Source organism: Pseudopodoces humilis, chromosome 4, assembly GCF_049639895.1.
Source record: "Pseudopodoces humilis isolate 2021_Gansu_Grassland_sample_001 chromosome 4, ASM4963989v1, whole genome shotgun sequence".
NCBI classification, from domain to species: Eukaryota; Metazoa; Chordata; class Aves; order Passeriformes; family Paridae; genus Pseudopodoces; species Pseudopodoces humilis.
Window position 1 is genome coordinate 18,053,077 of NC_142203.1, and position 144,179 is coordinate 18,197,255.

Sequence of the window (144,179 nt, forward strand, 5' to 3'; positions counted from 1 at the left end):
GCATTTTGTCTTTCAGATCTTCTTAAATTGATTGTCCTTCCATCCAAAAACTTCTATGATTAAATAGTTGTGATTGTATTAAGTAAACTGAAAATGCAATTCCTCAAGTACTGAACTTTTCTGAACTGTGAGTACTAAAAGTATTGATCCATCCTGTGACAATTTAACAGTGCTCTTTGACTTTATATGAACTTACATGACTTTTCTGGCTAGATAAACATGCTCTCATTTAAAAATTTTTCTTCCTCTTCATTGCAAATTACAGCACTTGAATCACATGCAATTTGTCCTTAGTGAACAGCTATTCTGTAGGTTTTCTCAGAACACTCCTGAGTAGTGTTTTGAGAAAAACTAATGAGTAAAAATTTTCTTCTCTTTTCACAGGGGTATGACAGTATTATTTTCCATCATTAAGTGTCCTTGGCAATGGAGGACACTTTTAAAAGAAATGTATAGAGATATTTGAGCTTCTAAGAACTTACAATGTTGGAAAATATTAGACAGATACTGCATAATTATTGCATGTACATTTTTGTGTTTTTTTTTTAAATTTGATTTCTCACAAGAAATCAGCTAAGAGGATTTTGCTGAAAGAGTTGTTATTGATGAAAGAATAAAAAAAGAAAGTTAATCTTGTGAAAAACATACAAGAAAGTGTAAGGGCAATATTCTCCAAACTGATGTTGCAGTTTCATCAGTGCAACAGTGACCTGTGAGAGAAGAATGAAATAGAACATTTTCTAGTGTACCTAGTATGTAGCTGTCAGCTTTACCACTTAAACTTCTAGTGTACTGCAGTGGTTTAAAAGAAGACACAGGGAAAGCAGATTTATCAAGGAATGGTGAATAAAAAAGTGAGAAGTTTCATTGTTAGAGAAGAGATTGAGTGCCGTTGCATGCCCCCAACTACTGTGATTAACTGACTAGGGTACAGTGGAAGAAAAGTTGTTCTGCTCCCAAAAAAAAAAAAAAGTTTCTGCACGGAAAAGTGGAACTGCAGTTCGAGCTCCAGCTTCCAGCAGCTGAAAAATTGGACAATTGCTTTGGGAACATTTCTCTTCAAAAGATGCATCACAGAGGTATGGATGTTTGTCCACTGCAAGGAAACATAAATTGTGTGCTTCTGCTCTCACTGAGGTGGCAAAAGGAGTATTTAGCCGTCGTTAAGCTAGAATGGGAAAATATTCAGAGTGCAAACTACAAAACCAAAGTTTTCTAATGAAGTTTTGCCTAATAAGTTTGCTTACATTCACTCAGGTTGTTTAAGTAGATCGATACATACAATTCTCTCTTCTAATTCATCTCTTAGCCCACGGTAGCTAAATCTTCATCTCATCAGAACTTTATTTTGATTAGTGTTCAAGCTACGCTTTAGCTCGTATGCAGTTTGGCAGTCTCTCCTTCCTCTGCTAATTCTGCCTTCAGTCTCTCCGTTTTATTACCTTCTGTAATATAAGTAAAAGTTTTCCTACTTACCCATGCTAAATTAATACAAATTTTCAGGGGACATTTTGAGAAAACACCAGAATTTTGCTTAGATTTGAGATGAAATTTTGAATCTTTCTTGACAATGATGAAAGGAGTAATAAAGGAGTAGTTTTATGTAAACCTTATGAAAACCAATAGCAAAACAACTATGAATTCATGTTGGTTATGAAAGATTAAATACTCTCTTCCACTGCCTGCAAAACTTCTTTGTCAGTGGAGTCTGGCAAGATAAGGAAACAAGAAAGAGAAGTAATAGTGTTGCTTTTCAAGCCAGATTTATAACTTTAACTATATGCTGCTGGTTTTTCATTGAAAATTGATAAGAAACTAACAGTAACTCTGCTTTTGACCACTGTCTCCTGCCTTTCATTTATTTTTGCCTCAGCTTTCTCCATCATGATGTGCTGATCATCAAAGTAAATTTCAGGTTTTTTGCTATCATTATTGCCCCAGAATACAAATATCATCCAGCAAATGTATAATTCAGAGATTTTTTTTCAGTACTTAGTATAATTACTGTGCATAAAACTTGCATTCTCACTACCAAACCAATATGCCAGAAAATATGTATTTGGCAGGCTTCAGCAAGATGTTGAAAAATGCACTGAAATCTTATCAAAATACTTGTTTATATCAGGAATAAAAAATCTTTATGTTCTCAGTCTTCATGCTTTTTCTTACACAAATTGAAAGAAACAAGGAAGTTCTTAATTATTCTACTGCCTTGTAATATGTGCAGTTAAATTAAAATACCTATAATTTTAACTTAATTTTTTTTAAATATATAAACCTCCTCTGGCATTTGCTTTAAAGGTCTGAACTTTTCTTGGGACACTTTGGCAGAAGATGATGTTGCACAAAAATCATCTAAAAAAGAAGTTTACTTACATTCTTAATTACATAGATTATTAGGGCTTTGTCCACAGATGATGAGAGCATCAGCCTAATGTAACAAAATATCAAATAACAGGAAAAACACATCGAGGCTGTAGATTTTCATGTGTTTATGGAAAGAGAAGCAGAACACATGCCACATTTCTTGGACAAGGAAAAAAAACAACAACCAAATGTTACTCTTATTTTCTTATCAATTCTGTAACAATGAGAAAATATTGGCAGGTATTTTTTTCCTCAGAATTACAATAAGTTAGTTAAGTACTGTAAAATTTTCTTGGACTACAATGTTCCCATTTCAAACATTCTTACTCATCTGAGAAAGAATTTTCCTTCTTTTTCTTATTTTCTTCTAAGAAGAGAAGTGAAATACATTTATTGAATCAGTCCCAAAACGTGAGTCTAGTTCTGTCTATCTGCAATACAAAACAAATGCACACACAGGTATCATATTCACAAACATACTTTTAATTTTAAATGAAAAGGGAATAATGTCACACACCACATACAGGAGTATGGTTTTCACTGTAAGTTTTGTTCCTTCCAAGATTTACTGTTGCTGGGTTTGCATTTGTAATTCTGCTGGCTAACACATTTTTGTAACAAAGCTAAAACATTAGTTCCCAAAGTGTATGTTATTAACCTGATTTCCTGTACTATGTTGTTATCATCTATTTTCCATCCTGAAATGCATTCCAGGAATCTTACAGGAACTACCAATATGCTTCAAATTTCTCACAACTCATATTTCTTTCTAAAAGCAATTACTTAATTAGATGATTACCAGGACTTAAAACTGCTCCTTCTGAAAATTCACAAAACAATGGGAAAGCTCTTGACAGGATTCAGTGGATGCTAGAATGACCACATCTTCTTTTTAAAAATCCTAGTCTACTGCTTTAGCTGTTAATTCTCATTCAACAGTGGCGCTAGTGAGTAGCATATGCACAGTAGTAAAATATTTCTACCAACAAAAGCATAAGAATTGGATTATAACCATTTGGATATTCGGAAGAATTTCTTTACAGAAAGGGCAACTGGGCATTGGAATGGGCTTCCCAGGGAAGTAGTGGAGTCACCATCCCTGTACATGTGCTACTCCGTGCCATGGTCTTGTAGACAAACTGGTGCAGGGTCACAGGTTGGGCTTGATGACCTCAAAGGTCTTTTCCAAATTAGCTGATTCTGTGATTCTGTAATCACAACAAAGTAGAGAAAAATGGGAATAACAAGTAACAAGATAATGTAGCCAACTCACTACATCTAAACTTGAAATTAAGACTTTAAGTACAGAACAGGGGATATTGTAAATCTTACCAATTACCTTAAAAAGATAGTAGACTCTATTAGCTGGAAAACAGAGACTCTTTATATGTGCTGCAAAAGTTTTATTCTATATTGGAATTTGAATTCTGAGTCCTAGTTCCCCAGACCAGAGATAAACGGATTTACACCCTGGTTAAAGTTCACTTTTCATTAGAAGCAGCAATCTCTGACAGCATCCACAGAAACCTCACTGACATTTGCAAACAAAGGCAATTGCTTCATGTTATTTGTTTGTTTGTTTAAGTTAAACTAAAAAGTTGGGAAACAGAGGAGTTGGAAATCCGTCAAAATCCTCCACTGACATTACAATACAAGGAAAGTACTTGAGTGTCGCAGTCAGTTTGGGAATGCTGTGTGATTAGTCACTGTGCCAAGTTTTTTATTCCTAATAAGTCACTTTCCTGCTGCAGATATGGTTCCTCCTTAGCAGTTCTAATTACATTTCAAGTATTATAAAGGGAAATTTTGACCTCAAGATTATTTATCTGTGCCATGTTTTCTATACAGCTCTGTAGGAACTTCCTGGAAATAACAGTATAAATAATAAATAGCAAGTTAGAGTGAGGAGTGGGGTGACAGGATAACAAAAATGGATAATCCTGGACTTTGTATTAGTTTTACATCAGTTCAGTTGCACCTTCAGTGGGCGTTTGCTTAATGCCTTCTATTAATTGCAGTTTTCAAATTCTGTTCTAGCAGTTAACTACCATGATATATGAAAAAAATGCTCATCTTGAGTAAAAAGATTTGAATTTTTTCACTGCAGAGAACTCAGGACATAATACATCCTATATCAAAGCACACAAAAGTAAGCCTTTCAAAAATACTGTATTTATGGTGATGTTGATAATTTATATAAGACAGTAACATGAAAATAATAAAAACTGATGTCAAGAAATTAAAGGATATTCATTCAGAGAATTGTTTCTAAATATCAAAGAAAGAGGTAGATGTTAAATATACCTCTGACTATTTTTAATTTTAGCTGTACAGCGACTTCTTTTAGATTCTCTTCAAAACTTTAAAATTAGAAAGAAAGAAGGTTGTTTTCACTTGTGAGTCTTTCATAGCTGAAGAACACAATTACTACACAGAGGCTTAAAAAGCACACATAGCAATTATGTAAAATCAGTTGAGGCTGTCTAAAACTTGGCTTTGAAACAAAGGCTCATGGAGGAAATGTTGAAAATTACTTGGCATAAATTGTTGCTAACAATGTAGGTTAATAACTAGTGTTGGGTCTGATTCTGATCTAACACTGAACAGCTTTTTTTCGATTGATTTGCTTCAAATTATTCATTAAATTCACTGATAAGAGCTTTTATTGTGACCTGTGTCATAAATTCTTTCTCTTTATTTGTAATAAATCATTTGAGAGACCTTCAAACTATTGCATTACTTATTACTTGCTCCCTCATTTGAACCGTGTACCAAAAAAGTTTAAAAAAATAATTTTATTTTTAACAGGAAGAAAAGGAATACATTTGTTCTAGTTCACAAAAAGATACTCTAAATATAAGTCAGTCTATGCTGCCAAGACTGGACTTACAGTCTCTAATAAAACTGTACTCATTTATTAACTAATGCATTGTTCTGATAATGCTGTTCTATTCAGAGTTCTCCTTCTCTTGGACCGGAGAGTACTGCAAAAAAGTATGCAAAAAAGATATGAATGTTGACTTCTATCATAAAGTTAGAAAAACTATTGACATTTATTAATTAAAATTGTCCTGTTGACATGAAAACTCATTTACCCTAATTGAAAAACCCATACTTTTGTCATGTGATAACTTATTCATTGACACTTTCTATGACCTTAAATGGCAAATATTTGATGTCAGGATTGAATAATAAGTAGGAATTAAGAAAGTATGGAAAATTCTATTGGTATGAGTAAAATAGAGTTGCTTATATTCCATTTCCATTTTCCATTATTTCAGGGCAATGTAGAGAAGGACTTTTACAAGCCAGTTATGGTTTTGAACAAGTCTTATTCCATTTTTGTGAGAATTTTCTTCTTTCTCTAGAAATAGATACAATTTTGTTGCAGCACACTATACTGAGTTCTTTGTATTTGTTTCTGTTTGACTTTAGTGCGGTTCTTTTTAAGATAAACTAAAAAAACCAAAAATCAATTATAAGTAATTTCAATTTAAGGATGCAGAATATACTACATTCTACCAAATATTCCTGCAGCTTTTAAGAAATGTTGTAACAATGAAATAAATAGTCTTCTAATTTATATTATGAAGAATATTAGTACCTGTAACTCAAATGGGTTCTATAGATAAAAGTCTTTTAAAATGATGTAATAATTCCTGCATCAATCTTTCATTGCCCCATAATATATCCAGTTCCTTTTATTTTAGTTTGAAGTTTTTATGACCATATTTTAGTCATTATTTCATGTGTAAACTGCCCTATATACAAAAATAAAATATCTGTCTCCAAAAATCAATATACTTTATTATTCATGCTACAAAAAACACATAAACTACAATGACCAGATGTCCAACTAACAGAAAGAGAAATTAATAATTCTAAAAATTTATTTAGCATCACAGAATGATAAAATGATTTGTATTGGAAGAGACCTTAAGTATCATCTAATTCAACCCCCCCTGCCATGGGCACGGAACTTTCCATTAAACCAGGTTTCTCAGAGCCCCATCCAACCTGGCCTTGAGCACTTCCAGGGATGGGGCATCCGCAGTTTCTCTGAGCGACCTGTGCCAGGGCCTCATCACCCTCACAGGGAAGAATTTTTTTCCTGATACCTAATCTAAACCTGCCCTTTTTCAATTAGAGCCATTACCTCTTGTCACTACGTGTCCTCATGAAACTTCACCTTTCCAGCTTTCTCTTGCCAGGCCCCCTTTACTGATGGCTGCCATGAAATCTCCCCAGAGCCTTCTTTTCTCCAAGCTGAACAGACCCAACTCTCTCAGTGTGTTTCCCTGCAGGAGATGCTCCAGCCCTCTGGGCATCTCCATGGACTTCTTCCAATAGGTCCACATCCATCTGCTGGAACATCACAGCTGGATGCAGCATTGCAGGGAAACACACTGAGAGAGTTGGGTCTGTTCAGCTTGGAGAAAAGAAGGCTCTGGGGAGATTTCATGGCAGCCATCAGTAAAGGGGGCCTGGCAAGAGAAAGCTGGAAAGGTGAAGTTTCATGAGGACATGTAGTGACAAGAGGTAATGGCTCTAATTGAAAAAGGGCAGGTTTAGATTAGGTATCAGGAAAAAAATTCTTCCCTGTGAGGGTGATGAGGCCCTGGCACAGGTCACTCAGAGAAACTGCGGATGCCCCATCCCTGGAAGTGCTCAAGGCCAGGTTGGATGGGGCTCTGAGAAACCTGGTTTAATGGAAAGTTCCCTGCCACTCTAGTGGGGTGTCACTAGTGCAGAGGCCTGCCTCAACCTGATGGCCTCACTTCTATTTGTGCAGCCCAGGATGCCGCTAACCTTCTGGGCTGCTAGTGCAAATTGTCAAAACTGTTGATATTCTTATCCACCAACACCCTCAAGTCCTTCTCCTTAGGGTTGCTCTCAATCTGTTCTTTGCCAACAGAGTTTTTGTGCTTTGGATTGCCCTGGTCCAGATGCAGGACTGTTGAAGTTTATGAGGCTCTCACAGATCCACCTCTCAAGCCTGTTCAAGTCCCTCTGGATGGCATCTCTTCCCTCCAACTCACATGATGAAATGCAGCAGTCTAAACCTACCCACTGTTACAAATTATTCTTGTACTTTGGAAATGTCATTGTGAGATGAAAGCCACAGAAACACAGAAGGGATCTCACTGAGTTGGAAGGGACCTACAAGGATCATCCTAGCCCTGCACAGGACACTCTAAGAGCAACACCTTGTGCCTGAGAGCATTGTCCAAATGATTCTTGAGCTCTGTCAAGCTTGGTGCTGTGAGCACTTCCCCGGGGAGCCTGCTCCCAGTCACCATCTGGGTGAAAAGCCTTTTCCTGATATCCAGCCTAAACCTTCCCTGACTCAGCTTCATCTCATTTCCTTGAATCCTGTCACTTGTCATGAGAGTGAAGAGAATGGAGAAATGTATTCCAAGACATTTCTTTGTACACTCTTATTGTCTGTGTTGCAAAAGGGAACAATTTTTCATTAGCATAGTTCAAATTTCACCCTCAAATAGATAGATATGCATCTGTCTACTGCCTCACTCCTTGAGTATATATATCACAGAAATTTCATAATAAGTGAAAAACTGCTAGTTGTGCTCAGAGAAACTGATAATAAAATTAAAGGAATGCTTGGATTGTCAGAAACGCAGGATAGTCAGTGTCCTGCAAAAGGCAAGGGAATTTGCTCTGTAGCCTTGAAAAGCTTGTCATTTTACTTCAGTGCTTTGCAATAAGAGTTATGAGAACTTGAATTTTCTACCCAGATTTGTGCTCTCAATTTGGATGGTCCAAAAAATGAATTTCACATTAGTTTTGCCTCTTTTATGATATGTCTGCCTTTCCACATCACACTAAACAGCAGCCACTGTTTCTGTTCTACTGCCATTAATGCAATGTCATAAGGAAGATTACCAAAGAGCATAGAGAATTTCAGAACGATAATCCAGTGATTTTGCAAATCTCAAAGATTTTGACTTTCAAAACATATATTACTGCTTTTGATCCTTAGATCTTCCACTTATAACTTAATGCTTGATCCTGTCAGAATCAACAGATCTACTCAAATCCCTGAATAATCCCCTTTCTGAACTCCCTGTATATTCTAAATTTGAAAGATATGTTTCAGATAATCAAGATTTTTAACAATTATATTGTCTCAACAGAGATTTTTCTTTTTCTTTTTTAATTTGTGAGGTTTTATAAAGCCTAGGGATGTACTTCAACATTCAAGACTCAGTCTGAATTCAGCACAGATGATGCAATAGAACTACAGAGTGCAGCAGTGTGTCTTGTGCAACTCCTATTCCAGGGAACTTTGGACAGTACTGTATAAGTCACCATGGAAGATTGTTTATCGCCAGTGTTTTAAATTATAGCAACTTTGTAGAGGTTTCATAGGTTTCTATGTTCCCTTTTAGAAGGCACTGTGGAATTCAGGCTGTAATTCTGATTGATCAGTGGATCAGAGATACTCAGTTTGAAAAGTTTCCAGAGCTGTAAGTGGCAAAACCCAAAGGTAGAGAACATCTACTCTCTGTTTACCTGCAATAAAGTCCTTGCACTCTAATGTCCTCTGACACTAGAGGTGGTTAAAGCTAATTACATGCAATCTTATCTGATTACGCCCCTTTTAGCATGTCTAGAACAAAATAAGAATTAGATTTCTTTAATGATCAAATAGATGAAGGACAAGGTTTTTTTCTACAGAAATCTATGGGCCAGATTTTCTTACTGCTGTGATTAAAATTTCAGCTTTATACAAAGATTAAGTCCATTGTCTGCTATTGCTGGAGGATGGAGGCACGTGGACTGTGGGAATTTGGAAGACAATATGACAGTCATTGAAAAAAATGACAAAAACAAATAAAAAAATAAAGGAAAATAAAAGAGAAAAAAAAGACTGTTTAGAGAAAAAAAAAGCTTTTGCCTACTTGTAGGGTGTAAAATCCCAAAAGTTTATGGCCTTTAGAAAAATGAAAGTAGCTTCTGGATAAACAAAATTCTTCTACAATATAAAGTAAATATTTCTCTATGAAATAGTAGAAGGTCATAGAACAAAATCATGGCTTTCAGACAGTATTAGCTCAGCATACACTGATATAAAAATGCCAAGTAAAATCAAAAATTGCTCCTGGACTGATATCTCAGGGCAGCTAGGAAAGGACAAGGCATTACAGACAGAACTAGCACTGTGTTTAGGGATAAGAGTCCAGTCACAGGTCACATCCCTGACACATTGGTTTCATTAGTTGGATTTCCAGCTAGCCCAACTAGAAGCTCTGCCTTCATCTGTGCACTTTTGGCTATTAAATTAAATCTTATATGATGAATATAGGGCTGCAACAAATCTTAATATATGCCAAATAGTTTGCCCACCAAGACTACAATGAACACAATGAAAGTGCTACAACATTGTTGATGTCCCACTGTATGGTCAGATATGAGGAGAACTTGTAATTAATTTGGTGTGCTGTGTTTGGTTCTTAATTATTTTTTTTTAGTCTTTGAGAGGAGACACATAGAAAAACTATTTACAACTTTTTTCTAGCATAAAACTTTTACTTAACTTCCTGACACAGAGTGACAGAAGTCAGACCTAAAGTTCATGCAGCCATTGGTCTTGCACAGTGGACCTATACTCTTGCTCCCCTCTGAACTTGTATTAAATAGGGGAATTCAGTAGCTTTGAACAGGAATAAATGTTATGCTTTGGAATATAGGAAGCACTATCACAAAGTCAGAAAACACATCATATACTTTGCCTGGGTGTGGAGTCTCTAGTGTTCCTTCCTTCGGCAGTGAAAAGCTAACTAATGACCAAATTATTGATCAAAGGAAAGGAAAGAATTAGATAGAATACAACATTTCCAAGAAAACATTAACAGCAAAACTATGTAAGCTTCAATTCAAGTGTTGTATAATTCACTACTTGAAATAATAGTGCAGTCCTAGAACTACTTATAGTTCTTGAACTGCATATCGTTATTTAGGTGAAATGTGAAAGAGTTTGTGACTCAGGATGGGGGAAAAAGTCCTAGAATGAAAATAGCAGAAAGCTGCAATAAACAGGAAGATGTTATATGAGGAAAATAAAATACTTTCTGCACTAGGCTAAAAGCATTCCTAAGATGAAAATAAATAGGAAAATGAAGATGATTCATGAAATCCAAAGGTGAAACAGAAAGAAAAAAGGAGGCTAAAGTATGTCTTAAATTACAGTGTAGAAAACCAAGCAGTGATTACCAGCATGTTTGGAAAAGTTGAAAGTTTTCATCTGGCTTCTTTAAAGCCTGCCAGCTGAGATTTCAGGTTGTCCTTTATAGATATGGAAAGAAGATATATGTTACCATTTTCATAAGAAGCTATAATAATTAACTGCTAGATTAAATGGTTGCTTTAAAAATTAGGAATACAATGGTACCTAAATGAGAACACATTTAAGGCATTCTCATCTGTGTGAAAGACCTTTGTTTTACCTGAAACCAGAGAAATCCACTGACCTCTGTTTTGTATCTCCAGTTAGGCAAATTTGAGCAATTTGCAGGGGAAATAGAGAAACTCTTTGTGGTTAATGGAGAAGTTAGTGTCAGGAAGATTTCTAGAGTAGACTTTAGTGTCTAAATCTAGAAAAAAAGAATTCTACACAAGAATAGGCCTGAAAAGTAATATTCCAAATAAAAATGAACAAACCCTATTTGGATATTCTGTTTTCTACATGAGACATGATTCTCTGAGGCAGGCAAACACTGTAACCCAAAATATTAAAGTCTGAAAATGCTGCTCAAATTCTTTCAAACATACTGTTCTATGTTCAGATGCCTTCAGCCAGACAGCTAAGGCAGAAAAGCTGACAGATGCATCCAAAAGTAGATAAGTGAGCAGGTAACCTTCATTATCACAGTGTTTTTAGCAATGGGAATGAGTGCTCTTCATTCACAGGACAAGGTGAATGGCTGAAACTTGTTTCAGTCCACACATCTCTTTACATCTCACTGAGAGATGACTATTGTGATTATCTGGAAATAACTTGAACTTAGCTAAATTTCAGAAACTGTTGCTAAAACCATATGTCCAAACACAAAAATCATCAATAGAAATTATGGCATGCACTTTAATTCCGAAACCATGTGAAACAGAATTAATGCATGGTAAAACTAAGCTCATGATATGTCCTACCTCATCCATTAGTTAAAGGTCCTTCATTGACAGATGGTTTAGATGATGCCTGACACATGAAATAACTGTGAGCAGTGAATTCTCCAAGCATTTATGTAGCCTCAGTGAAAGCAATAAGATAATTTTATTCAGTTTCTATGGCATGGATCCACTGTGTATTAATCAGAAGCCCAGCATATAAATACAGGTTCTGTGAGATCACTAAACAGAAAAGGCAGAATTTGAAAAAATAGGAGTTTCTTGTATCTTATAAAATTATTTGCCTGTGCAAGATATATGTTTTTCTTTGAATAATCAAAACAGAAAAATTACTTCCATCCAGGGTAGAAAAGTCTAATCTATTGAACAATTTGTTTTGGACTTAGATATTCCAAAGGGCACTGTGTTAAAAACATTGTCCTTAAATTTGTGGTGCTGTCTAGAAGAAAAAAAAAACAACAGTTTTACTTAGTTCTAGACAGAGAGAATTCTTTTCTGGATTATCATTGTTTTCCACCTTCACATTTCATGAAAAACACATGAAGGATTTTCTATCCTTATTTTTTTTATCATCTTTCCTTATCTCTGTGATCTACAAAACAAGCATTAATTACAGTACTTCTAATGTACTCTGAACATATTAAAATGTAACCCAAGGTGGCTTTTTTCTTAATTAATGTTTTCTTACTCTGGTAATTATTCTCATTAACCTTCTGGTAAGAAGGAGTTGGTTTGTTTTCAGAGCTAACAAGTGTGTCTTTACCTTCAGAACTGCCTTCAAGTACGTGAGGAAGTTCCCCTAGGCTCTGGGTACCTGGAGGCTGAGAGAAAGAAATTTTACAGGTAAGATGAAATGGCCTTAAACTCTGTTCCCCAGTAAGGAATTTGTGGCGTCTGCCTAGGCAGATTGTTTCAGCAGCATGTGCTTCCTCGAGGTCTCAGCTCACTGGAAAGGCTGTAGCTTTTGGTCATAAAAATAAGTAGTGTCATTTTCTCTTTGCGATGAATTCTTTCATCCAATCATATTCCCGTATGCAAATATACCATGGCTGGTTCAGATAAAAAAGCACAAATAAAGCCAAGAGCTCAGGCAGGGCAAAAATCACTGTATTCCCTTTATACCTTTTCTCACCTGTGTTTCAGGAACGTCTTCAAACTTCTCAGCTGAAAACATGAAGAAGCAAGGCTCAGATGGCAATCCTGCTCCAGTTATGCCAGCCCTGCCAGAACCATTAAAAGATCTGAAAATTAAGTATACCAAGGTTAGTAACACTTGCTTTTCCTAATCTTCCTTATGCATTCACTTCAGATAGGAGGATGTGCTGATTTTAGCTTTATATGAACTATGGAAGCCACTGTAAATCAGTGCTTAAATTGTTTATTCTGGCTGAATTCTGATTTTACACATGTTAGCAAGTGATGTTCAGTGATCCTTTTAACCTAATTTAAAGCACCTATATGTGCATGCATGATAGAATAGTTCCATATTTCACTTGGTGTGGGTGTTGTTTCTCTCCTGAAACAAATTTTCATCAATTATAAGTTTGCCAAAAAGTATAAATGGAGCAAAGAAGGAAATGTTTCTTTTTTTTTTTTAATTAAAATGAATTAAAATAGCAAATTAAAATATTAGCATATTGCATTTTGTTATAATCAGATTCAAATAATTATACCAGATAAACTTACACGGAAAGGGATGTGTGAAAATGAAACTAAAATAAAATTAATTCTGGTCACGTATTTACATTAGAGAAAATTAATCTGGTTTTGAATTTGTTTTTCAGGTAAACAAGCAGCTTATAACTAGATATAGTCTATCAATCTAACTATGCAATATTACCATAAACTTCTTGAAACAGAAAATTCTTTCCATATAGAGTAAGAAATATACAGATAAAGAAGGTCTGAATCCAGACTTATGTTTTCAGCTTTAAAAGACTCTTTTGCTGGTTGTATATCATAATATTGTATGGTAACACACAGATATCTGCTAGAACTTTGAAAAAGTGTTGCCAGAACCTTTGTCCTCTGAAGCATGAAGGTTCGAATTGATCAGAAGGGACCTCTTAATTCTGGAGGTTTTTGGTTACTGTTCTTTTATTTTTCTTGACCATTGCAAGGGAAATAATTTTATTTTCTAGAACCACTGTTTAGTTTCATTTCCTAAAGCAGGTATTCATCTAAATTTGGTCTTTTAAATTTCATGCTATACTTTTTTACTAATGGAAAAAACTTAACCATGTTCCACTACATGTCTTTCTTGAATAAATCACACAGGATCTTACTTTGTAAATATTTAACAGAAAGATATGTAGTTCTGCCATGCGATAGTCTGCTACTGCTCTTCCTGTCTCAAAAAAAAGATTATTTTACTCTGATTTTTTTTTTTAGTTTTCCAGTAGAAAACAACTAATATGAGAAAAACACCAACTGATGTAACTGAATATGCAAGACACAAATTCCTGTAAATATTTCCATTCTTCTAAAATATTTCATTATTAAAAATCAATTCTATTAGTACAAAAAATGCAACCACAAGACATTACTGAAAAGTCTAGTTTGTAATGTGCAATCAAGGAGAGTATCACATAATAAATGTTTCTTTTGCCTTGACAATAGGTAGCATTTCCTTAAAAGCTGCATACAAATTCTAACTCTGTAGAAGTGCGATGCATTTATTTACAAGATCTAGCACATGTCTGTGGAGGCTTGATATTTGCAAAGCTTTCCTCCTCTTTCAAATATCACATAGGATTTTCTGAAAGCCCCAGCAGTGTGCTGAGGGACAAGGGAGCTGGGAAAATAGAAATGTCACCCCATATGCAACACTCATCCCCCAATTTAATAAGGCCTTTGCACTCTTGTGTTCTTATGCATCCCATTCCTCTTCTGTCCCATACAAGTACGAACATGGGATGTAGGTGACCAGCAACACTGGAAGAACCAAGATGAGGGAAGCACTACTTACTACTGATGTATTAACCTTTCTGTCTAAATCACCTAGAACCAGTCATACCCTCCAATTTCTCTTTTTTCTGACATTGCATCATACCAATAGTCAACACAAAAGGATCTGAAGAGAGCTCTGCAGGAAATGTTCCAAGGACTCTCTTTATTTAACAGTCTCTATATTTTATTTTCTATGATTGGGATCATTTGTGGCTTTTCACAGGGGTCACTTAACTAAATGAGATTGATATAGCTATATTTCAGAATAAAATACCTATGCATAATATGCATATGGTATAACTTAACACTCTTCATGAAATTTGACATTCAGGCATCAAATCAAATGTATTTTAAACACTGAAATTGGCCTGGATTTTGAACCATAAAGTAATCTTGTATTCGTTTCATGTATGAACCTCCTTTAAAGATATTTCAATGAATTCAGTGAGTATTGGTAGCTAGCTAAAAATGTGTTGGTAAATATTTTACCAAGACAACACTGAGGAATTAGACAATGATTGCTTGACAAATGCTTTCTGTCATGATGCTTTCACATTCACTAAACCCTGTAGTACTCCTTTAATCAGAGAAACTCAGCTAAGTTAATTATTAGGTTGTCAAATTACATCAGGGGGAAAAAAGGGCTGAACATTCTCTTGCTAAGTTACATGTGGAATATCAGGAAGTGTGGAAGGATAAGACATCCTGAGTAAAGAAAAATTATGGTTGAACATTAAAATGCTGCAGCCACTAGCTTCAAGAACAAAGGCTAGGCATAAAAGCTCAAAAAATGTAATTGGAATATCTGGGGAAAGGTAATAAGCTAGAAAGGTATTATAGGAACTTACTCTTTCTAAGATCAACTCACTTTGTGGACACAGAGTGACTTAGTGGAAAATTAAGAAAATTACATAATATTTAATAGAAAGAATATGTTCTCTAATTATTAGTCCATTGCAGCATTAAAATGTAATTCCTAAATCAATAATAGCATATTGCAAGAGAGGGAAAAAAAAGTTGCATGAAATATTAGCCAAATATAAAATTCTTGTAAGGAAAAACCTGAGGGGAATTAAAGAAAGAGATTTCACAGCAGCATCTGTATTGACATATTTGTTTAAAACTTAAATATTAATTCTTTGGTAGTACCTTAAGAAATGCCACATATTTTAATTTTGCTGCTCAAAGAATATAGTGAGATTCCATTACATATTTTGAGACTGGTAAATTTGAACTTATAGCACTTGAAATGGGCCTCCTCTTGGGCTACAAAACTTAAAGGCTTGGAAGTATCTGTAAAATTTACTGCCAAGTAAATTTTTGGTGAGTTATTGTACTCAAGAATACCTGAATGGCTGTCACAATCAATATAATCAGGACTGAACAGGTACAACAGTTATTCAGCACTATGTACCACATCACACAAGTGATGCTGAGCTGCCTCCAGCAGCTGTCCAGCCTCAGCCCTGGTGTCTCCTCATTGCTCCTGGCCTGTAAAAATGTACTGTTTGTGTAATTCCCTGCTTCATAGTCCACACAAGAATGCTTGAGAGCAGCCAGATGAGCAAGGGTTCAAATCTGGTGATCACTTTCATCTATGCAAAACAGGAAACTTTGTTCATTTGAACTGGGCTCATTTGAAGAGCATTGTCAAGAAAAATTTTGCTATAGCCAGGGGCAGATTTAAGGTGAGAGGAAGTTTTGGTTTTTTTCATACTTTAAGTTTGGGAGAGTTTTTAATATCTAAACAGAAGATAGCTTAGACCTATAGTTCCATGTTTAAAAAGCTGTCCTTAACAGCTAAGTTAGGGAACATCCACCTTTTAGTTAGTTCCATTATCTTTCTTGACTACATCTCTTTATGAATTACAATGTAAATCAATGTTAGTGAATTATATAAAAATTCCTCCCTAAAAAACAGTGAGTTTATAGAAAGATGCTGAATATGGGATCAATGCAACAGCAGAAATTTTCTTTTTAAGCTGTACTTTTAAGTTATTTTACAGAGGCACTGAAGCCTGAAACCCTGTACAGACTGCATGATATTGAGCCCACAAAAAAAGGCAATCCTTATTCTAAGGAAGATTAAGCAAAAAGTTATGTTTTATAAGATGATGACACCTAATGTAAAGACCAAGAAATTTCTTTCAGCAGAACTATGGTGTTGTTTGTCTGTACAGAGGTAAATTCTTTCTTCCCTCATGCAGCACAGACAGAAATATGGCACTTCCCATCTAGCAGAAACTTCAAAATTAATTCACAATTCATTCAAAGTACTCCAGAACTGAAGGAGAAAAAGCCACTGGGAAGGCAGAGAAAAGATCAGGTCTTGTGTGTTCATTCTCTGCTCAGGTCATCTAAGTGAAGAAATCAACTATGTTAACAAGGACAGAAATACTGTAGTCTTGAAAGTTACTTCAACACCAAATGGATTGTATTACATCATTTGAGCTCAAATCAATCATTTCAGAAATGTAAGATTTTATTCCCCTATGACATTGAGGAATAAAAACATCTGAGGGTTTTTGACTGATGTTGCCTGTGCTTTATTTAAAATACTAAGCTCTAACAGTGTACAATCTCATCCACTGGAAATCTGTATTTCCAGTTCTACTGCAAAGAAGTCTGAACAGTCATTCACTCTTGGGGTTGTTGAAATAAAAAAATCTTCTCTCCTAAAATTCCAGCGAAGTAACAGTCACAAAACATCTGTAATATTTCCAAATCTTTGCAAAATATATTTGTGGCCCTAAACCTCGTGGGCTGGAGTCAGTCACCACAGACAGCCTCCTGCACAGCACTTGCCACAGAGGGGTAGGTCCTTTTCATTTGTGCCTGAAGGGCTGTCAGCAGAATTCTGACTCACTGACAAAACACTGTAACCTACTGCAAGATGATCCCAAGCATTGTTTTCCTCAGCAGGTCAGGGCTGTTGCTAGAGGCTGCTGTTAGCTGGTGCTTCAGAGTTGCCTGGATTTAGAGATCCATGTCCTGTTTATAGCAAACACTCCACAGCATTTTACAAGCATGGCTGCATGCACGTTAATAAGTAGAGCTGCCTGAAATGTATTCACTCAGCTTATGTGAGAGTTTAGACTTTTTCTTTCCCGTCTTTCTTAACCTCATTCTGCAAGGCTGCTTATGAAAGACATCTGTGTAGTTTGATTTATGCAACTCTGATGCAATATTGTATACATATTTAATATAATGAAGTTATGTTTTAAACAAGAATGGTATTAGAAACATTAATAAGAAATATATTCTAAACTAATGTTATGGGTGATATTGATTGGTGCAATAAATGTAGTATTTAAACAAGCACTTTAAATATTTCCAAAAATGGTATGTTTTTCTATTATTCCTTTCACAGACAGATATGAATTTGGCATACTGTAACATCATAGCAGTGTTATGTTAATATTTACCTTTTACTTTGTCTCTTCTCTTGGCAATAGCTTTTTTCATATTAACCATTTAACTGCTGTCTTTGTCCTTTCACCACAATTGCAATTTTGTAGGGATATTCTTAAAACTTGCTTCTTCACCACCTGTCAGAAATTTCCATGAACTTAGATATTTATTTTACTGACAGCTTTTGTTAATTCAGGAGTTTGCTGGTCAGTCCTGATGGTCAGAGATGACAATGGCACTGTATGAGTTGCCTGCATAAAGACAAGCAGAAACATACAGAACTATATTAATATCATACAGGAATATATTAATATATTAAGATATTGTTGCCATATCCATTTAGAGATATTAATTTAATCAATTTGATGGTTATTAATAAACTATTCACCAACTATTAGCAACTACTCGACAAGTTTTAATACTATGCAGAAAATTCTTCTGGCTTGCTGTTTCAAAGTTCCTGCTACCCTAAGCAGCAGTACCAGGTTCTTTGTCCTAAAGGAGAGTGCTAGCTGGTATCACTGCTAGACTCCAGTGACTGACTGTGGGGCAAGATGCCTTGACTCTAGAGTAAAAAAACATGTCCTTACAGGTGAGTACCACCTCATCTGTAGATCTCAGGTAGACCTACCTGAGATCTGGCAGGCCTAGAATGCAATGGCACAGGAAGAGAGTGAGAAGGGAGGGCACCAGCCCACCAGCCCACCAGCATCAGGAGGGTGGGCTCAAGGTACTGGGAGGATGGCTTAGCATGGCACACCCATTTCAGCACTGACCTGAACTCAGACATGACAGAGGTTCAGGCAGAAAAGGACAGGTGCTGTTAGCTTTGGACTGTATACCTTATGATGTCCACTTCAAGAAGCAACATACAAAACATTTATTAGCAACTTATCCTCCCCTTTTCAACAGCTGTGCATTTATCAGGTCTTTTCAATGAGTATTCCTTTTCTGCTTCAAGGTTAACCTACAGTTAAAAAAAAAAATTAAACCACTTTGACCATTTTGCCAACAGTGTCCCAGAGATGGCAAGCTCTAACATAGTACAGATCTTGTGCACCCACAGGTAAAACCCAGGCTCTGTCTTGCATTTGTGAACAGAGACAAGTACACCTCAAATTTCAGAGGTTCTTATGCATGTCCTAAGCACACAGAACCATCTGGGTGCAATTCTTGCAATGTGATCTACTATCTCCCTACTTGAGCACAGAGATTGGACCATACGACCCTACTGTGGTCCCTTTCAGCCTTCTCCATTCCATGATTCTTTAACTCATTCAATTGACTATGACAGGGCTTTTTTTTCAGTCTCAGATTCAATTTCAAAAACCCTGCTATTGGTTTTGTTTGTTTGGGGGTTTTGGTTTGGTTTTGGCTGGGATTTTCTTAATTTGGCAAGAGAGCATGAAAATAAATCACAGCAAAGCTAAATACAACAGTTGTCTCTGAGATATTCTTAATTCAATGTACTATATTACTAATTACTAAATTATAATTACTAAATCCAAGGACTGGGTTTACTTCTGTCAGGCTGTGTAACAGAAGAGCCCTTCCCTCTTACCAACCCTGTGAGCAGGAGAAACTCATGTAATTTCTCATAGGTCATATAGGGCTGTACCTCCCTTGTACTTCACAGAGAGGAAGGACCCCTTTACAATAGCATATTTTTATGACATGAAACAGAATAAAAATGCAATGTAGTGAAAGTTTGCCTCTCCAAAGGTAGTCAGTTTTAAAAATCTGATCCTGGTTAAGTGTATATGTGATTCCTTGTCTCTTCAGAATAATGCAGCATCATCTATCCAGTTTTAGTTCAGACATCTATCAATCTGGCAGCTCTCAGCTATGAGAGATAAGTTTATTCACTAAAGCATATAACAGACAACAGCCATATATGTTACTAATATTGTTGCATGATTTCTTCCCCTGCAGATATTTATAAACAATGAATGGCATGATTCAGTCCATGGTAAAAAATTTGCAGTCTTTAACCCTGCAACTGAAGAGAAAATCTGTGAGGTTGAAGAAGGCGACAAGGTAGGGTTTTCTTTCTTGCCCTTAACTGTAACTTTAATTTCAGTGTAACTTAAAAGAAGGAAGGCAGGCAAAACATCACCTGAGATGTACCTTCTTCATCCTGTGTACCTACTTTCACAAACCCTTTTTAATAAGCCATAACATTTTTTCATAAAGACACAGAAAAGCTGCTTTACCTTAGCCTCATATGAGAACTGTTCTGAAGAAATACTTTTTGCTGATTTGTTCTACTAATATGATTTATTCTTTTTCTTATCTGTATTCATTGACATCTAAAAATTTAGTCAGGATTTTATTTTATTTTTTCTGTTTTCTTCATTACAAAGTAATACAATCTTGTTCATTGCATATTTATATAAGGCTTTTCCTTATAGAAAATATAAAAAGGACAAATAATTGTCATTTCCTAAAAATTTTGTGAAGATGATCTACTGTGAGTATTTTTAGCTAAATATGTCTCAGAACTGTCTCCTTTAAATATTTTATTTTGTGAAAAACATATTGGAATGTAGTCCTAAAAATTATTTTGAAGCTGAAGGTAGCTTATCAAATAGTCACCAATTCCTCCAAAATTGACCTCCTTAAAGCATGTTGAATCAATGAAGAAGATGACTAAAAAAATTGTGCAAGACTGTAAAGAAACATGTTTTTAAATATATTTATGATATTCTGTAGTGCAAAGTTTCAGATAGATGCCATGTAACCAAAGAGATAATGAAAACCAAAACCTAATCTCTGTATTTTTGTTATATTGCGTGTTTTTCTTGCAAACAGGATTTGCTAGTGCTACTATATAGTTTAAATATAAGGAATGTGGTTGTTTTTTTAAATAGGACAGGCAATGTGCTCAACAGCATTAAAAGTGCTGTCCAAAGACAGTTCTTTTATATATTTATATATATATGTATATTTAAGTAAATATATTTACTTCATAATATTCTTATAAAGTAAATACAATATGTGAAGGTTTTATTTCCAGTTCACAAGATGATTGTAGCTGGAAATAAAGCTGGTTTTATAATTACAGGTTTGGTTCTTGCACATATTTCATTTTCTACATTTCCACTTCAAAATCAATCTTGTATCCAAAAGTGAAAAATTATCCCCATTTCTCAAAAAAATTCATTTTAATCAAGAAATATGCATCTCTAGAATGTTTTGTATGATAAGCATTTTTTAAGCTTAACATCAAAATGCTAAACACCTTTTTATCCAGTAAAACTAATGTAAAACTTTTGTCTGTATTATAAATTAACCAAAAAATTATTGCCAATATAATAAGCATGTGCTTTTTCAGATTTTTTTTAATTTACTGTGCAGAAATTCACACTGAAACAAAATTCTCTTTTGAAAAAGACACTAAAAATATTCTTCTCATTAAAATTTTCTTACTCTGGTTTGTAATCTCATGATGACTTTCCTAATAATCTTTGTCTCTGCTGTTGTCTAGTACTTGAGTGATAGTAACCACAAACTACTAAGGTCATAATGAAGACACATTTTAAACATTTTCTTAGAGAAACATTGCTGAGAAAATCTGACTTTTAATTATTTCACCTGGAGTGAAATAACCTTAAAAAATTTTAAAACCTGAAATTTTTCAAAGTTTTTTAATATCAGCTATCTATAGTGTGGAGACACTGATAATTTATCATCCCCAAATTAAATTACTCATAACCTGCAACTGTTCAGTTACCATTCCAAATTTTTGTAGCTTTCTTTCCTTACAGGCTCTCTAAAAACTCATTGAACAAAGAGATAATACTGTTCAATGCACAGGTTTGCTTTCTCTTCAATAATTTTGCAAACTAATGTGTAATGACAACTGCTATTAACTAATTTGCCTAGTGAATTGTGCAGATCTAGTAAATTACACAGCTATTATGAACCTAATATGGAAGAGGCTAGACTTCAGATAATGAGCCAAGAGATTTTAGGAATTTAATTTGTGCATACAATAGGGTTGACAAAGGACTGTCCACTGCCTTGCAGTGGTATTTTAAAAAACAAGAGAAGATTACAAAGAACAGACATATAGGTGGGTGGGAACTGTTTTCTTCCAGTTTGATGGCTCTTTCAAGCTACATTCCTAATCCTAAAGGCCCCTAGTAATAATAAAACAGCTCACCAAATGGTCAGCATATGCAAACTAAAAGTACTTCTGTAAAATATCTAAACTGGACCAGAAAGGAGTCTTTATACTCATAGTGTAGATGTAAGTAATGAAATTAAATTTCATACAGTTAAAGAACAATCTTTTTTATTACTTTTTATTCACAGCCTATATTACTCTTATACTATTTTTTTCTCAGTTATAATTATTTCTGCAGTCCTAGTAGAAAGAACACCAGACAACGTAGCTTTAATTTACGTCGTTTATATTCATATGACATTTTATTCCTTCTCTTTTTCCAGTTTAGACCAAGCCACAGTGCTAGAATCCTATTGCAAAGATGTAGAAAATTTATGATAGGGATCACAGATAGTGATGAGGCGTTTGACAACATGCTGACAGATTCTGAAGAAAAATAATTCTTAATTTGGTAGATTTCAGCTACCTGGTGTAGGTGATGTAGAAGACTGGTCAGTATTACTCTCTACTAATGGCTATGCTATTCATATAGTTCCTTCCTATCTTTTCCCAATTGCCTGGAAAAAAGTTTTGGAAGGTCTGTGGCCTTCTGCCTCACAGATCTGTGCTGGGCTTTCCTAGCCACTAACACACCCCACTCATAGCTTCTTAAAATTAGTTGATGGATACCAACATCAGTTACAGATTCAAGGTCTGGTTCATGTTTAAAGCAATTGACTATAGAGTTGACTTAGTTGAATTCACTGACTTTGTCAACCTTGATAATGATTTTCCTGAAAGAGATATTAGCAAAGAGAAAATGTTTGAAAGACATCCTTCAAACATTGCATACAAATTTCTCTCAGAAATTTGGCATATATAATTTTCTTTTTTTTTTTTTAATTTTCTGTTTCTGACAAAAAAAGTAGAATAAACCTTTATTTATGTCACTCTTTTCATTATGTTTTTGTTTTCAACCAAACAAAAAAAAAACCAAAAAATTCTGTATTTTTAAATACAGAAGGATGGCAAGCACAAAAAGACTTTTTTCAAGAAATTGTAATTGTTTTTCCTGAAATCCTGAAACACCCTTTGAACAGAATAATTTCATTGTATATTTTTCTTCTATAGTGAAAACCAAATGATAAATAACAAAATATGCAATAAAAAACCCTAATGGACCAACAAATTAGCTGGTATATGCAAAGACAGTCCTTAGACTTCAAAACATAAAGGCTTAGCTTTTTAAATCTGGTTTATTTTTAATTTTTAAAGTAATTTTATACATAAATATTTCTTAATACTTTCAAAAATAAATGTATTGGTTTGTCTTCCTTAATAATAAGTTTGTGTTCATTTTGTGAAACATCCTAAGGAGCAGGCTTTTCTAACCTGGTCTTCATTGCACCATAAAATACTTTCAGATGATGAGTAATTAAGCATTTACCTTGCAGACTCAGGCATCTCTTTGTAAATAAAAGAGATTAAATTGTATTATCAATGTAACTGCTTGGTGTATAAAAAGGGCTTAAAAGTCTGATTTTTAAAAATAGAGTTCTTTTATGTATTTTTAGTTTGGAAACTTTGAGAACCCATCTGTTTCTCATAGAATTTTACAGTGCTGAAATAGCAACAGCAGCGTTTGAAAGAAAATAACCCATGTAGTTAACATTACTGATACTAATTTTCATTAGATTGGTGTTGATTAAACTTTTTCTGAAACTTTTTGTTAAACTTATGCTAAACTTTTTCACATTTAACAGCGAAAAAGGCGTATGACAGAACCAGTTATTGATGATGTTAGTGTTTTTGTTTTCCCCACAGGCAGATGTAGACAAGGCAGTTAAAGCAGCGAGAAAGGCTTTCGAGCTCGGATCGACCTGGCGAACGATGGATGCTTCAGAGAGAGGAAGGCTCTTGAATAAACTAGCTGACTTGGTTGAAAGAGATCGTCTGATTTTAGCTGTGAGTATGGCACGTGCACTGAAGGACAAGGGGAAAAGTCCTGATTTTTAAAGAAAGATACAAGCAAGTTTAACATTTGCTGCTCTTTGGAAAGCTAGGCTGTCTCAGTCATTGGTTTTCCTCTCTGTAGCCAATGGACTTCACTAAGCTGGCTTGCACTCTGATGTACTCAAAGTATTGAGTATTTGGTTAGCTTTGAAGTGATGCTTAAGCTACCTACAACTACAGTAATTTCAATAACTAATTTTTAAGGGCACACTAGCATTGATCACTTGGTTAATGCTTGTCTAAACCAAAGTCTGAATCAAAGCCTAAACTCAAATCAAAGCTTGAATCAAGGCCTAAACTCAAAGCCTGACTCCATGTTTATACAACAGAACTGTGAGAAATTTTGAATTTCATGACTCTGTATTTTCTTATCACTGGTCCTTCGTTAACTCCAGCTTGCAACTAGTAATCAATGATAAAGCTTAAGCAGAACCAAAGGCAGCAATGGATTATTTTGAAAAGAACAATAACATGAGTGGTGAGGAATTATATCCTTTCTTTACAAACTCCACTGTATATTGGCTATTTTACCACATTTAACAGAAGACACATAAGTTGTAACACTTTCACCTACAGATTGTACACTAAGGCAAGTAATGAATGTAAAATAGACACACACCACCAGTTTGATAAAGGATTGTTTCCTCCGTGTTTTAGGCTCCATGTATGGCACTACTATTAAGGTGATTGCTCTCCTATTTCAAGCACATTCTGTAACTAAAATTTATGTGGGATAATTGCTTGTGGTGAAGATGAATCCTGGTTTTCTGCAAACAGTATAAAAATTTAGAGAAGGAGGAGTATCCAACATACAGGATCGTCACTCACACTGATCTAGTTATAGTTTGAAGTATTAAGCCATTAGCCATAAAACACACTGTAGATAAGCTCATAAAATTTAAACCTTCAGATATGTAAAATCTGCAAAACATCTGTTGCCCATTATATGTCCTTATGACTGTAGTAGAGTTTCTCAGGAGAAACTTTCTGTGAGTGGAACTTATGTCCTTTAAAATGCTACATTTGAATGGGAGAGACAAAATTTTAAGAGCTATATTGTAAATAGAGCACTATGCCCTCTTGTACATTAAATATTTGAATGAGCTGGACTTTGTTTTTTTATTGTACAGTCTAAGACATTACAAACACAAAGAGGATGAAGATACAATCTTTTTTCCGCAGGAAAGATGAAACATTGAATTAGTTTTTGTTTACATTTGCCATTTTGCATAATATGAAAGAATTGCTTTTCTCTGAGGTCCCTCCCAAGTCTCTATTTTACTGCCTTATTTACATTTCCTACAACTTAGTCACCTTATAAATATTTCCCTTTTCAGAAAAGGTGTGCATGAGTAAAGTGCTTTCCAGACTTTGATGAAGAGAAATTTTCTCCACTCACAATTTATCCTACCTGTAAAACTTGTACTATAGAGTAACACACACTCCTGCATGCTAGAGATCAAAATAGATGTCCAAAGCTCATTGCAGGGTCATTTTCCCATGTTCAAACATTTGACCTGGATGAAAAATTGTTCCATTTCAGTGCTTTATTTATTGATAAGATGCAGCAGACCAATTAATAGGCTTGCTTTCAATGACTGAAAGAGTCAAAGCAAGGTAGTGAAAGAGCCACTGAAAATGGTGTTGCTTAGGATTCAATCTGTTGTGATGTTGAAAGCTAAGAGCCATCTTGTTGAACATCTTAGCTTATTCTTGTTGCTAAGAGCCATCAAGCATTTCTGTCTTCTCTGTTTGTTGTCTTCCCAAGCATTATATCTGAATTGTGTCCAGCCAACTAAAAATGTGGACTTCACAGGGGAGTTTTTGATGAAAAATTTCTTGGAGGATCAGTCTGTTGAACCAACCTGAAATGCTAAAGAATGCCAATCTGATTACATCTTGGAATTATAGTTTAGATCTTAAAGCTATATTTTCTGCTCTTACTGCTGAATGTCATAACAGGATTGTTCATAAAGTTGAAGGCCCTCAATCTCTCTGTTTTGGAAAGCTTGAGAAAAATATTCTTGAAGTGTCAAAAATATGTTGACACTGTTTAAGAACTGCTCATGGTCTTTATGTCCCAATAGTTTTCTCAATGGAAATTAATCCCAACCACATTCCTTAGATTTGGCTGGAAAGTAACCTTATTTAGAGACTCTCTTCTGTATAAGCATGTATTTTTCATAATGAATTTTTCTCACTTAAGAATTCTAGATATCTCATATCCTTCCTTTGCACATCAAATACTCAAGGTGTATTTAGGCTATTGTTTACAAGACTTGAGCCTTGCTGATACTTGAGGAAATGCACTCATTTTATGTGCCTCAGTTATTTGCATTGTCTCCTGCCTGATCCCTTGATCTGTGATTGCAGAATATTTAACATAAAGTAGAACTGTCTTACTGATTCGTATGGGAGATGTTTTTTTAGCAAACCTTACCATTACAAATGCATCATGATCCCACTATCTGCATAGCTCAATACAAATAAACCATCATTAAATTTTCTCACTTGTAAATTGCTACATTCAGGTTTTCAAAATGTGTTCTTCAGGGGGGAGTTAATCTAAATGTTTTTGCTGAAGCTGAAATCCTCAAAGTGAACTACCAAAAGCTAAATTACAAAGGACAAGCAAAAGCACCATTATCAGTATTTGGTATTAACTTTTCAATTGCTGTTGTCTGCAGACAATGGAAACGATTGATGGTGGGAAGCTCTTTTCCACAGCCTATCTGATGGATCTGGGAGCCTGTATCAAAACTTTACGCTACTGTGCAGGCTGGGCTGATAAAATCCATGGGCGTACTGTTCCAATGGGTGAGTAGTTCCAAGATAACAAAACTACAGAACTGAGGCCAACACAAGCTGTAAATAACTGACTTCTACCTAAAAGTTGTGCAACACAGAAAGTATCTCAAATGGAAAATATTCTAGAAAGTTTCTAAGACAGATTATTAAAGATTTATCATAGTTCTCAGTTTAAACATTTAGTGTAGGTCTTCACATTTATTTCTTGTTCTATACACTACTAACAACTATTGTTTATGGACCAAAAACATTTAACCTGTATGTACAACTAAGAAATGTGGTAGGCTACTTTTCCACAGCAATGTATAGTTTATACAAGACTACAGCAGTGAGACCTGGGTGCCTACATATTTAAGCAAAGATTAGCACAAAGCAGAAATATTTACTTCAGTGATTGGATAATGTATTAAGAAAAGTACTAAGAGATAGGAATGAGGAAATAGCTTTTGCTGAATTTCATTCTATTCCTTTTCCTATTAAGCAGCTCTATGAAAATATTGTCTCTCTAGCTACCTTTTCTCAGAAAGACAAAGAAAAGAATGGTAATAAAGAAGGAATTAAGGAAAAGGTAATAAAGAAGGAATTAAGGAAAAGGTAATAAAGAAGGAATTAAGGAAAACTAGAGTGATAAATACTTCCAACTTTTTTGCCTCATGTAGATCTCTATACTAGGTTTAATGGAACACATATTTGTTTGAATCAAAGAGAATTTTATATTTAATGGATTTGATTTAAGCTAAGATCTAATATTAAAAAATGTCTGATATGTACCTAGGATTTAAAAGAGAATTTTTTTAAAGAAAAAAAAAAGGTGATAAAAGAAAAAAGAAATGAGAAATGCTTATTTCTTATTGGCTGTGCATACCATATTGAGAAGCAGGGTTGTCACTGTAAAAAGACAGTCAGACTGGAAAAATCAAACCTTGGAGCTATGAAGAAAGTAGACATTGAATCCAGATGTACTTTATGGCTTTTCGCATAGTTAAGATTTTGAAAATATCATTTATAAGTAAAATTGTATGCAGCTAAGTTTGGTACCCTACTTTATCATCTTTCTGATTTAACTGTTTCTCACGAATGCTTTGTCTGAATGCCTAATTTATTTTTTTTCTGTTAGATGGAAACTTTTTTACATTTACAAGACATGAGCCTATTGGGGTGTGTGGCCAAATTATTCCAGTAAGTTGGAACCATTTATGTAAACACAAATGTTCCTTGTTACAAAGATAAATGCTTTAGAAATTTTGCCTGTGCAAGTGCATTTGTGAAACATTACCAACCACAAATTTTCAGGTCCTATCCCTCAGGTTACCATCCTGAGTACTGTAATTCTGATTCATCAGTTTGTGATGAGTCACTTTGGTCCAGCCTTGTCCCTCTCCCCCTGTATATGGAGAGAAAATAAATCTGAAAAATTTGGTTTATGAAATAATTTGAAAGATGGAATTGTGTTTTGTTGAAACTGAAAGAATTAGCAGTAAACATGTAGGACAGTGTAATATTTACAGTCTATAATGTTTATGCCTATGAGGCTATAAACAATAAGTTCTCTTAGACCTAGAATATCTGTTCTGCTCCATACAGCATTTAGACATTTAGATTTGCTGGATCTTTGTTTATGACTAAGAATCATTCACCATGATGGTGGCACAAGTTACAACACAAACATGTCCAATAAAACTCCTGTCTGGCACACTTAAATTCCCAGTTTTGAACTTACTCATTTTAACTGAAGTTTCAAAAGGCTTACCTGAGTCTGATCCTTCAAAAGATTTGAGGATCTCAAGTGCTAAATTTATTTTTGAAGTCCATATAGTCTTGGTGGGTGTCTGTGAAAATAGTTGTATGCACTAGGCTCTCCTAATCCACCCACCCCTCACACATGGTAATCATAATTACCATTACCATTACCAATGAGCAGCCTCAGCTGATCTGCTTGACAACTCAACAGATTCTTAAAAAGTCGTCTTGTCCATAAGGTCTGCTCAGATGGGTGGGTCCTGCTCATGTTCCCGATGTCTTTAAGCTGATCTTGAAAATTTGCTTTATCTTTAGAACACCATATTGATTTGGAGAATGTTGCTTGAGTATGTTTGTATCCAGTCTCTAGGAGAGCTTGGGAAACTGCTGGTTTAGATCCTCTTGTATGTCAGATACAAGACATTTCAAGTAAAACCCTCAGTCAAGCTGTGCCAAAGAGCAAGAAATACTAGATGCGGCCATTTAAAATATATTTATCTCCTGGAAGTATAAGCAGCAGTTAGAACAAACACTTACTTCCCTTAAAAAATGCTAAGTATTTCTGAATATATCTTCATTTTCTCTCCATTGAAATATGAACCAACAAATTGAATGTTTCTGTATAAACCAAAACTGTGAGGACTCTGTGTATGTTGCAAACCACTTTTGATAGCTCATCCTTTCCACTTCCTTTCATTTATGCAGCTCCACTTTTAACAATGAATATGCAGAAAACCTTATAATCCCTCACTTTATATTATTTATGCTCCCATTCTTTTTGAGGCTGGGGTGAGTCTAGCAAGAGACAAGGAAAGACAAAAAGAAGTGTTGCATGTATATTCCTCCTAGCCCTTCTGATTGTAATACAAGTTAAGATTAAAATTTAACTGCCTTTTTCCCCCTTTCAGAAAGGTGTTTATTGAGCTGAGGCTCATGGCCTCAATGCTACTCAAACTATTGTAAATATTCTCAAAGCTGTTTTCCCCTGGTCATGTTGTCCCTTACACTGCAGAACATGGGAACCAAAGCATTTAGCTGCTCCTCAGTCTGTCTGAACAGCCCACAACAAACAGCTGCCAGCAAAACCTCCAGGGGAGAGGGCAGGTGCAGCACTATGTGCCATTACATTTTCTCCCTTAGAAAACTGAATTGATGATGGATGTGACCATTTAAGATAGCAAAAATCCCAATTGCACCACTAATCCAACAACTGCCTGTAATACTTTGTTAAAGGAGTACACTCATTGTCTCTTGAGCTTGTAACTAAAACCTTGGATCCCCTGGACTTACACACACACAAAAATCCCCAGTCTTTGTATTACACGGCTTGCCAATTTTTTTCAAAACATCTTCATTCTGAAAGGACTTCAACAAAAAGTTCAGCCACCCAGTTGAAAATTTGCACTATAATAATAGAAAAAGCTGAGGTATTTTGGTGATGTATTAGAAATAGGATACACTTTCTCGTCTGTCTTTCAGTGGAACTTCCCATTGGTTATGTTCATCTGGAAGATTGCCCCTGCCCTTTGTTGTGGAAACACGGTGGTTGTCAAACCAGCAGAACAAACTCCACTCAGTGCCCTTTACATGGGATCCTTAATTAAAGAGGTAAGTCACCTACAACAGAGTTATTTGCCCCCCTCAGACATGTAAGAGTATACTGCAGCTGAAATGACACAAAGGTAATATAAGACAGGTTCACTGCATGCCCAGCCTTGCACTGTGGAACTTACCTTGCTGTAAACCAGTGAAGCCAAACCAGAGCAAAAGCATGTATATCTTTCAGCCTAGTACACACACAAAAAAAATCCCACAACAGCAATTCAGTGGACTCCATTTTTAGCAAGTATATTTGTATTACTAAAGCACAGTACCTTTCAAAGTCAAAAGCAAACAAGGAGTCAAGTGCAGAGTACTTGGAGGTGGATGGCAATGACTTTATTAGCGTAGTTATCACAGAAAAGGACCTGTTTGTACAGCTTTTTTTTTTTTTTTTAACTGAACAAAGTTTTTATCTACCTAGGTTTATTATTAACAGGAAGCTGTAAAATCAAACTGGTGACTGCTTCCAAACCTGTGAATTCTCTTCACACAGAAACTCAGAAGACACTTTGTGCTCCTGAACAAGAGGTGTGCCAGTTCCTTCAAAAAGTTAGCGTCTCCAAAGTTAACTATTGTGCCCAGTCCAGCAAACACCCAAAGAGAACAGTAAAACAGATTCATTTTCTTCCCAATAAAATCAACAAATACAATCTAAGATGTTTCAAAGGTTGGCACAGATGTTAATAACCACCAGTGCAGTAACCTTGCAGAGTTTTAATGGAAATGACTTAGCACATTTTATAATTCTGCTTTAAAACCGTGATTCAGCAAAGCATACTGACTGGTTGTGTGTTAATATTACACAGAAATGAAATTATTATCAGAATGGAGCCAAGTCCTGCTGTTATTGCATCACACAGTAAATGCTATTAGATAATACTAGGAAGGAGGAATAGCTTTAAAAAATATCCTCTATTAATTTTTAGCCATGAGTGTCTGAAAGCTTATTTTTCTGAAAAAAGTAACTTTACAGGAAAAGTAACTCAATTTTGTTATGATCTAATGAAATATCTGTTCTGATATTCTGATTATTTGAAAGGAGAGCTCAGAAGTGGGATTGTGATAAGTATCCAGAATATCTAAAAAACATAGGAGCCCAAATCCCTGCCAGTAATCACTTCAATAGCTGCTTTAGATTTGTGAAAATATCTGAAAGTCTCATTTAACTTTCTAGTTCCCAAATGTCCACTTTAAAAAATATTTATATATACTCACTTCTGGTAACCTTCACTATCTTGCATCATAACACTTACAAGGCTCCCTTACTAATATAAAGAGAAGAGATCCTAAAACAAATATGGAAATTAAATTCTCAAAATGAGACTACTGTACACAAATTAAGAAACACAATGCTAAGCAAGTGGAAAGAACCTCATTGTCTCATCAACTTCAGGGTAAACTTTTATCTGGAAAACTAAATGAGCATAGGAAGCATTGACAGGCTGTATCTGAGCATGAAATTGTAAGGAAGAAAAGTTTCTTGAACAAAAGTAACAACCTGATATCCAAAATTCTAAAATGAATTTTAGAAGCTCCAACTCACCACCTGAAATTCACAGTTTTCCAAAAAATATGGAGCTTCTTCATGCAATTCCAAAGTCCTGTTTAGTGTTATAAAGAGACTTATTTAAGTGATAATTCAGGATATGAACCTATTTGATATTTTAATTCCATGTTTCTTCCGCAAGTGTCACTGAGATTATGCAGCTGCTTCACAATAATAATAATTATTTATTATTATTATAAATATATAATAATAATAATGTCATCTACTCTTTGCATGTCCTTGGAGTTTGCCTGACAAGCTGCTGGAAGAAAATAGCTTATTTTGTGAAAAAGTAGCTTATTTTGTATTATGTGAATGGAACATATTTAATACAGGATTTATAGGAGTCAATGCATTTGTTTTAAATCATAGAAAAAGCTTATTTACATAAAGAATGTGCAAGATGTTGAAACTGTGCATATCTCAGCCTGCTTCTTTGCTCTTGGTAGCTGATCTGCCTTTTTTTTGCTCTAAACTCATATATTGCCCACTGTAATTTCAACCTACATCCAGAGTTCCATCATTTTTCTTAAAAGAATTTCAGTAGAAGATAATTAATTAAATTCCATCTAGCATGGATATTAATGTGCAGAAGCCAGCAAATATATTTGTTGATTCAAACAGCTTTAACAAAAAATACATGAAAGTAAGCAATATTTCATTATACATCTGAGTGAGAGAATTTTAAAAAAAATGCACTTATTCAGAAAAGGCACTAACACAGAACTAAAATAACATGTTCTTTGGGAAAAAATAAAAAAAAGAAGTAGTTCAATAACTTAAAAGAAAGGTAAAAGAAAGAGGGTGTAAACCATGTGAGAATGAAATCTTCTGGGGGCTCTAGGGCTGAGCCCTATATATGGCAAAGAAAAGGTGGCTGGAGAACTGAAAAGGGAAGTAAGACCGTGTGATACATGTTCTTCTAGTTATGATCCTCCCCCAAATTTACAGGACTCTTTCTTTCAATTCAGGCAGGATTTCCACCTGGAGTGGTGAATATTGTGCCAGGCTTTGGACCCACCGCTGGAGCAGCAATTTCTCACCACATGGATATAGATAAAGTAGCTTTCACAGGCTCTACAGAGGTAATATAATGAATGCAAGAAAATATAAGCAGGAAATGTGCCCCTCTGATTCCCAGCAATGATTTAATGCCTTACTTATTCTGTGTAATTATTTTAACTCTTTTTTTCTTATGGCTGGTGGTTTGTTAAACAAAGTCTGTTTAATGATTTGTTGGTTATTATTAACTTTAAACATATTTAAACAATGTTTGTTGCTGGAAATTGCTGGGAAGCCCTTCAAACAAAGGCAGTCCATGAGATACAGTAGGTTCTAATATAATAAGGGTATTTTTAGTCTTACTCATTTAAACCAAAACTTTTTCATAACATTGTTTACACTTTTTTTAAGAAGTTCTGTTATATTTAATAACAGCAGGACAGGAAGGTACCTAGGAAATCTCATTCTTCAGTCTGCATACGTTTGGATGTAGTGACAGATTTTTGGTATTTCAGTGATACTTAGTACCATCTGGGTGGTCTTAGAAGACTGTTTGAATATGTATCTGTTTAAAAGGAAGGTCACTGTTAATTTTCCCTAACCTTCGCTCAGAAGAACTGTCAGTGCTATAATTGGAGATTTCTCATTGCAGGCTATGTATAGGATTAAGAATTAGCTATATCCTTGATACAGTCCATTGTATTGTCTGTCTACATGCATGCAAAATGGAAAAGCTGCCATCTGGTCCCTTAACTTCTTGGATGTAAACTCCAAAGATAAATATCATTGCCCTATGTCAGGGATCAGTACACACTGAGTGCAAGAGCTATGTTCACTCTCAGAAATCTTCAGCTCTGATGGGAAATCAAAACAACCCAAAACCCCTAGAAATCTGAGAAATATCCCACAGCTGTTCCCAACAGACAGTGACAACTAGAGTTCCTAGTTCCCAGTGACCCTCCACAGGCAGATGGACCAGAAGGGTGTATTCTAGAACTTGGTGACTGTTCTCTTCTAGCAGTGCAATTTAGCAATGAGAAATGATGGCAGGAAGGCTAACAGAGGGAGGAAGTTTGCCTGATGGTTGATACACACAGGCTGTTAGAGACCAAAGCCACAAGAGCTACAAGCAGACTTTTCCTTCACGGCTTTTCCAGGGCACTTCATATTAAGTAATTCCTTTAATCATGTCATCAGTAGAGAAAAGCAGGGTAGGGGTTCTAGCTTGCAGTGTCCACCTCCTCCTCTTCATTCATCTAAGAGAGAAATTGAAACAAGGAAGAGTGTCCATGCATCCAGTGTAGATTGTCTCATAAACTTTGTGCAGTAAAAAGCCTTCTCATGCATAAAACAGAGGGATTTTAATCTAATGGGAGTAACTGGTGCAGCAGCAACCTGTGCCTCCTTTAGATTAGAGATACATGAAAGTAGAGTGGTAGTAACCAAAAAAGCACCATGTATCTTTGGCAATTACTATTACAAGGGGAAATTTTACTAGAAAACATTTCCAGTTTGTAAGGCACAAGTACCCTGCACCTGACTCTTTTCAGTTGTTTTATTTTAACTTATTTTGCATGTTATTACTGGGACAGTAGAAATCTCTTAACTAATCTTCGCTTTTGTTGAAATCAGAAAAATATTATAGAGGTCATTATGAACATTTTGGCATTCAGCTGTCCTCTCCCTGTCTTTTAGGTTGGCAAACTGATTAAAGAAGCAGCAGGGAAGAGCAATCTGAAGAGAGTTACCTTGGAACTTGGGGGAAAAAGTCCTAACATTATATTTGCAGATGCAGACTGTTAGTAGCAATTTTATTTTATTAACTACTACACTTGCAAATCCAACTTGCTTTTCCTTTTCTTTTTCAGTAAATTATTTGAACCTTCTCAAAAAATAAGTAATTTTTAATGTTTACTGATCATGCCATAATTTTAAGTTAGATTGCCACCAAAATTGATGGTTCCTGAATAGATATGAACCTCTGAAAACCTGTTCACTCTTAATGTAATTAATATTCATCCTAATGAAACATGAATGTAGTTTTAAAAGCAGATAGAAAGATCTTAAACAGGTTTATTAGCTTTTTTGTCTGAATACTCTTCTTGGCACTCCTGACAGGGCAAATAATTTCAAATTTCCCATAGAATGTCTGAAGGTGTGTTCAGCTAGGTGTACCATGATGCTATTGAGAAGGGTGGTTTGGACATAAGCTAATGGTTGTATATCTGTGTTTCAGAGAGCCATAAAAATAAGAAATGCTAGAAAGGGAAATTAGATGGGTGACAAAGGATAGTAAAGAATTTATGAAGTGACAAATCAGGTTTATGATCTGACAAACTCTGCATTTCTTTGCAGTGGATGCTGCAGTGGAATTTGCCCATATTGGTCTGTTCTACCACCAGGGACAATGTTGCATAGCAGGATCTAGGATTTTTGTGGAAGAGCCTATTTATGATGAGTTTGTTCGACGAAGCATTGAAAGAGCAAAGAAGTATACTCTTGGGGATCCTTTGAAGCCTGGTGTACAGCAAGGTCCTCAAGTGAGTAATATTACATGTTTCCAGCATAATTCTGTCATGACATCACAATTTAATGTCTTTCTTGCTGTTGCAATAGCTTCAAGTCTAAGTACAGTTTTGTAGAGGTTAGTCTGCAGTACAAGGAAGAAATCAGAGTGATTGTTGCTTGTGGCAATATCATCGGCCTAAGGTCTCTTTCTCTTTTCTAGTTCTTTTTATTATTGAGGGGGAACAATTATAAAAAAATGAAATGCTTTGAGAAAGCTCCAATGCAAGATCTATAAAAGTGCAAGTACAACCACTCATGTCATGCTAGAGCTTGCTAGCTTTTCATTCATAGTGCCACTCTTACATGACTGGCTTGAAGAAATAGGAGTTACGATATCTTTTCCTCTTTTTCAAGGTACTAGACTTCCATTATGCTGCTGTCAGTTTTAGAATAGTACACAATTAAAATGCAAGGGATTTTTTTCCTCAAAGATTATACCAACAGCTTTCCCATCAAATGAACATCAAAATGCACCACTAAAACGCATTGCTTTCACAGTGCTGTGAACTCAGTAGATCAGAGCACAGTTACAATAGTTCTCATATAGTCTTATTCTCACATCAGTTTATATTGTAGAATATGGAATAAAAGCATGGAATAAAAAGCTGAGTAGAGCCAAAGAAAAAGTAGGAGACAAAACCACTCACATGCATTTTATAGAGTAAAATATTCTTTATTGGTTTTGACAATCATTTTGAGTAATAAAAGACACCTAGTAAACTGGAAAAAATGCACTCCAAGCTGCACAAAATTTGGGAAATCAAAAAATATTATTTCAAATCCTGGAATATTCTCTGATGCAAGATAATAAATTCAGCTGAAGAAATTTAAAAGTCAAAGGGTAGGAAGACTCAAAGAAGTAATCTCCATTTGCCTGGTGTACAGCTAATATAAAATTAACAGAAATCCTCTCTCATATTATTGTGGCTTTACTGAGTTTGAATTTCATGCTAACAATTTAAATGAGACATGTAAACACACTCCTACTAAAAAATCAAGGAATTTAAACATGTGAAAAAAACAATAATGAAAATATTTGAATGAGCATTTTTCTCTTCCAGTCTCATAATTTGCTTTTCTTAACTTATTTTTTTCTTTAGCAGCATTTAGCTGAAGGTTAACTATTTTATGGATTAGAAAAGTTACTCCTTTCAGAACTGGTATGACCCCATTTAATGGAAAATTGTAATCATGGGGTGTAGCTGTATGTTTTAACCATAATTATGTTAAATATCTCTCTTTGTCTTCAGATATCTTGTTACATTTTGAGTAATTTTTCCTAGAAACAGAAAATGGTAGCCTGTATCAGGTCTATTCACTGAGGTCTATTGCCACAGAGAAAAAGCCATATTTTTCTCCAGCTCACAGGGACACAGGTTTAGGAGTATAAACTAGAAGACAAACTGTTATCAGTGTGTGTAGTTTTCATTCCTGAAATATCTTTTCATTTAGATTGATAAGGAGCAGTATGAAAAAATCCTGGAGCTAATTGAGAGTGGGAAAAAAGAAGGAGCCAAACTGGAATGTGGAGGAGGTCCATGGGGAGACAAGGGCTACTTCATCCAGCCAACAGTTTTTTCTAATGTTACGGATGATATGCGCATCGCCAAAGAAGAGGTAAATAAATTTTCAGTAGTCTCTTCTCTCAGTGGAAGTCATCTGTTTAAATGTCTGTACAAAATATCCATTTAGAAGGTCAAGTGACTATATGAAAATTTTCTCATTAAAGATGTTGTTCCATCCTGGTGGTGTTTAAAGTGCCTGTGTTGTTTTCCTGGTGCCTGTTTCATCAGATTGCCCAAGGAGGGAGAGGAGTATGAGGCTGCCCTGTCAATAAAGGCTCCTGCAGTAGATAAATGCTGAGGTTTGGATTGTTGCATTGCTCCATACTGTCCATATCTCACATATCAAAGTCACAGTGACCTGCAACATAGATGCAAGCCTTGGAGGCACAACTTGTGAACATTTTACGCTGCCTAAGGACCCCCTTGATGCTTGTATGCACCAGGCAGCTACTTTGCAATATGAGAAACTAGTTGGATTGTGCTTCCAGAGGCATTTTGTTGGTGACTTATTGTTTCACTCCTGTGGGGTTATTTAGCTTAGATCAGTTTGCAGATGTGTCTACACATTATTAAAGAGTCTGCTACTGTCTCAACTAAGATAACAATGCTAGGCCATCAGTGATTGTCTGGAAGGAACCAGAGATGTTTGGGAGTGTTGAGCTGCCATCTCAGCTAGCTCTCTACATAAAGGCTCAAAGTCAAGTCATGACCTCTTCACTGTGTCTTTTTTTACATTTATCTTAATTAATAACCACTGCAAATGGGCTGCAATTAATGCCCATTATATTACATACTAGAAAACTGCTGCAGTATGCTAAACGTACTTACTACATCCACCAAGAGTCAACAACCTGAGTAAAAATGGCCACAGCACATTTAGAATTAATTGTGACAGGGAGGGGGTTGTAAAACATGACAGAGCTGTATGAGACAGAATCTGGATTGTTTCCACCATACTGAGTCAAGTAGGAGACAGCACACAGTTCTGATTTTTTTGCAGTCAGTTCTATTAGTTACCCCTTTGTCAGCAGTACAAGGACTGCTCCTCACATTATTTTAAGTTCAATGAACAAAGAAGCTCCAGATAGCCAAGACAGTCTAAAGAATTTCTGTTTTGAAGCTCACAACTTGAACACTGGGGGAATGTTCAATGTTTTTCTGATCTTTGAGAATCAATCCTTACAACTCTATCTAGAAACCAGCACAAAAACCTCAGTCAAATAGAAAGCTTGCAGTCCATGGAAATAGAACAAGTTAGATGTTGTAATGCCCCTCCAGCCTTGTGTTCTGTGATAGGCATGGGCACCTCTGGGTGCCAACTTTGGACAGTGGTAGCAGGAAAGCCAAACCTGAGGGACTATTCTCTTACCTGACACCCCTATGGAAAGCAGAATTAGTTGTTTCATTAGAAGTACATTCTCAGTTGTGCAGCTAACTGCAGGGATAAAAGTCTAATAGCAAATTTAGGTGAAGGAAAAATTGAATTTTTTCTCAACTTTAAAAATGGATCTTGTCCATAAAAAATGAGTTTCTTGGTAACCAGTATAGATAGCTAGCGCACTGTGACACCGTGTTAACTACCTTTATGATGGGTGCCATTTAATCATTGTTTATTTGTTTTCATTGCTCATTTATTGTTTTTTGAACTATTTACTGTAGGTACTCTTGACTTCATAATGAAAACATCTTTATGCAAGTTTAGACTATTTTTTAGAACTTTATTCCCTCTTAACTGAATGAATCTGGGAATAAGGCTGTTTAACAATTCATAAATTACTTCAAATAGTAAGTTATTCCAGTTCACTTCATATGTTTACATGTGTTTGATACAGATATTTGGACCTGTTCAACAAATCATGAAGTTTAAAACCATAGATGAAGTTATCAAGAGGGCAAATAATACCACCTATGGCTTAGCAGCAGCAGTTTTTACCAAAGACATTGATAAAGCACTGACATTTGCAGCTGCCCTTCAGGCTGGAACAGTATGGTAAGTAATGTTTTTATAAATTATTACTTCAAATGTGCAGGTGTCCACGGCACTAATTGTAAGACATATTCACAGTATTTTGCATGGTCTTTTGTTTTTGTATTTATTCCTTGTCATCTTTATAGAGGTAGATCATTGTCATTTCCGTTTATCCTTCCCGCAAGTTTCCCTATTTAATGTGTTATTAAATATAAATTACTTCTTGTTGGTCTTCATACAATTTTCCCACAAACTTAGTCAAAAAAGGAAATTTACTTACTAGAAGAAAAGGAAACAAAATAAAATGTTGTGAGAGTGCCCTTTACTTCAAGATCTGGGGATAACCCAATAGATAATTTATGAGATCAGTTTTGGTATTGTGCAAAGAAATTAGTTATTTGAATTTCAGTGGCCATTTGCCTTGGCAGAACATCCATCCAACAAGATTGATAAAATGTGATTGAACAAATAAAGGATATACAAGCTATGAGAACTACTAAAAGGGCAACTATTTCCAGCAGTGGAAAAGAAGAGGCAACCTATATGGAGTTAGAAAAGAAAAAGCTAAGAAATTAAAGAGTGAAAACTTGGAGGCATAGTAGGGTCCAATGATAATCACTGAGGAAGTTCTGCATTTCCCTACAGTTATTTCAATGCACCAGAAGGAGAACAACCAATTTTATTTGAGTGCAAAACCTGTGTCCAATTTACATTTTATCCGAAAGCACTAGAAACCAGGACAAATTCCTGCCCAGGTCCTGTGATCTAAGAACATATTCTTTCAAAAAAATATGTTAACAGTGTTGACTTCAGAGTTGGTATTCTTTATATGGAAGAAAATTTGGAATAGAAGTGGAATACTTGGGATTTGCTCTTACATGATTGGTGGTCTCAGAATCCTTAACTATGAACAGAATCTCTTTTGTTGAAACCAGTAGACTAGCAGGAGCATAGAATATAAGATATGAAAATAGAAAATATTTGGTTTGACAAGGTTGTAAGACAAAAAGAGCTTCTCAGCTAGGAAGTAGGATCTGCATTCTGCCAAAATTCTTCATGCCTAAAAATATGCCTGTGAAATTCCTTTCTTATTCATTATTGTGTCTTTGTTCTCAACCACAATACAGGATAAGGTTTAACTGAGTAGAACCAAACAAAACTTCCTAAATATATAGTGAAACTACCCTGAGTTTATCTACTAGAATGATAAACTCTTCTGCAGAACATTTATCTGTGGATAATCTTTTGTGAGAGAGCTTATGTTCAAATTAGGAATTTTATTGCAATGATCAGAGAAAGATATGACTGTCTCTCTGCTTGAAGACCCCTGCTGAGTTTTAGTACTCTGATAATATCTGTAGCTGGTTTTGATGCTTCATCTATCTGATCTCCAAACTACATATATTTTTTTGCAAATATATGCTTAGATACTGTTTGTGATTACCACTATAGGCTTTTTAGAGGTGATAGAAAAACACTGATTTTTCAGAAGTGAAAAAAATTGTTTCACACTGTCAAAAGTAATATTCCTATTTTTCCAGGGTTAATTGCTATAGTGCATTGTCTGCTCAGTGTCCCTTTGGAGGTTTTAAGATGTCAGGAAATGGACGAGAAATGTAAGTAAATATTTTTAAAACTGTAGATTCACAGGAAATTCAAAAGGAAATTCCAAACCCCAACTTAAAATATGCATAACTAGGATGTCCAATTTGAGATTTTGTCAAATTAGTCTCTAGGGAGCTTAGAGGCATCGTGTTGTCAGAGGCAACATCAACCAGCAATTCCTCTACAAAGTAAATAAGAAAATTTCTTAGATGCACACTTTTTCAATATGACCAGTTGGCAGCCTACGGTGGCTGAAGTATGCTGGTAAACAAAACTGACCATTGTGTTTATGTTTATGTAGAGAAACTGTCATTTTCATGAAGATAAATCTGTGGGTAATTTATGAAACCCCCTTTAAATGTTAGGTTTTGAAAACATCCAACATCCTTGATCTAAGATTTTTCAATGAAAAATTTGTGAAACTAATGTTTTACAGTGTATGCCAGCCAGGTCAAAAGTTATGGTGAAAATAATCCTCTGTAGATTTGGACCTTTGGTTTTTTCCCCAGAATAGAAGCCGAGTAACATACAAATATTATAAACAAAACAAATTTTTTTCAAACTTCTAAGTTTTTATTCAGTTTCAACTTGAATTATATCCTGTCTTTCTTGTATTCAGTCTTTGCTAAAAATGTCATATGTATAAGAACAAAATATTTTTAAAGCAATGACTAAAAATCAGTACATGTAAGCCTTCTTTTTCTTATTCAGACAAATCCATAACATTTCTAATGAACCATGGAAGTGATTAAAAAATATAAGTGAGGCACTTCAGAGCTTCTTTTTATGTAGTTTCTTCAGAGATAAAGCCTAGTGTTTTCATACTTGCTCATCACTGGATACAATCTGCTTCTGATGGCAAAGGTCCCACCGACTTCAAAGGAACAGTCAAGCCAATGTTGAGAGCTTTAGAAAACTGGAAATTGAAAACTTTCAATAATTTAGGCCATTTTTACCAAAGACAGCTTCGCCTTTGTTGGGTGCCAATAATTGGGAGATAATCAATTCTGAATGACAGCCTTTTTCAGAAATATTAATTGGATTTATTTGCTGGAAATAATAGACTATTAAAAATGCTCTCTATAACAGTACATTTTGAAGGAATAAATCTTTCATGCTAACAAAGTTTTCAGATTCAAAGTCACAATTATCAGACGAATAAAAATATTCCCTCTAAAGGTCAAGGAAAGAATCATCAGCAGATAGATGTCTGTCATGAGTAAATTTATAAATATGTGACAACCATTTTTATTAGAAGTGGAAATATCTGTGAAAAGCCTACACTGAAAAAATTAGGATGTGGTTGTGTTAAGCCACTGACTTCCTAGATCCACGGAATAAAATTCTCTGAATGATTCTTGGAGTGATAACACCATTACGAATTAATCTACTGAATGTCATATATTAACAAAATTCGTCTCCAAAATTGAAGGGAAACAGTAAACATTTTCAGCCAGTACAAGTGTCCTGAGCACAGATTTCTGCCTTGCTTGTATGTCTATCTAGTGAAACAGCAGTGAGAACTGCGTAACATTACGCTGTAGCAAATCCTTGCTCCGTAGAGCAATCAGTTATGTCTAAATAGTTTGACTATATCAGATGTCAAATATTTAGGAACACAAACAAACTTCATCTCATCACCAAAAACATAAAGGTGAAACATGCTCATAACACATCAAAGATTTTAACTCTTTCTCACTGAGGTTTCATCATGGAATAATTTTGTCCCCATTTACTTGAGATGAAGTTCCTATTCTTTGACTCTGGAGAAAGTTTTGATATCAGAAGAAGAGCTTTACAAATAACTTGCTGTACATACTTGTGATGATGTAACTAGTTCTTGAGCTGCTGTACAGAAATACAATTTAGAAATGCTTTAATTTAAACACCACTCCCAGAAATAAAACTGCTGTCTCTCCCATTTTTCCTTTCAAAAGGTTTCCAGCAGCAGTCTAGCCACACAGCTGCCTTCCAAATATGTCCAGTGTACATGTTAGATATATGGCCAATTGCACACTACCACTGAAAATCCCATCCAGAACAAAACTCATATAAAAAGCACTAGCATAAATGTTGCTCTTTGTTTTCTTTTATCTAGGGGAGAATACGGACTTCATGAATACACAGAAGTTAAGACTGTCACAATCAAAATCCCTCAAAAGAACTCGTAATGCTGTTTGAGGTGCAGAAATTAACATCTTCAAATGAATCTGAAAAGGCTATCTGAATTCTTAAGTGTTTTGTTGTCCAAGTGATTCATTACATTTTCTGCTTTCTGACTGTATAAGAGATACCTTCATACATTAACAATATAAGGAATAGCATAGAAAAAATTAACGTGATTTATTATGAAAAGAAATCTTTAATGTCTGGTTCATGTTTCGTTTTAAAATTCATATCCAGAAAGATCTACTCTTGTTTGCAGTTGTAGTTCTCTGTAGTGTTATGAAAATTCTTCTTTTTCAGTATATTCTACAAGTACAGTTTGAATTTATGTGCTCTTTTAAGTGTTAGATGGCAAATTCTCCTTGCATTTTCTTTGTGGCCTTAACAAAAGCACTTAAGAGTAATTAGCAGATGTCTCTATGTTTCTCTAGATATATTTCTTAGACTATTAAAATTGTTCATCATGCTACATGAATGTAATCTCTATAATGCTAAAAGATATTAAAAGTCACCTACAAAACCTAGTGCTTCTCCCTTCATTAGCCTTTTCTATTACACCAGTTTACCACTGGGCAATATGTACCACAGAGGTACCGGTGGCGTGTTCAGGTAGTCAGAAATAAACTACATCTTCTATATGGGGGCTAAATATATTTTGCCAGTATTATAACTGGAAAAACATGAACACATACAACAGTAGACAATTTGCAAAGAGCCAGCACTTGGCTTTGCAGTGGTAAGTGCATAACAAATCTTAGCAGACATATGAGCAAGAAACAGTGAAGAGAAAGAGGAGGAGAAGAAGGCAACCTCCTTTGTGATTTATACCTGCTACATTTTTCCTGTACTCACCTTCTTTCATGTAACTTTCCTGTTTTCTTCCCTCTTCTTTCCTCCTCTAATCCATTGTCTCTTTTCATCCTTTTTCCTCATCTTTTCATTATAGCTGCATATTCTCATAAAGGCCCTCTTTAAACACCTGTGTCCCAAGCAGATCACAAGCTCAGCTCTGGCATTTCACAGTTGTCTGGCAGCTCAGCCTCTGATGGCCTCTCAGCACCAGCAGCCACCAGATAAATCAGATAAGCAGATGTGTACTGCCCACAGACATCCAGTACACAGCCTGCTACTGACAGGCTCCTATCTTCTCAGGACTGGATCCAGAGCCACAAGTCAACCCTTGTTAGACAGGCTCAGCTTCAGAAGCAACCTTTTACGTAGTATGAGCTCTGCCATTAGTAAGAACATGGCACAACACAAATTTTTAAGCAGCATGCATGGAGAATTTTCTCAGTAAAGAAGAAGGTTTTGTTCATTTGGATACAGTGGTCATTTTTAATTTTTTTTTTCTTTTTAATAAGATAAAATACAGATGAGACTTTTCACCCTATGACTCTTCTTAGAATGTCTTTTTCCATGAAGAACTTGGACATAAAATTGGAGGCATGGGTATTTCTCTCCACAGCCTCTACATTATCTATTTTTGAAAGGTATCCATTCCAAATCCAATATTCATGCCTCTAAAGCAACTTCATTAGACATAGTTTTCAAACAAATTGAATTCTGGTCCCATTTAAGAATCAAGCACAACACTAATAAAGGAAAAGAAGGAAGTGTACTGTGAAATAATTAGCAGAGATTTTTCTGCAGACAATAGTAGACAGAAGAAAGCAGAGAAATAAAAATATATGCCATATAAAGTCAAAACAACAAAAAAACCTAAAAATAAGCTGCAGATAAGAAAAGAATGACAAAATTAGCTGAAAGACTTTAAAACTGGGACATAGTATTAGTGAAAACACAGATACAGTGAAGGTTTTCATGTTTTAAAATAAATTGAAAGCTATTTTTAGAGTTGGTGTGGGTCTCTACAACCTACAAAATCTCTACCATCTAAATTCTGCTTTTGCATTCAAGAGTAGAAATCTCAAAGGAGGATATATAAGTCAAATTGCATTAAGCCTACATTTGCATTTTATCTTGGATCAGGAGGGCAATTCTAAAATTATATTCCTGATCTTCCCAACTTCCATTCTTTACCTGGAAGAAGGATACAAGGGAGCAAAACAGGGTTCCTTTTTGGTGGCATTAAGCCAGCAGGCTCACACGTGGTTTCTGGTATGGTCCAACAGCTGGCACCATCCAGGTCTTAGAAGCAGACTAAGGCTAGTCTGAAGCAGCTCTCCTCTGAATGGGTGCTATGTAGGCAGCTGCTTCCCTTCTCCTCAGAGTGTGCTTTGGCAGCACAGCACTGCAAATCCAATCCTACCCATCGTGCCTGTGACTGCAAGCCCAAGCAAAGAATGACTTTGGAATATAATGCAAGGAAAGGGAAAACACAGCATAGTACAGGTACCGGAGAAGAACCAACTGGACCCTTGTATACATGTATATTTTTCTCCTTAGAATGTCTAAAATATTTTAATGATGTTCCCAAAAATATTGTAAATATGTATTTTAGTTCCCATTTGACAGTCTTGATGGGTAAAAGAAAGCTGGCAATGGTCTTGTTCTGTCAATTTTATTTTTTCAATGTGATCAAAATGTGACATCTAGTAGTGACTTGAAAACATATTTCAAATGCCTTGAGTCAGAGAAGTGTTTTCATGTGTATATTATGCATGGTGGGGGCAAGGGAGGAGAAAGAGAGAGGGAGAAAGGGAGAGAGGCAAAGACTCATTCAGCCAAGGTTTAACACCCAAAATTTTCATCAGAATCAAGTACAGATTTGGATTGATCTGACGATGCACTGAGGCTGTTCCCAAGGAACGCCAAAGTAAACAGACACACTCTTTGGCCTCTAGTAAGCTTAAGGGATTCAATATGTGTGTCAGTCCTTTAAACAGTTGAAATGTGTTTAAAGGAGGCAAACAAGGGCTCAATTCTCAATTCCATAGTCCAGTTTGACTTACATGAGCACAGTATTATAGTCCATTAACATTAGTTCACAGTGTATGAAGATGCCCAGGCCAGAAAAAAGAAAGAATATGGCCCCATTTGTTCCTCAGCTGCTGGTTTACTGACTCAGAGGTCGGGGTGGATTTCTCTCAAAAATGCACACACCGTTTGTAGTGTTAATAAAAGACATGTCTGTCTGTTAATAAAAGAAATGTCCTTTCAAAATTAGGTGTGTTTGTAACTATGTTCATAGCATTAGAGTCTCCATCTGATGGTGAAATATCTTTGCTATGTCTTTGAATTATATCTATTCATGGATATGATGACTGTGATCTGAATAGGAATAAATGAGGACTTAAACCCTGCAAATATTACACAGGCGATTAAGGAGGCCCTTTCTTTTTGGGGCTGAATCATTATCATGTTACTCCCATGATGTTCCATGGCAGCACCATTGAAATTTACTGAAATGAAACACAAGAAGAGGACTAGCTGATCTCTATGTAAATATTGCTTATAATGTCAGTGAAGTTGTAGTCAGTATTTCACAGAGGATGAAATTTAATGAGAGAAATGAGCTTGTTGCATGTCTTTTCAAGGCCCTGAAAACTGACTGCTAGTTGACAGCAGCAGTAATTAAATTTTAATTTTATTTTTGAAACCATGATACTTTTTCCTACCGTTCTTGAAGGCAATGGCTATCTAGGTAAATAATGTAGAGCAACATTCCAGCAGATTTAAGTGGGACTATTTATTTTCCTAGTGAACTCTGTTTCTATCCCCTTAACACTATTAAAAGCGCACCTTTAATATTCATGGAAGTATGATCAAGAGCCTGATTTTGCAGTCTTATTGGAAAGTTCTCTATTTCAAGCAATTTTGTACCACACAGAAAAGCAAGCTCTAGAAACATGGACTCCTTAGGCAAATTTTCTTGCCATCAGTGAGGTGATGCCTGCCCCCTTCTCTGCCTCTGAGACACTCTTTTCCTTTAAGAGAGGGGAAGCTTTTGAATGGCAACAGAGGGATAGAAGGACCTATAGGCTATTTCAGTCAAAACAGTGAATTTGTAAGGAATTCTCATTCTGTTTCAAGTAAGAAAATTACTGATAATCCTTGACTACCAGATATGTAGGCCTTAAGACAGACAAGGGAAGATATGGAAAAATATTCAGAGCAAGAAAGGCATCTGGCTTGGATAAAAAGTGAAAATTCCCTGATGAAATAGGTTTTAGGGAGGAATTTGAAAGATGTGAACTTGGCAGCCAAAAGGTTTTTTGGGGAGAAGAGTAGGCCATCTGGGACATGAAAGATAAATGCAGAAAAGACATGTACAAGAAAAAAAAGGAAAAAGGAAGGGAGCAGTGACAGAAGTAAAAGGAGTCTGATGAGGAATGAAAGCAAAGGATCACCCTGAGATTCTGAAAGATCTCACTGTAAGATCTCATTATAATTTTGAAAGATCTAACATGAACTTTAGTAGATGAAGTGTTCTTCTCCAGCCCCTCTATCACCATGTTTGCTGTCAGACTGTTTTTGAACTGCCTGATCCATCTGCTCTCCCTCTTTTCATTCAAGTCATGGTACAAGTCTCTCAATATTAGTGTTTTCTACATATTCCCTCTTAAAACTGAGACTTAGATAAGTCCTTATTATTAAAAGTCCACTATCAAATAAAAGTAAAAAAAGTAAAAAAATGTCTCTGGAAATTTGGAAATAATACTTCCCTGTGAAATCAGTAAGAGGTCTGAAGGACTGAAGAATTACAACTTCTGTTATGTTGAAAGAAAAACAGTGACTTGGTGAATATAACTCTGGAAACTAAAGTAAAAATTCTGGAAAACCAAGTCAGTCAGTTTAATGTTGCATGAAAAATAGGGCAGACATAATGATCCCATAAACAGGTCTTTTGACTGTTGAAATCCAGCTTGTGAAACAGTCCTCAAAGAACACCAACAGAGATGATACCTACACAGTCTTTTAAACTGGCCATGGAAGAGCAAGAGACCATAGCTGCTTTTGAACATTACTAGCAGGCAAAGCAGAGAGATTTGGCAGAAACATTAACCAGAACACCATAAGCTTGTCCTTGATGGAAGCCGAATAGAAGTGGCCAATTCTCCCAAGTAAAATGGTTAGTACTGTGTCTTGATAGGACATTCATGGTTGTGTTGAGTTCTTCCTCCCCTTGGACTGAGATTAATGAGAGAAAGGCAGTTTTCTCTTGTTCGGACTTGGTTGTTTATTCTTCTCCTATCTATATTACATATATATACAAGGTACAAGGAGCTACATGCACTAAGATAGAAAGATGCAAAATGGCTAACAAAGATCTTCAAGGTCTTTTATATGCTCATTTACTCAATTAACAAATGCCAAGTAAATTATTTTTCTTAATGACCCAAAGTCCCAGCACCTGTGTGCTGCACTGTGGTATTTTCTATCCAATCACTTACTATTGCCCAAAAACCTCTAGAAGAAGAAGATGAAGAAAGAAGAAGGACAAGAGACAACACTCTAAATCTTCCATCTTGTCTTCTGTTTTCTAAAGTAATTTAAACTCCAAACTTTACCTTTTTCACCCACTGACAAGAAAACTTTCTAATTTACACACTTACACTTCTAGTTTTTCTATTTAACAGTTGTTTTCAGGATGTTATATGAAATTCAGTACTTTCTTGGATGTCAGAGCCAGGTATCAGAGATAAGGGCACACTCTGTGTCTCTGATTCCAACAGTACTGAGGATTTTTTAGAAGGAAGAAAGCTAGAACAGATAACAGCAATGAGAGGATTTGTTTTAATATTTTAGTTCATATTGTCATATTGCTAATATTTCTATGTGGAGCAAAAGATTATGACTAAATAATAGCTTGACAGTTATCAATCCAAGATGCTAAGGACATAAAGAGCAATTTGACAAATTCTGACAAGCTTTCAAGTTATTAAACAAAGTATTGCACCTGGCCACCTTCCTTTCACTATCAGTGCAGAAAAATCCCTTACTTTTTCACATTCTCTGTAAGTACAGTTTCATATACAGCTAAAAGGCTTTGATAATACAGCATGGCCCATAGAGCACAAACTCTGCTGCAGCAAACAAAACAATGCCTTTGATCATCAAACCTTGCCAAATGGTACAAGCTGTCAAGGCCTTGCCTGTGGCCTTCTTGCACGTTGGTGACCTCAGTATTTTGGTTTCTACATTCATTCTGAGTATAGCCCCCTATAATATGTAGTGCCCTATGCTTATGACTAAGGAGTACACTGTGGTGACAGCAAGAATGAGACTGACAACGTTTGAGCAATATTAGAGATGTATTGGCCTCTGAAGAGAAAAATGTCTGACACAAAGATAAGTGACTCAAGTGAGAAGCAACACTGTCCACAATTCAAGAACAAGAAAGACTTTTTGGGAGTGTGATGAAACAAAAGTGTCATGTGAACCTTCTATTTGGAGCATAAATACACACAGACATGTTAGCACTACTTTAAAACCCATACTATGGACAAGCGTGTGGTATTGTTAAACAATATGTGTGTGTTAGAGATCTGACTCATGCATAAAGGATCTTCAGCCCTTATTATCCACTGTGTTAATGGCAATCTTTTAATGGCAAAAGTTCCTGTGGACAAACAATCATGGTCAAAGTAAGAGTAAGGAGGTAGAAGAGGGAAGTACTCACAGCTCACAAAAACAAATTCCATGGAAGAAAAAAAACCCTAAACATGTAGCTTTTTTCTTAGTCTTCCCTTAATATGATTGAGAAATTAAATTTTTGAGTTATTTACATGCAAATTAGCCATTATGGAAGAGTCCTCTCTATTGAGCTAAAGATACCTTGAGGTATGATAAACAGCTTGTTTCATGTCCTATATTTTTTCTGATATTCTGATTGTTTCCCGATGTTTCTCTCTAGACATCAGCAAACAAACAGAAGAAGACAACTGAACACAATGATCTTAGAGGTCTTTTCCAATATTAATGATTTTATTCTACTTTAAAAAAAAAAAAGGGTGCCATTAACTCTAAAGAGAGGTCCAGCACTATAAGAAATTATCTTAGGAGTCTAAACCTTACACTCAGCAAAGCAGGACATGTGTTTTTCTCACAATAGGTTTCTTCAGTCTGCGCTGTGTAAGTGCACTTATTACATTATCTCAACAAAATTATGTATAAAAGAAAAATGTCCATGCATTCACTGATACAAAATAGATCATGTCTTACAAGATGTGATTATCTTAAGAACCACTTAGACTGTGTTCTTTTCTGAATATGATGTACCAGCCACCATTATCTAAGACAGCCTTTCTAAAACCTTCAACATTTTATCTTTCACTTTTCCCTGCCTCTGAGAATATATAGACTTTATAGGTAACTTCCACTGGGTTTTTTAATGCTAGAAATTGGGCTGTTTAAGTATGTGGCTTTATGGACACCAGGAGGCCACCTTTAAATTTTTTTATCCAAATGAATAAATTTTATTGAGATTTGTCTGTTGCACATGTTATTTATTTATCCTTTTTTTTTTATTTTTCCTGTTTATACTTTACTGTCAGAAAAACCTATATTTAAGTAGGCTTCGTTCGCAGTGGCTTCATTGCCTCTTTCTTTGCCCACTTCCCTAGCAAAAAAGCAACTGCCTGTGAGAAGAGTGGGGTGAGTCAGTTCGATGCAGATTTTTGTGGGGGTTTATGGCACTAATGCACTAGGAAAGCATCTGGAAAGAAGAGATTCGCAGCTCATTAGGAGTTCCTTCATGTCATATGAAGACCTGTATGGGACAAGCCAGTTGTGTATTAAAGTGATTGACTCCTAGGGTCCAAAACTTTCCATCATCACCAAATCTAGCAGAGTCTGATATTTTTCACTGTTAAATCTATTATTCAGAACTGTCCAAACTAACACTGCTTTGTCAATAACAGAGAGCACTTTTGAACACTCTATAGTCTATACAAAGTTTTCACTCCCATTTACTAAGAATTTTTAAATAGAGTATTTTTGAGGAATGCCAGCTTTCACTAGCATTAATTTTGGTGGCTCCAGGTAACCATGCAATTCAGACAAATATCTCCTATGAACATTGATATGCTCTGTACAGAAGTTATTCATTGGAATCTGGCATTTTACTCCCTCAGGACTGCTTGCATGGTGTTACTGCTTAAACTTCCAGAAAACACAGTTTCATCTGAAAGATGCACTTTAACTCTTTTATACTTAAAGAAAATGCACATCTTTAAAACTAATCTTTGTGTTGAATGGTTCCTGGAATAAATAATTTTGAAGATGAGACTAGTAACAGTGGTATTCAGCCAGGAAAATGTAAAAGGAATGTGGGGACAGAAAAGAGAACACATCAGTTTAGAGAATCCAGAAGTAAGTTAAATATTTAAGACTAAAATTCTTACTGTATAAATAAGACATCACATAATTAAACAAAAAAATCTGTCTACTTTTTTGTGCTCTCTGTGAGAAATCTTCCTTCTTTAGCGCTCATGCACAAACTTTTGAATGTGTGTCACACGTGTGTGACAGTAAACTACAACCACCTGGTAAAATCCACACAAAGAGTACAGACAGATAATCCTGCATAAGTAGTAAAATATTTCTAGCAAAGATGCTGTGAAAAAAAATTATCTTGATGGTGAAAATGGTGAAAATTATGGAGAACTGGCTGAATGGTAGATGTCAAAGGCTGATAATCTGTGGGACAGGGGAGAGTTGGAGACCTGTGGTTGTAGGTGTCAGTCACACTCCACTTTTGGGCCCAGTATCAATGTCTTCAATGAAGGGGCAGATGCCTCCTCAGCAAGTTCACTGATGACTCCAAGCTGGGAGAAGTGGCTGACACCCAAGTGCTTCAGAGGATCCTCAACAGGCAGGAGAGATGGGCAGAGAGGAACCTTCTGATATTCAGTGAGGGCAAATGCAGGATCCTGCATCTGGGGAGGAACTACTTCATGCACCAGCACAGGCTGGAGTGACCTGCTGGAGAGCAGCTCTGTGGAGAAGGACCTGGGGATCCTGGTGGACAATGAGCTGTCCATGAGCCAGCAGTGTGCCCTTGTGGCCAAGAGGGCCAGTGGTGTCCTGGGATTCATCAGGAAGAGCACTGCCAGCAGCTCGAGGGAGGTGATCCTGCCCCTCTGTTCAGCCCTGGTGAGGCTCATCTGCAGTGCTGTGTCCAACTCTGGGCTCCTCAGCACAACAGGGACATGGAGCTCCTGGAATGGGTCCAGGGGAGCTGTACAAAGAGGATGAAGGGACCGGAGCATCTCTCTTATGAGGAAAAGCTGAGGGAGATGGGGCTGCTCAGCCTCAAGAGGAGGCACTGAGAGGGGCCTTATCAATGTCTGTAAGTAGCTGAAGGGAGGGTGCCAAGAGGATGGAGCCAGGCTCTTGTCGGGGGTGCTGAGCAATGGGACAAGGGTTAACAGGCAGAAACTGATGCACAGGAAGTTCCACCTGAATAGGAAAAACTACTTCATTGCATGGGTGACCATACTCTGGAATAGATTTCCCAGGGAGGCTGTGGAGTCTTCCTCACTGGAGGAAGGCTGTTTAAGAACCATCTGGACACAATCCTGTGCCATGTGCTCTGGGATGACCCTGCTTGAGCAGGGAGATTCGATCAGGTGACCCACAGCCATCCCTTCCAGCCAGAACAATTCATGTGATTCTGTAATGCTGTGATTCTATGATGATGCTGAGTTTCATGTTCACACTTTCCCAAAATTTGTTTTCCTGATTTGTTGCAAGATTCCCATACTATTTTAGTTTTCTAGTGACTTACAAAAGACAAAACAAACTAACTCCACTTTGCATAGTGGCAGCTAGAGCCAAGGTTACTTGGGTTTGTTCTGGTTTAGAAGTTGCCTGGAGGAGTATTGTCTCCTGGTATATATTTATTTGTTGTAGTCAATTGAAAAACAAAGTGGGAATTGGATATACCATTGTTGTGAATGGCACCTGACTGTTCTGCCTTAGATTGGGTAGACAACAGAATCCTTTCTTCATTTTCATAATTGTTTTGTGTTAAGAGAATGGAAATGTAAAGTCTGAAGTATTCTTGAACTTGTTCTCTCACAATGTGGAAAATGAAGAGATATGTGCCTTCATATACCTCCTGAAGGAGATGTCACAGATACTTAAAACAATATTGTATCTACCTCCATGGACAGTTCATGTGAGGCAGGACAATCCCTCTTCCCTATTCTATCACTGTTTATAAAGGCTGTGGATTTTTCTTTAATCATATCTTTGCTTGTAACCTCTCATTCCTGTGGTGTTTCACCAATTACAGCTTCATCAAGACATGAATTATTCACAGAGCTGTTTGCTACCTCTGTACAAGGAGCTACAGTTCACAGTTTATCTGAACATCTTTGCTGTGCAAAAATGTTTCCCAAATTATCCTCCATAAGACTTATATATCTGAAAGTTACTAGATATATATATACATTTATCCAGGAAAACAAAAATACTTAATCAATAAAACAAAAAAACCAAAACAAAACAAAAAAAACAAAGTACTTAATCAATACATAGCTATTTTAAACAAGACATTTAAAACTGAGGGCATTATTTTTTTGACCAAATAAAATATTCTGAAATGAAAATTTCTTTTGATGAGTTTGGTATTTGCCGTTTCTGTATATTTATAAATAATGTTTAAATCAGGCTTTTTGAACAAACATCACAAGTTGTCAAATTTGTAGTGAGAGAATGATGGTCTGTTTTGGTCTGAAAAGTATCTATAGGTCAGATTATATGATTCAGCAATGTTGATTTAAAAGCAAAAATCAAAAAACAGATTCCCAAGCAGTTACAGTACCAGTTATTATCTCTAAAAAACACATTAATGCTGGAAAGGGGTTTTTGCCCTGAATTTTCCCATGCACTATTTCAGATGGCCTATCAATTTTTTTATTTCTTTTAGATAGCCACAGAACAGCAAACATGTACCACTGGCATCAGCTGAAACATCATATCAGCAGACTTCTGGCACACTTCCACAAATTCCCAGTAGATCTGAAGCTATTAGCAGCCTTAATTCTGTTTTCTGTTGACTTTTATGGGATCAAGAAGGAAGGATTTATTCTTTCCTAAGGCAATTACTCACACAGATGGTGGGAACTATATTATGTTGTTCTGACCTCTACTGGAGAGAAGACCAAGGCACATGTAATTTATTATTATTATTATTATTATTATTATTATTATTATTATTATTATTATTATTATTATTATTGTTGTTGTTGTTGTTGTTGTTGTTGTTGTTGTTGTTGTTGTTGTTGTTATTATTATTATTATTATTATTACTGTTATTATGCAAATGGAAGGAAAATAAAAATTGTTTTTTCTTCACTGTAAGCTTTGAAACCATTTCTTATTATGCATACAGGTAATAGCTTGATGCATATCTGATGGCCCATATCAATGTGATACTAATGTTCAGGTACACACACATCTAGATGCTCATTTATTAGTAGCTCCTAGTAAGATTAGGAGCAGTTTTGCAGTGGGAGCCTCACAAACAGATAAAAAGCCTAAGCTGCCTCAAAATGTTCACATGTAGTTCAGGACATGATGTAGTCAGAAAATTTTATAGTGTTAAATGCTGGAATTAAAGAAGTGGCTAGGCAGATGAAGGTAATATGTTTGGTTTTTTATAATAAGTTAAATTCAAATTAAATTCAGCTGTTAATGAAGTGAGAACACCAGGCATCCTTCTGTAGTCAATGAATGTAAATACAATACTATGATCTTTTTACCTCTATTTTTAAGTGATAGAGTGAATAGGGTAGAAATTAAACTAAAAGTGATGTCCACAGTTAGCAAGTAAGAAAGGTAAAGAGCAAGACTTCAGGAGAGAGAGAAAGACAAGGAAGAACTGAGGGATAACTTTGTCAAGTTCATACACTAACAGGAAAAATGTGACAAATTTGTCCTTCTTCAGTTAAAACTGGTGAACTACTGAGACAAGCTATTTCCTAGTTCAAACACTCTGGAATATAAAAATACAGAATGCATTTGCCAACCAAATTTAATTGGGGTGAGAGGCACCTTCAAATAAAGAGACAAGGTAAAGGTGGGATCCAAAGAGTTAATGAGTGTCTTTTAGAAAATGTTAGAATCTTGTCAGGATACCTTATAATCTTTAAAAGTAAACATAGCCAACCTGGGTTCACTTAGGCTAAATATCTAATCATCTAATCATCTAACATCTAACAATCACTAAATAACCATATGTATAACTTTTGACATCCTAGTGGTATTCTGCAAAATTGCATATGTAACTGATTTTAGGACAATGAGATAGACCCATACGTTAAGTAAGCAAATAAAATTTTAGCTTCTGACTTAATTAAGAGCAAAAGGAAGAGTGCTGAGACTTCTCTCATCTGTACATCAGAACAGGAAGTAAATTATGGAGCCCATGTGTAAAAGAAGAAATCCTATAGCCAGAAAAAGACTGCCTGGCTGGTCTGTGCTTTCAACAGCACTGGTTAAACACAGAGCCTCTCCTCCTGCCTCAGCCATGGCATGACCATCCCAGCACAGAGTCTCTAGTGTAATATGCATTCCTAACACACAGGATTGCCGGTTTCACAGAAAGAGCATGGATATGTTTCATTAACTGAGAAGACAGGCAGATATGCTGTGCCTTTTCTGTCCCAGATATGGGGCATAAAGGAGCAGCAGCAGCAGGTCTGGAAAAGGACGACAAGCCTCTCATACAAGTAGAGAGGGTGGCAGCTCAGGAAAAAAACAGATCCTGCTTCTGCAATGTCAGACTGGGACATGAGACATATCTGGACCAGCTTGTTGCCAGGGAAATGAAACTACAGCCACCACCACAATGCTGCACAGAAAAGGGAAAGAAAGTCACTTCCCTCTTATCAGTGTCTGCTCTTCAATGATCTTGCTTCCATGGAAATGTTACTAAAAGCCTGATTCAAAGGGAAAACAAACCAGAGGCCAAGCCAAGGCTAGAGGCAGCTCTATACTGACAGTGACAGGTTTGTATCTCTGCTGAAGGAATCTGCAGGAGAAGGCCCAGAGATTTAAGTCCTCCTTGATGTCAGGCATTATTTAGAAGATTAGGGTACACAGGCTGTTGACCAGGATTCCCAGTGTCTTCAGCATGCTGATGTGGAGGGAATGGCTGGGATAGATGGGAAGATGTCTAAAGATTTTTTGCTTTTTATCTATTTTTTATGTATCTATAGTTTTGAAGACACTTTTTATATATAGCTGTATAGGTCTTAGCTCTTTCTTCCACCTTAGAATAGTAGGTTATTCTTTCTCACACATTTATGCCACCTTCCTGAAATTCTGTTTACTCTTATTTTAAAGAAAAGAATTTCTAATAAGGAAGACCAGTCTTGCAGCAGCACTTAGAAGACATGACAAAATATGGGGTGTGGAACCCCTTGGAGTCTCTCCAATAGGGCAGGTCCAAGGGTGGGTTACCAGGACAATCTGTCTTCTATTGGATGTACCTGCTAGATATACTAATTAATTAAACTCATTAAAAGCTCAAGGAAATCCAATACCATGCATGCACAAACAGCTGCATTTGTGCACCTGAAAGCTTTCATTAAAGAACTGTTCATTATATTACTCTTTTAACACTGTTTGGAAAGTTTATCTTGTGATTCCAGGCAACAGGACAATTGCCTGGACAATGTGCCATAATCACAGTTTTTTCATTTTTTTGTTTTAGGAGGCAATACTGACGAAGAAGAGGAGAGCAGATTTTTACACAGAACATGCCTTGGGAACTAGGACATCAGCTGTTGATAGATAGATAGATAGATAGATAGATTAGATAGATAGGTAGATAGATAGATAGATAGATAGATAGATAGATAGATAGATAGATAGATAGATAGATAGATAGATAGATAGATAGATAGATAGATGATAGATAGACAGACAGACAGATAGATTATAGATGATAGATAGATAGATAGATAGATAGATAGATAGATAGATAGATAGATAGATAGATAGATAGATAGATAGATAGATAGATAGATAGATAGATAGATATTCCTGGTCTTGTCTGGTGATGAGAGCAGCATCATATTATACAGGCACTAAAATTCTCTGGAAGCTGTTATTTATAGTAAATTGTCATCGTGCCCCAGTGGATCTCACTTCCAATGCATGTGGTGCCACTTCCCTCTGTTTCTGGAAACAACAGGATATTGGCTTTCCACTGTGAAGCAAAGTTCATTTGAGGATAGGAAACACCAAGTGCCAGATTTTGGCAGATAGTGTTAGAGAGCACAGTTTACAGAGAATGCCCATCTGCTTGAAGCACACAAGAGCAGCAGTGGCACTGACAGAACTGTCAGTCTGCTTTATGTGGCAGGATTGAGGCTGATATATTGACAGTAAGAAACTGCTTGTTAAAAAAACACAAGAAACAAACATTTCTCTACTTTTATTCTAGTTGCTGATTTATCACAGCTTCAGCATCATTGTGTGTGGTCATCAGAGACATCAGAAGGTGCCAGAATGGTGCAATGCACTGGCAAAAAGAACATGCCTTTAAAAGGGTATAAGAGATTTTAGAGTCTTTCAGTGCATTAAGGACTTTAAAAACATGTTTTGCATGTCTCAAAACACTGTCAAATCCACAGAAGGAGTGTGCCATAAGATAGACCACCACAGCAGGAACTTGAGATAAAAAATTATGACAGGAAGATACTAATTCCAGGCCTGGGGAGGTGAGATCTAATTATCACATTATGGCTAACATATCTGGACAAAAATTCCCAGTGCGGCAAATTGTGGGAAAGAAAGCAACTGCTCATACACATACCACACCAAGTTACAAGAGCAGCATCTGCTACTACCCCACAGGTACCCAAAACCTGGAATGTATAAAGGTTCCCCTGAAGAACAGTTCTTAGATCCCCACCACTGAGATGCCCAGGGTGAAGAAGAGCTGGTGGGATGCCCCTGGAACTATGGGTGGTGACTATCTTCAGCTTGATCTCTCTGTCTTTCTCTCTCTCCCCCCATTTCCACCCCGACCACCTCTCTTCTATAAATTTTTATGTCTGTACCTTGCATTTAGTGCTCAATAAAGTCCATATTCTCAGCTTATTCTGTGATTCTGAGATCCTGTGATATTTCAACATATGGTCTCATTTGCGCTTTAATTGAGAAAGGCATCTCTCATTGGTCAGATCACAACAACCAGCTTACCAGGCTTACCAGCTTTTGGGAAAAATACCCTCAGTGTTTTAAATCCTTTATACAAGGGAGTGTGCCTTGCAGACTTTCTAAAACTATCTTTAGTCCCAAATATCTGAACCCATGGCTCTATCTACAGAGCACTTCTTAGGTGATATAATAAAAAAAGGTTTTGGAATATCACATTTACTTGCCTCTATTTAATCCCATGTTAATTACAATGAAATTTTGCTACCTATTTTCACACCAGGATCAGATAGTTTCTTTATATAAGTTATGGTTTAGATTGATATCATCTTTCCAGAGGTTATTGGTATTTCGCTCAAAAACTGGCCTTCATATTTTGGGAACTTATCAAATTATTTTAGAAGATTTTGTTTCCTGTAATTATTATTGCATATCACCTTTTTATCTTTTTTTCTACTAATTTTTCCAGGTCTTAAAAAATTATTTTTATTTATTTATGTGTAAAAACCCAAGACTCATTCCTTATCAGTGATGCAACCTAATTGTCCCAGTCTTCTGCTAGCCACTTCTCTCTCTTTTGGATAGCTCATTTAATAAAATAAATTTTAGCTTGCAGATAGGTCACTTGAGATAACTGTGTAATGTTTTGTAGTCAGAAAGTTCAATATTTTAAAATGGAGTTTTGATGGCTAAAATTGCTATTGATTGGAAACTATTGGCTCCAAGAATTATGGAAATTAAATATTTCCAATACAACTGTTATAACAGATGCAATATTTTGAGACAACTGGTTATAGCTATTATTGGCATCAAATTACATAATGGATTTTTTTCTTATCTATTTCCAAGAAAGAGATGAAAAAAATGTTCTTGATCTATTTTTTTTATTAAGTTTTTCACAATGGATTAAGAATGTGAAATATTAAAAACTCTCCACAACTGTGAAGAGTTGGCAAGGGCACAGAGAAAGGAGTCAAATGGTAAGTGATGAACATTATTTACTGTACATATCATTAGTTGTGTATAATACCAATGTACACATATAAGAATAGATCAAAGTGGAAAATCAACCACAGTTATTGGAAATTCTCTTTCGTTTTGCAATTTCCAAACTAAATCACCAATATTTTTGAAAATTTACATACCTGTAACATTAAGAGCAGAGACTATTATGTAAAAATGCACAAAAAATTCAATGACCAAAACAAGCCTCAAAGTGTGTAATGCTATTTTTATTATTTTTCTAAGTCTCCAACAGATGTGATTCATAACTTTCTATGAGTATGCACTGCAAATGAGATATTATATCTCAAAAGAAAACAAAATATTCTGATGTCATATACTACCTTCTTTAAATTTTCATACTAAACAGAATAAAATAGTCCAACCTTTTTAGTGCAGATCATTACATTCAGCTGTTCCCCAAACACCTATGGAGATTATATTTATTTCTTCCTTGAATTATTAATTCCAAATATATTTCAGCTTTTTACACTAATCTAAAACCTTCTAATAATGTAAGTACAAGCAAATACTTCACAGAGGATGTTTACATCCAAATATGACACCGGTAGTGTTTTTGCATCCTAGCATTAGCAATATTTCCATGCTGTACTGAAATCAAAGAGTCACAAAACAGAGAGATGAAATACCTCTACTTGTAAGTACCAAAGAATAAAAATAAATATCTCATTTTCATTCACATCATCCTGATGAACGACATCTAGATTTGCTACTGTTATTCATATTGGCTATTACATGCTTATCTCTGCATATACCTGTATTTTATGAGAACACACTGATTGCTGAGAATCAGAACAGTGTACAGACCTAACAGAAAGCTCCCCAGGACGATTTCAGCTGGTGGATTCTTTGCTGTGTCTCTCTTCCGTTCACAATGTAAAGCAATCCCACTGAATAGATCCCACTGAACACATTAACAATGAGAAATCCTTTAACATTAACAGACAATTTTCACTCCTGACAGAACAAGGACTCCTTATTAAGGTCTGTATATGTGATATAAACATTGCTCTACATTTTAGGGAACTAAACTGCATCAAAAGTACTTTACAACTCCAACTTACTCCAACACTTCTTGAAAAAATCACCAAGATATAAAATATTTTTAAACTCAGTTTCTTCACCTTTCCTATAAAAAATCGTCTATTTTCTGAGGAATATCCAGAATTTTCTTATTATGAAATGCTAACAAAATATGAACTAAAATCTCTGTGTAAACCAATATTTTCCTACAAGCCCAGCATTCAGGAAAACTTTTTTTGTTGAAAGTATGAAAACATTACCATACTGGGTCCCATGCTTAGCTTCAGTAAGACAACTGACAATCTTTTTTTTCTGAGCTAGAGACACATGCAGCTTAAAAATTAATCCTGTTGAAAATTTACTAATTAATAAACAGTTGTAATTGCCATACTTTTTCTATGAGTCTGAAGTTCATAGATGAGGGAGAAAGATGAAACAACTTATGCTGCACTTATCTGTACGTTTTCTAACTTAAAATATAAGACTCACAGCACCCCATTTGGAGATAAGTCTCGTGGATGCTCCTGGAAACAATACAACAGTCAAGTCAAGTATAAAATGAATTTTCCTTTGGTTAATCCTTCCAGCTCTAGCAATTGATTTAAAGACTGCTTGAGCTGAAAGTTGTATCTGGAGCACTGTGGTTTATGGGGATACATAGACTATGCTGGGGGGGTTTGTGAGCTTTTTAATAAGATCCAAAATTTAATTAGGTTGTTTTGTGATGTCACAGATAAGTTTTTTACTAGGATATGGTTATGATTTTCTAGTATACAAAATTAATCTCTGTTATACAGAAGGTCCTCAATGGAATTACATTTATTTTTTTGGAAGAGAGTAAGTTGTGTAATTTTGTTGATATTAAGCTTGTGAGCCTTAAAATAATTATTAAGACCAATATTATGAAAAAGGAAATAAGATCAGAACAAAAAAAACAACCTGTTTTATTAGATTAGGTAACATTAACTTGCCCCTGCGTTTATATCTATCCTGTGTTTCCACAAGACCTGTCAAAAAAACAAACTGTTACACCTTGGACTACACAGAGATTAATACAAGTATCCAGTCTTAAACTCACAGAGAAGATTGTGCAGTACATATTCTTACCCAATGTTAAGTGTCTCTATACCGCTAGGGCATTCAGGAGAAATTAATCAATAATTGTCTTACCTCTATTCCCCAAATAATGTTTTCCTGCACAGGAGATATTTCTTTATCATTCTGATGTTTTAAATTTCTTTCTAGCCTTTAAGAATGTGATAAAACTATTACTAGCTGAAAGTGGTAGTGCAATAGGAGTTAAATTTTCTTCATTGTTACAGGTAAACTACTGCTTCTCTTTTTACTTTTTAACACTTTTACAGAGACTTTAGATGGAATGGTGCAGCTTTCCCTAATTTTGGTCCTAGCTGTCTCATGTACAATCTGAAATCTTTGGCTAAGCACATCTGACCTGCAGAGGACAAGACATATGCAGAGTTTTACTGATTCTCATAAACTTTATACACAGCTGTGTTTTCAGTGAAATATTATTCTAAGGAAAAGGTATCAGGGACAAAATTTCAAGCTTTTAAGGAAAGTCAACTGAGTACAAATTGTTTTCCACTCTTCTAATAAGTATCCCCAATAAAAATATGCAATTTTAGCAATTTATTGATACAGACAACACATTTTCACAAAGCCTACAAACACGAGAAGACGTATGCCATGTTTCTTTCTGAAGCTCCCACGCTGCAGAAAACTGACATGGGTAACATGTCAGTCAAAAGTAACATGGGTTACTTCCATGCAAGTGAAGATTTACAGCAAACATTGGGAGGTTCTGCTCTTACAGGAGTGTGTTTGGGTTTAGGACAACGTCCTTCAGTGTCACTTATCTGTACATGGGAGGGCCCCTGGGCATTCCTGGATGCATCCCTGGGAGGCATGGATTTCCAGGTGGATATCCTGGCATCCCAGGCCTCCTGGGCCCTGGTGGCCTTGTGACAGCTATGGATGGTGGAGGAAAGTTTCCTCCTCGGCTCTGTGGAGGATAGTGGCCATTCAGGACAGGGCCAGGATGCTGGAGCGTCTGAGAGGAGCTGGCTTCTTGTGGCTGGTCTTTCTTTGATCCATTGCCATCCTGTCCTTTCTTGTTGTCTGAAATGTGTTTGGAGGACAGAATTAACAAATGATCATGAAATTCCAAAGTTCCCTGACAGGGAAATCCAGCAGTTGCCTGACTATCCTAGAGTTCAGAGTAGAAAGTCTGGGCCTCCCCTGCTCAGACCTGGGGTAATGCATCTTCATGACCTTTGTGCTGTATTTTCCATCCATTTTTTCCTGCAAGGCTCCCATAAGGGCAGATGGGAAATTTCTCAAGTTGCACTTAGATATCATCTATCAATGATGATGAAGGCAGCAATTTCATGGCTCTAGCAAAGACAATCATCTGTCACCTGGGTTTCCCTCCTGGGCTTTTAGTGGCTGTAGGGCATGCGTGCATGATGAGGGAAAGTAAATAGCCAGCAAAATCCCTTAGGACAGACTGACATCCACCTCCCCCAGCCGGGCTTTCTGATAAGAGTTGCTTACTGTGTTCCCACTACGCCTTCCCTAGGTGAACCCAGCACAGGTGACAAATCCTTTCCTGCTTAGTTCTGGGTCAATAAAAAGCAACAGAAGGGTAAAAGATTTAGACTTTGACTGCTGAGTGATAGATAAGAGGGATTATTAACACTCAGATCAGGTTTTAATTGCATTTTTTCAGCAGGACTGTGACTTTCAGTTCATTATAGTTCAGCTTTTTTGCTTTGGTGCTGCCAGCTGTGGAATAATGTTGCAATATTTCTCAAACAAGCAGAAGAAAGAAATGTGAACTCAGTAGTTGTGATTCAGTATTGTGAAGATGTTTCAGGACATTATAGCAGTGGAACAAGCCAAGGCAGTGAGGAAGACTAGGATCACACATACATGAATTTCTCATCATGAGACATTCAAACCAATTCTTACCTTTGTTTGGAGTGGATTCATCTTGCTTGTCTCCTTTAGGCTTTGCTGGTGGTGGTTCTGTCTCAAATGGGTTTTCCTCTTGTTCATTTGATTTTTGTGCCTTTTGTTTATTTCTTCTTTTATTTTCTTCTGCTTGCTAATTATAGGGAAAGAGAAGACATCTTTCAGTGATCCAAACAGTCACTGTAATATTTAGTAAAATGCAAAAAAATCAATTATTCTCTATTCTTACACTTTGTAACTTCTTTTTAAGTTCCAAGTTTGCTTCCTTGTAGGATTTGGATGTTGCGTTGAGATAGTAAATGCTCAGGCTAAATTTAAAAAAACAATAGTTTCTTGTTAGACAATTATTTAAATATAAATAATCAGAACATTCCTTTAGCAACTATTACAGTTGTGATAATATAAGGCATGTATCTTTTTCTCATTTAATGTGCTTAGTCAGTACTAATATTTTTGACAATGAACAAAGTGCTTCCTTATGTTATGAAGAAGGCACTTTTATGTCGGGGGAGAAAAATGAAAGAAATTGTTTTCTCTACTAATATTATACATTCAGTCTTATAATATTTAAGAAAGATGTTTCATTAAGTAGTGCTTAACTGTTAAGTGACTTCTATAGAATAAAAGTTGCATGACATACCTTAAAAATTAATAAATCATATTAATGAAAGGTTTCAAACAAATATAATAAGCAAGCTGAAATACTGTCAAGAAAACAACCAAAATAATATTCCTTTTTTAAAAAATTATTACTTCCTTCTTCTATTAAGAAAAAACATAAGAAAATTTCCTTTTTTTAGTGTATAGAATACTATTGTGACAACTTTATAAAATTAGTAATTTTCACTATCCTGATTTAATAAGAAAAAATCTGCTATGAAGTCTTTAGTTGACATAAGCAGCAAATACTTAATCAGCATGTACTGTTTCCTCTGCTTTGCTTGATTTTGCCTTGTATTTTTCCTCCTTTTTTTTTTTCTTCTATTTATTCCTAGTGTCCTTCTGCCCTTTATAACTAAGGGTTAAAATAGATTATGGCATTAAGTCAGCCTCGGCAAAATTTCATCTCAATATTTCATATTGCTCATATAAAATCCTTTCATAATTTCTATTGTGGTCTATAATCTTCCCTATTTACTTGCAGTTCTGCAATGCAAAGTCAAATCCCAGCTTACCTCTCTTTAGAGTTAACTTTTAGTTCAGCAGTATGCTAAATAACCCAGTATAATAACCTAATCAAGCAGGTAAATATTCATTGATAAAATAGGACTCAATACAATCTCTAAAAGCAAATATTCCAGGGTCATTTTTCTTTACCAGTTACTGAGCCACTCACAAAAACCTCTACTAGCCTTGTTTCACAAAGTCTCCAAAACCATGTCTCACACTCCTGTCCCAATAATATAAAGTACAGTCTTTATCAATTAAAGGCACTGAGTATCTGATTCACTGAAAGTTACTGAGATTAACTCTGCTCCATGGTGTTCATGTTTCTATCGAACATGCTAAGGATTTATGATGTGTTGTTCTGCATACTGCACAAGCTGATCAATGTCATAGCATTACAGATTCCCTATGGGCCTTTTGTATCCTAATAGTTTTCTATCTTTCATGGCAGGAACATTTTTTAAAAGTATAACTAAACCAAAAAGAAAGCCATTGAACAAAAAGATATCAACCTTTCTGCACACGCACATTAAGTATGCTCAAAGAAAAGACTCATTAATTGTTCAAGTCACTCATCACTGGACAACCAGCACTACCTTTCTCTGATATTAAGTGATGATTCAGAGTGAAAGAAACTTAGCAGATCTTAGATACAGCAAACATTGAGTTAATATTCTATACGTACACCATCAGCAATATAAAGGGTAGGATAAGTCCAGGATTAGAGGCATAACCAAATACCTTCCCAAACCAGGAAGGAAAGTCGTGCTCCAGAGTTTCTGATATGACTTCAAACATTCTAGTCTTCCCACTATTAAACAGAAAAGTTGACAATATATCACATACAAATATTATGAATATATAAGCTAATCACATCATATCAAACCTGGAAAAAGGATAATATATGGTATGTTAACATTATTAAAACTGTACACTGAAGGGGATATTGTCTAAAGTAGTATTTATGTATTCCAAGGGGGGAAACAAACACCAAAATTCGCATTGTATGCTAATAGAATTTGCCAGGTTACCGCCTAAATTACTCCTCAGTGAATCAGTGTATGAGTTGTGAACTCCATATCATCAACCAACAAACGAAGCGTTATTTGTGATCTATGAAGACATGGCAGGAAAATTCAATCCTGTTTTTTTATGTTTGACAAGAAAAAATGGTCCACTTGCAATTGCTTTTTGTTAAGCCCAATTCTCCTCTTTGGTGTGTACCAATGCTACACAAGTCACTGGCTGTGTTTCAGGATATTTTGTTGTTGCAGCAATCTAGTCACCTCCATATGTAATTGCTCCAACTTACATAGAAAGTTATTTTCTTCCTAGACTATTTTCCTTCAGAAGTGTATCAATAGATGTTCTAAAAATCCCTTTCTGTTTATTTTGCCTTCTGTGCCTCATGGCCCAGAAGTTTGCAATTTTTAACCTGGACAAGACCAGAAAAATGGGTCTCTGTGTATCAATTCTAATTAGTAGTTTTAATTAGTTGTAGGAATTGTCACCAAATTGCCACCTGACTGTCCAATCATTGATGTTTCCTGTCACTGCTTTTCAGTTGTGGTAAAGAATTTCTTACAAATGGGTCTTTTTCTTAACTCATTGTCAATGTTTACACCCTTTCAAGTAATACAACGATTTTGGAGGCAGAATTCATCAGACTTATTCTTTCTCTCTAGTTGTCCTACCCACTCACAATAGATGAAAAATTCCAACTTCTGCCTTCCTCACCTCATGCTCTCCAGTGTGCACAAAGTGCATATTGGATACTGCAATATTGATAATTCTGTCCCGTCTTCCCTACTCCTCTCAGGTCTCTGGTGAATTGTGTATGTTGCTTTAATGAATGAACTAAAATTAAACAAACATAAGAATAAAGGGGGAAAAAAAAAACCAAACAAAAAAATGAAACCCCAAAAGATTCATGAATTTCAAAAAGGATGGGACACTGAGTTACCAAGAGGAAAATGTTGTGTTTTTCAAACGTAGAGGCATACTCTACCAGTATTTATTCACTGGCTGCTCAAATGTAGCATTCATATTCAAATGTTACCTATACTGAGGCTGAATGAACTTTCATCAGTCTGAAGTGCTCCCCGTTGGAAGTTACAATGAAGGTTTCACTTTTTGATGAACAACATATCTCTGCACATGACAGAGAAAAAGTAGCAAGCATCATCTATCTCATTTTGAAGAGTAATCTCACCATTTAGTTAATATCCAATTTAATAAATGCTGCTACTCAGATCTGACCTCAAGTATTTCCCTCAATATGTTTTTGCTAGGATTCAAAAAAAAAAAAAATCTTAATATATATCTCCTGTTTTGATGCAAAATCTTCTGTAAATTCAAGCAATTTTCTGTCTCATCAGAATTTTTGTCATGTCATGTGAGTCTTCCTTTTATTCTACCTATGACTTCCTACTCATTCTACCTATGACTATTGTGATGACAATCTCTGTCATTTTGCCTTTAGCCAAATTTAATGTGGTGATACTTTTGGTCCTTTAGAAACTGCACTGGGGATGATACAGATGTAGTTTTACTCACAAGAGTAATGTATTATTTAAACCCTTCAATGCAAACAGAATGTCTCTTCTACCATTCCCCTACTCTTGCATGGCTAATATTTTTGTTCGATAACAAGGGCTAGGGACTTTTAAAATTTTTAATTTCTCATCTGTTTTTATGTGATAAAAGTCATATATTTGTATCTCATGTTACCTGGCGGGTAAAGATGATGAAAATGATCCTAGACTTTCCAGGTACTGCACTCAAAAAGAGAAAGTGTGACAAAGTCTAAACTACCTTTAGTGCAAGACATGTTTGCAGGGCAGGCCTAGGTGTTTAGAAAAGATCAATGACTATGGAGGCCTTGAAGACTTCAGACACAAATTCAGATTCACAGTGGTAGTACAGAGACATGAAATTCTGTGAACTGGAGAGAGTCATGGCATTCAAAGACTGAACCACACTATATTTATCACACCCTCACACATTCTGATCTGCCCTTCCTACAGGCCATATAGACATTTCCTAAAAGCAATCTCTTAAAAGCACAACAGGTCACTGCTCTACTCCTTAAGAATCATTTTTCTTTAGTGCAGCTGTAATGATAATTTTTTTTTCTATTGAATTTGACAAAAAGAAAATATTTTCTATTCTACATCTCAGATAAAACTTTCTAAAGAGTCAACCACTTGTCCAGGATTCCAGCTTTGGGAATTATCCACAATGAGAAATACATCACAATTAGACACTCAACATATCAGGTGCTAATTATAGAGGCACTTTTTCATTACTGCATAATTCACTGTGATGTGCAGAAGCAGATCATTACAACAATTGCAAAAGATGGAGGTAAAATGCAGAGAACCTGAAAGGACCACAGTCAAAAGATGGTGGGATGGAAACAATGGTGTACACAGCAGGCAGTGTGGAGAGAAAGAGGATGAAAAGCAGCATGGCCATGTAGAAGTTATTGGATCTGGAAGCCTTGAAGACCCGTTCTTGGGGGACATTGCAGCACATCACTGCCCAGCACTGCAGGTACATCGACGTGTGGAGACGAAACACGTTGATTGCTGGGAGACATGGAGCATAAAACGATCCCATCCTAGAAGTGAAGCAAATAAAAAAAATAAACATTATATTATAGGACTTCTGTCTTTCCAGAAATGCCACACATTCCTTCCATCAATGTATTTTGCACACTGTGCACTCAGAAATCCATGTAGCAAACTTTATGGGGTTTTTTAACTCTTTTTTGAAAAACATCGAAGGTGTATGAAGAGAACTATCTGTATGAACTTTATGTTTCAAATTCCTCTTTCTCTGCATATTAAATGATAACTTGGTGAAAAGTAATTCACTTTTAATTTTTCCAGGTAGCATCTTGCTTGTGTTGTGTGGAATATGACAGCCATAAAAGTAGTTACTACCAATTCCTACAGCTAGGTATAAACAAAATAATTTCATTCATAATTTATTATTTTTTAGTGATATTATAACACATGTTTTAGGAAGAATATTTTTGCTTCAGTGACATTTATTTTAACTGCAGTTGCCAGGGTAATTTAGGGCTTCATGCCAACAATCTGTTTATTGATTCTGTCATATTTAGTTTTTTCCTTATTATATATGGTTACATTGTTATGACATCCAAATAGTTGGCAAGTTTTTATTTTTATCACACCTTGTTTCTTGTGTCATGCTGACTGAAGAGCAGCTAAATTCATTTTCCTGGCCAAATGGTACAGAATACAAGAGATCAGGAAGCTGCTTCTCCTTAATCCTTGCCCTTGTGGTCAGGTGACAAAGCCATCAAGCTAAGCTGCTCTGCCTCTGAGTGCCTCAGACATTCTATTTAGAAACAGGAAATATATTTACATTAGGGTTGGAAAGACCTTCTGAGCACAGAAAAATGACAGGCTTTAGTATATTAGTTTAGCTCCTTTCTCTTTTTGTGTATCTTAAATAAAAAGATAAAAGGCTTTACAGAAGTGACAGTTTTACCACACAAAAAGCCTGCTCAGCCAAGTCATATTAAATGTAAAAATTAGGCCTTAGCAAGAACTGAGAAGTCAACAGTGCTTGTAGAGAGCAGTTCCTGAGGAAGACTGAGCATCTTGCATGAGGACTCTACTTGCTGGTGTTCTTTATTAGCCATGTAATGTCCAAAAATAGAATGAAAACTTTTTCTCCCCTACATCTGAGGACTAACAGTAGTACTGTTTACACATTCATTTCATTGCACAGATAAGGATAAATACATTTGCTTTGAGGTCTTTTTTTCAGGAACATGGGAAAAGAACAGTTAAGTATGCTGAAAGGCTAAATTTCAAAGCAAAGCACTACAGCAAGCAGTCAGCATAAACATATGCAGATTTTTACTGGTTGGTTTTACCAACTCAGTGCAAAATTCTGATGTGTGTGGTCCAATAACCCCAGCCCATAATTAGTTTTGAATTGCTCCAACTGATTGCAGTGTACCAGAGTTTGGCATATGTTGCATATACTTCCATTAAATTAAAGAACTGGGACATGATCAGGATTTCAGAAAAGTCCTTCACAGATGCAGACAAATCCCACCATCCTGCAGATACAACGTGCTTTTCCCCACCTACCAGATCATGCCTTGGTTAAAGATCAGCCCCAGCACATTTCCACTTATATCAAACTCAGAATATGATGGCTGAAAGAAATGATATGGATGTTTTCATTAGTTGGCACAAAGGGTTTTAAGATGAGTTAGAGTAGATGAAAACTAGTGGAGAATTACAAATCATTCTGGGTACTGGGTAAATTTAAAAGCAACAATACAGAAAATTTCTATTTGAATGGCTAATGGATGTCAAAACATTGTGTCCTCCAGTACAGCACCAGCAGTAAAATTTAATGTGATGAATGTGATTTAGTTGACTGAATACACAATTGAACTCTGGCATTATTTTTCTTTTTTTTTTTTCATATTTTAGCTATCGCACTTTTGAAGTTTTCCTTTCAACATTGATAGAGGTTGCCAATCATTTTCTTTGTTTAATATGAAGATCTTATTTCTAATTTGAGTGCTTGATTCTAATTTTTCCTTTAAGAACGCCATGGGGTCTCATTATGTCTTTGTTTGCTGAAGAAAGACCTCTATCATACATTTTTATTTCCAGTGTAGACACATAAATACCACAAAAATTGTTTAGTCTTTTATTTCTGAACTAATAATTTGACCCTTCTTTCTGTTTTTTTCAAATCTTTAATCACTTGCCCATCTCTTCTTTTACCTTAATTACTAGTTTCTTATTTATGAACATTTCCATTTATAAACATTGAATACACTGAATTTAAGCAACAACTGAAAGGCAGCACGTCCTAATTTGTGTTCATATGCACCAGATCAAAGCTTTCTGCTAAGAAATTGGTGGCTTTAAACTTTTTGTTTATACCTGAATATCTGTTTCAGACTTATTATTTGTACATTCATAAATATTATTTATATATTTATACACCATAGCTGGTGTCTTGCACGATTTGCCATGATGATGGACAAAAAAAACCATGAATAATGCATATCTTCCAGGTAATAATTATATCGATGAGGGCAAGAGGAAAATGAGATGCAAAAATAACAATTCCCTTATGGCCCAAACAAGACAAAGTCATTCTACTGAAATCTTCAATTAAAGCCACAATTTTTGTACTGTGCTGTGCTTTTGGAATATTTCAAGTTCCTGCACTCTTTCTGTGTAATTTTGTGCAAATACATAACACACACAAACACACACACATATATATATACATATATTTGTACATACATGCATACATATATACATATGTTTCCAGTGAATTTATATATTTAATGTCACATGAATCTGCTTGCATAAGGGGAAAAATTAAATAGATTACTACTATTACACTTGAAAAATAGTTGGTTAAAGAGATCTGTATAGGATAGAATGTTAAAATATTAATAAGATCACACAGAATCAAATGATGCATGACTGCTTTTTGTAACATTGGTGCTAGCAATGACAGATAAAAAAAATCCGAAATACAATTATTAAACAAATAAAAAAAGAGTCCACACAACATGCAAGTTAATCTCGGGAATTCTTCCCTACTTTGATCATCAAAAATATTTTTCTTGTAGCAAAAGGCTGAAAATTAATGGATATATATTCATGGCCACTAACCACAGAGACATAGGTATAGCTACTTCCTAAGGAAGGTTTTCAGCTGAGCTGTTTCCAGAAATTCAGTGATTTCCAGTTTCAACTTCCAGCCTTTGTTTCAGAAAGTTTACTGGACCTGGAGACTGTAATTTACCAGACCATTACAGACATTCCTACATACTGCCAAATAAAAATGTCAATTATAAACTGGTTTCAGGATCTCCTACAAGCAGATGTGTTATTGTTAGTTTCTCAGCTCATGCTATATTCAAACTCCTTCATTTGATTTTGATGTTGTAACAGTTATTACCTGTTTGAACACAATCTGACTAACTGGTAGTGTTTGTCTCCATCCCTATACTAGTCCTGTTTGAGGCAGAATGTAAAACCTAGAAATAATGTTGAAATTTCATGGGAGTCAGCAAGTAACAATGAGATTGCTGTACCAGAAACAAGATGTTTTTAACAGAAAACCTGAAAACTTTCATCTCCTCCGGAAAACTGGGATTTCCCAAAATGCAGTTCTTATCAATGCAAGACATTTTTACATGTATGAAGACAAAATTTTAACAAAAGAATGTGAAAATAACAGCTACAATAGCTGCTTATGCAGGAGTACCCTTGATAGCTTTAAATCACATAGCTTTCTGTACTCCTCAGTAAGTGCAAAAGGAGTAAGTACTCAGTAAGTACTTCAGGAGCTTCACAAGCTTTAACAATTCCATGACTACTACTTAAAAGATGGAAAACAGCAGCAGATCCCTGAAAGCATAAGTAGCTGGCAAATTTAACCTGGATCAGGTCAGCTGGAAGTCCTAACTCCCAAGTGAAGAGTTCTGTGCCTGCTTATGTTATGGGCCTTACTAACTTCACATCAGCTAAAACAATTTTTTATATATATGTGTGTGTGTGTGTGTGTGTGTGTGTGTGTGTGTTTATGTATGTAGTAATATTTCTAGAACAGGATTTTACATATTTTTCTCCACATGAACTATGTGCTAGAAGACCCTATCCGATCAATGAGATTGTATTCTGTGAAATGGTCAAATAGTAAATGTGTGAAAAATGTGTGTTATCACAAGAAAAATAAAATTTTCTCTTACAAAATAAATTAAATTCAAGAAGTCCTAAAGTTACCAAAGCCCAGAGAAGGAGACAAATATTAAGGCATAAGCAAAATGCAAGAAAAACTAACTTCAAGGGACTTTGAAGTTGTTGTATCTAACCTAAAGTTAACTCTGCAGCTTTGAAAGCAAAATGAACATTGTTACTTAATTGTGAAGTGATAGCAAAGACATTTAAAATAAGATACTTACAAATCCATACTCCAAGTCCCAGCACCAGCAGTAATTGAAAAACCTAACAAAGACAGCTCTCAAAAAATCGCCGATTAGAATTGTTATGTATGTTGTCATCATGTCAGAGACTGTCAGACGCACAAATTCCTGTCAGAGCAATATTCTCTTTTAAGAACAAATTTAAGGAGTTAATAGTTACAATAATAATTAAATACTCTACTAGATCTGTAACTGTGCTTATCCTGCTTCAGCATGGACAAAACTCAACCTTTCTACGTTCACTGAGTCTGTAATGTGCCAGAACTACTGCCCCTCATTTTCTAGAGCTATCTTTTGTTCTAATTTGTGTTCATATTATCAGATGAAACTTCCAGAGTATGATTAAACTGAGAAAGGCTTCTAGCCAAGATCACTGCTATAACAGAAATCTGTGATGATACCTTAAACTGCTTTTGATCCCTTTGATTTGAGAAGACTATTAAAAAACAAACAAACAACGGTGAATGGCTTCTCTCAAGCAGTTTCAATATTCAGTGGATAGAGAGGAAGGAAGAAAATCCTAATGCAAATAGTCATGGCTCTACTTTTATTTTAGGCTTTTTATGTTTCACTAAAGCCTGCTGTAACAGGCCTTACCCCAACAGCCCAGAAAGCTCTTACTTTCCCTGATATGAAATTAGGGGTAACATTATTTCAGTTATGAGCTCTTGGTATTCTCAGCATTTTATTTAGCATCAGTGAGAACAGAGGGGCTGATTTTTCTGCCTATATTCTCCCTGCTGGTGCTTTATTCTTTCAGGACGACAGATTGTCAGGGTGATGGAAGAACAGCAAAATTGATTCAATATTGAAATTGTTGTCATGGACAAATCAATAGCAATGTAATAGGATCAAACTGAGGAAAAGGGTATGTTAGAAAATTATTTGGAAACCACATTTTATGATGGTGGGTCAATAAGAATAAATGAGAATAAGAAAAATAGGAATCAAATAAAATATCTGTGCAGATTTTCCAGTAAACTTTTATTGTTCTTTTGCACTATTTTGCTTGGCTAAAGACAGAGATGCCTTCTCAAAAGCATACTGCTGTAAGAGTTGTCTTATACACATGTCCCTTTTGAGATAATACCTTCATTTTTCCAAAATGGGTAGACTAGGAAGGCAAAGATGACATCAGGAAGATAAATCAAAAAAGAAATGCTTTTAATTCTGTCAACTAACAGAAGAAAGAATTTCCTGTTAGACAGGATTCAAAGAAAATAATTTTTTTAAAACTTTCATTCGAGAGAAATTATTTTAGCCAAAATAAAGAGAATTTAGATACCATATCCCGTACGAGACTGTGTAACCCATTTTCAAGTATGAGCTCCAAGCAGCTGCATTACCTGTCCTACCATTGTTTCCCAGCATGGCCCTCTGGGGACATCAGCAGGATCCACCTGTATTGGAGGAGCAGTTGAATTCTCTGGAATCGTACCATTGTACAGACTGGCTTCCCAAATTGTCATGTTATACTTTACTATCTTCTCTTCTTCCAACTAAGGAAAGAAATAAATTGAGGGGGAAAAAAACAACATGAGCCTGTTACCAACCCTTTGTCTATTCAAAAATTCCCATAGCTAGCTTAGGCATGGATGTAATTTACAGCACAGAAAAAGAATGTCTTTCTCTGGTATGTCTGTGACTGGCTGGAGGCTCTCAATGTTGTCCAGATACATGCTAAACATAGTGAAGGAAAGTAAATATCTTGCCTTGAGGTTGATTTCATCCATTAAGGCGATAATGAAAGTGTAGAGATTGCCAAGAAAAAGAGCAAAGATTCTTCCCAGCTGCCATCTTAGAGCTATTCGAGGGTGGTAGTTTTCCAGAGAACTGATTACATCAAATAAAGTTGGACAAAACATTCCTAAAAGTGACATAACTGTGTTCACCTGAGGAGAGGGTGGAAAAAAGTTTACAGTGAAATGTTAGAAATAAATTCTTTTATTGATCTGGGTGAAAAATATATTTTGATTACTACTTTTTATTTGGCTTTTGATTTAATAAAAACCAAAATCGACTCTCAGTGTCTGTCACAAGTCGATGAAATCCACACACCATCCCCACTAATCTCCTTCTCTCCATGACACACTAAACAATTGCATCTGAACAGTGTTCAGACAGAACTAGGTGCTGCTGATATGGAGAGGGAGACAAAAAATTTAAACGTTAAGAGAGAGAAGCAGGGTCAGAGGGAAAAAGTTTTTTCCACAAAGTCATCAGCAGCTCTTTATTATGCTGTGAACTTCAGGAAGAGATGACAAAAATATATTTACCATGGATATCACATAATTGCATGCAAACAATGTTCATCCCCTTAATGAATCTAGTCTAATGAAATTTTCTACAAAAGCAGCTTAATACTTTTAGGAATAATGTCAATTTTTAAATATTGCTGCTTGCCTTGTAGGTAGAAGCTGCACTTTTCTTTAAGTTGTATATTAGGTGCTAGTAATTTTTTCTGAGCAAATCCTAAATTCATATACTAATGATGCAAACAAGAAAATTTGATCTCCAGAATAAGAAAATGTGTGAATTTCATTCAGAAGCCAAATATATTTATGCAATTAAATATTACTATCCAATCGAGGCAATTTTTTGTACTCACAAATATGTTAATTGCCTGTCAATAGGAATCTTTTTTTAGCTAAATAACATCAGTGTTGTTTTACCCACTCTCCTTTAGAGACACACTGCTCCAGATCTTAAAAGCATAGAAGCATAGACCTTAGAAACATATTTTTATTACAGATATAAAAGTAAAATTATGAGCATAAAGACAGATGTTACCTACTTTCCAGATTATAACACAAACTTATAAAACAGCCTTTGGTAGCCCAGTTCTTATGAGTACAAATTTTCTACCACACCTTTAAACTGAGAGAAAGATGAATTCCACCAAGCTCTGTTGTCTCAGAGCTTGTGCTGCCTTAAATCAAGATGTTTTGTACACAATCATTCCTTTTCCCATAAAACTAAAATGTGATAACAAGTAACTTAATTCACTCTCAACAGCCCTATTTCTCTGGATTCCAGAGGTGGATTATTTCACATTTTAATGTTACTTTCTCAGTCAGGCTTTGGTGTTGAAAATTCTGCATTTATCTTCCTTGTTCCATCATCACCATTATTAGCTTTATGAGGCTACCACCTTTTTGCCTTATTTTAAGTGAGGTATGCACTTTACACTCCAGCTCAGAAGATGAGTTTGAAGTAACAAACTAGTTTTACAACATGCACAGTAGCATTTTTGCTAAGAAAGTAAAACCTTCCCAGGTTTTCATACGGCACACTGACTTCAGGTGCATACTGTGCACATAGCAAACAAAACCACCATTTTCACTATACACCTCTGTCAGGCAGGCTGCATCTGTTTTTGAGGGCAGCATTAGGCACAGATTAGGCACAAAAAATATTGCACAGGACGCTTGGAGAGGGCAAGTGGAGCTGGAAGGCATCAGTTTCAACCTGTTGCAGCATCAGAGTTACATCAATGGGGACCCAAATAACTTCCTCTGTGCCCAGAGAGCAACCACTCTGCTTGGGTCAGTCTCAGGAGAAAAGCAAGAAGAGAGTGGGTTCCATGAAGAGATCTCATGAAACCACAGTGTGTCTGGAAAACAATCCTAAGAGCACAGAGGAGGAAATGTAAAGGCCTCAAATGAAGCTAAATACTAAGTGATGTTTGAAAGAAGCAAAGAAGAAATTTGATGAAGTAGGAATCAGAGAGACATAAGCAATTGTTTTGCTAAATATTTACCACCCACACTCAGAGTATTTAAATTACCAGGGAAAAAAGGCAACATGCAAAGCAGAGGAACACAGTTTCAAACCACATCTATTATAGAAATGCACTAGCACGAACTTCATTTCTTTCCCACCACCCGTAGTTCTCCAGACCTTCCAAGGCAAATTTCTGGGATCTTCTGACAACAAAAAAGATGAGGTAGCCACTTCCAGCAAGTGTGCATAGGGCTAAGAAGTTAGCAAGAACCCTTAGGAATCGAGTCAAATGAATATTTTCTTCTTTTCGGCTCTCCTGCTCCTCCACAATTGCTTCCTGCACTTGTTAGAAAGAAAAGAATATTATGAATACTTTAATGGTCAAGGCCCCACAGTGCTTCCTCAATTGTTAAAAGTCAGTTAAATAAATAACAAAGATGCAAATGGACATCTGAGGTTCATGTTTTGAGATGAATGTACATTATCTCATAAAATCTTGTTCAGGTCCTGGCAGATTCTGGAGTTTTGGCTCCCCAGGGTTTGCTCAGCCTTTTTTGAGTGTGTCCCCAATGAGTCTTGTTACACTTGTACTCATGTGTCAAAAAAAAGCTGCATGTTCTTTCAGCTTGCAAGGTGATACGAGGTTGAGTGATACAACAGAATAAATGTGTGATTATCTGTCAGAAAAGGAAATGTCATGCTTTAAAAATGTGCATCTGTGAGAAATGAGGAAAGCATTTTACTCTGCAAGTAAGAAAAAAATTAAAAGATAGTTGAGATGTATGAATCCCCAAAAAAATTGGAATGTGCAAAGCTTCAGGCTGCAGAACAAAATGTTTGCCCCACATTTACCCTTGATTATAACTGATAAATATTAAGACTCTAAGTCAACTATGAACTCCTGTTTTTACTTTTGCCAGGTGAAAGAGTTTTTGGTCTGGAGTGTCTCCATGAAAGGAAGTTTTGTTAGAGCTTCTGACTTTGGTATAGAGATCAGCTGTCCAGAGGGGAAGCTGAACTGCGTTGTAATAATTGCCTTTTGCGGCTCTGCTCCTTTTACAGCATGTGTCTATCGCATAAATGACTGGAGACAGCAGCAGCTTTCAAACAAAACTTCCATGGCCTCACCCAAGCCAAGACTTCACTCTTTCTTTCTGAGGTTCCTTGCTCGTTTGCAAGGATTACAGTAAAGTTTCATGGGTTTATTTCTTGAAAATAAGCCTTTTTCTCAACTGATTTGTATTCTTTCCCAAATAGCTTTCAGCATCTGCTCTTAGGAGGCAGGCAGAGAAGCTGATACAGATTCAGCGCTTTCAACCCATGTTTCTCCACTATTTGCTTTTTTGGAATCTTCTCTGTATGGCTTACACTTGAGGGCAGTTCTCTGCTATGCCTGCAGCTGAGGAGTGGGCAGGGTGAGGGGGTGTGGTGGCTGTTCCACCACTGAGGACAGGAAAGATAAAACTGAGCAGAGCAGGCAGTGCTCAGAGCTCCAGCTCCAGTGGTGTCACACCTGCCGGTGTGACTGCAAGCCTGGCATCTTCCTCACTGCCTCGCAACTCTTCTTGGCCTGTCTGTTCCCTGTACATCAAATGTTAAATCTTCCTTTGCCTGCTACTCTGGTGTGTCCCAGCCACCCTAGAGCACAAACACATCCTTTAACGTTCAACATACAGAATATATCCCCTTCAGTGTTTTCACAGCCCTGCGTCTTAGGTCTTGCCCCAGATTCATTACAAAATTACTCTTGAAATCAGAATTACTCTTGAAACCAACATACCCTATACACTGGAAAGAACATTGTCTTGCAAACTGGGCTATATTTTGTAATTAATTAGAAAATAAAAGCATTTTCTTACTGAAAAACAAGTATAAACTAAAAATTCTGGGGCCAGTTCTTCTGATAAACAGCCCTATACAGATTATTGTATAACTTTGTCTTAATAATATCTCTTCTTTGCAACAAGAGAAATTGACAGTGTGAGGTTGGCAATAGAGGAGCAACATTTCAAAAAAGGGTTTTCAGACAAACACTATAGAAACTGGAAGCCATCAGAGATGAGAAAAAGTAAAATACTATTTTTACAGTAGAATCAGTTTTCTAAAACTGGGACTGTCAGCACAGAGGATACAAAAGATGCTAATGTTATTTCTTTCACGATTAAATAGAAAAAAAATCTGAAGGCAAAACACAGAGACCTAGAAGAGTGTAAGATGACAACTGGAGTATGAGCCTCAGCACATGTAACTCTTGTCCTTAATTCCATCTGATTCCCACCAGTGTGAAGGCCAAATCGTGGTCCCTCTCCTTAGTAAACTCTGTTTTACCTTAAAGCTTGTTGTGATGGAGGCAAACTTATTATCTGCTGTCTCAGGATTGCCAATCAGGTAGTCCCAGCTTGTGAACATTTTCCAGCTGAAATTAAAACTGGTGTCATCCCCGCCACCATCATCATTTGCATTCTTTGCCATTCTACAAAGACACAAAGACACCGGAAGACCTTGTTGGCAGTAGTTCTGCTTTGTGGGCATGACTTTTAAATGGTTCCTAAGTTCTAACATTTTTTTCTAGAAAAAATTCTATATCATTCTTGATGTCAATTATGCTTTACTAAATCTTTTTTTCTGAAACAAGTGTATAAGATGGAGATTTTCATATTTTGACACTTTGTGAGCTCACCATCCACATTTTGATGAGAAAGAATGAATTTACTTCATTAACCTCTCAGAGAAACTCTGCTGGATAAGAAGCTTAATAGAAAAGCAATATTGAGAATATCTCTTAAATAGAAAGGTGCAGGGCATCCTGAACTGTAATAGACTTTATCAAAGAGTTCACAAATAGAAAAAGAAGAAAAAATCTAATAAGAAAAAGATTCTAAAATAACAATCAACAAAATAAATACATAAATAAAACAAAAGAAATATAACAAAGAGTATAATAAATATTCTAAAACAAGACAGAATAAAATGTGGTTATAACATATAGAATAACACTCATACAGCTATGTTCCCTATCATCTCCTATGCATATACAAAAATATTTACTACAGTGTCCAGAAACATCAGATTATTTCTTCAGAGAAGTATTTCTTCAGATTAAACTTAATCTTGTCTTCAAAGTTCTCTGTTTAAAAGGGGTTTCATTCAGGTAATAACTGTGGTATCGCTTTGCATACTTTGTCACCTAATTCAAGACATTAAACACAAGGAAAGAGTGTGCTGATAAGGTACAAATCACATAGTTTGCAGTATTTCTGGTCAGCAAAAAGTCAACACTTATTTTAAATATCAATAATACAACAGAATTGTTATTAACATTAATACATTCTATGTATCACATTTTTAAAAGTCCAATAAAAGACATGCTCTGAAATCTAGGATGAGAATAGTAAGTAAATAAAACTGAAAATCTTTCTGAGATGCCAAAAATCAATACCAGGGTTGTTCATATCCAGAGGAGTCAGAGATCAAAAAAGATTGTTGGAAAAATCTGTCCTGCTTCTGGTTTATAGACTGAGACATTTCCTTCTCAAGAGTTTCTAATGAAATAATGAAGATCCTTGTGGAAGAATATAATTTCTTTGAGATCAGAAATGTTTCAATTTTATGTTATACACTGCAAGAGCTGAAGAGACGAGCCCTACCTCTAAGTATTTCCCCTAAATAAAATAATATTACTTATAATCCTCACAAACTCTTTCACACAGAACTTTCTCAATTCTCAGTCAACAGCAGAAAAATAATAGAACCTCCTGTTAAACTGCTTTTAATTTCTGTGCTCACTGTGCTTCTTTGTGGAAAAATAGAAGAGAACAAAAGACTGCAAGAATTCCCATATGATTAGCTAAACACTGGTCATCATCAGTGTCATATGGCCAGATGGAAACTTAGAACATACAATGTATTTTTTTCTCAAGGATATTCCATTGTTTTGGAATGTTTGGTTTTTTTTGTCTGAGTGAGAGTCATTGAAATAAAATTGTCTAAGACTTTTCTAATCTTGGCAGTTGTTATTAAATTAAATATTAAAACTATTTTAAAATATAGTTTTCAACTAAATCAGTTGCTGTTTTATTGTACCAGTTTGTTTCCTCCCCAAAAATACATATATGTGACTGAAGACTTTGGGGTTTTTTTCTCAAATGACTCTTGTCTTATGCAGGAGGCCAATTTGAAAGCAGAACATGAATTAACCTAGTGCTCATGCAAGTGAAAAAGACTGGCTTCAGAACAAAACAAGGTAAATACACTAACTGTTTTTCTCTGTGTGTAAAAGTGTCTTTGAATCTTGAACTCCAAGCTTATTTTTTTTGCTACCACCAGAGCTGACTGTACTACTGTGTTAGGTGGTCATCTTCCTTGAACCAAGGCTATCAAAGATTATATTACCTGGCAGCATTTGCTGTGGACTGTGAGCTACATGCAGAATTATTTTCCATATGCTTCTTTTTTGTGTTCTTCCTTCATGAAAGAGTTTAACTCACATAAAGAACCACTAATTAATAATTACTGAATTTCTTGGATTTTAGCTGAAAGTCTGCTGGATGTCAAGTATTATGAAAAGATGGGCTTACAGATCTCTTCCTCACTTTATGCATTCATTTTTAATTTTGAATTTCAGAAAAGAAATGTTTTGTTATTTCGGTAAAGATTTATTCCCACTATCACAGCACTGTAACACAGCTTCTGGTGAAGATGAGCAGATAAATACAGGTTGAAGGTGTCTTACATAACTTTGACCTGGCACTTGATCTTGCATTGTCCTGTCCTTTGGATTAGTGCATTTTTTTAAAAATACTCCAGGATAAACAGTGGAATGACCTGTCTTTCTGAATGTACTTTTTTCCAGAGCCAAGGAGAACTTACGTTCGAATGACAATCATAAAGCTATAGCCAATAGACCCAACTCCAACAAGGAAATATGAAAGAGGCATCCTGAACTTGAGCCACCCAATTGTCCTCTGGTTGTTGTAATAACCATAAAAAAGTACCGAATACTGTGCAAAACCCTGAAAAGTAAAAAAAAAAAAAATATATATATATATATATATAATGTTACTTTTCTCAATTATACACAATCAGTAAATTAATCAATGGCGGTATATTAAAACATTCACTTCAGTGAATTCAAATCAGTTGCAAATATCACTATAATAAAGCTCACAGGATAGAAAATGTGTCCCTTTATTTTAAAAAGACAGAATATTTCATAACAACTTCAAAATCTTTTAAAACTGGTCATTAACAATCTGTCTGTAATTCAATGAATCAAAACTTTTTTATCAACATGCTTCTTGTAAAAAGAGAAATATATTATTTTACAAAATTTATTTTTCTGTTACTTGCAGATAAAATCCCATATTTTTAACTTAATTTTCACCTTTCTAAAATGTGTTTGCATGAGTTTGATATGAAAATCTCATATGCCTTTTTTGTCTAATAACAGTTGTCTGCTGTTCATTGGGTGATTGTTCAGTATACATGATAACCAATAGGTAGGGACATTTTATGGGTGATTATCAAGTATGTAGATTGTTTGCACACTTAGACTCAACTCCAAAGCTCTGTCTTTCTCAGCAATTCAAAGTCTATCTTCTTTTCTAAATGTCTTAATATGAATTACCCTCTCTTCTACTGGTCAGACAGACCATTTTTCAAAGTTATTTACTAGGACCTAATTAACTGTAAGAAATTGCTGCAATCTACATGGATCAAATAGCTAAAATTTCCTGGTAATTCTCAGGTTAGTGCAAGAACTCATCTCCTAGAAGAAGACCAAAGCCAGAGCCTATACAAGGACAGCTCAGTGCATGCACAGAAGTGGCAAATCTCCAGCTGGATGTATGAATTCCATGTGCAATATGGAGTATTTGACTGCATAATTGGAGGATAGACCATACATAATTTTGACAGTAATACAGTAAGATGAAGGGTTGGTAAATTAAAAAAACATTTGCCTCCTGTTTTTCAGTTGCCCACTTTCCTTAAAATTAGTAACATCTTTCTCTTACTTGTTTTTTCAAAACATGTACTTGACTTATTGAAGCTTTTACTGCACACGAAGTGAGTCAGAGGCTTATTTGAGAAACCTAATTCACAATTCTAAGCTGAAAACCAAATATTAATATACAGCTCACATAAATATTATTCAAAATATCTTGATCCACATATCTCATTTTTCTTCATCTCTGGCTAGATTTATGTGCTTATGCATAACAGATAAAAATATGCTCATCTCTAATAAGGCAATTATTCTAATAGAGCACATATCTTGCTAAGTACTAGTAAAACATCTTCACCAGTCAGGACACATTCAAATTCAATATAAAACAGTATGTATATTGCATATTTTGGTCACTAAAGCATCCTATAATTCCATTTTACCCCAGGTTTCAATACAGCCTAATGCAGGTCTGGAGAGCCTTTTGGGTCCTCAAAATTATTAAAATGTTTTTATTCTCTGTGTTCTGGAAGTCAGGGATAATTCCTGCTCTGTGTATCAATCAGTTTGTTCATTCCACAGCACCTCACCATAAGATTAGAAATAACTTCAACTCAGTAAAAGTAGCATGCATGGAAGATCTCTTTAACTCCTTTCTGAGTTTAACATAAAAGACTACTGATTGAACGTGCAATAAGACTTGAGACTCTAATATTTTATGACTGGATTTTAAACTTAAAACTGAATTCCAAGTAGAATATATCAAAATCCAGATGTGCTTCACTTTGCCATGTCAGTAATGTGAATACAATTTGAATACAAAAGAAAGCAGAATAGGCATACTGTGCTCATCTTCATTTGTTTTAGAGAGTGGTGGGGTGTCATGATCCATTTATAAAGAGAGGTCTCTGTCCAAAATAAGGTGACCATACTCTGAATCATCAGTAGAGGTTTTATTTAACAGTGAATGTTAGGGGGGGAGAGAGAGAGATGGGAGAGAGGGGCTGTAAGAGACAGAGAGAGAGAAAGAGAGATGGAGACAGAGACAGATTAAGTAGAAAGATACTGCCAGAAGAACGACACCACTATCACCACGAGAATTCATGTGGCATCCTGCCAGCCTGGCCTTCTTCACCCCACCCCTGGGTGGGGTCCCAAGACGTTCTTCTGTGGTATCACCTTTAAACAGTGCAAATTCCAGGTATCCATTAAGCTATTCCTGTAACTTGGGATGGCATATGGATAAGCACTTGCTTATTTTCTCACATTTTTCCACAGTGGGAATTTGTCCAGGTGCTAGCCAAACCTTCACCCCTGTTAGGCCTGGAATTAACTCTTTCCTACTGCAGCATCTGTGCTTATCTCAGATTCCATTATGTTGGCTTATTTTATGGGGACAGTGTTTCCTGCTGCATTTTTTAAGTCCTTACATAGGGCTAGGAGTCCTTTGGGTTTTGTTTAGGATAAAATATTGATTGGTGATGTGTGATTATTATTTATTTCTAACTTATCTGGTAGCATAGCATTGCTACCAGATGAAAGGTACTATTTACTGTGTTGTTTAAATAAAGCTGTCATTGTCTTCAGGGAATATTTGTCAATCTGACAGGCCTCAAGAAAATTATTTTTTTCTGTCAATATTTCAGGGGATCCATCTCTTTCACTGCCTTATTCTGTATTTATTATGTTTTCATTTGCTTCTTCTGTTAACTGCTACATTGTTATTGTATCTTCTTCTTCACACCTGTCAGTTTCTCATAGTTTTTAATAACTGTCCTGTCTTTCCACCATGCCTTCTTCCTTCTCTCAAATACATTTATTTTGCAAGCTTTGTTCTTATATTCTAATGATATACATATCTTCATATATATGAGGTATATACATATTTTATGAACAAAGTTCTTCTAACCTATTCTCTTTACAAAATCTTTAAGTTACTATAATTCCTTTTTTTTCCAATATCTCCCTGATGTTTTTATTTCTCATTTTATAATTTCATTATCATTATATAACTTTCCAGCCACAGGTTTACATTTATTCTGTCACTCAAATATGTAACCTCTGATGCGCTAGAGGCAACATCATTTCATTAAGTAGTCACTGCAAAATTTTGTATACATAGGTTTTTAGAGCAATCTTCCAGTCATTTTATTATCCAAGGAGAATCCATTGTTTGTATTGTATGTAATCAAAGGGATAAAATGTAGCTCATTATTATTTTTAATTTTTCTTCTTTTTTTCTCTAATTCATACTGCATTTTAAAATTCAGAATCTTAATCATATAGAAGCAGAAGACCAAATTTACACTTAAGAAATGGAAATACAGTACCCCAGAATGGCAAACCAGCTTTGAGATATTTCCCTATGTGTGTTTGGATTGCTGCATATACTGAATACCAATGCTTGTGAATATCAAGCTTCATTATGTGTTTTGTCTGAAAGAAACATCTATACAGAGAGCTTGTGGAAAAAAAAATTAAATTAATTCTCTTGTGAATTATCTCCTGAAATACTTCATATTAAATAACTTAACATTAAATATGAAGTAATTGTGGATAAAAGTCATGTAGATATGCAATATTGCAAGATTATGCACTTACACTAAAATCCCAGAGAGTAGCAAAATTCATAGCAGTTGCTTCTTCAGCTCTTGGGACAGTTTTTCTAGGCAAAGAGCCATATGGCTTACCCATCAAAGCCTGAAACCAAAAAATGAGAGAGATTTATGTTTTAAGGCAAAATAGCAGCAAAGGAAATGGACAGTGATCTGTCATTTCTTTGAGAGACTGGTTTTATGCTCCTAAACTCTTTAATGAGAATGACCTAGTTCTACAATTCCTTTCACTGCTCCTCATGTTACTGATGGAAACTATGCTTAGCATGTGCATTCAGTGGTGTGTTCTAAATTTAAAGTTCCACTAGTATCAATGGACTGCCAAACTCTGCCTCTTACATTCAAAGGCAACACAGAAGCCCATCCATATTTCTCTAAAGAGGAGTGTTTATCTTACAAAGACCAAAAATATTAAATTGTCATGCATTATGGATTTTATTGGGAGATTTTTAAATGAAAGGTACGAGAAGATGTTAGGGAATCAGTTTTTGGATTCTGACAGTTCTCATGCTGCTGGCAAGATGCTTATTCAGGCACAGTACATCTCCTCATGGGGTCCTTTCCAGGCTCACCCTGAAAACTGTTGGACATTTGTTCTGTTTTGGTTTCTACTGAAGATTGCAGAATGATAGAATATGCTGAGCTGAAAGGTACCCACAAGGATTATTGAGTCCAACCCCTGGCCCTGCAAAAGATCATCTACAAGAGACACACCATGTGCCTGAAAGTATTGTCCAAAAACTTCTTGAATGCTGTGAGGCTTGGAGCTGTGGCCACTACTCTAGGGAGCCTGCTCCAGTGCCCAACCATCCTCAGGGTGAAGAACCTTTTTTCTGATGTATAACCTAAACCTTGCCTGACACAACTTCATGCCATTCCCTTGTTCCCAGTCATTCGTCACCACAGAGCAGAGATCAGTGCCTGCCCCTCCTCTTCCCCTCATGAGGAAGTTGTAGACTGTCTGAGGACTCTCCTCAATCTCTTCTTCTTCATGCTGAGCAGACCAAGTCACCTCAGCTGCTTCTCATACTGCTTCCTTTCAAGGCTCTTCATGATCATTTGGATGCTCTTTAAGAGATCAGTGTCTTTCTTATACTGTGGCACCCAAAACTGCCCCTCACACTAGATCTGAGGCTACCCCAGAGCAGAGCAGAGCAGGACAATCCCCTCCCTTGCCTGGCTGGAGATGCTGGCCCTGATGCCCCCCAGGACACGCTTGGCCCTCCTGGCTGCCAGGGCACTGCTGGCTCCTGTTCAACTTGTCACTGACCAGAACCCCCAGGTCCCTTTCCATGGAGCTGCTCTCCTGTCTCTCATTCCCCAGTCTGTGTGTACAGCCAGGGCTGCCCTTCCAAGGTGGGCAAATTTCAACTTTCCCATGTTGAACTTCACATGTTTGGTAATTGCTCAGCGCTGTAATTTGCTGAGATCGCCCTGCAGGGCCTCCCTGCCTTTGTGGGAATCAACATCTCCACTTTGTGAATTTGCTTAATATCTCTTCAAGTCCTCTCTCCAAGGCTTTTATGAAGACAGTGAAGAGCACAGGGCTAAGATGGAGCCCTGTGGAACCCCATCGGTGACAGGTCACCAGTCTGATGTCACCCCATTCACTGTCACCCTTTGTTCCTGACCCATGAGCTGGTTGCTCACCCACCCCATGATGTGTTTATCCAGCTCTGTGCTGAACATTTTATCCAGAAGGATACTGGGAGAGAGAGCATTTACTGAAATCCAAAAAGATTACATCCACTGGCTTTCTTTGATCAACTGGTTGGGTTACTTCGTTATAAAAGTTTCACAGGTTTGACAAGCAAGACTTTCCTCTTATAAAATCATGGTGGCAGTGAACCACTGCGTTGCTTTTCAGGTGTTTTTCAATACCTGACAGAAAATTCTTCCTCTTAACTTTACCAGCCATTGAAGTGAGACTGACAGGCCTGTAGTTTCTGGGGTTCTCCTTCTCGCCTTCTTGAAAATCGGAACATTTGCCAGCATCCAGTCAGTTTGGACACCTTCTAATTCCCAAGAGCACTCAAAAATCATTGAGAGATGTTTTTGTAATGACATCAGACAATCAATACCACCAAATCCTACAGATTTGTAGGGATCAAGCCGGAGGAATCATGCTACTGATTGGGCTGGGAAGTTGTTGGAAATTCCTACCTGACTTTTTTATATGCTTACTACAAAATGAGAAAGATAAGAGGAATACAGGCTATTGAAGTCAGGGAGATGGCACAATAATTTTAATTCCATAAAAGCCCTGCATTCTCTGGTGGGTCAGAGAAACTTGGGAAGTATTACCTTTCATAGAAGTCATTTATGTCTGAGTCAAATATCTGCTCTAAGTACCTCTTAACAGAGGTGTTACACAGAGGAAAATATGAGAGATCTCTCCTGACTTTACAGCCCTGTTATGCCTTATCAGCATGTGAGTATTGGATGGATCTGAAAGGATCCTTTGAGCCCCAGGACTGCATCTTATTATTGTAATGCACATTTAGTCGAGACACTCCCCCTGGCTTTTGGTTCCTCTACTCTGTTATGCACAGAACCACCAAAAACAAACAAACAAACATACAAACAAACAAACCCACCCCTCCAGACAACAAAAAAAAACCCCACACCTAAGTAATCCCAGACTTCAAAAACCATTTCAGAAGATAACCCTAAATATATTTTATATTTTCCTGTCCTGTCTAATTCAAGACATATCTCTGTAGAGAAAACTGTCTACAAAGGAAGCCCATTTTTACAGGCTTAGTACCATCTAATACTTGCAAATGAAGCATAGAGAGACTGAAAACTTGTTAAAGCTCCAGTCCTATGAAACATCACTGCAAAGACAGAAATCCACACGGCAGTCGTCAAAGATAATTTAAAAGATTCCCACCTCAGGCACCATTACAAGACCAAAGGTCAGTCCAAAGAGAATCATGTTTATTCCATACATCCAACGCAAGAATATGAAATAAGATGCTACTGATGAGCCAAAGTGACCTGTAAAAACATGAGATGTGATCAAAAGTCAGATGAGCTAGTACTTTAACATTATTTTATCTAAGGATGCACAAAATTTATTTTAAAAAAGTAAAACCAGGAGAGGTTTTTATATATTTGATTGATTCTAATTTTAAATTAATTAAAATTCAAGTTAATTTTAAATTTAATTAATTTTAATTTTATTTTTTCATTATCACTATAATTCTAATAATTTTTTGCATATTGCATACTAGTATATCTTGAGCTGGCTGAGAAAACAGAAACAAAATTATAAAAGTATTAGTTAAATGGAGTCATTTAGGGTCATATAGAAGCTGGTGTATTTGCTTTTATTGAGTAATCTCTAGAAGTGTGTTTCAATCATTTTGATATTTTTTTCTCTCTGTTGTGGATTTTAAGCTTTCTTGACATGCTAAGCCAGAACCAGCCCAATTTTAATAGGAAGCAGCTCAGAATTAGTCAGTTGGTAAAGTCTTTCCAACACAATAAAACACTTGTCAGTGCTGTTGTAAGAGCACTCACCAGATTTTTTCACAAGAGACAATAAACATTATTTGCAAGTGTTTATAGCCTTTCTTTCTCTTTCTATTCTGTTTATGTGCTCTATCTGCAGCCAGGTGTGCAGGCAGTCCCATCTCTAGGTGTAGAGACCTCACACACTCCAGCCCCCTGACCCAGACCTGTGCACAGATTAGAGGCTGCAGGGGAGGTACTGAGAACCAAGGGCCTGATTTGACCCACACTCTGCAAGTCAAGGCAAACAAAAATAAAAGCTCAACTTCAGCCCCAGCTTGCTTCAGCATAGTTCTGCTGACTATAGGAGAGCTGCCAGTTAGAAAAGTTCTAAATTTCATATCCATTACTAGTCATTTGCAGGGGGAAAAATGACCTTTTAATTGTTTTTTCACATAAAATCTAGTTTGGTAGCCTGAAGCACATTGATAGCAAATAAAAAGTAAATCTCTCTGTTCAGAGAGACTTGCATTGTTATTTCCAAGCTCTTTTGCAGACATGTAACATGTTCTGTAATATTAAGGTCTGTAATATTAAGTTAATATATCTTGCGTTATTTGGAATGTATATGTTCATATTTTACTGTAACAGCTCAATCAGTAGAAAATTTTATACACTTAAACATGTATAACCCCAAGTATAAAAAGAAGCAGGTTAAGAGACACAGCTGTGCAAAGGGAGGAACAAGCCATTCTGTCAAGAATACAGCATTTTGAATCTGCTTTATTCACCGTTCAGAAATAAACCATAATTTTGAAGTTTTGTGTGAAGTGGCCAACCTTAGCAGTGTCTGACATACTGGGAAGAGGCAAAAATCAGAGACTTTGAGTTAGCCTATCCGGTTCTGAGATGCAGTTATAACCAAACTACACCTTTTGGGGGATGGTATGGACCCAAAAAATACAGTGCAGGAAATTATGAATATTTCTGATTTCAGGTTACATTTGTAGACCTCTCCATGCCCCATTTCTTTTGCTCAAATCCTAATATCCCCATTGTATTGGGAATGACTTCTTTTCATGCCCTGAGTACTTGAATCAGTTATCCTGATGAAACCTCTGCTATCCATCTGCATCCATCCGGAACATCTGCAGGGATGCAATGCATTAGCATCACCTGCTCCAGAATAGTTATTGCAAGCCAATGCACAGACTGCCCATGGGCATTATTCTTTTTCACCAATCAGGCAAGAGCAGAAACCTCTGGTAAGTAAAAAGTTAACTATGGATGAGGGTAATTTAGCCATGACTGTTCTCAGCTGCGTTTTCACAGTGAGCAGGTCCAAATAGGGACCTGCAATGGGGAACATGGAAAATGTCACAAATGGACTACACTAGCAGTGAACAAAACCAGTCCAAGTTTCACCAGTATTTTGAAGTCACTCTGAGGTGCAACATGTTCTGTATGTGAATAAAATAGTTTTAAGTAGACTTTAGCCATCTTTTCCTGCATCCACAGCCTCGCTGCACTTGGCATTGGCATGCAGATTGGTGTGCCTTTTATAAATTTCGTCAGTGGAATAGGAGTCACCCTGTCCCAAGAGAGGTCTGTGTGATTCCCATAAAGTCCTTTTGCACAGATAATACTGAATATCTGTTCTGTAAGAAAAAGAAACATCTGTTTTCTAAATATAAATACTTCATACATGTGTTCACTTCTCTTTTAAACATCAAAGCCCCAGCATCAGATTCACCTGTTTCCAGCTGAGGATGCAGCACAGCAGACTTTGATGACCTTTGCTCTGGAGTCTGTCTCGCTGTGCTAGAAGGGTCTTGCATCTTGAAGAAGGGAGCCTACCTGAGATGTCCCAGTGCTTCAAGTTGTTACCTGATTTTTCTAGACAGCTGGAGGACTGGAAGATTCAGGCTCAACTGGGAAAGGCTCTTTATGTTGCACTGAGAAGCATTTATTGTCAAGGGAGCCCAAGTGGCAGACCTTCCCTTAGGTATCCCCAGACAGAAGTCAAATCTCCATCAAAGAAAGGGCTGCAGTTTAAAGTTGATACTGGAACTGCAACACAAAACTGACGTGTGACAGACCCCTACTCTCAAAATATACCCCGAGTATTAACTATGGACACTACACAGTACATGCCTCGTTTATATATGGGGCATCCAACACCAGTACTTGTTCTCTCTTTGTTTTATTATGTGGCTGACAATGAGAGAAATACAACTTACATGAAGCTCAAGGTAATGAAAAAAGTGGCAGAAATAATTTCTGTATAGCCTATATAGTATAATTTTTATAAAATAAATATAGACAAAATAAAGTGAAAGTGAATAAAGTCTATGGCTAAATCCCAATTACACTTTTCCAAGATTAATTTCAACACTAACTTTTTAACTGTTAACTGTAGGACAAGTTTTATCTGTAAAGTGATACTCTCTAAAGAAAATTTTCAACTAGTTCAATCAAGCTCAATAAGTATTAATGAAAAAATAAATACTCACTGATTTTAAACTATGCATTGAATACAGACACATATTCTAAAGAAATTTATCACTTTGGCAGACATCAGAAATATGATACTACATCCTATTCTTACTCACTTACTTTCAATCTCCTTAATTTTCATTTCCCAGGGTATGCAGGCTGTCTTAAAATTTTCAAAATCTCTTTGAAATTTCATCCATTTCTGAAAAGAGTCACAGAAAAAAAAAACAAAAACCACACCATCATCTCAGTGCCCAGATGCTCAGTTCTTCCTTGTGCTAATGTAACCCCTTAATCATCCACAAAATCCACTAGCAGAGTCCAAAAGTAATTGTTTGTGAAGAGGATTCTCCTTCTGTATTTTTTTAATATATCTTCTACTGAATTTGTGTGAAGTTCCTATTTCTATCACAGTTATACAAGAATTATTAGCTAATTATTCGCTTTCATGCCAATCTTTTTCCTCTTTTTTCTTTTTTCTCTTTTTTTATTTTTCTTTTTTTGTTTTTCTTTTTTCTTGTTTCTCTTTTTTTTTCTACTTATCTTTTTTCCTTTTTTCTTTCTTTTTCCTTTTTTCTTTTTTCCTTTTTCTTTCTCTTTATTTTTGTTTCACTTTCTCCTTTTTCTTTTTTCTTTTTTTCATTTTTTCTTTTTCTTTCTCTTTTTCCTTTTTTCTTTTTTCTTTCTCTTTTTTCTCCTTTTTTGTTTTCTCTTTTTTGTCTTTTTTCTTTTTTCTCTGTTTTCTTTTTTCTTTCTCTTTCCTCTTTTTCTTTTTTCTTTTATTTCTTTATTTCCTTTTTTTATATTTTTTCCCTTCTTTTGTTTTTCTCTTTTTTTCTCTTTTTTTCTTTCCCTTTGTCTTTCTCATCTTTTGCAGAGGGATGTCTCAAGGGAAAGACTGAACTTTGGATTCAGTCCACACAAATACCTAATCTACACCAAGATAAATTAACTTTCACAAGATACTGAACTCTTGCAAACTCCTGTAAAACAGCTGACTTTTGTTTTGATGAAAAGTTTCAAAAATCAAACTGCAAGCTTTCATTAGAAGTATTTTCATGATAGAATGGTGGAATAAAAGTTTAAAATCCATAGGAAGACAAGGGACACTGCTGTGGGAGATGAGTACCCATGTCAATATTTTTCAGGTTTCCCATCAGCTTCACAGGAAGTTAGTGAAACTCAATTTACCTTAGTCATCATCACTTTGTATGCATAGAATTTTTTTCCTTTTCCTTTTCCAAGAGCACCTTCAAACTTTTCAACAAAAAGTTGTGCTTCCCTGGAAAATGAGGGCAGAAGAGAGATAAAGATTATGTTACAGCACATTTTACATTATCTCTATCACATTAATTTCTTTACTCCTCATAGAACTTTATAAAATCTTGTTCCCTTAGTAATTCTAGGAAAGGAAAGCTCTGAGATTTTTTGATTTTGCAGAAACTATATATGTAATGTATATGTAATGCAAAAATACAAGCAACTTCAGTCACCTGACCTAATACAAACATATTTTTGGAGCTCTAAGACCTGCCTCTGTCCAGTCGAGGTTACCAAATATGTCCAGTCCCAGTAAGTCAGTAAACTGACTTTTGCAGTTCAGCTATTGTCCATTTATGGGATACACAGTTACTCTGACAGAAGAAAGAAGGGTCTTCATGGGGTGCTGCAGATTCTTGGTAGTAATCACCTTTCTTGCTTTCTCTAATCCTTCACTTTTTCCTACTCTTCTAACTTCTTCCTTGTTCTCTTCTTTGACAGTGAATAAAAGTGAATTACCATTTTGATCACCAACATCTGATCTCATTTGTGTCTTGCTCTGGATATATTCAAACCTCCCTCTCTGTGTTCACAGCTTAGGACACATTCCCAGGCTGGGAGGGATATGTGTACACTAGAGCTTTGGTTCCCTACTGCCCACCTTCTCAATACTACATTTAAATTAGCTCTTCTGAATTTTTGCATACATCTTCTCTAGCTGTACTATTCCCAGAGTAATTTCTTTGAAATGAAGCTTCACTGGTCCCCAAAAGGCTAAAATTTTGCCAATAGAGATATATAAGTCAAACAATATATAGATGAAAGGAAGACTTTTAAACTCTTTATATGAAGAGATGAGATCAAGTACATACTAATACTAATGTTTCCTCCATTTAATCCAATTTCCGTTTATGGTTTTCCATAATGTCTCTCCTGAGAAAATGTGTTCTAAAGGCTAAATGCCCTAAACCACTGGAAAACAGACTAAGGATTCTTAACTGTCACTGTATGCACAATGCTGTTAAATGTTTTGTTGTCACACTGGACAGCTTCAAAGCACACAATTTACAATGTAATAATAAACAAAAATTATGATGTTTATTATTGTTTTGTATTGCATAAAGCACCTGGGAAAAGGTAGACAACTGGGGAAAGTATTAATTGTGATGCATAAGATTGTGATGCACATTTCTTTTTTTCCAGAACTGCTACAGGTAAGTTTACCAAGTGAAATTAATTATCATGCTCGTATTTTCTGCTCCTATATTTTTTACAAGAAAGGAAAAAGATAGAGTTAAACTGCAAAATCTGGCAGTGTTAATGGCAGTATAGCAGTTTAGCTGAGATAATGGAGAATTGAAATTACATCAGAAGATGGCCATTAGCCTTGTGATAACTTTTCTAATTTAATAACATTAAAAATCTCAACATCTGTGAAAGTAACTGTGTATTTTTAGTAACTGCAAAAGGTTAGGGTGATCTTCAGCCTGAAGATCTATCAAAGCCTTTCTCAAAAATTTAGCTTGCAGTACCAAGGATCCAAATAAGTGCATGCGTGGGCTCAAAATTGAGTTACTGAATTCAATTTTCAGTCATTGAGAGCTTTCCTTGAGAGCCCTCTGAGCACTCTCTCGTTCCAAGTGTTTTCACCCAAACCCAGCTGGTAAGACATCAGGGCCAGGGCAAGTTCACCTGACCTTCTCAGGACTCCTGCATGCCTTTTCCAAATATTTTAAATTATGAATGCTAATCAAAGCACTTCTTTTTTTTCTCTTTATAGCACAAGGAGAGCAAAGATTCAGATTAGAAAGGATAGAAATACCCAGCCACCCCCACAGCCACAGAACCCACCTATTCATCACCTCAAAAGTGTTCCCTGAGGATCAAGTCAGTGTCCTTCTAAGGGTATAGATCCTTTGCTTCCAGTCATGTGCTTCTGGATCACATTTGTATTCTGTATTTTTAAATCTGATCTTTTTGTATTTAGCTAAATATATCGACACTGACTGGGGATTCTTTATTTCCCAAGCCATTCTAAGTTTTCCAGAGATTTTACAGCACACTGCTCACATATCATTTCTTCATTTTGATTCTCAGAAAAATCTACAATTAAATTGCAGCCCTCCCAAGTAAGTCAGATAAAATAGATTGGCTCAGCTTCAGGAAACCTGTGCCCAAGGGTCGCCTTTAAACCCAAGCCTCAGGATCCAAAATCTTGCTGCTCTCTCAACAGATATAAGGGAGTCCTGACAGCAGATGGCAGCTTCCTCCTAAATTCGGCAGTCAGTGCTGGAAGTGTGCCATAAAAGCAGGCAGACTCAATAAACTGCACACCTATCCCCAGGTCAGCATACTATATTTTACTACCAACTCTATCACTGGGTAACTCAGGCTTGTTCAGGAAAATTTTCTGAAATCAAAATCTACAGAGTAGAAAACTTGTGTTTTCAGTCACTATTTTCAAATTTCAAATTTTTAAATTTTTAAATTTTGAGGTTTTTTCAGTGATGTTAGAAATTTAAGGACATAATATAAAAACAGCAATAAATACAATAAAAAGTCCTTGATAGCATAATGAGTACATTTTGCATCTATAAGTGAATGACTCAAGGTCCCCACAAACTTGTTCTGACATAAAATAAAGTTAAGCCAAAACAGGAAGGAATTTTCCACTCTCAAATTAAAAAAAAATATTTATCTTAAACCTTTTTTGATTTGTTTTAAATTAATGTTGTAAGGTTTGATACTAAGACTAGTTTTTTTTTATTCTCATCTGCCTCCTGGACCCCCACCAAGCAATCTTTTAAGTGTTATAAGCATCTAAGCTTTTTTTTCCAGGACAAACCAAAAAAATTGTTTTATGAAGGTGGTGATCTGGACCTACAGATTACATCCTGCTGATGCTCCTGAATGCTTCCCTGGATTCTGCTTTTCCAGTGGCTGAAATTTCCTCTCACCTTGCACCCCTTCTTCCCTAAATGTTTTGTAACTTATTTTTCTGATTTATAACCTATTTAACTGATTTTCATCCTGTTTCCCTGCACTGGACTTAAGTTCATCTTTGTATCACAATCAACCATTTCTTACTGAGTGGTTACAGGTGCAGTCAACTGAGTCGCACAATGAAGACTGGACCAAAAAAACCTGTTGGATCCATATGTGCACAGTAATTATGAAGTCATTTTTGTGTTTTATCAAAGAAGCATGAAGCAACTCCTTTCACTTTCTTAATAAATTGCTTTCCCATAATTAAAAGTTTGTTGTAGAAATCCTGAAAGAAATCAGCTAAGTCCAAATGGGGGACTTGCAGAAGTATTCTCATTTTCATTTACACTGAATTTTATTCTGATCTAATAACAATGCGCTTGAATTTTTTTTTAATTAATAGAATTGCTGGCATTAATGCATTGACCATTAATGCACACTGACCATGACAAGAAGATGTCTCAAACATGCATTAAAAATTGTGACAATGTTTCCAATTCTTATAAATTAACAACCAAAATAATCACATAGTTAATAATCACCATATAATTAATTAAAAAATAAAATATAGCACATGTTATATGGCCAAAAGAGTGGTAGTGAATAGCATTAAACCCATCTGTCATCCAGTCACAGTGGCACTCCCCAGGCTCAATACTAAGGACAGTCCTGCTTTACTGATGATCTGGAGGAGCGGATGAAGGCCACCCTCAGTCAGTTTGCCTCCTCAAAGGAAGTTGTAGTGAAGAGGGAGTCAGTCTCTTCTTCCAGGTAGAAGCAACAGAACAAGAAGAAGCAGTCTCAATTTTTTCCTGGGGAGGTTTAGATTGGATGTTACAAAAAATTTCTTCACCAAAATATTTTCAAGCATTGGAACAGGCTGCCCAGGGAAGTGATTGAATCACCATCCCTGGAGGTTTTGAAAAGATGTGCAAATGTCGTGATGAGGGACTTGGACTAGAGATGGACTTGACAGTGTTGTGTTAATGGCTGGACCCAATGATCATAAGGTCCTTTTCCAATCTAAATTGTTTTGTATTATTATTATTATTGTATTATTATAATTATGCAATTGAAAGAAATTTTTTTAATAAATAAATTATTTTGTGAAAGAATAGTGGAAGTATACTTTCAGTGTTGGAATAAAAGAAAACTTTGCTGGAATAACAGAACACCTTTGATGTTCTACAGGTATATCTTACATTTTGGTAATTTTACAATAACATTCTATATAACATTCTCATATTGCTTATGATGCTGGAGCCACGAAACAGAATATGTATTCATTCTCTCCTCAGCTTTTCTTCCCCCACCAGCTTTGCAGCTGGTTAGTCCACTGACTAATTACTCCACTGACTGCTTACTCCTGACCTCTGTGGTTTGTTACTTAAGTTACTTAAACCTCCTGGCCTTAAAAGTTCAGCATCAACTTGGCACCATTCAGTCAGGGACCAGTCTTGCCATGTCCTTTCCATGTCTGTGACACACGTCCCTCTCGAATATAGTTCAACAGATTACTTAATTACAGTTTCTGCCTTGATGTCTAAACTACCTAAATGAAAGAACTCTATCTGTACATCTCTGCAGACTTCTGTCAAACTTTGTCTTTTCCTTTTGTGCTATAAATAAAATGTGGAAACAGGAAGAATGAACAATTCTTAGGAATACTTTAGAAACCACAGCAAAAACCAAAAGTACAGATATACATATTCATGCCCACTTGGAAGTAATCAGACTTCACAAACACGAGGATGTGTCAAAAACCACGCAGACCAACAAAACCAAGCTTTGTAATCACTGGTATCATGTGTTAGAGGTAAATTATCTGTATCACAAGATAGGCCAAAGTGTGCCTCACTAGCTAACTGTGAATTTAAAGAAGCTTTAGAGAAAGCTTATTAATTGAATTACAGATGCAAGAACTGATAAATGTTTCAGGGGCCAGGCATTATTGTCCCAGAGAAGCCTGAGTTAATTATTAATGCAAGGTGTGGAGTTACAGCTTCCAAAGTGCTGGGTGTAAGGTACCTCAGGCACTTCTGTGCTGCAGAGAGGATGCATTACAGCTCTTAGAGCTTGTTGCTAATGAATACAATTCGGGTGGATTGATCACATTTTTCACTAACAGTTCAGAAAGGTTTCAGACCCTAAGAACTAAAAGCTCAATAAGAGGAAATGTTGACTCCCCAGGACTTTTTTAAGTCTTAGAAGATTGGCTGAAAACAGACTCCAAAACAATTTTTGTCAGGCACAGCTCACTTGAAAAGCAGTTCAGTAATAATAGTGGGCAAATTATAGTGCTATTTAATACCCACCTGGCTTCCAAGACAACCAGTCTGGCCTCTGAGGCTGTCAGTATGTTCACAGTAAGAGAGATGAAATACTGATTGATGGGAGTACAAAGAGTGCAACGAAAGATGAGAAATTTCCACCATCTCACACATGCACCTTATACATCTTTTGGTTTGTATGCTTATAAAATATCTTATTTCCAATTCTTTTGTCTTGATGGGCAGTCTAAGTCCTGTAATAAAATTAATTATGCTACAGAAATACTTTAAAAAATCACTATAATATATTCTGTCTGTAGCATGTGATCTGCTATGAGAGAGTGACCATATCAGAGGAAAAGGGAAGCACATCAACCTGTTGGAGCTATTCCAAAGGAGAACCACCAAGTTGCTCTTAGAGTAACTTGGTTAGAAGGATTGAGCCAACCTCCTATGAGGAAAGCCTGAAGGAACTAGGTTTGCTCAGCCTGGAAAAGAGAAAGTTTCAATCTGACCTGATTACAGCCTTCCAGTACCTGAAGTACCTGCAAGAAAGGGGAGGGACTTTCTATGGGAGGATGTAGTGACAGGCCATGGGGGAATGGCTTCCAACTGAAATAGAATAAGTTTGTATTAGATATTAGGAAGAAATTCTTTACTGTGAAGGTGGTGAAGTGCTGACACAGGTTGTCCAGAGAAGCTGTGGATGCCCTACCCCTGGACGTGTTCAAGGCCAGGCTGGATGTGGCTCTGAGCAACCTGGTCTAGAGAAAGGTGTCCCTTCCAATGGCAGGTGGGTTGGAATAAGTTTAATTTTAAGGGCTCTTCCAACCCAAACCTTTCTATGATTCTAAGAACAGGTTCTGCTCTGCTCTGATTTTCCTAGGGGGAAAAAAAAAATGTTCTCACGTTTGTTTAGAGAACACAGTTGTCACATCTCTGGATTCTTGTGCTCAGTTCTCTAATTATATGGTACCTTAATAAGATTGCTGTTGGATATAAACTACCCAGTTGCTAATGTACTTTGTGTTTTTATAGCACAAAATTTTGTCTATCTAAAAAGCTATAAGCACTAGTAAGGGAAGTGAGATGAGTATACCAGAGGCAAACACATTTAAACCCTTCCCTTTTTTCATATTGGTGCAAAGGTCAGGCAGAAAAATGCACAAACAGGGATGCAGTTCCCAAAATCCAACCCTCAGATCTAAACTGGGATAACTTTCCCTGAAGGTTTTCCAGTTTGCAACAGCTGAGGCTCTGGCCCATTAATTTTATTTCATTTTTGTACCTTTTTCTAATCCAAAAGTCATAGAATCATAGAATGGTCAAGGTTGGAGAGGCTTTTAAGAGACCTTACATGAAATCATCAACCCAGCACTACCACTGTAACCCCAAAAATACTAAACCACATCAGCAAACAGCAGATCCAGATGCCTCTTGAATGCCTCCAGGAGTGGTGACTCCACCACCTCCTGGGCCAACCAATTCCAATGCATGACTACCCTAACAATGTCAATTTTTTCTAGTAACTGATCTGAATCTCCCTTGCCTCAGCTTCAGGCCATTTCCTCTTGTCCTCTCGCTGCAGGCACCACAGCAGCCATGGGCCCCCACCTCACCACAGCCTCCTTCAGGGGTGTTGTAAAAAGCAATGAGATCCCCCTGAGCCTCCTTTTTTTGAGACTAAACAGCCCCAGCTCCCTCAGCTGTCCCTCATGAGAGATGTTCTTTAGTCCTTTCAGGAGCCTTGTTGCCCTTCTCTGGACAGGCTGCAGCCCCTCAATGTCCCTTTTAAAGTGAGGGGCCAGAATGGAGCGCAGACTTGGGGTGAGGCCTCCCCAGTGTCCAGCACAGGGGCACGATCACTGCTCTCATCCTGCTGGCCATGCTGCTCTTGACACAGGCCAGGATGCCACTGGCCTTCTTGGCCACCTGGGCACACTGCTGGCTCACTGCTGTTCACACAGCAGCCTCCAAATTCCTTTCTGAATAACAGCTCTTGAGCCACCTCACTCCAAGGCTGTAGCGCTGCACAGGGGCTGCTGCAACCCCAGTGAAAGACACAGCACTCAGCCTTGTTGAACCTCCTGCAGTTGTCCTCAGCCCATTGACTGAGCCTGACCCTCTTCAGAGTCTTCCTGCCCTCAAGCAGACCAACACTCCCACCCAGCTTGGTGTCATCTGCAAATTTAGTGAGAATGACTCAATTCCCATGCCCAGACCATCAATAAAAATGTTAGACAATACTGACCCCAAAACTGGGCTGTGGGAAGCACCACTAGTGACTGGCCATCAGCTGGATTTAGCTCCATTCATCACCACTCTCAGGGCCCAGACAAACAGCTAATTTTTACCTATTGAAGAGTGCACCCATCCAAGCCAGTTTTTCTGGAAGGACGCATTGCGAGACTGTGTCAAGCACTTTACTGAAGTCTAGATGGATGACATCCACAGCCTTCCCTTCATTTCAAAGCGGGTCACTTTGTCATAGAAGATGATCAGTTTGGCCAACCACAACCTGCCTTTCTTCAGTCTGTGTCAGCTGGGCTTGATCTGATTGTTCTGCATAATGGCACTCAGGATAATATTTGCCATATTATTTCTTGCCCTGAGAACCGAGGTTAGGCTGTTAGGCCTGTAGTTCCCCAGATCATCCTTCTGATCTTTCTTGTAGGTGAGTGTTACATGTCCTAATTTCTTGTCAGCTGGAACGTCTCCTGTTAACCAGGACTGCTGGTAGATGATTGAGAGTATTTTGGCTCTTTAACCAGTTCCCTTATTCCTGTGGGTTGAATCCCACCAGGACACACCGTGTGCTGTGCGTGTCTTATTCACATAGGAGGACACTAACCATCTCCTGGACTCATTTCCCTGCTACCAATTTCCTACTGAGGCAGCTGGGTGTCATGAGAACAAGTGGTCTTGATGACTGAGACAAAGGCTTGAAGTATCTCTGCCTTTCTCTCATTCCCCATCCCTACACTACCCTTCTCATTCAACAGGAGATGGAGATACTCTTTGACCTTCCACTGCTAATGTTATTTATACTTTATATTGTCTTTAAAAGTAGAGGCCGATCAGGTTCTTGTAGCGTTTTGGCCATTCTAATCTTCTGCCTACATGAACTTGAGACATCCTGGTAGACGGCCCAAGTTGCCAATCCCTCCTTCCAAAAACAATAGATTCTCTTTTTTTGCTGAGATCAAGCCTAATATCTCTGTTTAACCAGGCTGGCCTTTCTTCCTAGTGACTTGTTCTCCTGCACATGGGGACACCCTGTTCCTAAATACTTAACAATTTCTCTTTTAAAGAATATCTAACCTTCCTGGACTCCTTTGCCCTTCAGGGCTGACTCCCAAGGGTCTCTGTCAATCAGTCAATCAATCAATCAGTCAATTCACCCCTCTCTCTAAATCTCTGTCTTGCAAGTAATAATTAATGGTTGTTATCACCTGGTGGCTCTTCAAGTAAATTTGTGCTGACCTGAGTAGTCAGTGACAAGAAGAATGGACAAGTTCTCACCTCGCATAGAAAAGGCAAAGCAACACTCTTCACAAACCATGGAAACCAGTAGAGGGAAAATTACTAGAACAAAAAAACTCTTCTGAATTAGAACATTTGTCTTGGAAATGGTAAAAAGTCTGGACTCTAGGCACACTAATACATTCAGTAGAACAGACCAATGTGCCCCCTGCCCACAGCCTAACAAGTCTATTGGTAGGGCCTGGGGGAGTGGGGATTCTGTTATCTTTTCACCCCTCTCCATGTCTTCCTCCTCTTTTTCACAACTGCAGACCTGAGAAGATCTCACCATGATGTCTGAAGGTGAGTTTAGAGTCTGACAGTATTGATACAGCTCAACTTCAAACTGCAAAGGGACACTGTATCAGAGCAGTATCCTCATCAAGTCACCGTTCTTCAGAGAATAATCATGGGCTGTTTGACACATGGGATGTAAATTAGAAGTTAGAGTTGATCTAAATTGCAAGTGTAGTTCTATTAAAAACGCCATTTTCACAGTGAGCTCTCAGCCATGTTTTGACAGAAGGCATTTTCTGCAGTCATTAGTTCTACATGTTCTAAAATTACTATTCATTCATGCATTTTCCAAAGAATGAAGGAAAATATTTACCATTTTACAAAGTAATCATGAGAGTTAAGTATAAATCATCTTTCCCACCCTATGCAGTTTAAACCATGACAAAATGTTCCTTTGAAAATGCTTAAACAAAATGTTTTAATGATTTTAAATGTCTTGTTTTTTAAAAAACACAAATTTCAGTGGAAGTTGAATCCTTCCTCAAAAATTGTTTGCTCTGACAACACTTTTTTGAAAAAACAATATTTAAAATTAAAAGTCCTAATTGATTCTAACATTAACCATTCAAAATAATATTAAAAAAAACACAGGTTTTTTTGTCTTGTCTTGTCATGTATAGGAGCATTACTAGATAGCACTTTTTTTCCATTTTTGGAAATAAAAGATGGTAATACAGAATGAACATGGAAGTAGGGGTTAGTTTATATAATTATGTAACATTTATCATAATGCTGAGAAGAAACCTCCAATGAGGTATCTCTCAATTGTGAAAGAGGGAAGACAAAGGGCAGGCCAATTTGCTCTCCCACCTATAAGAAGATAATTTTGGTTTTTTCACTGCACATCCCATGATATTCTAAATCCCTCACAAGGAAAGAAGCAGGCAACAGAGGGAAATACTTGCTACTAACAATGGTTCACCAAGAGTTTCAAGAGCCATAAACGTTAACACAAGATTATTCAAAAGTCACATTATTGATTTAAAAGTTTAAGGCACTTACAGCCAGTATGTGTCCATTTTTCATATGTACAAGAATAATGCATATAAAGCAAATCAATGAGACTAATGATTCTGTTATAAATCTTAAGTAACTTGCTGAAATACAGAATATAGATAGCTTAAAATATGCTGATGCTATTGTAACTGTAATCATAATAGAATTCCCATTTATAAGATAAATTTTTTACTTTAAATGGCACAAAAACCCCAGGTCTTGTCTTAGAACTCAGTTGAACTTAGGCTCCAAAGAAACAATTACAAAAGCAGGGCTCTAGAAAACACACTTATAATTGCATTTTTGTATGTATGTCTTGGGATCAGAAAACCATTAAATGGTTTAGGCTGGAAAGAACCTTACAGATCACTTATATTCCAGACCCTCTGCTATCAGCAGGGACACTTCTTACTAGGCCAGGTTGAACAGAACTCCATCCAGCTTGTGCTTGGACACTTCCCAGAATGGAGCATCTGCAACCTCTCTGGGCAGCTTCATCCAGTGTCTCTCTACCCTCACCACAGAGAATATCTTCCCTATATGTAGTCTGAATCTAAATTCTTTGTTTTTATTACCATTTCTCTTTAAGGTTTTATTGCTGCATCTAATTACCACATCCTCCTGTAAAAATCTGTTCCCATCTTCCTAAAAAGGCCCCTTTAAATACTGAAAGGCTGCTATAAGGTGTCTCCAGAACCTTCTCTTCTCCAGGCTGAACAACCCAACTCTCATAGCCTGTCTTTGCAGGAAAGCTGTTCCAGTCTTCTGACCATTTCTGTGGCCCTCGTATGGACCAACTCAAGCAGGTTCCTGCCTTTCCTGTACTGAGAACCCCAGATCTGGACACAGCACTCCAGGCAGCGTCTCACTAGAGTGGTTTAGGGGAGCAGAATCCCTTCCCTCTCCCTGCTGGCCACACTGCTTTGGATGAAGACCAGGACACATTTGGTTTGCTGGCCTACAAACCCACATTGTAAACTTTTCTTTGACTTTCCATGCACCAGCACCCTCAAGACCTCCAAAGGGCTGCTCTCCATCTGCTCCTCCCCCAGCCTGTATTGATAATGGGGGGTGCCCCAACAAAGCTGGTGCACTTGGTCTTGTTAAAGATAATGAGATTCCCAGTTTCCCACTTCTTGCACTTGTCCATGTCCCTCAGGATGGCATCCTGTCCTTCAGGTGTGTCAACTGCACCACTCAGATTGGTGTCATCTGCACATTTTCTGAGGATGCACTTAATCCCTCCGTCTATGTCATTGATGAAATTATTATTGATGAAAGTCATCATTAAATTTCACTGGTCCCAATATGAATGACACCATTTGTTAGTGATGTCCAAGCAGATATTGACCCATTGACCAGCAACTCCCTGGGTGTGACCATTCAGACAATTTCTTAGCAACCACCCATTTAATCCACATCTTTACAATTTGCAGAGGATTTTCTGGACCACTATGTCAAAGACTTTACAGAAGCCCAGCTAAATGACATCCACAGCCCTTTCTATGTCCACTGATGTAGCAGCTTAATCACAGAAGGTTTGGTCAGGCATTTCTTTCCCTGGTGAAGATGTGCTTATTTTCTCAAATCACCTCTCCATCTTCCAAGAGCCAGAGTCTCTATAGGATTTTTCCTCTGAATTTGTGTATAAATAGACTGGGTATATATGTTTCTCTAATTATCACTGCCCACAACTGGAAGTATAAAGGGAAAAACAACCTCTGCACCAGCTTTCCTAACCAGATATCCCAAGGCCCAGAAGAATCTCTTGATCATCCTTGTGCTTGAGCTACAAGTTGCAGCGTCATCACTGCCCACATGGAAAAGCAATAATGTTTAAAATAATGTCTAAAAAAATAGTCTAAGGGACATACCAAATCATGGACATACCAAATCATGAAGTTTCCTTAGATTTGCAAGGAATTATGGGATAGAAGAATGGCTGTAAAAATAGAAGCTTTCTCTATAGGAAGACTACAAACAGATGTTTAATTTATGTTTGTCTGGGGATCCTTCAGCTGCAAATTATCCAAATTTTCATCTGTTCATTTATTTTTTGTGAAATTCCTCTTACCTTCACCATGCTTCTAATCTACATCTCCTAGATACTGTTCCCTTTACCTTCTTTGATTCTTTTCATTATCTCTTTGCAAGTTCACCTTCTCCTTCTAAAGGAAAAATCTATAGACTTTCTACACTATATTTCATATCTGTGTTTACTGCTCATATTAAAAGCTCTCTGCAGGACAGACAATTCTTTCTCTTCTAGATATGTTTTGTTGGTGTCTTGGTATTACTGCAGCAAATGAGTTGCCTAAAAGAAGGGAGCACAGCAGTTTTGTCAAAAGAATAAAGTTCTCTCTATTTACCCAGTTCCTGTGCTTGGTGGAACTTGAAATGTAAATGAATACTTAATTTTTGCTTTCCAAGTAAATATAGCAATAGGTTTGCTAGGGCAAAATACAGTTTTTTATGTGGCATAAATAAAAATACATGAAAATACAAATTCTGCTTTCGAAGAGTTTGCTTTTTCATAAATTATTTCCTTTTCCTTTCCTGAAAGTCAGACTAGGGAGAAAAATCCTCTCCTCTCTCTAGCAATCTTGAGGTAATCCTGCAATTACATTATTTTTCTGAGAGATATTAATGAGATATTATTCTCACCAGCAGATGATGAGATAATGAAATATGATTCTCTTATAATCTGCATCCACATAACCAAAGAAAGGATTTTACACTAGGTTGTAATGGAAATTACAAAAAGAAAAATGTGTTAGTTTTCCATATTTGATTTCAGCTTTACTGGGACAAGAAATCACTGATCTGCAACACCGTTTACCTCCACTTACTGTGAGAATACCTCCTGGGGAAGAGAGATTAGGGGTGGTCTGAAGTCAATTTGTGAGTAGGTGCAGAACTAAAGTGAGAATTCAGAAAAACAGGGCAAAGCAAGATAGCAGATACTCATTATGGAAGTCAAACCATACTTCAGGACAGACAACTTCTTTTTCATCTTCCATGGTTTGTTTCGTAGCGTGGCAATCAGTTTCTTTTTTTCTTCTACTTCTTCTTTCAGCTTGGCCAACTCCTCCTCTGTAATTGGCTCCTCCTCAGATTCAGAATCAGAGCTTCAAACAGAAGCAGGAACAAAAAACATCAGATAGAAATTTTCACAGAACATACTTCATGTAATTTCTGTTAAATTTGAGACTAGATAAATGCTTTCACATTTGCACAGAAGGGAAGACACGTTTTTTTAGACTTGTTATTAATTTTTGTATGAAAGACAGAGCCTCCACACAAAATGCAGAGCTGCAGGTGAACCAGCACTACACCTTCAAAATCACAGGGACAGTGAGCAGCACCCTTGGGGTAAAATCTGACAGTCACTTTTTGTTTCTGCAGCTGTAATCAGCCTCCTAAGAGTCCAACTCAAAATGGTCAAGTGAGGATGCTATAACTGCAGCCATAAAACTGAACTCCTTCACCCTAGTGTGTCACAGTAGAGAGAAGAGACACCACAGCCTCAGCTAAGACAAATTTAAACAGCAAATGACAGCCCATGCACTAACCACAGCTTCTCTGAGCAATTTGATCCAGTGCTACACCATACTCTGAGTACAGAATTTCTTCCTAACATCTAACCCAAATATGCTCTCTTTAATTTTAAAACCTTTCCCCTTGTTCTGCCACCATCTGGCCATATAAAAAGTCTTTATTCCTCCTTTTCATAAGCTGCCTTAAGGCACTGGAAGGCCTCAGAGAGATCTTCCCAGAACCTTCTCTTCTCTAGGCTGAACAATTCCAATTCTCTCAGCTAGTCCTGTAAGAGAGGTGCTCCAATCCTCTGAGCACCATTGTGGCCCATACTGAATAGACTATCACCTCAGAAGTACCCATCAGTCTTACCAATTTGGGCTTCACATGACAAAAAACAGTATCACAGAAAATTTCAAACTACATAAAGAAGAGCTGTTACTTAACAGCACATCTATTTAATGTCATACCAATATTGTGAAGAGCAGGTTGAGAATGGTATGAAAACTGAAGTCAAATGGATAAAGGATAACAAAGTGATCTGTGCATAAAATTTTGAGGGAGAATGCAAAGAGAGTCATGTCTTCATGAAGAACAGAAGGATTAAATGATTTGGTTTGAAAGAGCTCAGAATCCATTGTTGCAAACAGCTGCTTGCATTTTATAAAGTGGGGTGGTGTACCTGATATTAATGATGATTATTATCCATTATGATGGAAGATTGCTGGGTTATGCAAAGTTGGAATTTTCTGGTTTTACAAAGCTGCAGTGAGAGGGTGGGAAATATGAGGGGTTTGTGCTAATGTAGTGAGCTTACTGAGAAAAGGAAGTTTAACAGAAAGCAAGAGGTCAAGCTGGGATAATATGGGCTTTGAGCCCTTTGCCAACTACTGCTTTGTTTATGAACATGTCTCATCTTCCATTCTTCACTTTCCTTTGGAACTGGGAAAATAATAAAAAGTCGAAATTTCAGAGTTTCTTCAAGAAATATGTATTTTCTAGTGTGTTTACATTATGCAGCCAAACTTGGTGGAGTAACAGCAGACTTTTCCTCTATCTCAAGTGGTGGAACACCATGTTATTCAAATCAGGAAATCAAAATTTTGTCTTCCGCAACCATAAGTCTTAGCCTTTCATAAAATGTTTTTATTCACACATTTTAAGGCCAGAAGGGTTCATTGTGACCTGCAGGCTAACATCAAGCATCAAGTGCCAATAAATATCTTGACATCAAGCCTCCATCTGCCTTGGCTCAAATTCAATACACATCTAAGTCAGTAGAGCTCTTGAAATCAAGTTACGCACATAATTAACTTCTTCATTCTATTCATCTCTGGTTTTATGACCTTATTATACATCTCTATTTTGGTTTTAGTTTCATGTCCTCTTTATGGATGCAATCTACTTTTCTCATGATTTCTGTGTATAGCATTAAAAATTAGGATGTAAATGTTTTCTTTGAGCTAAGTTGTTGCAGGATAAGACTGGTATGACTTTGAGAGTATAGCATAACAAAAAAACTTGACTGAATTTGAAATCTTTCTTTCTAGTTTTTTGTGTAAATACAGATAATCCCCATAACATTGCCTGTCAGTAAATGCTACTCAGAAAACATTAGTGTCTTAATCTGCCATGTACCTCCAGGCTTTTCCTGAAGTTTTATACTCTCAAGCAAACCTAATAAAAGTCAGTAAATTTACTCGCAGATAGAGCTATGCAGCAGGAAGAATATGATCCCATTGCTAATTTTTTTTGCTCATGTGATTGCACAGAGTTTCTAAAATCAATCAGAAAAAAAAATGAAACAAAGCAGTAAAGAACTAAACTGTTTTTTAACCCATGACCATCTCAGACCCCCACAGGGAGACTAAAGCAGCAATTTATCATTGATATTTTGGGGTTGATGATTATGAACAGTGTAGAGTAGGCCCTCCTCATGAGCAGTGTAGAGTAGGCCCTCCTCATACTCTCAATAACAGGTAACAACCAGCCTCATCAACAACCATTAACATCTAAAAACAGAAATTTTAAAACTCACCCAGAAAGAACTCCTTCCATCATGACATTACCCTGGGAAACCCAGTACCACAAACTAACCAAGAATGGAATATTAAAATAAAAATAATAAAAAAAAAAACTAAAAATCAATGCAGAGTTCTTCTAGGATTCCCTTATGTCCTTGATGTAGAATAAACAGTGCATGAAGAGGTTTTCCTGATTTAAATGAAAAGTACAGAGGGGGAAGAGGGCAATTGCCATCTATTTCTACTGAGATTCTACTGAGTTGTCCTGTGACCTCACCAAAATGCGCAATGTTACTAGTGTTTAGCAAACAGCCACAATGATAGCAGTAAATACAAAATCATCTCTCTATCAAAAAGTTTCCCTTTTCTTTCTGTTTAAGGAATTTTTTTGTGTGTTTTCTTTCTCAACTTCTGACTTCACTCTTTTCATGATATTCCATGCTGAAACACCTTGGCAATTTAAAAATTGCATCAGCAAGGTCTATGTCTAAACAGTAGAGATCATTTGTTGTGATTAGCTGTCTCATGGACTTGCTAGACAGGCTATATTTCCATACTGCCTTATTTTCCATTCTGAAGCTTTGCAAACCCTTTATCTCAATCACAGCCAAACTGATCACCAGCCTGCTATCCTTCATTCTTGCATTATTTTGTTTTTCTTTTAAGAATATTTTAAACTATTCTTATTCTGCAATCTTTTAGCAGCTCCTGTAAATATAAAAATATAATATTCTTGAATTATCTTAGAGTATCCTCAGTTTTTCCTCAGAAGATGTTAGGCTTTACTACTTTAAGAACAAAGTCTTTTTCCAGGTAGCAATTTCAAGTTATTTAGTCAAAAATTATGTATTTTAGTACTAAGAACTTTGGAAGATAATTAAAAACATTGTGCCCATGTTCAATTTTCTATTTACAGTGGTCTTTTTTAATTAACACTGAGTAAATGTTTACAATGAAGACAAAAGTAAGGCAAGGAACATAGGTTTACACAGTCAGGACTGCTGTTGTGTGAGTATGGGGAACTGCACACATGAGTATAACTGCCAGAGCCAGCAGAAAGAAAGATTTTAGGCACTCTCATTGGGAAGAGAAATGAAGTAAAAACATATATAAATGGGATCACAAAAAAAAATAATATAAGAGCATATCTCACTGTATTTTTTCCTTTCCTTTTACTCCTGCTGTGCTCTCCAGTGATGTCTCTGGGAACAAAATCATCTGTAACAAGTGCTGAATGAGAAACAGGAGTTTCTCTCCCTCTCCACTGAGACAAGTATGCCTAGCTCCCTTTGCTCCTTTATACATTGCTCCCAGTGGTTGCTTCCTTTCAAAAGCACAAGAAAGGACAAGGAGCAAAGGGACGCTAGGATGGCAAAGAAATAGAAATATTTTTCTGAAGTGCTCCCTGTCACTGGAGTCTTCTAAAGACCCCAGGTGGCATTAGATACTTTGGAAAGTTGAAAAGTGACATTTCAGAGGAAATGAGTGGGAGACAGATTGGAGAATCCCATCTCAGTTTTTTGTTCTGGGTTCTTGAGATTTTGGTGTTGATCTTAAAAAGCTGTCTCAAAACTGTCTGGGCAACTAGAATGTGATTTTCTGAGAAGCATCGAGATTTTAGTTCTATGCAGGAAATAAAACTTGGCTTTCTTGGAGGGTTAGCAGCTTGGGGTTTGAGGCATTTTAATTTTGTGGAAAGAAAAAAGCAGGTCAGATCTCACCTGTTATCACCTCCTTCTACTACTTTCTCTTCTCCTGTGTCATTTTTGCTCCCTTTCTCTAAAAAACAGCTCATAAACTTGGGATATAACTAAATATGACTTTCTGGAATGTTTTCATTTCACTCAGCCATCATTTCCTCATCGCAGAACAAAGAATATCTTTACAGCTCTAATTTTACTGTCACAAATAAGGGAGTCATATTGACTCCTGGTATTTCACATCTATAAGTGAAAACAGGTTTCATGTAAGATAATTATGGTTTTATTATAAGAAAAAAAAACCAGCTTAATTACCCTGATCCTGATTTCTTTTTGTCTTTTTTCTTCTTGTTGGCCTTCTCTTTTTTCCCTTTTTTATCAGGCTTTTTGTCCCCTTTCTTCTCATTTTTACCTTTCCCGCTTTTACCCCCTTTCTCATCTTCCTTTTCTTCATCATCTTCCTTGGATTTCTGATTTGCTTGATTCTTCCTGGCTTTTGCAGGTTCCATATCAGAATCACTGGCATCATTTCCAGCTGCTCGCCCTCGTCTACGGCTTCTGTGCCTGCGATGCCCAGCTCGCCTTGTCCCACCTTCATCATCCTCATCCTCCTCATCACCATGCCTGCCTCTCCCTCTGGCATGTGCCCTTCTGGTTCTTGGAGTCGCTCTCTTCCTCTCTTTATCTGTGATTGATTAGAAGACAGGAGGGGTATATGTTAGAAGGAGACCTTTCCTCCTTTGTTCTTACTAATAATCAGAAAGCATCTGTGTCTGGCCTCAAAACAACCCACATTACTGACCTGTTCCTTTGGCAGTTTCTTCATTCTCAGCTGCACTGCCTTCCTCATTGTCATCACTGCCATCTGTTAAGTGGGAAAAAAAGGCATGTGAAGGGTAGATCAATCATTAGGAATTCAGGGGTCTCAAGAAATTCTTGGCAATTACTGCTTTGTACTTCTTTAAAACAATTTATGAACCCAGTGTTTTGGAACATGACAAACAGTTTTCAAGAGGTAAGATGAAGACAGAAAAAACAGTTACACTTTCCTTCAGATAAATAAGTCTTAAAGGTACACCAGGAAGAACTCTTCCTTATGGAAGCAATATATAAGAAAGGAGGATGCTAAAAACACCCTAAAATTTGGAGAACAAGGATGAAAATTCTTCTCAGACAGTTCTCTGAGATTTTCTTAAACATGAGATATAAATAACTGGCTTGGATTAAAAAGCTAAAAGAATCATTTCCTGATTTGACTGACTGGAGGTCCAGACCTGCAGCACAGCTGAAGAGTGCAGTTCCAGAAGAAAGAGCAGACCTACTCTCAGTTCCAGCAACCAAATCTCTAAGCACAGGGACAAAATTTGATCCAGCTCACTTGTATGCTCTACCACATGCAAATTCTGTTCTACCACTCTACCACTTGAGATGTTTTTAACATTGAGGACTTTAGAGAGATAGTTTATTTATAGAAGATTGTAGTGTTTCTCCTAAGGAACATCTTTGGTTTGGAGTAGATCTCTTGCTTAAGTTTTCATTCTCAATAAGTTCAGTAAGAGACAATGTCTGTGCTACCCATCAATAAGGAGAAAAGTATCCACGACATTTGCCTAGTACACTTTGAAACTGCAATCACAGATTTATAGCAAATAAACTAAATAATAAAAATACTTTCACATGTATTATATCCATCATATTATCTAATTTATATCTAATTAATGTGTTCTTTGAATACATTGGGATGAACATATTGCTTAACATGTATCCTGAAACTGCTTCTGAAACTGCTACTGATATTCCTTAGAAAAGTGTATTCAGAAGCAATACTTGAGAAGCCAGGTTCTAATGGGCCCTTTTAAGGTATTTTTGAGCTTGTGGCGGGGGGGAAAACACCTTAGACACATCAGCTGTATTTATAGAAATAGATGGTAGCAGGAAATTAATGAGAAGACTAACAGAGATTACAATGAGATAGTACAAGTAGGTAGGTATCGTTCCATTTCTATATAATCTGTATATTCCCTGTGTTTATTCCCAGTTCCCCCTCTGGACAGGTGATAGTTGCTGAGCCTTACAGTTGCATCTTTCTGGCAAGAAACTGCAGGTATCCTCCTTTTTCAATCATCTCTAACATTTCTGAAATTTTCTTTCTCTTCTTTCTTCACACATTCCCTGGTTCCCCTGTTTCTTTTATAAATTTTACTAACCACTAGCAACTCATTGAAAATTTATACACAAATTGATTCATTTAGGGACTGCTGTGGCTAACTATGAAGGGCAACTTCTTGGCTTTGCCTAGCATCAAAGAAAAGGAGTAAAATATGCCAGGCTTCAAACAAGAAGGAATCCAGGCTCTTATTTCACTATGCACAGTAATAGGCAAAGCGTTATTAACCAGAATTTAACTGGCATATTAAAAAGGAGTCTAACTTCCCTACACAAAACATCTAATTGTAACTAACACTTTCTACCACTTCTACAGCATCTGCACTATAAGTTTTAAGATTATGCAAAAAATATTGTCATTCGATATCATCACTGGAATGTGACAATAAATGCTCCTTTGTTCTGCTTGGACACATGCCTTCTGCTGTTGACAGTAACAGGATCTCCTTTGATAAAGACCATTGTGCTGCCATTGAAAGCTTGCAAAGGTGAAGACAGACACCTCTAAAGAGATACTTCACATGCAACAGTAGGGCACTATCTCCTATCGAAACAAATGCTTTGGCTGATCTCCTAAAGCCAAACAGGAATTCTCAGAAAAGAACTTTATTGGTTAGAGATTGGCCTCAGTGCAGCCTGATGAGCCCATATGACAACCAAGCAAATGGAAGTTTATCATACATATGGAAACATGCATCAGCAGTGAAGTCTACCAAGCTTGAGTTGACATCATAGTGACATAACAATGACAGTGACAAGGGATTGTGATACACAGAGACTTACTTACACAAGGTAGAAGACAGATGCTGGAGTCTGTTTAATTCTAGTAGCATGAGGACAGCAAATTCATTACACTGAAAATTTGAGATAAAATTCTAAGCTGACTTAAAGAATTCAGGCTGCTTGAAAAGAGCATCATAAAGACTGTTATGGGTGAGCATACCTGAGTATTAAGTTCTGTATGTTAACAGGGTTTTTTCATCTGAATTATCAAGTACATGAGTGATAAAGAACAATTTTTTAAAAAATAAAGAAAAAGCCTAAAATCAAACAGAAATAGATATTGCCATAAAACAAACCTAGAAAGCAAGACCAGTGATTAGATGGGATTATCATCTAGAGATGGGTACTATAGACATGGCCAGAAAGCACCAGTGCACCTTCAAAATTTATGTCTGCAAAGGTTTAAAATTGTATCACCAAACTGAACTTCATATGGAGATAAAGTGTGTTAATATGAAGACTGTTCTGTCACAGGTGTGTCCTTCTCATTTTGGTGCATCAACAAAATAAGAGACCTCTTCCTGTTCCTTGGGTATGACAGATACAAGCAGAGCGCATTTTGCTGAAGCTCAAGTAAGAACTAAAAGTTATTGATTATGACAAGTGTGATAGCAGTTGGTGTTGTTTAGAAGAGAAAAAATCACGGAGGAGAGGGAATGGAAGAACTCTGTCACCCCTGAGAACTGTGCTGAATCACATATATGCATGGGTTCATGTAAGCTACCCCACACCATACCCATATTGCAGCTACCCCTGGTAACTTGTATTTCAGACAAGCTGCATTAATAACTTTGTGTGTCTGATTGTTTTGTACTTATTATTGAAAGACCAGTGCTGATAGCTGGCTGCGTATTTGAGTAATAAGAGACAAATAAACATTACCGTATAATTAACATATCATAATATTATTGTTATTGTTATTATTGTTGTTGTTATTGTTATTATTGTTGTTATTATTAAGCTATTTCAGATCATAAACTCCATGATACTTTTCAAAGAGGAAAGGAGCAGGTTAGGCAGCTCAAAATGCAGCAATTCAGGTGTTTCTATAAAAGCCTGTCTCAATGAATTATCAGAGAAGCACTTCAACAATATTCAAACATAAATTGCTCTTCGTGATGATACTGTATGTAAATGCAGTTTAACACTTAATTTAAATGTTCTGCTGTAAACCACAACACAAACAAACAGTAGAGTGCATTCCTCAGGCACTGTATTAGCAACCTCCAGGGAGCCAAAATGTATTTTTTATGCTTTGGTTTATTAAAATTAAATTGTAGTATCTGTTGCAGGAAAAATCCTCACTATATGGGAAATCCATATACTAATCTTGGGAACTTTTAAACAGATCATGTGATCACTTATCAAAAGTTCAGTGAATTTCCCTGTAAAACCAACTAAGTGTCACAAAAGCACTGTCTAGAATTACTGCTTTTTCCAGAAAAGGGTTGATAGAACCCCTTATCTTCACAGTGTTAATATTCATAGGGCTAATAGCAGCCTTTGACCCAGCTAACTTGAGTTAGTGTGACCCAGGGCAAAAGCTCAACTGCTACACCTTCCAGGATACATCATCTAGTCTATTTGCATATGTACCATTAAGTATATTTGAAGATATAGTCCATAACTCCTTTTAGTCCAGGAAATCCAATCACTTTCTTATTTTTTTTTTCCAAGTAGTTTAAGGGAAACTTTCTCATCTTTCTAGATTAAGGGCAGTGATAGTGTAATCCAAGCAAGCTATCGTTTTACCTGAAGTCTTATTTAGACTATAGCCATAAATAAGACTACAAGACTTAAAGAAGGTGTCCTGAATATGGGCTCAGACCAACCTGGAGGTCACACACACAAGTCAGAATATCAGACAGCTCAAGAGAGGGCTCCAAACACTGACATGTTGGCTTCTGAGGAAACTAAGGGCAGAAAAAAATTCATAACACCATAGTATTTGTTCTATGAGGTATCTATTTAGCAGATCATAAGAATTGTTTTACCCTCACCTTGTTTTCCCAAGTTGTTTGTACACATCAGAAGCTATTACCCAGACTTCATGCTTTGGATTTTTTTTAAACTTATTCTATACTGACATAGTCTTACGGATCTTTCACGGTGAGAGTGGTAATTCTTGAAACTAACTCATAGAACATGAGCCCACTCTTGTAATATCTGTGATCCTACTGCTGCTGCGTAAAGCTGACTGCTGCCAAGCAATTCTGCATTTTGGTGCTACAAAAAATTCAGTGAAATGCAAAGGTAACCTGTATGTCAAAAAATGCTTACTTTTTGTATATGTTATAAATTTATTAATTATTTTTTAATTAGTTGCTAATTCAACGAAATGGATCATCTGCCAACAGAGCCCTGTAAGTAATTATTGTGTTTTCCTCTGAAATGGACTATGTCTTTCCAGTGCTAGAAAAACATCAGCCTAGATAAATAATAAACTAAGTGTTCAACAAGAGGAAATGTCAGAAATGTAAGATTGTATTAGACAATAAATGTCTGGCAAGTACTAGTCAAAAAACGGAAGTGTTATGTTATACTCAGTTCTATATATTTACATACATTTCCATATTATTCTTTCTAATCGTGGATATATGAGGGTATCTCACAACACTTCTGTAACAACAAATATCACAAGAAGTAACACCTGTGAAATATACCAGAAATAATATATCAAGATATCACAGAAAGTCTTTTGGAAAAGTGAACTAATGCAGACTTCAACATCCAAGATTTGAGACCTTAACACTAGAGACCCCATTCTCTTAATCTCTTTCCAAATGTTGGAAGAACACCTTGGCCCACCTTGGGCACAAAAGAAGAGAGCTTGACACACAGAAACCCCAAATAAAAATTACATTTATAGAGAAACCATAACACTCAGTATTTCAGACCATGCTTTAGTTTTTCTCTGTTTTTCCCAGTAAATGTCACAAATTTTACTTCCAATGAACAAACATAAAAATCATACAACTCAAAAAATGTATGCTGACCATCAATAGCTATGAATTTATAAAGTAAAATAATAATAATTACTATTCAGTTGCAGACAAAATGGGTAATATATTGCTTCTTTTTCCCATCTAAATTGGAAATACCATAAATACCAAAGTAGATAGAATATTTATGCTTTCATGTCACAAAGACCTGGCTCTTTGAAAACTCAATGTACAGTGCTGTACCCTGCAGACCTGAATAGTTTCCAGAAATTGTCTCTGGGCCAATGAGTTTTCCCTCTCTGCAGCAGAGAAAATTCGCCCACCTAATATTTGAGATGTTTGAGACCAATATTTGAAAACTACAGCTGGGGACCAAAGGATGAAAATTAAATCTATTCAATCCACATCCATAAGTAGCTCATTTCTTCTCCATTGGTAAGAAAAAATTAATGATGTTCTACTGAAAGGACAGACTGGGCTCACATAAGTCATGTTGACCCTGTAGCTAGCATGCAATACATCATCTGATTGCACTCTCCTCTTTCTGGATTCCTTCTGGAAATGTACACATGGCAAGGTTTGACAGCTGTCTCTCAGTTCGGGGGTCAGGACTTCTTCTAGGCTAAACCCACCCTTCAGGGATAAATAAGTTGTTTATTGCGTGATTTCAGTGCAAGGATTCTAAAATCTGGTATTATAGTTATAAAGCTTACAAAAGGTAGAGAGGGAAGACAGTTCAAGGAGAAACCCCTCAGTATTTCACCCCCTTCAGGGAAACATGCATAAAAGTTCCCAGGCCTCAGTACCTTGCTCCATCTCTGTGGATATACCTGTGTTCTCCTACCTGTGTCCTACCAAGATCTAGCCTTGGAGTGTTTTGCCTTATCCAAGGCTAGAGAGCTGGCTAGCTTACAGGGTACATTGGGTACTGTAATAAAACAAGACACAACATTTGTGTTTGGTCTTCATCACACAATGGGCTAGCAGTGGGCAATTCTCCATTTTCGTTGCAGTCTTTACTGCAAAAATCAGGATCAGAATATTTAGCATTCAGTGCACCCTGAGAAGTCTGAGACTCCAGCAAACCATACCAGTCTGGCCTTTTCTGGCTCTGGAATGGGATTTATTTAGCTCATTGTCATTCACTAATAATGCTTCTAAAATAGGAAGAACATGTGATAATATGGAGAAAAGAGTTTATATTTAAGTTAAAAATGAATGGTTCTGTGTGGATGTGAAGTCAATTGTATTTTTTACTATATCATGAGGAGAAAGCTCTTTTTAAGATTGATAATTAGAGCTGACCATCTCACCACATATTCTTTTTACTATTAAATTAGAGGGTAATAGGTACTTTCTAACTCCTCCCTTCTAAAAATCCACTCTGAATATTTTTGCCCCAGGTTGTCTTTTCCTGTATGAGATGCCAGGAACAATGAATTCACGTTCATAAATTCAGCATAATGAACCATACATCTCCTGCTATCTTAGACTTTGCAGCACACATGCTGTGAAACAAGAATTGCCAAACTAAGAATGATTTCACAAGAGATAAAGGTACTAAAAAGGAAAAATGCATTATTTGAAACTGTTGCAAGAATATTCCTCAGGACTGTCAGCAGTGATGATACAAAGCCTCCTGTAAAGAAACTGCAACTAGATTAGTTCCTGAGCTCTGTGCTATATACCTCCAGCCCATGGACTTTTCTGGTTAGAAGTTGTTTGAGAACCATGTTCTGGAAGTGTCTCATAGTTACTTGTAATGGAGGTCCAGCTTTTCAAACATTCTGAAATCATAATGCAGTCCTAAGTTTACTCATCTCCAAATACACACATAACTGTCATTAAGATTGTTAGGTTGTATTGTAAATTATATATACAAGATAAACTTTTGTGGGGAAAAAAAAAGTGTCAGAGTGATCATGATTCAGCAACAAAAATCTTTACCTTCCCCAGGTAAAAAGTGTGCAGTGTTGGCTTGCAATGGGAATTATATCCACTATAATTCAAATTAACAATAAAGTCACTGAATCTCAACACAAGACAATTCAGTCAGGTATTTTCAAATAAAAGGCAGGTGTTTATGGCAAACTTAGAACCTTGTTAGTCTTAGAATTTATTTATTTTTTTATAAGCATTATATATATTCTTATAAAAATGTATAGGTTCTATGGTCATGCTCAAAATGCTTCTTATGGAGACAAAAATTCCTTGGGAGCCATTAAGTATTTAGTTTATGCTGCATTAAATTCTGTCAGTCTCTTGTGTTAAAATTAATTCCATTAGCATATATTGCTTGAAAATTAAATTAGCCAGTAAAGGGTGTTGTAGAAAAAAAAGTTGAGGCAAATCAAAGTAAGAGGAGATCAGACGATAAAAGGAAAGCAAATTGGATGGAGTTTGAAAATGAACTCCCTGTTATATTCTGTCAAAATGCCCAGCAGTCCCTTCTGATGTTTTCTATTGAAGTAGAACATATTTTATTGAGTCTTACAACTAGGGATTAAAAATCTAGAAAACGCTGTTTAATAGTACCAGCCCTGGTACTTAGCAAGACCTAAAGAATAAGGTCCCTGGCAATTTTCTTCCATGCTGAAGAGGAAAAGCATCATGCTTGTTGCATACAATAGAGATCCTTACCCCTTAGAAAGGGTAGCACTGCTCACGAGAACTGAGAGCACTTCCCAATTAGACTTGCCTTGCACATTGCCAGAATAAGCCATTAGGCACTATTATCCTATGAAAACATTTCTCAGACCCAGAACTGTGCAGTATTAGTATAGAAATACTGTTCATCTTACTGTGAAGAATGTTTGACATTTCATAATAAATACTGAAAGCACTAAGAAAAGGAGGCATTGTTTTTGTGCACCTTACAGAAGATACAAAATAGCACTGTTTTCTTAGTCCTGCCTACAAACTATATATAAGTGAAAGTCAAGTAACAGGACTACTCACAATCTTTTGATTAACTAGTCAGTGGAAAGCCACACTACCATGCTACAACTAGTCAACTTCCAAATAAAACACATTTCTGAACAAAAGCTAATGAATTGTGACTAACAAGATTTAATATTAAAAAGAAGTAGAAGAAAACAGAATTTTCACTCTGTTGAGCTACATGCAGAAAACAAATATGTGCATAAGTTTCATAATTATATTTGTAATTACCATTTCCTTCTGTTGACTTGTCCTGTTTAGTCATTGTGGTACTTCACAGGGCTGCTGCAGGTGCTGGATATACAGGAGAGTGCCTGAAGGCTGAGTGGTTCAAGATGAAGCATACCACAATATCTTCCTGCTTGTCACTGAACGGATGGCGCTGGTGAAGTTTCACTCACTGAAATATAAGAAGATACTAATTTCGTAAGTGATAAATCTTTCATGAATGTTTAGCTTACTAGAATTAAAAGAATCAAAGAAGTTATTCATCTTCTTTATTATTATTCCTGAAAAAGCTCTTCTGCAATGGACTTACTTATGACTAACACTAATGTTTAAGTGCTTAAGTGCTTTACTGAGGAAGGAGTGTCTGCACGGGTATGCTCTCTTGATGCATACACATCTACAGTTCTGAAGGTGGAGGAAGTTACATAGATTATTCTTCTGTCACAAAAGTCAGATTTTACCATAGGCATGCTTAAATTCCCCAGCTTTAATAGAACAGCCTGACACTGATTTAAAAAATCTTAGCAAAATAAGACAGATTCTGATATATCTGCTGTTTACACTTGCACCTCCTTGCAGTTCTGTTAAGACTCTTGCTTCTGCATTTATATCCAGATATTACACCCTAAGCTTACCAGTTTTACCCAGATTGATCTAAACTAACAGTGAAAGAAAGCCAAAATATGGTTTACAAGACAAGTCAGGTTTGGAAGTAAAAATCTGAAAGAATATTTTACAAATAAAACAACAATAAAAATACAATTCTTGCTTTAAGTACTTAATTGATACTTAGTATCTAATAGTACTTAGATAATTCCATCGTAACTCCTCATCTGAAATTCTTTCAGTGTGACCCAGCTAAAAACGAGTGTAAGCATCTGTAGAATAGCCTACCTTCTCAGGTGCTCCTGAGTGATGTCTGGATCCTCTTACACACAGGGCTGGTAAAGCCATTTTTTTTTGGGGGGGGGAACTGTCATTCATTTGTCTGAAGGAAGTTTTTCTGGTTATTAATCCAGTGAGGCTGACTACCTTACCTCTTCATTTTCAAGCTTTAGCAAGGAGCTGGGTTTTTTTGTTTTCTTTTGAAACATGTTGCTCTTTCTCTTGGAGAATTAACTTCATATGTTTGAAATATTCCCCAAGAGATTAAGTTTATCTTTACAATTGTAAGAGTCTCAGTGCTATAAAACATGTTTTCTGAACATGTTTCCTTTTGCTGCATTCTTATATTAGTCATTGCATAATATCCTAGATCCTGTGGATTTATATACTTGAGAAAGGCTTTCAATACAAAACAAGAAATTTAAGAAAACATTCAAATAATCTCTGAATATCCCTAGTTACACTATGTTTCAATTATTCAGAAAAGTAATAATCATGTTCTAAAGATTCAGTTGATAGATTTCTGTGCTTCTTTAATAACAGAAAAAAGAACATCTTGGGAAGAATGATGAGCATGGATTTGCAAGTACTTGCAAAAAGAAGCAGTCAAAAAATTCTAACTAGGTATTTTGTAGCTGCAGTCAAAATGGGACCATAGCACTGGTCCTATAAGCCTTCTTCAGAATTTAAAGTTAATAATACCTCACTTACATCTATTAGCCACATTGGAAAATATTTTACTGGATATATGAAAAGGGACAAATATTGGATGCTGGCTTATCAATCTTACCCTAAAAACCCGCAAAACATAAAAATCAGATATGCAAAAGCAATATTTAAAAAGATACATAAATAAAAGAATTATACATGCAGTCTGAATGTTGTCTGTGGACTGATATTTGCTATGACATATGGGAATTGCACATTCAGTTCTATTTGTTTCTCAAGGTCTCCTGACTCAATCAGCAATCAGATTTCATTAAGCACTTTTATCACAGTACAACTTGTTAGTGTTCCCAGTCTGGCTTGTAGTTTATATTTGTGGCTGAAGAGTTAAATGTTTCTTTAAGTTTCCCTTCTTGCTGCCTTCATCAGTATGTCACTGTGAGGCTGCAGTGCAGACAGGATCACTAATCAAAGCAAATAATCAGTTTCTTAAATCAGCTTAGTGCAGTGATCCCATCCACAGCACAGTCCAGAGACAATTGTATTAGCACAAGAAGAAACAGTCAAATTTTGACATGATGTGGAAAAGGGCAGCCAGGGTCAGGAGACAGGAAGAGGCTGCAAACCTTTGAAGAGAGACTTGCCACTGGAGTTAACATGGCAAGGAGATACGTGCTAGATTTCCCTTTACCCTGGGAGTTCAAATGCTAGTCAGAGATTGAGAACAGTTTTCATTCACACTTGGTTCTCTTTAGAGCAGACAAAGCTTAAAAGGAAAAAAACATAAACAAAAACCATGCCAAACCAAACCAACAAACTAGAACACAAACAAACAAACAAAAAAATCTCAAACCACTTTAATTTAGCTTTATACAATAACAAATAAATCAGAGCAATACAAAATTCTATTAATAAATAAAAAAATATCAAAATAGTCCCAGTGCAGACATGTTTAGAGAGCTGGCCTTAGTCCTGACTTTGTTGAACACTGTGAAAGTTTCCATTGTTGGCAAACATGTCACATTTTATTCCCTCTGTTCAAATCTGCATCTCTTGTCCAGAAACACTTACTATATATCCCAAGAGCTGAAGCATGCATGGTAGACAAAAGCTGAGGATGGCAATACACAATTATCTCTATCTCAGCTGAAAACTCATAATGAAGAAGAAATGGAAAGTCTGGTCTGCATACCTGTCTGCACCCTGCTGAAGTGATAGCCATCTGCCAAACAGATAAAACCATCCCAGGAAAAGAGCAGTGACACCAAAGAATGATGACTTAACCATGTTTTGCATAAACATTGACGCCTCAGTAAATCTGCAAACACTAATTTTGCTTGTAAACAGCTTTTAAGTTACAGTGCCACAATCTATGCACAAAGAACCACTGTAATTTCCTTCTTCACACTTCCACATAGCATCTGAAAACCCTTTCTACAACCATGAAATGCACTGAATGTCAATTTTTACATGTTTGAAAGTGAATTTTTCCTCCGTTTCTAAACTTAATGCAAAACATAGGGCAATAAATTATTTTCTAACAGACTTTGCTAAAGGTTACTCTTTTCAGGATGGGATTTTAAAATGCTATTTTGTTTAGAGGCATGCAAAATTCTGCCTGTTGAAGGACATGAAAAAATCAGAGAGTCCTGGAAGTAGATACAAAGGCAGACTGAAGGCCCGGCACTGTCGCCATGCTAGCAGAAACGCCTTTTTCATTCTAATGTACTACTTAATGTCAATCTTGCCCTAACTCTGCATTCAAATGACTCAGATTAATCTGAACAACATAAACTCCTGAGTCTGCGCCTACTACCCTCATTATCCCACATCTTTTCACAGCTGAGTGGACGATTTTGCCAATCACATCTGGGAGCAGCAGGAGGCTGACGTGGGATGGGGGTCAAAATCTCCCCTTGGGGCACCAGCCTGCAGCAGAGCTGGCAGAGCAGGGAGGTGAGACAGGCACTGGGGGGTCCCTGGTAAGGGTGAAAGGCACAGTCAGATGACAAATCAGATTGATTCATTTTGTGCCAGAAAATTCCAAGAGCTGACTTGTATTCTTTTAGAATATTAATTCTCAAGTCAATGAGTTCAGCTGTTAAACACTGATTTGGGAATGCCATAAACAGGAACACAAGTAACATTCTTCTGATGCCTCACTGGTATTGACTGAGAAAACAGATAAAGCTTAAATCTACTTGTAGAGAGAGTTTTATTTGTGTAAAGATCTGAGCCCCTTGTAGAAAGGAAATCTAGCAACTAAGAAAAACTGCAGGGAATGTCAACACACTTTTACAATTATTGTTTCTAAAGCCATTTGTAATTTCTCTGACATTTCTGAAATACTGTACTTCACATTTTTCTAAAAAACTGGAATTTAATCTAGAAGTACAGCAGGATGTAATTTTCATTGGATTCTCATGGTAGACAAAAGAAATGGGTTGAAAGAAAAAAACATCAAAAGTCTCCCAAAGAAGCTATTAAAAAAATTCTGATCAATTGATGTGAATAAAGATGTTTGGGTGATATGATTTAGAGAAATCTATCCTAATTGGTCTTGGTCAATGAATCTATCCTGCTCTATTAGTAATTGGAATGTCTTATTACCTCAAAACACACTTTAAAATCCTAAATATTCACTAAAACTCTCCTAATTTATTGTTGTTGTTATTATTATTATTATTATTAGTAGTAGTAGTAGTAGTAGTAGTAGTAGTAGTACTAGAAAAGGAGATATTCACCAGAGTTTCTGCAGATCCATATGTTCTGCTCTTTGCACCACTTCTGAAAATTTTAACTGGAAGTGTTTGGGAATTTCATGTGAAGACATGCATATATATATTTCCTGTAATGATAGTACTACTTAGAATCATAATAATTCTACTTAGAATCATATTCTTGTGATTCTTCCAGCCAAAATTAATGGCTGAATGAATGATCATTAATAGACCTGCTTTCTTTAATAATATCCAGCAGTATGGCAATTTATTTAATGTATAGCAAAATCCGCACAATGGCAGCAGAGACTGCCTGTGTGACTGCTTACAGCATGTGCTCTGCTGACAAATGGGCCCACTGCTCAAATAACTACATTTACTACTTAGTTGTGGCTGTACCCAACTGAGGAACTCCAGATTTATTTCCATGACTGTAAAATACTACTGCGCTCAAACCCTGGACACACAAACTGAGGCTTGAAATACGTGCTTGAAACCATAAAACCATATTATCCTCAAAATCAAAGCTATAAAATTAAGTATTCTTAAATGAATTGTTTGCAACATAAAAGATCCTATGAGGGAAAAAGCACCGATAAATGTAACAGACACTAGACCCCGCCTTAAAGTTCCTATGATTTGGACAAAATTCAGAGTATCAGCTAACATTCTAAAACTCTTACCAAAGACTACACCATTATGACATGCTAGTGAGCTTTTCTTCACCAGCTTTTTGCTGGAAAACAAAGGCAAGACTTTTTTTCAGAATCTCCTAGTCCATGTGTCTTAGCACAAAAGTATTGTGTCATCATTTAGCAGCACAAGATCCTTGGGAAAAGCACCACCTCATGTTCCTGAACACAAAGATCTCCATCACTACAGTGATAAAATGCCTCAATCAACATTTTAAATCTGTGGTGTTCCAGGTCCTCCAAGTCCTGGCTCAGCCTTCTAATTATCCCCAAGAGGAGGTGAGACAGCTATGAGCCATGGAAAGAACTTTCTTTTCTTTCTAAAGTTTCTTAGTGTCTCGGAGGTTTCAGTATCCATTTTCTGTGGGAAACATGCCATGTTGCAGAGTCCTGGCCTCTCAGTCAAATTCTGGGAAAAAAAAATATAATTCTATTAGCACATACTTGTTTTCATTATGTGATACAACACACATTAATTGAAGTTTTACACACACACATGTTCATGTCTGTCAAATGATGTTAATTGGCTTAATGCTCCTCATTTATGCAGAAGTGGAGAAAAATTATTATTTTATTATTTCCATCACTCTTTGGCCATACATACATACATACATACATTTATACAACACAGAGTCAAACCAACACAAATCTGAATTACAGTTTGGTGGGAATAACTACAGTGAACAGACACTGGAGTAACAGAGCAACATCAGACACTGGTAGAGTCACTAGAGAGGAACTGCAGGGCTCCATCCTCGGCCCTGTGCTCTTCAAGACCTTCATTAACAACTTGCATGCAGGACTCAAGGAAAGACTTGCAGATTACACTTAATTGGAAGGGCTATCAACTCCTTCAGGGGAAGGAAGACCTCGACAAGCAAGAGAGCTGACCAATCTCCAACCACATGAAGTTTGACAAGGACAAGCTCTGGATTCTGCACCTAGGATGAGACAACCCTGGCTGTACACACAGACTGGGGAATGAGAGACAGGAGAGCAGCGCTGCAGAAAGGGACCTGGGGGTCCTGGTCAGTGGCAAGTTGAACAGGAGCCAGCAGTGCCCTGGCAGCCAGGAGGGCCAAGCGTGTCCTGGGGGACATCAGGGCCAGCATCTCCAGCCGGGCAAGGGAGGGGATTGTCCTGCTCTGCTCTGCTCTGGGGCAGCCTCAGCTCGAGTGAGAGGGGCAGTTTTGGGTGCTGCAATACAGAACTGACATTGAGCTGTTAAAGAACATCCAAAGGAGGGTAACAAGGATGGTGAAGGGTCTGGAGGGGAAGCCATGTGAGAAGTGGCTGAAGTGCCTTGGTCTCCTCAGTCTGGAGAGAAGGAGACTGAGGAGACACCTCATAGTAGTCTCCAACATCCTCACAAGAAGAAGTGAAGGGGCAGGCACTGATCTCCTCACTCTTGTGACCAGCGAGAGGATTCAAGGAGACAGCATGACGCTGTGTTGGGGGAAGTTTAGGTTGGATACCAGGAAAAGGTTTTTTACCCAGAGTGCTGCTGGGCACTGGAACAGGCTCCCCAGGGAAGTGGTCACAGCACCAAGCCTGACAGAACTCAAGGAGTGTTTGGGCAACCACTATCAGGCCCACAGCATGATTCTTAGGATATCCTGTGCAGGGCCAGGAGTTGGACTAAATTATCTGGACGGGGCTCAGCTTATTCTGTGATTCTGTGACCCCTCCCGTGGATCTGCAGTTTCAGCTGTCAACAGATGGCAATGCATGCAAACCAGCTGCACCTTAATGCAAGGGCTCCCCTTGCAGCAAAAGCTGCATCAAAGGAATATCACGGTCTCATTACTTAGGAAAACAGTGGACCACTCAACAGATGTTTTGCTTAAAAGCAGCAAAAGAGAGAGCTTGAAATTAAACTGCATTAATCTTGCATTGTGTCAGTTATATCTGTTTTTTCCATGACTTGTTACATCTAAATTAATCAACTGTTTGGATGGTAGAGATAAAATACCATTCTGGGTCAATCTGTCAGTGATATAAACAATGCACTCTTTTGTTTCACTCTATGAAAATAACTTCAAAGTGAAGCCCAGACAGCAGCTAACTACAGGAGATAAAGAGATGTCTACTATAAGTAGATAAAACTACTGGAAACAGTCCACTTTTGCTATGACCTGCAAACCTTACTTTTTGGCTAGTGTTTCTAACAGCGTATGGATGCTTATGTGCACAAATTGTACCACTCAACAAAGAAAAACTACAGAAGAAAGCAAGGGGATCTATATGCTTTATTTCATCTGAAGATGAAATTTGAAGATTTGATTTTGAAGACTTCTATTTCATTTGAAGATTCCTATTCAACACAGTAAATATATGTAAGGAAAATGCAGGAGAAGGTAGAAGTTTTGGCCCAGTCCTAGAGAAAGCATATCACTGGCAAAAGCAAAACCTGGTGAGATGAATCCTGTAACTGGGGTGCCTTGCTGGAGGGTTGCAACCCCCTTCAGGAGGCACAGGCAGGGCAGGTAAGGTGAAGGGGTGGTGTGTTATGTAATGGATTGTTGCTACATATAGGTAAAACCTTACAAAAGAAAGGCCTTGTAAAATCAGGCCTTGTTATTTAGTCTAAGCTAGTGAGAAGTTCCTGTGAGAAAAGAACTATAATAATGAGAATCAGTTTGCATATCAATCTATTCTTGTGAGAAGATAGATTTCCCCCACCTGAGGGGAGGAAAATTCCACCCTTGTGAAACATTTACTTCCCAGAAGACAAAAATGCAAACATTTCTAGGGAAAAAAAAAGTTTGATGGACGAGTACACTAGCCCTTACCAACCAAGGAACTGAGTTTCAATGAATTTCTGACCAATTAGATTCAAACACAGTGCTTTCTGTTAATCGTATAAATATGGGCTATGTGAATAAAGATTTGGCTATTCTGCACAAAGAAACAAATGTCTTGTCCATCTCTGTTGTGACAGATGGTCTGAAATGCCCCTCTTGCAGCTGAGGGGGCACTGTGGAGACCCTTTGTGTAAGAATGAAGGGGAAAGAAAATATAGAGGATATAGGAAGAGCAGACTTCAGGGTGCAGAAGGAGCTACTTGGTAAGGTCCTCTGAGGATCTGCTTTTGAACTTACTTGGGTCCATGAAAGCTGGTTGCTTGTCTGACAAGTCTTATGAGTGACAATTTTATAAGAGCAGGCAATTTCAAAGTGTCAGAAGTCAAGACAGCAGGGAAGAACACCAGCTTGGCTAAGTGGGGATCTGCTTCCAGAATTTAGGCACTAAATGAAGGTGTACAGATGTTGAAAACAAAGACAGTACAACTACATCAATCCCCTGATGTACAAAGAAACTGTTTCTTCTGCATGCAATCAAAGTTCAATTGGAGTTCAGACTGATCAGCACAGAAAGGGCTTTAGTATTTGAAGAGCTAAAGGAGGCTCAGATAAAACACTGGTCTGTTGCCTGAAAAAACTGGTCATAAATAGGGACATATACAAAGAAAAAACATTAAAGCCCTTTTCAGCTCTTGTCTTCAACACTAATGGAGGGCCCTGATGCCCCCAGAGTCTGGTGTTGGAAGACCATGACTGGGGGAAAGATACATTCTCTGTCAACTCCAAACTTGTTCAAAACTTGTTTCATCACCTGGATGCACATAAGTCACTCCAAGAGTGTTCATTCCAGGGTACTGAGAGAACTGGCTTATGGCATCACATGATCTCTTTCCATTGTTTTTAACATCTTTGGTGTCTGGAGATGTCCCAGTGGGCTGGAACTACATTGCCCCAGTTTTCAAGAAAGGCAAGAAAAACGGCTGGTAATTACAGGCTTGTCAGACTCACAGTGCCTGATGAAATTATGGAGAAGGGTAATCTGGGAGCTACTGAGAAACACTGAGGCAACAAAGTCATTGGTCACAGCCAGCATGACTTAACAAAAGGAAAAGTGCTGCTTAACTAAGTCCATTTCCTTGAACCATGACAAGGTTACCCATGTAGTCGACTAGGAGAAGCCAGGAAATGTGTGGGTTTTAATTATAGCAAAGATTTTAGTAATGTGTCTCACAGTATCCTTATGGATAAATTCACCAGCACACAACTGGATAAGTCAATGATATTTTGGGTGAGCAAATGTCTGATGGGTTGGGCTCAAAGGGTTTATCAATCAGGGTTCAAGCAGATTAGCATTTAGCGCCAGTGCTCTTTAACGCATTTTATGAATCATCTGGACACAGGAACCAAATGTAAATTCACTCAATAATTTTGCCTACCATATTGAACTGGGAGTAACTGTGAATTCCTTTGAGGGTAGAGAGGTTTAGAGAGAGATCTGGATAGACTAGAGAGCTGAGCTATCATGAACCATAATATGAAATTTAACAAGCGCAATGCTGGATTCTGCATCTGAGATGGAAAAATCCTGGGCATATGTACAAACTGGGGGATAAGAGGCAGGGAAGCAGCCCAACAGAAAGAGACTTGGGGATTTGGATTGGTGGCAGGTTGAACTCGAGTCAGCACTGTCCCTTGGTAGCCAAAAGGGCCAACCATTCCCAGGAGTATGTCAAGCACAGAATCACTGGTTGGTCAAGGAACGTGATTGTCCCACTCTACACTGCTCTGGGGTGGCCACACCTTGAATTTCATGTCAGTTCTGGGCGCTTCAATACACGAACTTCAAACTCTGGAGTATATTCAGAGGGTGACCAAGCTGAGGGTGAAAGGACTCAAGGGCAAGACTTTAGAGGAGCATTGAAGTCACTTGGCTTGTTCATCTTGGAGATATGAAGGCTGAGGGGGACCCCACTGAAGTGGAGCTGTGGAGGGGGAGATGCTGATCTCCCCCCTCTGGGAACCAGAGCTGCTTAAGAGGAAGTTCAAATTGGTCCTTAGGAAAAGATTCTTCACTGAAAGCATTGTCAGTCACTGAAACATGCTTTCCTGGAAAGCAGTCACAGCACAAAGTCTAACAGAGGTCAAGGAGATTATGGATGATGCTCTAGTTTCGTGGTTAGTCCTGAGAGGAGCAGGGAGATGCACAATGATATTTATAGCTATCTTCTGATCTGAAATATTCTATGCTTCTGTGACTCTGGGATTAACTGTTTTACCATTACTTATGTGTACAGTGTTTGCATGTTTCAGTGGAGGCAATTGAGCTTCTTTCCCAAGATTCCTTCAAAGGCAGCAGAAATAGTAAGGAGAGGGAAGAACCACTACGACAGAAGAATTAGGATGCTGAGTTTAGTGTTGGCCTGAATACCAGCATGAAGGCTTTGGAGGTCTAGGAGCTGTGTGAAAGTCTCTGGGACTCTGGGCCCTGGATGCAGTGGGAGAAGTGAGGGGTCATCCTTGGGATGCAACTTACCTTACAGTCCTGGATGCAGTAACACACACACACACACACACACACACACACACAAAGCTGGCACTTTTATCTACCTATTACAGAGGAAAAGAGCCAGTAGATGGCACTCCAGTATGTGTAACACTCCTTGTGGGGTTGATAAGGAATGTTAACACCTGCTGCTTTACTTGCCTACAGGATGCTATGTGCTGCTTATCATTTGCAAAGGAAAATATTAATCTCTTAGTGATGTTGCAAATGCACATGCAGGAAAGAGGCATCTCCCTAGCAGTCAGCATAAGTGTTCCTGGAAGTCTCCACAGTCCCCAAGGTACTCTTGGACTTTGTGGCCTCTACACTGAACCACAGAAGTTTCTTCACTTCCGCTGGACAAGCTACAGGAATCAGTTATTCAAGATGTTCATGTGAACCAAAGTCAGCAGGGACTTACAGAGAAAAGTGTTTCAGAAGAATGACAAGAGGATATCTGAGCTGTGAATGCACAGACCCTTCTCATCTTCTGACAGGATTCAACATTTTGAAGTGCTTCCTTAAGGAGTGTATTTTTACCAACATCAGTGCATTCAAAATTACACCTGACCATTATTCTGTCATGTGGAACAGCACTGTTTGGGCTGTACTGAAGTAGTTAAGAGGGCAGAGGCAATGCACTTCAGATGCAGCCTGCAGTGCCCAGCTTCACTTTCCAATAAACTCTGATACCTTTAATGAAGAAATTGACATTAAAATGCTCAAAAAATCAAGTATTTCTTGAATTTTGTGCTTCGTGTAGTGGATCAATAAAAAAAAATGGGGAGGGGATGAGGTTTTTTGTCAAGTATAGTGTTTCTTCCAAACTCTTTTACACAACGTATCATGTCTTGTCCTTCTCCTTTTTTTATTTTAATAATGAGGTCCTTCTGAAGGCTTAAATTCTCTTTACATTTTTGACTTGTTCTAATTGTAAAGAATATTTTTTATTGCCTTCCTTTAAACACAAGTTATCTATTTAAGACAGAGAAACAAATCAATGGAGTGGAGAGGAATGGTGTTGCTTTAAACTAAAATTGCCAGAAGAGGGGAATCTCAATCCATCCCATTCCTACCAGTCCCATGCCAGGACCAGCAATAGATGCTCACAGTCCAGAGAGGGATCACAGGTCAGGAGGAAAGCTGAGGCAGTTCAAAAGAATTCCAGCCACTGCAGTTAGTAAGTCAGCTTCCTAGGGAGTCTTATCTTAATGCCTACATGCATGGGGAGCAAACAAGAGGAGTTAGAGACATGCACAGGCCTGCAGGACTGAGATCTTACTGATATCACAGAGGTGTAGTGGCATAACTCCTATGAGTCCAACGTTGGAGTGTTTGGACACAGGATGTGTGGGAAGGACAGGCAGTGGAGATGAGGAAGGGGCATCTCTCTTCATGTCAATGTCATGATGGAGTACATGGAGCTCTGCCTGGGGATGGCTGAGGGACCAGCTGAGAGCTTTTGGGTCAGGATTAAAGGGAGGGCAGGGTCAGGTGACGTTATAGTGTGGCTCTGCTACAGACTGCATGACCAGTCAGACCAAGAGGACAAGGCCCTCTGCAGACAGATAGGAGCAGCCTCACACTGAAAAGCCCTGGTCCTCATGGGGGACTCCAGACACCCTGACATCTGTTCTAGGGACAGCACAGCAGGGCACAGGCAGTCCAGGAGGCCCCCAGCACAACTGCCCTCTCCAAGTGAGAGAAGGGCCAGCGAGCAGAGTCCTTATTCTGGTTTTGGGTATCTAAATCCATTGAAATACACTTCTGAACCTATGCAAGCTATGTAATTCAGCAGCGAGAAAATCTCAGATCTTTCGTGGCAATTATTTTTTCCTTATTTTAACAATTTACTCAGACTTTATGATGAACCTAAAATATATTTCTGTCTTAACTAATTTACAGCTTAGTCTCTTATAAGAGATTTACTCCTACTATTTTCCACTCCTTTTTCTTCTCTTATAATTTAGGTTTAAAAAATGCTACACACATCACATATTTTCAAACAAAAAGATTGACTTTTGATGGGATAAGATATATCTTTATTTGTATTTTTTGTACTAATATGCTAATTTTAATTAGTTAATTTTAAAATTAATATAAAGTTAATTTTTAAAGTCAAAATGTCACATGCTTAATTATGTAATTCAGATGAGAAAAAATAACACAAAATTAATTTTTTTATTATAATGGTTAAATACTTTGTGAATATATATAACTCAAATTTCAGTATCTATATAAATGAGCTAGCATCATCACTTTATCTTTTTGTATTCTTTCTGTACAGCACAGAACAGAGATGGTCCTACTATTGATGACAGTTTCTCTACTCCTTGGTTTCACATTGATCATTAAGAAGTAATTTATTCATATACACACACCATTTGCAACCTGCATTCTGTGCCTGGCAGGGTAATTAAATCGTTACTGTCAGCAAGTCAATCAAACCAGGGCAGGGCACACAGGTAGTGCAAGGTTGCCAGTGATCAAAGCTCTGTTGTTTTTTTAGAGGGTATGCTCAAGAAATTGCTGTCTTCCTAATTGGCAGAAAGCACCCGAACAAAACCATAGCCAGGAGTTATGGTTTGTGCTCTGTCTCTGGTTTCTCATAATTTAGAAAGCAAACAATCCAGCACATGGGTTTTGTTTTGTCACAACAAATAATTTAAGCATTTTGCATCATGGCTCTCTTTATATATATGTTGGTTTATTGTGAGTCAATGTAAAGAGAGCATCCATGGTAAGTAAAATGGGCTTCAGATTAATTAGCAGCTCATGACATTATGCCAGTTGCATCATTTAACTGCACTGATCACTACTAGATATGACAAGTTCACATATCCTAGTGTTTGTACAGAGCCCCATAGTTTAAAAATGGAAGCTGACCTTCCTGTTTTTAACCACACTGATCTGACATGTGAGAGCTGTGCCACTCTTGTAGAGGGTGCCAAGTGTAGCTACGTTACTCATTGCCTCATGAGGCAAGGAAATACTGTGCAGGACTGTCCATGGCCTGACAGAGACCTCACTTAAATCAATTTTAGGTGAGCTAAGGCTATGGGAACATTCTATGGACAGTTTCCATAGCAGAGGCATGTGTGAGGGAAAATAAAGTCCTGTAGACACCTTTGTTTGTCTTCAGGACAGAACAGAGAGCTCAAATGAAAATATTCATTAAGATGCAGAACAGCCAGTGAGACTCACATGTTTATGTAGAGAGGCTCTTAACACCCACTGAAGCTAGTGGGACTTAATTAGAGGAAGTGTCCAATGACATTCTCAGCTGATGACCCAAACATGGAGCCACCCTGAATTAGTGGGCTCTCATGAAAACATTGGCACTAACAAATATTATTGCACTCCAGTGTGAATCACAATCACTAAAACATGCGTAGGGAAGGCTTCTTGAAAGCCTAAGGTCACCTCTGGAAACCATTCCACCTACATTTTTTAACTTCCTTCTATCTCACAGAATTCTTAAAAAATAATGTGTGATTCAATGTTAAGAGCCCATACAAGAATTCTGAGATTAAATGTTTCCCCATGACGAAGGGGGAAGTCACCCGTTTGCAATGGACAACCCCCACTGTTCCCAGCAATGTCAGTATCCTTGACAATGCATAAACATGTTACAAAGATTCTAGATGAGTGAGCAGAGAACAGAGAACAAAAAAAATTGGGAAAAACAAGATCACCTGTCATTTTTGCCATCTTCAAAAATATTCCTGGCACATTATTCAAAGTAATACTCCATTCTTCTGATGGTTTGCTATTTCAAAATTGGTTTTGTACTTTTGCATAAATATAAATAAGAACAGCTCTCCTGGACTGGACCAAAGGTCCCTCCTGCCTGTGGCCACATGAGCACTTCCAGCTGTGCAACACAGGCATGTCGGACTCTTCCCTCTTGTGCCCTCCTCACAGCCTCTCACCTTTTCCAGTTCACAGACCTCCCAGACCTGACACAGTCACTGTGCATTAGCCAGTCCTCAGTAGAATTCTTTTTCATTAATTTGTCCATCAACCCATGCATGATTTAGGTGCCCTTTCACACCCTGACCCCTATCAGCCTGATGAACCAGCGGCTCTGCTTGTTGATTCCTCCCAACATTCATTTTGGAAGAGACAGCAAACAGATGTCCCTGCCTGCTACATTGCACTCATGATTTGATAGATCCCTGAGGAAAAGCCTCACCAGCTTTCTCAGATTTCTCAGCTACAGCCAGTCTCTGCTGAGCCCTGCTGCTCACCATGCCATGCATGCCATACACAGGCCAGCTGAAGGCTTTCCACTGAGGAACTGGTGCCAGTTTTTCCTGAGTAACAGTGAGATCCTGTGGGGACACAGTAGGATAACCTACCACAAGTTACAGTGAGACCTGCTGAAAGGTAGAGCAGCGACAGTTTGGACCCTTGGGATCTCTATGTAGAGATAAGTGGGATTCCCAATATAAAAGTCACACATTGTCACTTGGAATCAAGAATGTGGCTCTTGTTTGCTGCTTTTGTTTGTTTATTTATTAATTCTTGATGCTTTTATGCTTTCACTGACTGTTAGAAAGTGGGAAAAAATAAAACAAAACCATCACCTACATAAACTAATGAGCAGTGCTCTTTTCTTCTACAAGAGGCAATGAGAAGTTTGGCTTTATACCTGCCAAAAACAAAAAAGAAAAAAAAAGCCAAAACAATCTGTTTCACCCTGTGACATTCATGTGTTCAGGCAATGGGATTTTTCAAAGCTCCTTTCTAACACCCTGAGCCAGAGCATGTGCACTGGAAAAAATCCTGTTTGATAGGGCCTCTTAAGTTTTCTCTTCCTCCTGTTTCCATCTCTCCACCTTGGATGGTCTCCCTGGCTGAGATTCAGTGGCAGGCTACAGAAATAAGTTCCATGTCTGTTTCCATGCATAAATGCTGTCCCTATGTATGCCTCAGGACCACAAAATATTTTTCAGACTCTGGACAGAGAATCACTGCACCATGCAGGAGAAATCCTTGAGCCATTCCAGAGATTAACTCCACTCTCTAACACACAAGATCATGTCTCTCTGCTTGATCAGAGCTGGCACCTGTTGTAACCCCTCAAATCAAGTGTTCAACAATTCCACAGCTGATTTTAAAACCAAGTCATCATAGAAGAAGTCAGGTGCTCAAATCTGTGTCAGAACTTCAAAACAAATATCAAGCAACGTAAGAAATGACTCATTCATGTTATGACAGGGTTTCTCACTGGTGCAGCTGGATGAAGTGAACAAAAACAGGAAGAGAAGCATGAGCTGCTTTCCAATGATTTTCTTCAACTCAGACACAGTAGGGGTGTCTGCTTCATCACATGTGAAGCTGCCATCAGAGTCACATCTTGTGGGATCTTCCCCACAGTAAGAAATCATCCTTTACAGCAGACTACTTCCCCTATCTGTTCTGGATTACACAAGAAATTCATCACATGATTATAGCATTCTCAGGCTGAAAAACCTGAGAATTCATATTGCTCTTGGAAAAAAAAAAAAAAGACGAGTAAATTAATTTAGCACAATAAGTTCTTCCAGTTCCTTTGACGCTTTTTTATTTCTCATTTCCAGATGATATTCTGGACTTGCAAACAAAGCAATCAGGTAACCAAGGATCTACCAGGTTTCCTACCAACCTATTTTTAAAAAAGGAAATATATTTCCCTGGAGCTGATAGCAGAAGATGCTCTTAATTAGTCTGCGTATTAAATAAACTTGGTGGGGAGGGGAATATTGAAAATATCTCCTTTCCACACACTCTTTAATTACTTATTATGTCTTTGCTAGCAAAATACACCTTCTCATGCTCTAAATTTCTAAAGCTGAGCTCAGTGTTAGCCTGCAGAGAAGTGTGGTCACTGATGTCATCCTTCCCTCCCTCCCTAGACCAGGTCACTCTGGCTGCGGGCTCTCTGGGAACACTGCACAGGATAAGGCAGAAGCACCAGTCACATCTCCCTGGCTTTGTATCAGGGGTGAGCATAAAGCAAAGCTGAATGATGAATGCAGAGCTATCTCCAAAGCAAATTATCTGTTAGTAGATAAAAGAAGAGGAAAATCTAAGATGTTTTACTATATGATATGGACAAGAAAAGGGATCTGATGAAGTTACTAGTCTTGGTGTGATTTAGTTTACCTGAAAAGTTAGTCCAGCTGAATTAAGCAAAATTAATTCATTATGGGGGAGCTGAAGACTCTGTGCATACAATAATCTGTTATTCCACTAAGCCTGGTCCTGCAGGACAGGAAACCACAGGCAACCAGGGCTCAGGCAGTAGCTCTTGTTCTCAAGATACCTGTTGGCACATTCATATATCTTGAAAATGCTACTATGTGAAAAGCCTAATTTCCCTCTTTTTTAAGTATTCATGCTGAATATGGCTAATACCTTTGTGGTAATATGATGCACCTTTTTCTTCTTGTGCCCTGTTCAGTATGACTCTTAGACTAACAATTTTGATTTGCCAACCTGACAGCATCTAGTAAATTTAGAAAGCCTGAAGGATGCACATGCTTTTGGATTTATTCACTAGATCTTCAGCTATCTGATTTAGACACTTTCTGACAAGATAAATGAGGGATAGTAGTTTGTAACGTGCCAAATGTTATGACACAGAAAACTTCTGTTAAAAATATGCCTGAAGCAAGTCTTCTAATAATGTTCTTAAAATACTGTCTAGTTTCTCTGAGATAAAGCCCTTACACCTCTTAGGCAGAAGACTGGGTGCTCAAATTTTACACTGTAGTGTGGTTTGTAAGAAATCCCCACCTACACATTAGATTAAACAAGAAAAAGAAAACATTAAACAAGAAAAAGAGAAATTACGAGGATGGTGAAGCTTTATTATATTGTTGAACCAATGTTGTGAAGGGAAGGATGTAAATTGAAAAAGACTGCAAAATGCCGTGTGGTGTTCTAGGCACAGTCATGAAGAGCACAGAAATCTGTCCTAGACACCTGTGTAATTCAGAATACATCTTATCCTTCAGACCCTTTTCCATTGTCTCTCATCAGCTGTAGGAAGACCTAAAATTTACAACAGTAATTGACATTTCTGAGCCTGTTATATATAGAAATATATATGTATAAAAAATATTGAGATTTTTCTCTTCACACTGTCTTCTTCTCTTTTAATAAAAGCAAGAAAATACAGAAATTATTAAGCCATACTTGTTTGCAGCTTCAAATAAGTAAACAATTCCAGTGGTAAATAGAGTTGTGGTTCTGCTTTCCTTTCATTCACCCAGCCTCCTAAAGGAAATTATTCCTTCTATTAGTAATTTTTTTAAAAAAAGTTGTCCCTTTTTTTGTATCATATTGCTGAAATATCACCCATATGCAAAATTGCTCCACGCACTGACTCATGTACCACAAACCAATGTATCTTCATTTCCTTGTTTTTACTAAGTTTGATTTTATGCAGGAGAAATTATCCCCAAAACAAGTCTATTTTAAAAATGGATATATCTACATCTCAAGAAAACCTCCAGTGTGTACATAAAAACAACTCATTCAATTTCTCTGGATTTGATTTCACTGGAGTCACAGCAATCATTAGGGCCTTATCTATTTTGTAAAGCCACACAAGGTACACCTCACTAGGACACTAGTAGGGAAGAGCAGTGGTGCTCCGTGGTGACCCTACAGCACACCTGAGCCATACTGGATAATTCCAATTTACAAAACCACATTACAGGGAAGGAAGCCTTCCACACCCTAACAGAATGTTTATTTTCTATCAAAGCAGCTCATCTTTTCCCTATCATAATACTATTGACAAAGCAGTCACATCAAATGGGACCTAAAACTATGGATTTAACCTACCTGCATTCAAAAAATGAAACTTACTCAGAATGGAAAAAGAAAATACTATAGCCATTATTTAGAGAATGGCAATGCTTGATACAGGAACATGTAGCTGTCCTTTTAAGTCAGCAGAGAAGAACAAATAAAAGCACAAGGTATTGTGAATTAAGAAGCACAACGCATCTCCTATCTTCTATTGTCAAGAGCCATCTGAAATGCCTTCTCCTATAGCTTCTGAGAAAAGTATCTTTAGAAAGCTTTTCTCTCTAGAACAGGATCGCCTCACCTTGCTAATTGGTTTCCAGCTACAGGACACGTTTTAGAGTTGCTACATTGTTGTGAGAGTAGCTATCATTTCACAGCTTTTCCGAACGAGAAGAGAAACAGCAATTCAAACAGCTATTACCCTTTGTATTTTTGGATGTTTACAAGCTTTCATCTCACAAAAGATTAGCTCATTTCTGTGTTTGGAAACACCAGACTTCCTATTTCTTATTGATCTTTTCATCAAACTTTTCATCATCTGCTGAGAGGTCAAGTAAATCCATTTGAAGAATAAACAGAAATATTTGATAAATACTCTCCAAACAGATCACAGAAAGAGAATTACAAAAGCAAGTTAATCACTCCAAGATAAAATTGCACCTTCTGAAAATTAAATATCAGTTGGATTTTAGCTACCAAAAACCTCTCCAAAGCATGTTCATTTATGTTTGTCCATTAAAACACTGGTGGTTCCAACCACTCCTTCACTAGTTTCCCCACTTTGTAAATCCTGCCCAAAATGTAGTCAAGCTAGGGACAGAAGGGAACACCTCAGTTCAGGCTGAAATCTGTCTCATAACTTTGCATACTGAGTTTCAACAGTTGTGTACCACATGCCTTTTTCTGAGCTAACAGAAATTCCATATTCTTATCTGCAGCCTGAAAGAAGGGGTGGACAGCAGTTACTGAAGCATCTGCTCAGAAAAGTGATGAAAATTAATATAGCTCTATTTTTCACTTGCAGAATGTTAACATTTACCTTTAATATTCTTCATTAACATAATGAGAATAGCCATGCTACATGATATCCAGCCTGAGCCCAGCCTCCATGGTGTCCTTGTTTCAGCTCTTCAGTTGTTACAACTCATGAAGATAATTTGTCTGTGAAATATTTCTGGTTTTTTTCCAGCTCCAGATGAGCTCTCTAAACTGAGACAGTGTAATCACAATCAAGTTTGTATCTTTAAAACTGAGAGTGTTTGTAACTAAACCGAGCTAACCCCATTCATAAAGGCAAATTTGGCTTGGAAACTCATTTCACCTGTGACAAATAGGGTGGTGGGAGTTAAGACTATTCAAGTAGAGGCTGAGAATAAAAGCAAGAGGTAACAGCCTTTAACAACAGCACCACTGCTAAAAGAAAAGCTTGTTAAGTCAAAGTTTCTTTACAAAATGAAAACTTCTATTAAATGTTATTTTTTTCCTTTTTTTCCGAAGACTAGTTAGGAAAAGTTCATTCTATGCAAACATATCAATGAACACCTGGCTAAAGAACTACATAATGTATTTTTATTGTTTACTGGGAGTCTGTAACAGGCGGTATTAAAAAAAGCAGAACAAAACTTAAAATGTAATGTGATTACATTCTTCAAAAAACCCCAGCAGTTATAATCAGCTCATGTCAACAGGCTGAAAAATGTTCTACCTGTCTTCTGGAAATGGTATGTATTTCCTCAAGTGTCAAAACTGAATAGCCTCAAGGATCTCAACAATATGACTCTCTGGGGAAAAAAAAACCCACAACTGGATGTTTTTTTTTAAGTTGAAAAAACAGTGTAAAGTTGTTGAGACGTTTAAGCTGCTTCTACATATCACACATAGGACAGGACAGAAAAATTAACTCCAGGTGATCAATTATTTATTTACGCTGCAGAAAAGAGAACTGCTAAATAGAAAAACATTGAGGATCACAGTAGGAAAGCAATAAATCAGTGAGTAGCTTCTTAAAGAGGAAAACACCTACACAACCTGGCACTGCAATTTGAGGCTTTGACCTCAATTACTGTCTCTACTGATCAGAAATTAAACCTAACACCGAAGGTGCAATTGCAGAGAAAATGGATGCTTCTCATAGCTAGTAACCTAGAAAATGTAACAATGTAAATGATTGGTATTTCTCTATTGTTAGGCATCCAGAAAAATCTCCTGCAGCAGTTAAAAATGTCCCTGTGTTTTGTTCCTATTTTTCTCCCTGTAGAGTGGAAGTGCAGTGATGATAGTCATCAAGCACATTGCCCTTCCTGTTCTAAATTAATTATCTTTATCTTCCTCATCTTTACTCATACTTGCAACACCAGCTCCTTCTGATGATAGACTAATTATCAGGACTATTGGGTAATGCATCTGCTTATTAGCACTGACAAGAAGAGCAGTGGTAACATAAAGGGCCTTGCTGTGTGCAAACTGAAGCAATTTATTCTACTGTTTTTTAACCTGTACAGACACTCAGAAAACCCAGCCTTGAGTGTGATGGTCTTTCAGTAAGTGGCTGCTTGATAAAAATATGTTTGACTACATGTGGACTTTAGCTCTTACGTTTCTCTTTTCAACATTCTTCTAAGATTTCAAGAAAATAGATTATTAGCCTGTATTTAATTTACCTAAGCGTTGTTTTGGCAACCAAATACGTTGTGACTTACTTGAGCATTTTAACTTAGATTTCATTCTCACCTTGGCTGAATATGGCAAATGCAATTAACCATGCATAAACTGTCAGAAAGACAGCAGAAAATTCAAATTATATGGGGATAACTCATATATACAGAAGACTTTTGTTTGGTATTCCTGGGCCACAGATAGCTCAGGGAAAACAAAAAAAAAAGAAAAAGCTAATTATTCAGAGGACTAGAGAGATTCTTAGCTGGCAAATGGGTGTTCTGGTTGATGATTGGTTGTTACCATTCTCTGCCAGCCATAACCAACACTGGAAAATGGGTTACAGGAGCGCTCTTCTGTCCATTCAAAAATGGTTTATCCAGCCAGACAGTTTGAGTTGATCTACCTGATTTTTCCTCATGTGGATGACTCACAGCTCATGAGGTTCCTTCAAGTAGAACAACCTTTTCTTTGCTGATGGCAGCAAAGTTGGCTCTTCACCTAAGAGAAAAATGTCCAGAAGTGGGTGGACTCCCTTTTAGATGATACAGAGCTTCTGGGTGTGATGACCCCAGCAATTGCTGACCAAAGTACACTACCTACCCCAAATGCCAAGAGAAAGCGCTGGTAGAATGAGAGATCCTCCCCAGTAATATAAACCTACATTCTTTCAGATCTTAATAGACTAGGCAAGTCCTTAAATGAGCATCTTGGAATTAAGAGGACATTATACAGCAGGCACATCCAGAGAGTTACAAATGTGTGAAGAAAATTTGGTTAGAGCATTGCAATATAATACAACAATATAAAAATACAAGGAGGTAGGATTAGCAGTTATCGTTTTTCATTACCTAGAAAATGTTATCAGTTATTGCTTTTCATTATTTTGTGGGAGACAAAATATTTGCAATCCTTAAATCTGTGAACTCTGAACATTGAATTCACTACAGAAAAGAAAAAGTCCTTCCCAGGGCAGAGTATATTTTTACAGTACCTCAGGCACCTAATTCTTTGGAGAAAAAACGTTCAATAAACTAAATAGATATGATTATTACCAGCATTTTGATAGCATCACAAGTAAATGCTGCTCTGCCATGGCTTCTTCTGTCAAACACTGCACAGGCCATAAAATTCCTGCTTTGAGGAGACTGCAGATTAACTTCATTACTCTTGAAAGTAATTGTGATACACTATTGTTCTTTACACAGCTAAAAAATGTGTACCCTAATAACCAGAGTAAATAAATGGCTCATTTGACAGTCCTTCCTTGTCCAGAAAGAAAGAATAGATTTGGCTATCAGGATATGCAGCTTAGAAATATAATGGGATGCACAAAAACATTACTAAGTATTTTCACATAAGTTTAAGAATCTTAACATTCAGTTAGTTAGCCTTTTTTTTTCACCTCATTTTCTCTTCTCCTCACAACAACTTTTTTGGTTTTTTTTTTAAAAAAGCATTCCTTTCAGTAGATATTTGCAATATCTGAACATGTCTAGCAGAATCTATGATTTTAAAAAAAAGATAAAACATGAGGCTAGTTATACATGTAGACAGGTAACCCAGGAATTCCTTTCTGCAGCACTTTTGAAATAAATAGAAGTAAGACCACCAAGGCAAGATGTAGTGAAGTCCCTGCAATGACTCCTCAGTGGGCCTCCCCCTTCCTCTCCCCCTCTCACCGAGGCACCAAGGGGTCTCCAGTGCATTTTTCAACCAGCACTATTCACCCATCGACATGATCTCCACTGCCTCACCTCTGCTGCTCTCCCATGGTGGTCAGTCTTACTCAGACATCCTTGTCTGTATCTTGAGCTACCATCTTGATCTATAGGAGGAAGGCAGAGTGCTATATGGTTGCCTTTATTCTGGTTATGTCTGAAAAACAAAAGCCTCTTCTACACCCACACTGTCCTTCATCACCTTCATCACAAAAAGTTGGTTCCCTGGTTACAAATGTAACCTTGCTGGTATATTTGTTTGAAACTTTGAGCTTTGCTGTATGATGTTCAAGTACAAGCAACCCTCACCTTCTGTTCTCTTTCCAATTTGCTTTTGTGTCATTTTCTTTCATTCCCTTTCATATAGAAAGAGATTACTACTCTGACAGCTTTTCTGTGATAGCCTCTTCAGGCTGCACAAAACACTTTCTCACATAGATCAGACTGCTGCAAATGGTGCTGTTGTTGTTGCTGCTGCTGTGTACACTAACCAGTACCCACTTACCACGGAATCACGACAACTCATGGAGGATAAAGTGCCAGGACTAATGGGACAGGAATAAACTTTGCTCCTGCAGCTATATAAGCCACAAGGAATATGATCAAAGCAGCTGGACATTGAAGTGGCTCCTGCTCCATCCAGACTCCAATTTGTTCTAGATAACCAAAATTTTTTCAAAGAGCGGTAGGAAAAGATTCAAAATGGAAGGAGGAAAAGTGGGCTGGAGACATCCACAAAGCCTTTGGAACGAATTAAGATCCTTGTCCCTGGTTGTTTGATGTGAACATCTTTCCTCTATAGACAAGGTCTGAACAGAAGCACTTGTAAAGGTGAGGAAGATAGAGATGACTCATCTAGAATAGAAAGTGATGTGGTCAGGGAGTTGTTTATTTGGCTTCACAACTTCACAACTTTTTTAATTGCAAGGCCTCTCCACGTCCTCCCAGGGTACCACCCACGCCTTCTCATGTCCATGCACCATTTCTGAAGGTGATTTGCCTCTGAAAATGGAGGAATTTGGCAGCAATTTGAGCGGTGCATTACTTGCACTAGTGTTCTCATTATTACCATAGTGGAATAGGACTGCAAAATGAAAATGTGTCATGGCACAGAAGAAATTAATATGTAGGCTCTACGTGCTATATTTTATTTGCTACTTACCTTTGCAATGTGTCTTGCTGTTCTCTGTCCAGTTTCTCCTTGAAATTATAAGACTGTGTTTGCATTTTTTCCCCATTTTCACAATTTTGTGTGTCTCTCTACGGTCATTGTTTCTCATGACACTCTGCTAAACAATCATTCATTTCTCTGTGACTAGCAGTTTCTCACAAAGCCATTTATATACCTTTATATATATGTATATGTATATGTATATGTATATGTATATGTATATGTATATGTACATGTACATGTACATGTACATATATAATGTGTTCTGGTTCTTCTCCAGCCAGAACACATTAATTTCTCTACAGGCCATTATCATTTCCACTTTAAACTTTGTTTTTAATCCCCAACACCAAACAAACTACCAAGTTATTTCAGGAGTTCTGTTAATCTTCTTTTTTCCTTGTGGAGAATCTTGTTTGTTTCAGTAGCAATTAGCTTTTAGTGTTCTACTTCCCTCTTCTCTTTCACTTGGTCTTCCTCCTGGATGTTACTCCACTGCACTACAGACTCTTCTGTGTGCTTGAAGAGTACCTAGCATGTCATTGTCACTGCACATTGCTGTTGCTGCTGTAAGAAAAAGGTCTCAATCTATTGCTTAGGAAATATCATGCCATGTTATTTCCTGAAATTTCTACAATCATGTGGTCGCCTGAGTCTTACCCAGTCAACCCCCTAAAATTCAGAGGAAATATATAAAGGACAAAATACATTTGTAGAAAGTTTAGCCAGTCAAGTAAATATCTTAGTATTGTAACCATCTGCACTTGATATCAAGACTCAACCCTTTAATACTTCATTTTTAAGTGTAAGGTATCCAAAGAGAAAGTTTTCTAAAAAATATTTATAGATTTATAGGGTCGTACACTAATCTTTCCTTTTTAATTGTATACAGATTTATTTACAAATAAGATCCAAGCAACAGCTACTAATTGTACTTCTGTAGTTGAAACAGCTTGTCAGAGGTAACTTGACTGAAGAACTCTGGCTTTAGTTTAGTAGAGTGTTGTGAGCCTTTGATTTACTTTGAACAGAAAAGGTTTGCTGTATTCAATGGCTTGTATCATCCTTGCTGTGAACAGCTCAGGCTAATAACAGTAACATCCCAACTCCTGATTCCCTCACTTGGTGTTATTCTTCTACAGGAAATTTCTTTTAAAAAAAAATCATTGAAGAGCAACCTTTTTATGTGTCGAGTAAATCAGAGTCAGTAGAATCATAGAATGGCTTTAATTGGAAGGGACATTAAAGATCATCTAATTCCAATTCACCTGCCATGGGCAGGGACATGACCAGGTTTCTCAAAGCCAGATCCAGCCTGGCCTTGAACACTTCCAGGACTGGGGCATCTACATCTTCTCTGGGAAACCTGTTCCAGTGCCTCATCACCCTCACAATAAAAAATTTCTTCCCAATATCTAATCTAAACCCTCTCTCTTTCAGTTTAAAATCATTACCCTTGCCCTATCACTACATACCCTTGTACAAAGTCCCTCTCCAGCTTTCTCCCAGTGGGCCTCCTTTAGGTAGCAGAGCACCCTACCATCCCTCTAAAACCTTGTAAGCCTTCCTAAGAAATCCAGCTCCTCACCAGCTGAGAGATTTCCTAGAAATCTGCTCCTCACAGGAACACGAGTCCTTTTGCTGTTTGTGTGCCCTGCTCCTGCCGGTTGAGCAGCTCGTGTCTGCTGGTCTGACACAGCCCTGCATGCTCAGCAGGTCAAGCTGGACTCCTAGCTCTGGAGAAGAATACAGCACTCCCCCAGTGCCTCTGTCATTTATAACCCCACATTTTTTTCTGAGCTGCTCATGCAGTTTAACTGTAATTGGCAAAGACTGAAGGGATAGAGTGGGAATCCAGTAGGGAAGTCCCTGTCCACCTGGGTTTATCCAGCCCTCACACACACTGGTGAATTTTGTCTCAAGTGTTCAGCAAAGAATAACTCACTTTTCAACTCCAATTTGATGGAATTTGGGGAGTGTTTTCGTGAGGCAAACTTCATCTTGCACAAATGTGTGATAACTGGAGAAAGAATGTACTGGATAAGGACTCTAAATATTAGCACATTGAGTCCAGGCTGGGTAGGTCTTAGCCTTGTCACTGCGAGTGATCAACTTTTATTTTGCTTGAGGAGAGAGGTTTGTTTTTTTGTTTCCAAACTTTGTGAGTTTGGAAGGACAGGGGGGTCCTAGTTTAGCTTTGTTTTTTTAGGGTGGGTTGTTTGTTTGTTTGTTTGTTTGTTTTAAATAAATGTTTGGGAAGAAAAGAGAAAGAACTCCCTGAGCAATTTCTTCTTTATCAAGTGCCATACAGGCCTGAACCAGCATGTACTACTGTTTTTTTAGCACATTACACAGCAGAATATGTACTTCTTTGCTGTTAAACGTGCAATTTAATGAAATATGTATTAAAAAAAGATTGTATTTTAAATGCCAATTGAAACAAAGATGCAGCAAAACTCTCCCTTGACAAGGAAAATGCTACAAAAACAACCTCTTTCATAGCAATCTAAATCAGATGAATATCAAAAGCATCAGACAGACTTTAAAATAACTTTCAAATATAGACTGTTACCTAATCAATATCGAGCAAGATGACTTTTTTCCAAAAGACATAAGCATGTCTTTTCCAAAAGACATAAGACATTCCAAAAGCAGACATAACACTGCTACCAGCATCTAAGATTCAAACTAGATGTGGCTGAAACATCACTATAGTTCCTGTTTTGTGAACACTGTCTTTCAGTATGTTTTGGAGAAAGCAGCTGAAACTTCAC

At 36.9% G+C, this 144,179-nt stretch overlaps 2 protein-coding genes across 3 annotated transcripts; one reads left to right on the forward strand and one right to left on the reverse strand.

Annotated features, from left to right (window-relative positions):
* The first annotated feature begins 12,281 nt into the window (after positions 1-12,281).
* Positions 12,282-43,086, forward strand: ALDH1A1 (aldehyde dehydrogenase 1 family member A1). Of its 2 annotated transcripts, XM_088054422.1 has the most exons (14): positions 12,282-12,357; positions 12,658-12,776; positions 19,807-19,911; positions 23,807-23,947; positions 26,683-26,812; positions 27,921-27,982; positions 30,023-30,151; positions 32,663-32,776; positions 34,389-34,491; positions 35,049-35,233; positions 36,714-36,878; positions 38,659-38,816; positions 40,337-40,411; positions 42,499-43,086. In XM_088054422.1, exons 2-14 carry the CDS (start codon positions 12,687-12,689, stop codon positions 42,569-42,571), a joined length of 1,530 nt encoding a protein of 509 aa, XP_087910548.1. In that variant the 5' UTR covers positions 12,282-12,357; positions 12,658-12,686; the 3' UTR covers positions 42,572-43,086. The 2 variants fall into 2 exon arrangements, with proteins under 2 accessions (XP_087910548.1, XP_005530419.1); XM_005530362.3 differs by lacking the exon at positions 12,282-12,357 and having other exon boundaries at positions 12,600-12,776.
* Positions 43,087-62,788: 19,702 nt separating this feature from the next.
* On the reverse strand, positions 62,789-117,807 carry TMC1 (transmembrane channel like 1). Its single transcript, XM_088054433.1, is given in 19 exon segments — positions 62,789-62,817; positions 62,916-62,992; positions 64,537-64,662; positions 67,234-67,473; positions 68,984-69,051; positions 71,839-71,967; positions 73,206-73,358; positions 73,572-73,751; positions 75,725-75,919; positions 77,911-78,055; positions 80,452-80,594; positions 84,128-84,226; positions 87,035-87,141; positions 90,214-90,295; positions 91,285-91,375; positions 104,411-104,551; positions 109,000-109,369; positions 109,487-109,549; positions 117,747-117,807. Coding segments are annotated over 19 exon segments (2,472 nt in total). The 5' UTR covers positions 117,781-117,807.
* Between the last annotated feature and the right edge of the window lie 26,372 nt (positions 117,808-144,179).

What these genes read in the sequence shown, in the direction of transcription:
- ALDH1A1 (XM_088054422.1), top strand. Translation starts at nt 12,687, where the DNA reads ATGAAGAAGCAAGGCTCAGATGGCAATCCTGCTCCAGTTATGCCAGCC. An exon ending in TGGGCGTACTGTTCCAATGG is followed by an intron (nt 26,813 to 27,920) that starts GTGAGTAGTTCC and finishes TTTTTCTGTTAG; the next exon opens with ATGGAAACTTTTTTACATTT. An exon ending in TGGGATCCTTAATTAAAGAG is followed by an intron (nt 30,152 to 32,662) that starts GTAAGTCACCTA and finishes CTTTCAATTCAG; the next exon opens with GCAGGATTTCCACCTGGAGT.